Genomic DNA, 132,763 nt, shown 5'->3' with positions numbered 1-132,763 from the left:
TCTTATATAGGTTCCGCAATACATCTTGGATCATATGTGGGGCAAAGGTGAATCATGTAAGATCATATGCACTCAACCACGTCGGATATCAGCTATTTCAGGTATGTTTTACACACATTGTGACATTCAGAATTCTTTTGAGTTTGTATCTTCTGGTTGCTTGTAAGTTATCCTTTGTTCTGTTTGCTATCCAGTTGCTGAGCGAATATCTGCTGAAAGAGGAGAGGCTGTTGGTGATACAGTTGGATATAAGGTATTAACAAATTGTTATATTTTTCTATATGATGTATTTCTGGGTTTTCTGGTTAAGTCTATTTAGGTCCACTGTATGGTTGCTGTGAATGTCAAAAGAGTAAAGTGTTCCTCAAAGTGCTTCCAGGTTGCTGTGGAAACATAGGAAGTATAGCTTTTTTATGTGAAAGCTTTCTTGAATCTATGTTTCCTGTGACCATTCTGTGCACTATATGCCAAAATATTTTTCTTTGTCTTATTCTATTTTTTGGCTTTACTGTAGATACGTCTAGAGTCAAAAGGAGGGAAGAATTCATCAGTCATGTTCTGCACAAATGGCGTTCTTTTGAGAGTACTGATAGGAAGAGGAACTAACACCTCAAAAACACGAAATCCAAAGCAGTCACTGGATGATACAATTTTGGGAATATCACACATCATTGTGGTAATGCTTTATTATACTTAAATATAAGCATGAATATTTTGATTTCATAGAAATGGTAACAATATTGCTTTCAGACAATTATTGCTTACAATTTTTCACTAGCATATAATTCGAACTAATAATGGGTTGTGCATTATTATATGTAGTAAATGTTATGAACTAATAATCATTTTTTTACAATCTATAGGATGAAATCCACGAAAGGGATAGGTTTTCTGATTTCATGCTGACTATTCTAAGGTATCATGATAAAACTTTGTTTGTTCACTAGTTACTAATAGTGCACATGATAATATACTAATACCTTTCACAAAACAATTTGATGCAGAGATTTGTTGCCGATGTATCCTCATCTTCGTTTGGTGAGCAGAATCTTTCTTTGCAGTTCAGTTCTTGTTTTTCAGCCATAATACAAAAAACATAAAAGATGCTTCAAACTTGTTGTAAATGCAAGGGTTTGCTGGTTGCTTAAGGGTTTGTAGGCTGGAAGTTCCTGGTTTGGTACATTAATGTTACAACACCCTAATTCATCACATTGATACATTTTTACACTGGTTGGTCTTATGTACTATGATTCTATGATTATCCAAGTGGCTTGTTATAGTTGAACTCTCTCCCAGTTAATCGGATTACGTACCATGTTTAAATCTGACCATAATTCCAATACAAAAGCATTCACTAATGTATTTATAACAGGTGCTAATGAGTGCAACAATCGATGCTGTGAGGTTTTCACAATACTTCAACGGATGCTCAGTCATTCAAGTCCCTGGGTTTACCTATCCTGTTAGTAAACTCTCTCAGATTGAGTATCTTAAACTATCTGAAATCTTTGTTGGCAAGTTATAACTCCTTTTACCGCAGGTCAAAACTTACTATTTGGAGGATGTGCTTTCTATTCTGCAATCTGTGGGTGATAATCATCTTAGTACTACAACCAGTGATAAAAAACAGAGCAGCGTTTTAACTGAAGAGTTTAAAAGCTCAATGGATGATTCAATTAACCTAGCTTTGGTCAATGATGAATTTGTTCCTCTCCTTGAGCTAATTTCTGCAGAGCAGAACCCGGAAATCTACAACTATCAGCATTCAGAGACTGGTGTAACACCTTTAATGGTTTTTGCTGCAAAGGGTCAGCTAGGGGATGTCTGTATGCTTTTATCTTTTGGTGTTGATTGTTCAGCACAGGATCATGATGGAAAATCTGCATTAGATTGGGCACAACAAGAAAAACAACAAGAGGTTTATGATGTAATCATGAAACATATGGAGTGTAGTTCAGCAAAATCAACTGAAGATAATGAGCTGCTTAATAAGTACTTGGCAACTATTAACCCGGAGCACATTGATACTTTGCTAATAGAACGGTTGCTTGGAAAAATTTGTGTGGATTCCAATGAAGGAGCTATCTTGGTATTTCTTCCCGGGTGGGAAGATATCAATCAAACACGGGAAAAGTTACGTGCTTCGCCATTCTTTCGGGATTCATCAAGATTTCTTATATTGTCACTTCATTCAATGATTCCGTCTTTAGAGCAGAAAAAGGTTTTCAAACGTCCACCTGCAGGGGTTCGTAAAATTATTCTCTCAACCAATATTGCAGAGACTGCTGTGACAATTGATGATGTTGTTTTTGTCATAGATAGTGGGAGAATGAAAGAGAAAAGCTATGATCCATACAATAATGTGTCCACGCTTCATGCTTCCTGGGTTTCAAAAGCTAGTGCAAGACAACGTGAAGGGCGTGCTGGTCGTTGTCAGGCAGGAATTTGCTATCACCTTTACTCAAGGTTTAGAGCAGCATCATTGCCAGACTACCAAATTCCTGAAATAAAAAGAATGCCGATTGAAGAACTTTGTTTGCAGGTACAATGCCAGCTTGTATTTATTTTGTCCCTAATGATAACGGTAGCATGAAATATTTCACATATCTGCAACTAAAGTATTTATTAGTTACCGGTTGCTGTTCATTAATCAATCTCCATCATGCAGGTCAAACTGCTTGATTCAAACTGCCGAATAGCAGACTTTCTGAAGAAAACATTGGACCCTCCAATTACAGAAACTATAAGAAATGCCATTACTGTGCTTCAGGATCTTGGTGCTTTAACACAAGATGAACAACTAACAGAGTTAGGTGAAAAACTGGGTTCTCTTCCGGTCCATCCATGCACAACCAAGATGCTCCTGTTTGCTATATTAATGAACTGCCTGGATCCAGCATTGACATTGGCATGTGCAGCGGATTATAGAGATCCATTCCTCCTTCCAATGGCTCCAGATGAGAGGAAAAGCGCAACTGCTGGGAAAGTTGAGCTTGCTTCATTGTATGGTGGGTTCAGTGACCAGCTTGCTGTTGTGGCAGCATTCGACTGCTGGAGGCGTGCCAAAGATAGAGGCCAAGAGTCTCAATTTTGTACAAAGTACTTTATCTCTTCAAACATCATGCAGATGCTATCAAACATGAGGAAACAGCTTCAGAGTGAACTGTATCAAAGAGGGTTTGTTCCTGCAGATACATCTGCCTGCAGCTTAAACTCAAATGATCCAGGTACCAGTTAATGTGAAAATGGAAGTTCCGAAAAATTGTATATTCTTGGATTTCCTTGATATTTTTTCGGTTTGATATGTGAACTATGTACATGTTTTATGAAACGCTAAGTTTGAAGTGGTCCATTTTGCCAGATCTCTTGGTAATATAATAATGGCTAGTGATGAAGCTGAGGGGCTGGCAGGGGCCACCCCCCATCCCAAGAAAAAAGCTCAAACACTTGCACTACAGTACATAATTTGCATGATCTATCTTGCTTGCCCCCCCCCCCCCCCCCCCCCCCCCCCCGCTCTTATTGTTCTAATCTTGCCCTTGACAAATGACAAGGGTGCATTCTTACTAGGGAACTGCATGTGGGGTTTTGCATAGAGAATGAAGTAATATTATCTTTCTAGTGCCCACATGTGCGAGTATCCCTTGTATATTTGTAAGCAAATCAGGACTTTATAATTTACATGCTCATTGTGCCTAAAGTAAATAAAAGAACATCAGTTGTTGCAAAAGATACATACGGCAAGTTAGTAGGTTTAGATATAGCCTCGAGTTTTTGTTTCCTGTTCTTCAGAGCTGGGTATTTTAATTAACTGGGCTAGAAGTCATTGCATATGTTAATTAGATGTTTGGTGCATTATGGATTTTCCAGCTTTTATTTTTATTGTTTCTGTTACTTCTTTAATTTTGATTAAGAAGAATGCCTCTGAAGTTTTTTATGCCATCTTGTAACCGAAACCTTGTCAAACTTCCTTCACAAATTTTGCTTTGTACCTTAAAATTTTAGCTGTTCAACTGCACTGAACTTACTTGCAACTCTATTAGGTATCATGCGTGCTGTTCTTATGGCTGGAGCTTACCCAATGGTGGGGAGATTGCTACCTCCTCGCAAAAATGCTAGAAATACAGTTGTGGAAACAGCAAGTGGTGGCAAAGTTCGTCTTCATCCACATTCGTGCAATTTTAACCTATCACGTAGTAAATCTTCTGGGAACCCACTGCTGGTATACGATGAGGTCACTCGAGGTGATGGTGGAATGTACATAAAAAAATGCTCAGTTGTTGGGTCATGTCCATTGCTTCTGCTCGCTTCAGAAATGGTTGTTGCTCCACCTGATGATGACAGTGATGAAGAGGAAGATTCCAGCGAGGATGGAGCTGAGAAAAGCACTTTGATACAGCACAGAAAAGAGATTATGTCTTCTCCTGATAACACTGTTTCAGTTGTTGTTGATCGTTGGCTTCGATTTGATGCTTCGGCTCTGGATGTTGCTCAAATTTACTGCTTAAGAGAACGTCTAGCATCTTCTATTCTTTTCAAAGTAAGATAATTGTGCCTTGACTGATGCAATTTTTTGAATTTAATCATGTATATAGCTTTTCTGTTTTGCGTATATAGGTTTCTCAAGGATGCCATGATGACAGGCAGCCAGCAAATTGCCATACAATTTATTACGATTAATTCTGCATATGCAACTTCTTATAATTGGTGTATGCATGCTCTCCTGCATATTTGAAAAAAAATGGTGTATGCATGAGAAAAATAATACTGATGAATCTTTAGTATGCTAGTCTTCTTTCCACTGTTCATCCTAGTTGCATGGTCTCGTTTGGATAAAACATGTGGACTGCCTTCTCTATTAGCTTTTGTATATAGCTTGTTCTCTGTTTTGTACTCTGTTTTTTCTTGTATGTTTTTTAAACATGCCACACTGGCCTGTCAGGTACACCAGCAAATTGCCGTATAATTCATGCTACATATGCAATTTCTTATAATTGTTGTAGTGATGAATCTTCATTATGCTATTATTTTTCCACCAATGTTTATCCATGTGCACTATCGTTTGATTAAGGGTAAGCCTGTGTACAATCTCACACCATTGTTGATCCCTTCAAATTGCTGTGCCACGTATGCTTTTAGCCGGAATTCTATTAAAGATGGGAGCATACGGATTGATTCGGATCAATATGGAATTGTTACCTCATGCTCATTATCTACTAACTTTTATTACTTTTTTTAATCCTCCTTATAAAACGTGTTCTCACACTATTCTTGTTGTTACAGGTGAAACATCCTCAAGATGTTCTCCCGCCAGTCCTTGGAGCATCAATGTATGCCATTGCATGCATCCTCTCATATGATGGCTTGCCTGATATGTGTCCGTCCAATGATCTTTTACAGAATTCAGTGGAAGCTAGAAGATTCTCACTGGGGAAAAAAGGCTATATTCCACCTGGTGGTTACCTCAGGTCCTTCTTAGTTGATAGGGCACATCATGCACCTTATTCTCAAAACTCGTCTAATCATCCAGGAGGTGCTTCAGCGTATACTCAGCCATCCAGGGCTCCCGTTGGCAGGTTTGATCAATCCCAGCGTTCTTTCCGCAATTCTGGACCTGGGAGTTCGAAGCCACGGTCTTTCAAAAGGCAGCGCAATACAGCACTGTAACCAAGGCTTGAAGTTCGCCTTTTTGCGCCCTTCCGTTGTGCTGGGCATACTGTCCGATCAAGGAAAAAGGATGAGTATTAGGTAGGAACTCACAAGATTTTACCGTGTTCGTTGGTTGAAAGTGAAGGCTAAGAACTATATCACAGCCACGCATTCCTACCTTGATAACAAATCAGCGATTTTGGTGCAAACCCTTCGGTTCGGTTGTTACTGTTCAGCTGTGCCGAGCTCACCACTAGGCCTCAGAGTTCAGATGTTAAAAAGGAAATGACTTGTTACCTGCTCGAATGCTGGAGTCCAGAATCAGAATAGTTGGAGGCGGGGCAGCTTTGATCGTGGATAGGTTCTGTGCCTTGCATGTTACGTAAATGTGCCATGCATCTCACGTGTCTAATCCTGTGCATGTACGTGCATTCAGAATTCAGGTAGTATTAAACCAATTGGTATACCAACGTGTCTTGATGCCGTGATTGCCATACCAGACCTTGTTGAGGAGAGGAGGGGATTATTAACCGAAAAAGTTCCGAGGAAGAAATAAAACCGAGAGGGCGCTCCTGCCAAAATTGTGCGTTGTGCACGTGTCGGCGCGGAGCACGGTGGCGTCATCCGCCGGAGTTGTTGTGGTACTCCGGCGTGATCTGGCATGGCTATCCTGTTGCACGGCTGGCGGATGACGACCCAGCTTTAATGCTTGTCGCTGTTGCATTAAATTTTATCCATAGCCTGTCATTTCTGACCGTGGTGTCTTGCGTACGACGCAGGCGATGATATTTTTTGCGTTATCGAGTGTGGTACGTTGTCCACCCTCCGTCTATTTCTGATTCCTTCGTTTGAGCGCGTGCTAATCGTGATGTGATTATCTACCTAGGAAACTGGAGATGATAGAGTTCAGTGTTGGTATTTTTCGAGAGCTTTCAGAAATAATATTTTTAGATCGTAAAATCGTGTCTAATCGTAAAGGCACCAATAATATGATTAGTCGTCGATCAACCTAACTAGTTGAGCCTAGTCAATTCTAGTTATAGTCTAGTCGTGCTGTATATTCCAGGATCGATCTTCTAGTCGAGTATATTGTTTAAAGCAAAATTAAGATAATATTGATGGTCAGATGGTCATGAACTTAGTAACTTGTGAGTTTTGATCCGTGAAATAGACTAAAAGAGTACTAAACTAGAGCTAAAACAAAAGCAAGATAGAGTTGCTACACTGACTGTTTGGAAAAGTGGCTGCAGGACGGGCCGTTGGCGGTGCGGACGGGCGGATGTAGGGATGGGAGGGCGGCGGCGCGGACGGGCGGCCGACGGCTTGCAGTTACTGCTGGGAGCTGAGCACAGCACACACGACCACGAGATCTTATGTACCTAAAATGTAATGGGCAACCAAGTTACCATACCATCCCCACGCTGATCTGATGACGAATCACGCTTAGTCAACGATTAGTTTAGCGACCAAACTTCTAATCGAAGCAGTCACCTCGGTGGGCATTATTAGCGCCAGCGGACCAATAAGCACGATTAGTTATGACTAATCGTGATTAGTCAGATGACTTAAAGACATTGTTCAGAAATCTTAACTTCTGTAGGAAATGTTCTGATTATCTTGCCTGCTGATAGGAAACTTCCCCAATTATTTATCCATACTTTTAAAAATAAAAAACAAAAGCTATAAATTATTACAAATCAACGGTCTCGTTTCATACAGTTGTGCATCCATTCTTTGATGATGTACAGGAGAGAGGGAGATGAGACGAATGCGAAACAATAGTTTTATAATCTAAAATTAAGAACTATGAAATCACTCACTATTGTACGATTTGATATCATGCAACTCATAAATTTTTTTGGGTTTCATAAATTATGGGATATTGTATTATTACGAGGCAATAAGAAAACAAAATATATTGTAAAGCTTGTTTATTAAGTTACTCGGAATTGTATGTCAACATATGAGACTGCCTATTAAACGATATCAATGCACCTTAATCAAACTCTTGCCAAAATTTTAAAATTTGGGTGCTACCGTAGGAACTGGAATATGTTTGTTGTTTGTGCAGTCATCTTTCTGAAGCAACAGCGCAAGGTGATATACTATAGTTATGTACGCATTATTGCTCGACAACGATAAACTAAGGGTGTGTTCGTTTCCTGGGGCCTAAAGTTTAAAGGGGTCACATCAAAAAGAATCTTGTCATTTAGAAGTATTAAATAAAGTCTAATTACAAAACTAATTGCAGAACCCTAGTGCTAATTCACGAGGCGAATCTAATGAGGTATATTAGTCCATGATTAGCGGATGATTACTGTAGCATCACTGTGGCAAATTATGGATTAATTAGGCTCATTAAATTTGTCTCGCGAATTAGCACCCAGCTGTGCAAAAAATTTTATAAATAGATTTTATTTAATACTTCTAAATAGCAAGATTCTCTTTGATGTGATGGGCCTAAAGTTTAGAGGGTAGAAAACAGGGCCTAACTGAAGATCGGTGCATCCAGTCACCGCCATTAGTCCTAACGACTCCAGGGGTCCAAAAGTCTCGGTCAACTCTGAGGTGACCTCAATACGCCGCATATAGTACAGCAAAATTGCACTATGGACTCGCGAGCTGCGTAGCGACTGAAACTCCTAATATCATCGCCACCAGGTAAAAGACCGTGACAGCCCCGTGCATCCTAGGTCAGTTTTATACTTTTACGGCCCATGTTTCTCACCAAAAAAAAAAGAAAAGACAAGAAACTACGATTGGCAATTGCTGCTGATGCCTGTGCATCGGCACAGCGGCGGCACGGGTTCCTCCTGGCGCAGCGGATCCCGGACCGCCAGACGCGATCATGATTGATCGGACGGGTCGGAGGAGGACCGCATCAGCGCGTCCCACCGCAGGGCCCGTGACGCAGGCGCTGCCGTCAGGCCCGCGACTTCACGCGTCCCACCACCGGCGCCCTCCCTCCCGCACGGTGATGTCACCCGCTGGCGTGCCAGTATTTGGAGCTAGGAGATGGGACAGCCGCGTAATAATAAAGAAGCCAGCCGCGTCTACACTAGGAATTCGGGGGCTAACCGACGCCTGGATTAAGTCGGTGACGGCGACCTTGCTCCTGGAAGCAAGCGTGATGCAGCCTGCTTCATTTCCGATTCACACACGCCTTTCCGTTTCAGCTCCAGTACGGGAGAGCCAGCCATTTGAGGCGCTGCAAGTTTGGATCAGAGGTACACAGGGCCTGTTTAGTTCAAAAAAGGTGTAAACGCAAAATGGAGGTGTAAAAGTTTACAGATTTTTGCGTTTACGGCTCCCAGTAAACGTAAAAAAGCCGTAAACGCAAAATTTTCAAAGGAATCTTACCAATTTGAAGTACTAAATGAAGTCTATTTATAAAACTTTTTGCATGGATAGGCTGTAAATCGCGAGACGAATCTAATGAGCCTACTTAATCCATGTTTTGCAACAGTGATGCTACAGTAACCATCCGCTAATTATTGCTTAATCATGGATTAATTAGCATCATTAGATTCGTCTCGCGATTTACAGCCCATCTGTGCAAAAAGTTTTGTAAATAGATTTCATTTAGTACTTCTAATTGGCAAGATTCCGTCGCAAAAAAATTTTGCGTTTACAGAGCCCAAATGCCAAAAAAAAATGCGCCGGTCCGTTTAGATGCGTAAAAACAAAAACGCCGTTTTTGCAAAAAAAAATTTGCCTTTACGGCATGATCTAAACAGGCCCATAGTTTCATTGGATGGAGTGGGAGATGACCCCTCCGTGTCGCCGTACAAATAGCTGAGGATCCTGTCATTTAATTGGAATAGAATTAAAAGGTACAAATAATTAGAATGATGCAAGATGATTTTTAAATCATATAGTGACAGATTTTTCTGAATCCAGGGAGTGATTTTTTATTATTATTCAGTTTAGTGCAATTAGCACGTAGGTTTTTTCTGTTTGAATAATCACAATCACGTTTCGGTTTTCTTCCGTATCCTAGGTTTACAATAAAACACCTTTTACATCGGACAAAAGGGCACCTTTCCTAGAGGCAATAGCAATCTGCCTTTCCAGTGCTAGCCTTGAGAACATGGAAGCATGAATTTCTAACCGCACGGGTCACGTCAAGATAAACCACAGCTACACCCTACAGGGTTTCATCCACCAGCCTGCAGAAAGGAAAGGCATCACTCTGCATTTTGCAGTGAAATGAAAAGGGTAGTCTAGAGAGCGAGCGCTAGCTCGGTCGGTCGTGCCGCTGGAGTGCGAACGAAAAAGGTCGTCTAGAGAGCTAGCGCCAGCTCGATCAGTCGTGTCGCTGATGTGCGAGCGGCTAGGCGCGACGAGTTCGATCTGCTGGATTGCCCGTGCTTCCACGCCTCTCACGCGTGGTCCTACAAAAGGTGGAGTAAGTGAGGTGTGCGTGTGCAGGATAGATGTGCGTGTACGTATGAACAGATGCTTCAACTGTATCTAGATAAATTTTTTTAAAAAAATAGTATAGGATGATGCCATCTTGATTCTCCGCAAAACTGATGTCTCGATCGAAATATGAGCCGCGAAGAAAAGAGAAAATCAAACGAGTGGCATTTCTTTCTAGTAAAATTCCAAGAAGAAAAGGCTCAAGCACGCGTGAAAATTCGAGAAAACCAGCTTGGGAGCGAATCAGCAGAGACAGAAAAAGTAAATTCAGGCTAAGAACGGTTTTGCTAGGATGGTACTTGATAGGGATATTTGCACACAAGTTCCAAACACCTAATACAAAAATATTGGCAGATAAGGTTTAGGTTAGAGACTGGAGCAAGGACGCCAGGGCCATGCTCACGCACACGGCTCACCTTCGCCGTCGACGTCACCATAGTCAGGCGTCACCTGTCGACGTATACAGGGCCCGGGTTTTCCTGCAACTTGCGCCGAAACACCTCAGGTTTCTTTATAATTTACTTGAAAAGCTACAGCCTGGGAGTGAATGGGGACGCAGCAAATCCAGCAGTCCCATCCGGCGCCCCTCTTCTTCTTCGTCGTCGTCTTCCTCGATCCACTCCTTTTCCCTTCCCCCTCCCTGCTTTCCACGCAACTGCGTGCCCCCGGACTCTTCTTCCGCGATTCCATTTGACCCCTACAGCGCGCTCCTCAGCCAGTCCTCGGCCCTCGCCCCTACCAGGTCGTCCGTCGACGCCCCCCAACAATCTCTCACGTCCTTTTTCCCCTGCCGCTACCCTACTGCCCACTTGGATCGGTCCTTTACTTGTTTCAGATTTTAGCCGCGGCCCTGTGTGAAAAAAAAAATCCTTATTGTTCCTGGCCTGAGGCAGTGCCGGCGAGATCCGGTCCTGGAATCGGCAAGGCGCCAAGGCCGGGAAGAGTTGGAGTGAGATTTACGGCGACCTGTGAGCCGCGGTTACGGAGGGCCACGTCGGGGAGGTTCTTGCCGACGCGGATCTGCCTGAAGCCAGCCAAGGGGTTCGCCGAATTGGGGTGTTCGGCCTGCAAGGCCAAAAAGCTCCCGCCTTGGCTGCCCAAACCGCGTGACGCGACCGCCACCACATGGTCGCTGTGGTCCGGCACAAGTAGGGGGCTCTCGCGTCTCGTGCCTGGCCGTTGTGAGACTCGTGGGCAGCCATGGAGCCGTCGTCGTCCATCACGTTCGCGTCCTCGTCGTCGTACCTGTCCAACGGGTCCAGCCCGCCGCCGGGGCTGCCCCAGGCTCCCCCGTTGGCCGCCGGCGAGGGGTGGGGCGGTGGAGGCGCTGCGGTTGGGAGCGGCAGCAGCGTGGAGGCGGTCAGCCTGAACCGGCTCAGCAAAAACCTCGAGCAGCTGCTCCTCGACCGGGACCTCGACTGCAGCGATGCCGACGTCGAGGTGCCCGACGGTGGGCCGCCCATCGCCGTCCACCGCTGCATACTCGCCGCGCGCAGCGCCTTCTTCTACGACCTCTTCGCCGCGCGCGGCCGCGGAGGAGCAGCGCGCGGTGATGCAGCCGCCACCGCCGGAGGGGCGGGAGAGGGGGCTGGCAGTGGCAGGCCGCAGTACAAGATGGATGAGCTCGTGCCCGGCGGCCGCGTGGGGCGCGAGGCATTCCAGGCGTTCCTGGGCTATCTGTACACCGGCAAGCTCTGGGGAGCACCGTTCGATGTGGTATCTTGTGCTGACCCCGTGTGCCCTCACGACTCGTGCCCGCCGGCCATCAGGTTCGCCGTCGAGATCATGTACGCGGCGTGGACCTTCAAGATCCCCGAGCTCATTTCGGTCTTCCAGGTGAGATGCAATTTTTGCTTACTTTTCCCCTTGCTAGTAGGATCGATCTCCAGTTTGTGTAGGAAATGGTTCGCTCTACCATGGTATTGTAGTATGTGACTTTTTTAGACTAAAAGTATTGGATTCATGATTTTATTTATGTCTAATCCGTGTATAGTATGCACAATATTTTTGCAGTATTGCTAAAATTGTTGGCTCGCCCTTTTTAAGTGGACACAACCAAACCTGTCGGCTTGAAGTCTATATAGCTTATGGAATGCTAAATTACTGTGTAGATTGGACTGCTAAATTGGACTGGAGTTTGCTATACAGCTTATGTACATCAGATTCATTGCTGTTGCTCAGCTTTGCTACTTCGACTTATGGAATGCTAATGGTTAACTGTCTTCTGCAGCGGCGGCTTCTTAACTTTGTAGACAAGACTGTAGTGGAAGATGTCATTCCTATTCTGCAAGTTGCTTCCCACTCAGAACTGACTCAAGTGCTCGACAAATGTATTCAAAGGATTGCTAGATCAGATCTTGACGATATATCTTTGGATAAGGAGCTCCCTCCAGAAGTTGTCGAGGAGATCAAAAAGATTCGTAAAAATTCACAAACTGCTGATGATGACGCTTCCATTTTGGACCCTGTGCATGAGAAAAGAGTCAGAAGGATCCACAGAGCACTCGACTCTGATGATGTTGAGCTTGTGAAGTTGCTTCTTAATGAGTCTGAGATCACATTAGATGATGCCAATGCATTGCACTATGCAGCTTCTTACTGTGATTCTAAAGTTGTGTCGGAGTTGTTAGACTTGGGGCTGGCTAACTTGAATTTGAAGAATAGCCGTGGATACACAGCACTCCACTTGGCTGCTATGAGGAGAGAACCAGCTATCATTATGTGCCTCCTTAACAAAGGGGCAACTGTATCGCAGCTGACAGCTGATGGCCGGAGCGCAATTGGTATTTGTCGGAGGTTAACAAGAGCAAAAGACTACAATAAAAAGATGGAGCAGGGCCAAGAATCAAACAAAGATAGGATGTGCATAGATATTCTAGAGCGGGAGATGATGCGAAATCCTATGTCAGTGGAAGATGCTGTCACCTCGCCTTTGTTGGCCGATAATCTTCACATGAAGCTTCTCTACCTGGAAAACAGAGGTGAAGGCCACACCATACTTGATAAAATGGTTCTTATTGGTTTCCCCTTAAAAAATTGCTCAAAATTAGGAGGACCCCAGTGGGAACAGATTCAAGCTACTTTGTAGAGTAATGACATGTGCCCCTACTTTTCTTCTCAAAAAGAGAAGGCAAAAGAAAAACACACATATCCTTTTCTCCCTTTCTTCAATATAAGTTTTACATTTATTTTATAGGAATAGACAATTGTAGCCACTAAACTGCATAATCAAATTACAGATGAAAGACATGCAATACTTGTTGCCACTTACCAGTCAACTTTGCACACTCAGCCTAGTAGTGACCTTGTTCTAGATAACATAATGAGAAGGATTTCAAACCATTGGTAATCATCAAATAGCACCTTAGAACTTGGGGTGGGTGATATGGCATGGTCATTACCTTTGTTTTATTTTAAGCTTTAGAAGAAGATTATGCTTTATGACTAAACTGTATTCCCCTGGATCATAACATGCCATGTATCCTCCCTGCAGTTGCATTTGCTAGACTGTTCTTTCCCGCTGAAGCGAAGGTCGCCATGCAAATCGCACAAGCAGACACCACAGAAGAATTTGGCGGTATTACTGCACCAAGTACTTCTGGTAAACTGAGGGAAGTCGACCTGAACGAAACACCAGCCATACAAAACAAAAGACTCTGTTCAAGGGTGGATGCACTGATGAAAACAGGTGAAGTTTCAATCATCAATCTTTCCATTTTGATGAACTGCTCCTGCACCCACCACCTGAAAATTTAGTTCCAATGCAACCATATGTTCAGCAGACTCCAAATTCTGGTCGCCCTGTGTAAAAACAACATCCCACATGAGGTACACTTGGTTAAGAACAGGTGCTCACTCGTTCCATCTGGCTTCTTACAGTGGAGCTGGGCCGGCGGTACTTCCCGAACTGCTCGCAGGTGCTCGACAAGTTCCTGGAGGACGACATGCCAGACGGGGGGCTGGACAAGTTCTACCTCCAGAGGGGCACCCCCGACGAGCAGAAGGTGAAGAGAATGCGCTTCAGCGAGCTGAAGGAGGACGTGCGGAAGGCGTTCAGCAAGGACAAGGCCGACAACAGCATGATCTCCGGCCTGTCGTCGTCGTCGTCGTGCTCGCCGCCCCAGAAGGTCGCCAGGAAGTGACCAGTTTTTGCCGCTTTTATAGTCTTGTAATTCACGGTTTTGGACCGGGAACAGCGTATAGGGATGGATCGCTTAGACCTGTGAATGCATAGTGCTTACAATGGTGTAAGTAGAACCATATTATAAATGTGAAAAACATGCCGAGAACACCGTGCAAAAAGATGAACAGATGATCGTTAAGAGGTTCCAAACTTCCAATGAATGGCAGAAGTGCTCCACGCGAGTGTGCGTGCTTCGGATGGCCATCTGCTAAACAGCTACCGCTGACTCATTTTGCATTGAGGCAGTGTTTCGCAAGTAAGTTTCTGTCTGAGGCCGTGTTTCAATAGTAAGCTTTTGATTGGATCCATTAGTGCTAATAGTTACCCAACTAATAGTTCGCTAAATCGCTAATTGTTAGATAGCAATATATATATATATATGTGTATGTATATATATATGATGAGTTTTATCTACACTCGCTTGTAGTTACTCTCACTAGCTATAAGCGCATTTAGAATGGATTCCGCACACACACACACACACATATATATATATATATATATATATATGTATGTATGTATGTATGTACGTATGTAGCGATCTACGGCGGCTAGCCTGCTTCGCAGGTGTTAGTCCGGTGTAGATCAACTTCGTAAGGAGACGCAAGCGGATCCGATGGCACGATAGCTACACGGCTTGCAACAGATCACGGCGGCTAAGCGTGGAACATCGTTGTTAATGATGGCGCTGTCGGTGATGATGGTTTATTCTCTGAAGCCCTTGTGTCCAGGCGACGGTGCTGCTGATGGTACACGAGTAGCGGGATTGTGGAGTGCCCGATGGTGTCGCTACCCCAACCCGACTAACCTTAGTTATTTTTCTTTAATTTCTCTTCTTTGCATGGTTATGATCTTCCAGAATATAATCCCGTTCTTTTTCTACTATATCAATAAAAACCACACGTCGTGTGCCGTTCATTTAAAAAATATATGCTTGCGAAAATAACTAGTATTAGCATCTTTTAGCAGGCTCCATCTAGCTAATAGACTAGCAATTGTTAGCAGGTGGCCTGCTAATTAGCAATGATGGATCTAAACATGACTTAAGGAAACGTTTACAAGATTGTACATGTTTGCTTTCTGCCATCGTTCTTTGATCGGTGTCCATACATACCACTTAATATATTTGTCTGCTTGATCCATCTCTAACGTTTTGGTACAATCTTAATCTTAATTATGTTAATAATACTCTGTTCTATATCTATATGTATTGCAAAATCGATAAATTTTAAAACAACTAATAATTTAGAATGGACCAGTAGATTCGTCATAAAATATAATTTTTATAAAAAATGTAACCAGTTCTAAACACAGCGTGAATATCCTGCGATTGGAGGGAGCTGTAGGTACCCGCCACCGCACTCAATCCTGTGTGCTGCGGCGCTGGCCGGCGGTGCTCAAGTCAACCCACGGGCGGGCGCGCCGACCGCCGACCAGCTTCGAGTATGCCAAGCGGCGCCGAATCGCACATGCCTGCCGCCCACGCACGCCTAGTGTGCGTGCCTCGTACGCCGCGTGGCCGGTGCGGCGGCCCCCGTGCGTGCGCCTGCGTGGGAGCCGGCGGAACGGCCGTCAAGTCTACAGCCGACGTGCGTGGACCGCGGCCCGCGGCCAGCCCAGGGGGGGCGCGGCAACTAATCGAAAGCAGTCCATAGTTTGGCAGGCTGTGCGGCCTGTTCCTCTCCCAGCCCAGTGAATGGCCCATTAGTTCCCGTCCTGCTCTGTTTAACCTTCCGGGCTTGGGCCTGGCGCATTGATGGTTTGGTGCAGATCCGCCAAGCCGGAGGAGCACACGCACGAGCCTGTACAGTGCTGTACTGTGTTGCATCGAGTTGAAAGGTGTATCGGCGTGCACGCCGCACGCTGGCACCGCTGGTGCTGTGGCGCCCTGCACCGCCGTGGAGAGATTGCATCTTGGCCGAACGTTTATAACTTGCCACGAGGAAGAGGACATGCAATTATGTAGTCCTCTGTGTGTTTTAATACACATTTTGAAATATATTATGAATATACCCTTGCGTTGGTAGAGAAAGCCATATAATTATATTGATTAGCATATAAAAATATATATTATATACCATGTATTTTATAACAACATAATACGTGTCGATCGAGAGTTTCTATCTCTTTTTCTATTTTACTCGCCAAGCACTAATTTAAATGATTTCGGACTCTTAACTTAGCTCAACATACGATCATCCGGGTTCCTATTAAAATTCCGACTAACAGACTAAAGAATCATTATTTTTGACGAATTTAGACCTAGCGAAAAGGACTAATTAAAATATATATGTGAATATACGATGAATTGTGTACGTATGCATGGATGACTTTTCTGGACTATAGGGAAAAGAGTTATACGAAAAGGAAATCATAAGATGGACCGAATTTTGGTATACATTTCTTTGCCGAGCAATCATCTTTTAAGAGCACGGTCAATTTTTGGTGTCTAAAGTGAAAGAGAGACAAATAGCCTACGAGAGGCTAAAATTTGTCCACACGCAACAGAGACGTGAAACGTAGTCGCTCTTTTAACCCAAGTGCTCCAAGAAAAGTTGTTAGAATTGTTTTGCAATTGAACCGGCCATAATTTTTCCACTTTCCAATTCTCGACATTAGAATGAAATCCCTGCCTTCAAATTGAATGGGCTACAATTTTTCAACTTTCTAATTCTCACCACGGTTCCAATAAACTAACCTCCACGCAGAAAAGGTTTTATCCTGACATGTGGTTGCTGCGCTTAAGAAAAAGAGAAGAGCGCCCAAGATACGGGACGCACTCATTGGCATGGTGTTTTAATATCTAAGCATGATGATGTTGATGTACTAATAATGGGCAGTGAGCCGGTGACTCCCAATATTTATTCCCACAAATAGCGACACATTATTAATACCACCACATCAACATCTCGCATACGAATCGAGTTGATATGAATATATGATACTCATATATACACTGCTCCTCCATCCCTCTTTCTTTTTTTTTGCATGATTTTATTATCCGTTTGTATTATAGTATTTCTTTTCTTTCATGTCAAGACAAGGCCCTCTCGTAATTGGCCATTATTATTCCAGTAGTCCCCTCCTTCTCCCTTCCGCTCGTCCCCCTCCTCCCTTCCGTCTCGCACCAGGCGAGGCGAGAGAACTCGTCGTGGAAGCGAAATATAGCCGGCTCCGATCCCAACCCGACCCATCCCGCCCCCGTCCCGATTGCTTTGCACCAACGCAGGCGCCGCCCCCGCGCCCCCCTCCACCCGGCGTGCCGTGACAGCGCCGCGCAAGGTAACAAATGCCTTCTCCTCCCGCCCCCGGCCCCTGCTCTGTTGGCGCTTGTTGATTTCCGCGCTTGATCCTGCGCGCCCTAGGGATCGCGGAGTGGGCTCGCTGCGGCTTCGAGGTGGGTCGGGGTGGGGTTTGATCTCGGTCCTCGTTGCTTTGCGGTGGTGGCGCCTTCTCGAGGGCGGGGCGGGAGGGGGCGCAGCTGTGGCCGCCACCGCCATGTGGTTTTCTGTTTGTTTCCTGCGTTGCTTCGTTTGATGCTGATGGGTTCCGGCCATCGATCGCGGTCCAGTGCCGCACGCAATGCGGAGGGGGGGTTACGGTTATCCGTTTTTCTTCCTCCGCAGCGTCAGGATGTTGGTCGATGTGCGCGGTTACCCCGCGCGCGCGCGACGGGGTCCTGCGGCCGTTGTTTCCTTTTGATCTCTGTGACCCTTCTGGGAATCGATTCCATGCCCCGATTGGTCGCAATGTGCGGGAGGTTTTTCTCGTGCTGTTTTTCCTCGCTGGCCGGTTGGATTCTGCCGCGAAAAAGTTGCCCCCCCTTGCCCCCTTTTTACTTCCTCCGGTTATCTTTATTCGTCGTGTTCACGATTCCTCATGCGTGCTTGGGTACCCTTATGTGGTTAGGAGGCCAATAAGCTGCAGCATTTTGGTCCTCGGAGCTCATTTCTTGTGGGAGGGGATCAGGGGAACACTGCATATTCTTTGGTATCTTCGTGTAAATTTTCCATCATTTTTTGTCTGAATGGTTGTTGATCATGTTACTTGAAGCGATTGTTTGTCAGGTAACACATGCCATGTGTTTGCTGATGTTCTTACTAGTTTTCAAATGGCTACAAATAGTTGTATTTGATGGACTTTCCGTTAGAATTCATGTTTCTTGGACTGTTATGTTTGTAGGGATGGTAGTCGATCGTATGAGTAGTTCCATAGCTGCAACCATCTATGCATTGGTGTTCGGATTCACACCTGGGCACTTGGTTCATGTTGAAGACCATCTTTGTTTTATCTCTTGAACTGTGGCACTACCAATTTTTAAATCGATGAATCGTTTCCCTTGGTAGTATCTTGTTGCTTTATTTGCACTTAACTAGTTAGTCTGGTTTTAGTATTTGAGGCATGGTCATACTTGCTATTTCCGCTAGAAACATGAAAGGAATTGAGTATATGTGGCTTCATTATCAGATTTAAAACATTTATATACTTGTTTACTGACCTGTCAAGTTAGGTTGCCAGATCCTTATGGTTTCCCATTACACGTTTAATTGTGGGATCTGTATGGTTACCAATTACGCATTTAATCTTCCAATCCCTGTTTCATTGATGATTATCTGATTGTTCTGTATCAATGGCTCATATCTTAGGGCATCTTCTGCATTCATGTGGGCTATTCGATGACTCGAATTAATTGTTAATATGCAGTGGTGGTCATTTATTATGTTTATGCACTATGGCTGGAAGTGTGCCTCATTATTTGACTCGTCTCTTTCGTTAGGTTGTTGAGTGAGGATGGACCTGTCCACGACTTCAGTGCTGGCAGCCAAGGCCTACAAGTACAAAGCAGAATCACTTGTTAAGGAGTACCTTCTTGCAGATTCGTATGTTTCATACACTGCTGTACTAGGTGGGATCCTGATGTGCAAGATGGTATGAATTTCTCCCTCTTATCTGTTGACACGACATTCATGATTAGCCTACCTTTGAATTAATATGCTCACATGGTTCTTGTTTTTAAATTTAAATGGTATCAGAAGATTATTCGTTTAGTGGATCCTTGTTTGAAAAAAAAAAATCTTTACAGTTAAACTGAGGACTGTGGAGGAGCTTAGAGAAAACAAAATTATAGATGGAAGTAAATTAAACTTTTGGTGTATCTGAGATTGGTTGAAAGTTGAAACTATTTGTAATTTTTAACTACATATGTATATGCCACTTGTGGTAAGTTCCCAAATTACGGCAACAGTTTGCTTGGATTTAACATTCAGTCTTATTATGAGTTGTTTAGATTCAGAGAAATTCATGTGAACTTAATCTCCATAAATGCAATTGAAGGCAAGTACACTTTGTGCCAACATAAATCAACATGAATGATTAATTGCCCTACTTTTTCGCAGAATCAGAACTAGAACTTGCATTACGAGCTATTTTGTGACTCATATGTTTAATCTCTGTTGTTCTATGTTTACTGAAGTTTACTGTATTAGGCCAAATGTAGCTTTAGGCCTTTTGTTCTCTGTTTACTGAATCTGATTATATCAGGCCAAATGTCAGAATCCTTTTTGTTTGAATAATTTAGTTACTTCAGGATGCCCGAGAAAATTAGCATGGGTTGAATCACTAAAGGTTTCTGGAGAAGTGCTTGAAGTATTGATAACATTCGCACTGTGTCAGTTCTGCCTAGCCAATATTCAGTGTGGTGATCGATAGCAAACTAGCAAGTGCAATATGAGTAGATACAAGGGCTATGGTTACATGCTGACAATAATTATAGTTTGTGTTACTTCCAACCTTAAACTCTTGCATGGAACTTCTTGTGATTAATCTCTGTGTGTCAGAACTCTAGTCTCTAGTTAACTTTTTTTGAAATAAGTTCTGCCCATATATTGACTAAATTTTACGTTTCTTTCCCCTCAGGCCTATGACATCACAAGTTTGATCAGCTCATTGTACTACAAGGGCTATGGTTCACTTACAAAAATCCAAAAGCTTGAGTGGAACAACAGGTGAAACTATTATGTGCAAAAGTTATTTCCAATTTCATCGTATTACTGTGAGCGCTTATATTCAACATTCAATTTCTACTTGTTTAGGGGCATGTCCACTGTCCACGCGGTTTTCATCACAGTCACGTCAGTGTACCTGGTATTCTTCTCCAACCTATTCTCTGATCAGCTGGATGGACCAGTAACTTTTCGGAGTTCAAATCTATCCAATTTTACTCTGGGGGTAAAAGATGTTAATATTTCGTTCCCATTCAAGAATAGTCTATGTAAGTACAGTTTCTCTTTTTTCCTCATATTGACTGAATTTTAAATTGTCCAGGTTTCTGTAGGGTACTTCATCACTGACCTTGCTATGATACTCTGGGCGTATCCTTCTCTTGGTGGAATGGAGTATGTAAGTGGATATATCTGATTGCTGACATCTTTTTCTCTAGTATCTCCTTGCTTTATTTCTACTCCATGTGTATATAAATTCATGCTGTTTTAACATGGTATTGTCTACTAAAGGCATCTTTGACTACTAACTTCTGCCACAATATGTTGGCAAGAACTATGAAAATATGGAAATGAAAGCATTTGTCATGGTAAACTTGTTAGTTTCACTTGCTTAAGCTAGAGTATAAATGCTTGTCTAGCAATATTAGTAGTCAAAGTTATATTGATTGCACCTTGTCCAAACGACATACATTTGTACAAATGGAATTTCAATATTCACTGATTCCATTGTTGTCTGTTGCTACTGGTTGACCATTGTCAGGTTCTTCATCATATGCTGTCGCTTATTTCTATAGTATATGCTATGTATTCTGGGGAAGGACAGTTGTACACATACATGGTTCTCATCTCTGAAACAACCACACCCGGAATCAACCTACGATGGTATCTGTTGAAATGCATGCACAATGTTTTCTTTTATATTACTTGAATGTATCTGACCTGTGACTGTTCTATCGTCAAGGTTTCTTGATACTGCTGGGTTGAAAAAATCCAAGGCCTATCTTGTCAATGGTGTTGCAATGTTTGTTGCTTGGCTGGTATGTTACTACAGTGTAATTGGATGTTACAAGTTACAAATAATGCATTACTTGCTGATCATACAGTTCTTTACTATGTTTTAATCTAATCCTATGAATGCATGAATGAGCTCGAGAATTGTATAGTACAGTTTATTATTTTGTTAGGTATAATTCTCTGTAAGCTTTATATTGTAAGGGATAGAAGGTTCCTTTTTCAAAGTGCAGCCATCCTGGAATATCTTATGCCTCAATAGTTATTTCCCAGCTCTCTTGGTCTACTGTAGGAGGGAGGGAAGGGAGATCACTAGACACCTAGACATTTCCCATTTCTTTGTGCTATAGGAGAGTTATAATTTTTCAAGTGGAAATATGAATGCTAGAAATCAGTAGTTGTGTTTTATCCATATTTCCCCCCTCTAATCAATTAGACAGTCGTCCTTGTACTGGTTAGGAGCTTCCTATAATTTTCTTTAACTGTGGAGAAACAATTGCTTCATGCAGGTGGCACGAATAATTCTATTCGTCTACTTGTTTTACCACATCTACTTCCACTATGATCAGGTACTTTTCTCTTGTACATTAACTACAAGGATATACATCAGTATCTCACTGATGATTTTGAAGCTATGCTTGGTTGATGACAATTAACTTGTATATTGACAGGTCAAGCAGATGCACACCTTTAGCTGCATTCTGATATTTGCTGTGCCCACAATACTGCTTGTCATGAACACAATGTGGTTTGCCAAGATCTTGAGAGGCCTTAAAAAGACGCTAGCCAAGAGGCAGTGAAGAGAAAAATGGCAACACAAGCTCACGACATCGACAGTCATCCCTTCGTACAGCCACTTTACAGCTACATGCTCTTCCCAAGTAAAGCCGCCAGTGCAGCTCGTAGCACATGCCATTGTACATGATTCAGAAATAGGCTCAACACAGCCTGAAATTTTCCCTGGATGCTCTGCCTTGTACATATGCATGTCTGGTTATGGCCGAGGATGGTTTTTCTGTGGATCAGATGCTTCTACGTCTTTAACAATTAACAACTTAGGTAGTAGTCTTCATATAGACCTAGGAAGGTTGAACTTCCGCGCTTCTGCTTACAGGTTTAATATGCAGTTCTTATCATTCTGACTTGAGAATTGTAGCCGGTGCATTCTCAACCAGTACAAGTAAAGTTTGCTGGCAGTACTTCATATTCAGCAGTTCAGTTGTTCATGTGCTGTTTCGGTTATTGATTGTCAAGTCTGGTAATTTTCAATGTGCAGATGATTTAAGCAGTCACGAGGATGTAACTGAAAAGCATGAATGGTGGTCTGAATTTAGATTTGTTCGGTCTGCTTATGCAGTGTAGGTTGAGTTGAACATCTTCTGATTTGATTAGTCCAGCTTGTATTCATTTGGTGGTGTGCAGTGCTTGTACCTGGAAATGTTCGTGATGCGGGGTTCTTGCAGGCGCTGGTTAAGGCAAGGGGAAACGTAATACTCTTTCCAGGGAAAGATCTGGACAGAAAGAAGCTTTACTACATGGCTCTGATCAGCACTTCTTAGTATGGTCCACATTGTTTTATTCTATGCAACGTGTAAGATATACCCTACCGTATGCTCGACGCCCTGTTCATGAATCATGAGCAACCGTAACAACTGAACTGAGTAGAAATAGAGAGGATTGCGAGGCTTTTGCTACTACAAGCTGCGGCTAAGCAGCCCTTGGAATGACATGAAGAGGTCCTTGTTTTCTGCACCGAAGATCTCATCCGCCTTTCTCAGGGTTTCCTGTGGCGCAGCAGTATTCGTGAACATAAGCAGCAATTCAGTATCTTAAGTTCTGAGCAAATGATTTGGAAAACTGGAACTTGTTCCAACCTCTCGAGATTGCCTTTGGGCATTGAGCTCCTTGATATTGGCAAGAAAAGCCGCAAATTGTTCGTAGGAGAGGCGATTCCTGCTACGGGAAACCAAGTTACACGATCTTCTGTGAAGAACTGGATTAGTTAAGTATAACAGGGCAAGCATGGGGGCATACCTTGCCTGACGAAAGAACTGTTTGCCATCTACTCTAGTAGTGCGTCCTGGAGCGGATTGTTTGGAGAGAGAAAAAAATGTCAGAGAAAGAGTTGCTGCTGGGCATCAAGCCAGGACTATTGGGAACCTGGAAGAAACAAAGGGATCTGAATGCTGAATGCTTACGTGACTGCCTGATCAGCACTACCTGAGATAGAATGTCCACGAGGGGGCGAGTTCGCCGCAGAGGACATCTTGCTGGAGGCCAGCCATGGCGACATCGCCATGTGGCCTCCCAATCGCGGCGAGGTGGCGCCGGACGTCAGTTTAGGCGACACCGCCGTGGAGTACCTTCTCGGTGAAGTGGCAGCGGTCCTCAGCTTCGGCGCAGAATCAGACGTGAGGCGTGGGGTGATGTGCGTGATGGTCAGCTTCTGCTCAAACGGCCTCGTCGCTGTTGAGGGCAGGAGACAGACAGACCGAGCAGGGAACACGAGCATCAGAAGCTACTGAAAGTTGTGGTCACTTTGATACTACTTGCAAAATTATGAAGCTGTGTCACTGACACTGATCGTACCTTCCTGATTTACGCTCTCTGCTTCAGTGGATCCGTCCGATCGAGAGGATACAGGATGGCTATTCGCTGGTCCATCTTCAGACACGGATATGGAACCATTTCCCATGAACAGTGTACCAGACAGAAGGCAAGAGACATCGTGCAAGCGGAAAAAAAAATATACCTTTCCAAGAATTCGCTTTCGCCACAGATTGCTCGCAGGTTCTTATGTCTACAGTTTCCTGAATCTGTTTAGGGGACACGAAGCATGAGTACTTTCTAGTTTCTACTTTGAGGACATCAGCAGTGATCTTGATTTGCCTTGCTGCTTAGCACAGACCAATGGCAGGAATGCAGAGAGGATGATGAACTCACTGGTGAATGGTCGTCGCCCAGCGATTGCATCAGACGTCTCTTGAAGGTTTCCAGCTGCAAGTTCAGTTAAAATTTAAAAAAAAGACTGAGATCTGACGTTACAGGTGAGATTACTTGTGGCAGAGAGCGCGTTTTCATAGCGGTAAGCTCAAGTGAGGGGTGTGCCGTTCGCGTGCAAGTGCTGTGATCTTGATCAGGTCGCAAACAAAACGCAGTCACCTTGGCGAGGTCCCTGGACAGCTGCTTGGACGTCTGCGCGAGCGAGTCCCGCTCCTTGGCCAGCTTGGCCTTCGCGGACGAAATCAACCGGCTCAGTAAGACAGGAAACCGCACCAGAGGAAAGGAAAAAAAAAATTCAAAGCAGCAAGCAAGCAAGCAGTGAGGTGATCTGGTCTCACGTTGTCGTCGAGTGCGGCGCGGAGGCGCGCTTCGGCGTCCCGGAGCGCCAGCTCGAGCCTTGCGACCCTGTCGGCGAGCTCGGCGGCGACGCGGTCCCTGTCGGCCAGCCTCTGGCGGAGGCGCGCGGCCTCGAGCTCGAGGCGCGAGGCCCGGGCCGCCACGGCCACGGCCGTGATCTTGCGCGCCACCTCCAGCTGCTCGTACGGGTCCAGCGGCAGCACCGCGGCGATGGCGTCCGGCAGCCCCGCAGCGGGCGCGGGCTCGGGCTCGGGCCCCGGCGCCTCCGCGGCGGTGGCGGTGGCCGCGGGCGTGGGGGTCTGCGTCATCGGAGGCGGAGGGCGTGGGAGTGGCGGTCGTGGTGCGAGTGGCGAGATCCGAAGCGGGGCGCCGCGGTTTATCATCCGGGAGAGGGAGCTCGGGCCGCGCACGGTGGCGCGAGGTGGGGACTGCGGTGCGGGGGCGCGACGAGTGGCGGGGTTGCTTTGCGTGCGTTTGAATACGCGCCCCCGCACGTACAGGAGAGTTTGGGCTCGCTTTTTCTTCCCTCTCTTCGGCTTCGGGACGACGAGGCGATTGCTGGCCAGGGGGCTCCCATTAACAAATCCAAGTGCTGGTGGAATGGTGTGCAGGTGCCTCCGGGCAAGCGCTTCGGACAAGGCGCCGCACGTGTTTGTTCATCGCTGACCCCTTGGCGCGCCATCAGTTCTGGCTCGTGGTCGCCGGTGGCTTGGCGGCGGCAGATGGTGAAAGATTGAGAAGGCCACCGACCCACCGTATTCGCTGGACGCTTGGGTCAAACAAAAAAGGACGATGGATATCCTAGCGAGAAAGTTGTTTCATAGGTTCCGTGTAACAACTTTGTCGTTGTAGTATAGTGGTGAGTATTCCCGCCTGTCACGCGGGCGACCCGGGTTCGATCCCCGGCAACGGCGTCGTTTTGTTGTTGTTTACTTTCATTTTTTCCCCTACTTTTTGTTTCCTTTCTCGGCCTTGTTTGGGCGCATGCGCAACCCAACAGGTTTCGGCCTCGTCAGCCTGGTTTGACGTGGGCTCGAAGTCGGCCCAGCATGAGGTCGGTCCAACGGCTAGTCTACCTTCGGGCTCCACCGCCTCTGGCCCTCTGCGCTCCCGCACCGCCCCGCTCCGCTCTAACCCTAAACCCCTCCCCCCCCCCCCCATCGGAATCTCGCCGCGGCACCATGGCGGCGGAACCGCCGGAGCCGGCCTCCTCGCGGAATGCCCCGCCCGCGGCCTCGTCTTCATTCACCGCCGCCGTCGCCGGCGTAGGCGGCCCCAATCCGTGCTGCGCAAAGGTAATCGGCCCTCTTCCCACCCTAACCCTCATGCCGCATCCTGTTTCGTTCTCGCGTCCCTTCGTTTCGGCTCTTGATGTGTTTTGTTTTTTCTTGTGGTGTTTCTTTTTTGGGGTCGGGTACGGCAGCTGTGGAAGAAGTACCAGAAGCTGGAGACGAGCCGAACGGCGCTGCGGGAGGCGGTGAAGCTCCTGCAGGCCGAGAACGAGAAGATGCAGAAGGAGAACTCGGAGCTCAGCAAAGGTACCTATTTGGCTACCCCACGTCCTACAGCTTCCTGATTTCTCTTCCCAGTGTGTGCTTTCTTTGATTTCTTTTTCTGCATTACGATCCTGGTACAAATAGAAAGAAAGGATCACCTGAAGTATGCAGAGGTAATCCACATGTTCGGACTGTAGGCTTTATATTCCAGCAGTTCTGAACCAGCATTTTGTGTGCTGAAAGGCAAGTAGTTTTCTTTTTCATTCCTAGGCTTCCAAACAAAGTAAACTTTTTTCTTATAAAAAAACTACTGCTTTCAAGTATCTAATGCTCTAAATTCTAATTTGATAGCATGTTAGTAGCATGCTAGCAGGAATTTTAACAGAAGGTGCCCAGAGAAGATGAATCTTTCAAAGTATGTCTGATTTCTCTTTAATGCTTCTAATATTTATTAACATCATGCTTGGTTTCTCTTCAATGCATCTGTTAGTCATTAGCATCAATCAGCCCCAGCTTCTTCCTTACCATAGTGCACTTTAAAACACTTGATTACTTGAATTGATGTCACCCACCAAAGCATATGTAGTTCTTGATGAACGGTTATGTGTAGCATGCACACATCTTGAAACCATTTCTTATGTGTTTTATGCTTTAATGCTTATTATATCTGTTTTTCTTTTGTGATGAACAGTTTGCAAGGAGGAGCGCCTACGAGGTGATTCAGCTGAAGCAGCTAGGGCAACCGAGTCTGATGCCAGAGATATACTAGAAAAGGAGATAATTGAATTAAAGACGCAGAACTCAAGTCTCCAGCAAACACAAAATATCTGCAAACATGATAATGAACTTTCACGCATCTCTGAACTGGAGGAAGAAAATAGAAAGCTCAAACAGATTTTAGGAGAAGAAAGGAAGAAGATTGCTTCTGAAAAGAAAAAAGCCGAAGAAGAAAAGAGCAAGGCTCTGGAAATGCAAAAGATATTGAAGTCAGAAACACAGAAGTCTGAAGAGTATAGAAGAGTTGCTGATATGGAAAGGAAAGTTGCCAATGATTGGAGAGCATCATGTGAAAGGTTGAGGAGTGAAGCAAATGAAGTCAGAGCCCAATTGGCTGCTCAGATTCAGAGAACAGAGGAGGCGCATAAAAGGGCTGAAACGGAGAAGCAGAAGGTAACCAGAGAAAAGAAACGTGCTGATGCAGAGAAATCATTAGCTGAGAAGAACAAAGCACTAATTGAAGTTGAGAGGAAGAAAGTATCAGAAGAGAAGTTCCGTGCTGACAATTTGTTTGCAAAGTTAGAGGAGCAGAAGAAACTCAATGAACATTTGCGAACTAGCATTCAAGTTGAAACCAGGAATGCAATAGAAGAGAAAAGGCAAGCAGACCATCTGTTTCAGAAATTGGAAGAGGGGAGGAAACAGAGTGAATATTTACAAAGAAAGACAAATGAACTTTGTGCTGTTAGAGATGCAGTTCCTTCTGGCAAGTATGGGCGGAAACATGTTGATAGAGCTTCTGAGAGTGCAAATGTAAAGTTTCTCAAAAAGAAGCTTAAGCTGAAGAAAGAGCAACTAAAGCACGTGAAGAATGTGTCAAAGCTAGATAAAGCAAAAAATGCTTTGATAAGAAGAGAGCTTCAGCGTTTAAAACAAGACTGGATGCAACTACTGGGCCGATTTAACGTTCTCGATGACCACCTTGCTGGTGGTGTTGAAGGTATTCATGTCTTAACAGAGGTCTGTATCCTGTATCCTGCATGCTACTTATTACTATCTTCATCCATGTTTGCTAAGGTAATTTTGGTAAAGTTTGAACATGCTTAATATTTTTTGGCAGTAGACAATGATAGTTCTGACATATAAACAATGAATATTTCTTCATCCTAAGGTAATTTGTTATTTTCTTCATGTTCTCTCTTCCGTTTAATTCTAATTAAAAAAATACTTGATATACTAATGAAATTATAGGGGCAGTCATTTCTTTTTCTGAAATAACACATTTTCTCAGTCTTCTTTATTCCCCAAAAAAATCTTCTTAATTTTTTGAAGTAAAGAATTGTGGAAGAAAATATTCATAAGAAGGGCACTTGCAAGTTCGGTCAATTAAATCAACTCTCATATGAGCTCCCGGTAGTTACCTTGAGTACATGTTATGCTTGGGGTGGTCTACAATAATAAAAAAATCATTTAATTCCAGAAAGCTTGTTAGAGAGAAACTGTGAAAATCTGATTGCGTGAAACTATTTTTGATTGCAACCTATTTGGCATCACTTTGTTCAGAAATTTTGTATATTAATGCTCAACTCTAAAAATGTTCTAGATAGGTATTTGTAGAAATTTTGCATACTAATACTCAACAGTAAACATATATTAATGCTCAACTCCAAAATGTTAGCCGTGTAGATGCATGTATTTGTAGACATGGTGGCATCACCATGTCTTGGAGATTTTTTTTTCTGATTACTACATGTGATAAAAAATAAAGCTAGAAAAATAGGGAATCAAGAGAACGGTCTCATTTTGTGAAACAGTGGGGATTATTCAATGTTGTGGCTGATTTATCAGGTGAATCATTCTTAATTAGAGCCTTAGGTCATGGGTGACTTCACATGCCAAATTTGTTCTTTCTTTGCCTTTATGTTATCTACGAATGTAATGCCTTGTGCTCAAACTTATCACTCATCTAATGTTGATGTTTAATTATATGGAACCAATTGAAATGCTATAACGTGATTTTCCCTGTAGATCATCATAGAGTGGTTTTGAATGAACAGTTATAATGCACAAATTATGTGGTGTAATACATATGACCTGTACATTCTTTAATCTGGCTGCTGATATGTTGCATATGCTTTTTTAAAGTTCATTTATACTGTTTTTTTCTCTCTAATCTATATAAGCTGATGCGATTTCCGGCATTGTTTCATACTTGCAGTTGAAGCAGCATCCGGAGATACATGGCCTTGAACAAAAATTGCTTCTAAATGATTCAGTTCCTGCCCCATATTTTGGGTTGCAGGCTGGGATGGTTCCATTCGGCTCTTCTATCCCAAGGGAATACACTTTGTATCAGTTACCCAGAGAAAGCTGCACACGACCAATCTCAGGTACTAGTTCTGAATTAGGGCCTCCTCTTGGTAGCTCTCACAGAACAAAGTCAAAAAGTCACCACAGATCTTCACGTCCCACATCCATATCTGATGAAAAGTTAATGGGCTCACAGGTTAAGGATAGCCTATTTGTGTCCTCGTCAACAGATATCAGAAAAAACCAGAATTCTGCTGTTCCCGAGCGGCGTCCTAAAGATAGTAATGATAGAGCATTGCCTCTAGAAACATTGAAGTTGCCCTTGTCTGGTTGTACAGAAGTTACAGATAAAACACTTGGTGGTGATAGGAAGAGAAAAAGGACCAAAAAGTCTCTAGAACCCGCTGCTTGTCTCCCCTCTAAACATGATTTGCTGCATCTGAAATCGAGGGCCCATGCTGCCACTTCAAATGACGTTTTAGCATTTGAGGATGATCCTTCAGGTCTGCAGCAAGGAAATAACAACGTGCTGTGTGTGACTGAAGGTGACATGGAAAATCATAGGAGAAAATATCTTGCTGTCTCCGATAAAGATCCTCCCTTCAGTTTCCCTTCTAAAGTGCCTTCTCCTGGTGGAGGAAATGGCTGTGCTGGTAGCAAGTTTGCGTCGTTGCTCTCCTTTGAGGAAATGATCAGGGAAAACTGCTTGAAGTTACTCAATTTTGATGATGATGCAGATGAGGAAAAATACAGAAAGGCAAAGGAGAGACCTCTTTCACCAAGCCTGCCCATTATTCGACCCCGCAGAACTAAAGTGCCTACATGTGCACAACCTGGTAGTTTGGGTGATAGAACTCCCAGTAATTGTCCTGCCTCTGGATCTGATTCCATGAGGTCCAAAGTATTGGAAGTTAAAGAGCCTGGGATTCAGAAATTGGCTCAGAATTGTATCCAGCTCGGTCCATCGTCAAATAGAATTGAATGTAGTGACTTTGTTGAACAGCTTTGTGCAAATGATAAATCCAACGCAGCTGCCAATGTTTCTTGTAGTGCTGGTTTGGATGGTGTGCCAACAAACACTTCTTTCGGCAGCCTTTTGCATGAGGATGTGGCTGGAAATTCTGTAGCATCATCTGCTAAGATATTAGACAATACAAGCAGACTAGTGTTATCAGGAAGTAGCTGCAGTGGTCATTCAAATTCCATTTTGCAAGTGCAGCATTTGTCCAAGGAAGTGCCTAGCAAAAAGGGCTCACATCAGATTGGTGACAGATCATTGGGTCCTGGACTGCAAGCCAATGTTGGGGCAAGTGAGACTACAGTGACCAAGCAAAGCCATTTGGACTCAAATAGTATGCTTGGGCATTATTGTGGATCCGAAAAAACTCAAATGCACGTAGTTGGATTTACAAGAACGAAAAGAAGCACCATGGTCAACATATTTAGATATTGGGAGATGCTGGGTTCTCAACCTCGAGAGCATTCTAAGGAATCTTTTATTGATGGTCCATTGCTTGAAAAAGTGTCAGCTGACCCATTGCTGTCTACAGAGTAAGTTTGTTTGCATGGTTTAGCTCATCTTTTATAGGCACTGTTGCAGGCACAAGCAAACATTGGTGCTATCATTTGCAATCTATTATTAGAACTAAATTCTCTGCTTTGTTTTGCAGCGAGAAGGTTTCCCTCATATTTTCCCTTCTGTTGTGGGATATTAGATTCACAGAAGAGACTTTTGCGGATGGAAATTTTGCCTCATCAGCTTTTTCCTTAAGTGGTATATCATCTGAAACTCTTTTGCATGTCGATTGCTTGTTTTGGCTCTTTTAGCTCAGATTCTCCATTATTTACTTGCTAAATTGTTAATTTCTTCATTTTTCTGTTTCGACTTACATTATTCTTCTCTTGTTATTTTGCTAAATTGTTTGACTATTGCTTGTCATATAGTTGTAGCATTCTATCAGTGGCCTGTTATCACGTAGATGTCATCAAGTTCAGATTTGCTTCATCGCACACACTGGAATGTGACTTTGTTTTTGGTTGCCTTTTACACAACAACCCAATGTGCTTTTGTGTACATCAATCATATTACTATTAACTCGTCCTATGCTTTGACCAAGCTATATTGAGAATATGCACCGCACAGTTATTATAATGATTGGTTGAGTCGTATTTTATTGGTATCATATGCTAACAACGAGTTTATAATTTTCTATACATTTTCTTCCTTACAGTGAAGTCTCATTTGGAAACAAGGTGGACCATTCTGAGAGGGGATCAACTGGATGTTCTTATCTCCTTAATTGAAGATTTTCTCCTGAACAAAGAAGTTATAGTATGTGAAAAAATGGGACAGAAAGTTTTTGGCACAAGCAAGGATCACAAATTAGATGATGAAGCTGGTATACAGCTTTCAGTTAAACCTGCAAAAGTAGATCAATTTATCGCCGCTTGCATTCTGTTAGCTTCAATATGTGTGGAAGTGGAGAGAGTGGATGTTGTTTTAGAAGTTTCATACAAAGTTCTTCAGATGGGTAAAACTAATCTTTTGTGGACTCTGTTGGCTCTCCACGTCTTTGGTTCCATATGTGGTGATAAGTTTCTTTTTCCAAAGAGTTGCAACTTTCTCGCAACAGCTATACGGTTGGTTGTCCTGCTTCTTGAGAGCAAAGACACTTCTCTGTGCCTTGTGTCATCGTATATCCGATCAAATAAGCCAACAACATTACCGTCCTGTGCCCATTGCCTGTTTGATGTGGATACGGTTTCCATAGATGGTTTTATCTCTTCTCTATTGGATGAGCTGGATTTATGTTCGCTGCTGTGGAATAACCATGCCTACTCAAATGAAACTACAAGGCGCAGTTCTCATTCGGGGTCAAATGAACTTGAGATCAACTGCGGTGAACTTTGCAGTATATTCAAGCAAGGAAAACTAGCTGAGGATAGTGATAATGGTCCTGCAGGGATCAACTTATGCTACCTCACTGAGCTAATTTCTTTGCTCGAGCTCTTTGGGATTTATATGGTATGTGCATCTTTGTGACCTTTACTAAATTTTTGTTCTCAATAGTTTTTCTGTCCCCATGTACCGAAACACACACACAATTTCGGCCCACAGGCAGCCAACTTTGATGTCCTAGATTACTTTTTCAGGCTGCTAGGTTATTGTTTTGTATTTTAACCAATTTGGAATTTGCATGTTGAACATTACAATCATCCATGCCTAGCCTTCAATTTGTTCTGAATTTTATGGTTCAATTTCATATTATCTGTTCTGGTATTGACTGATTATTTTCTCCACATTTTTAGAGCTGCGAGTGGATATACAACAATGTCGTTGTCCGTCTTCTGGAGATTCTGGAATTGTGCATGTGCGATGAGTATTCAGCTGCTCTGTTGGTACTTGTCAGCCAACTCGGAAGGTTTGCCCTGTTGCCCATAATACTTCTTGTATTGAATTGTTCCATGCTTTTCTTTTTGTTATGTGTGAATGGATAGTCATAGAATTCTTAATGTGCATGTGCTTTATGTGGCACGCCCTTATAGGGGATGGCGTTTAGGGTGAATATGCCACTAAATTGCTAGACTGGTGGGCTTTTATAAGAAATTGTATAGGATAAATCACTGACCAAATATTGTAATGCAAAATCCTAAGTCCTAACACCTATTCAATCATGATCTTATACCGCACATGACTTTACATGATAGCTAGGTTTGATAACTGTACCAGTCATTCCACTGTACAGGCTCATGACTGTACAGTGTAGACGTGTAGTATAGCTGTTTGAGAACTTCCCTCCCCAGTAGGGCAAGACAATATTCCAGATATGTCCAATTACAGGATTTTGGCACATCCTTTGATCTACATTTTCTCCCATGCCTCAAAATTTGGTTTATTAAATTTCCAGTATTCCATTATCCAAGCTAAAACCAATAATCTGTAAAATGAATAGGTCTGTCATAACTGTAGATTTTTGTCTTTTGGGGCCTTGGAGGTGGTGATCGATCAAGCACACATACATACATGCGCACACAGTTCTGATTTCAGGCTATACTTTTTTATGTATTTTCATGCAAGTTCCAAGTATATCTTTTGTTCTGACTTGTATTTCTTTGTTCCTAATATGTACGATCTACTTGATTCACGCTTTTAACATTTTGATAATATTGTATTTCCCAATTTGCAGGTCCTTTATTGATGATGCTGGTTATGAGCATAGAAGAGTTAGTGAGCTAAGGGACAAGTTATCATCATTTTTAGCAGGGACAAGTTTTACAAAAACAAGCAGTTTAAGTGTTCAGTTTTCTGCCATTGGTGCATTGCTCAGCGTCCTTCCACTGTCATTTGACAAAATTGTTGCCACGCAAAGTAGACAATTATCAGGTCCCTTTGTTGTGCAAGCGAGACAGATTTCTGAATGGTTTGTTCGGTTAAGCAACGAGCATCAATCTTTAGCTCGTTCCTTTTTTAGCTGAAAGTTTTTATATTGCTGCAGCATGGCTGGGCGTTTCATGGACCAGTGAAGAATGCCTTGTGCAATTTTGATATGATCCGCACAGGTGTATTCGTGGTCCCATAACATCATTTTGGATTACTCCGTTGCTTTGACAGTGCATAGAGGATGATGTTTGTGTCAACTTCGAAGATGCCGAAGTATTTTGCAGATCATGTTTCTTTCAACATCATGTTAATGTATCTGCAAGAGCTGCTAAGAAACCCAACAGCGAAAGCATTCAGAGAAAGGACATGCAAATGCTGGGTTGGACCGAGAAATGTGTTTTCAACAGAAGTCGAGACAGGATTGCTGATTTTTTGCACTGTTGGATGTCAAATATGATGAGTACATTAGAGATTATTGAATCAAGGATTTCTGATTTGAAGAGATGGTCCAATGAATGCATATGGTCTCTTTAAGATCGCCAGATGGCAATGATCCGTGTGATGTTTGGATCTGTAGGATCTGATGGATCCAAAGAGGCTGCGAGTCATGATCGGCAGATGGATGAGATTGGGGGGTATGTTTAGCTGAGATCTCTTTCAGGAAGTAAATTTTGATTCTGATAGCTTGGCCCCACCAGAATCAATTTTGATGAATTAATAGTTGTATTCTGCTTTTTAGATAGCAGAGAGGGTAGGCAAGGTTTCCGTGTCGATGTTTGAAGGAGGTGATACGAATTTTTATGATCCCACCTTGTCCTGCACGCCCGTTTTTTCCTCCCCTGTTAGAGAATGGATATAGACTGTCCAAGAGGTGTTTGCCTATGTACTAGGCCCTGTACGCACTAATCTATGAATGCAGCAGATTTCTATGGCTTTGCAATGGCAGAGCTGAAGTTCCAATTTTAGCCTCTCGCACTTCTGTTTAAATAGTTCCACAATTTATTTTCTTAAGTATGCCTAATTGTCCCTCAAAAAAAAAGTATGCCTAGTTGGGTACTAATTTTTGGCAGGCTTTTTGCCATGTCGCTCTTCTGCCCTTGATTATCTAAAGTTCTAGTTTTAATATAAGATGTTGAAAGTCTCGCAGAAATGAAGTTGTATGATCTAATGTAGTTTCAAAGTTGCTACTGGAATGGACCGGTACCGATGAATCATCTTCAGTTGGATGCAAAAAGAGCGAGGGGTGCTAATTTCAACAGGCCACCACAGACAAGGAGGATTGCAGTCATGTCTGCTGCAGTTCAGCTTCTTCTAGTGGCTCAACTGGCAAGTCCATCCTGCCGACATTACATTTACCTGGGTCGCCTTGAATTGGCACAGAGAAAATCGGCAATTCGCAGTCGGGAAGTACTCCCAGCGGGGAAAGGGGGGGAAAGGGATGCTTGGTGGTCCACGCTGGCCCAACCCGAGCAATGCAGGCCAGCTTCAGTTGGCGTCATTCCATCGTGCCTGTCCCACACCACACACGCCACTGAGCCTAGCCAGCTAAAAGCCACAAACGTGGCGGAACCGTGGAAGCAACCGGCCGCCCAAGCACCACGCGGTGGGCACCGGTGAAATCCCAGCGCCCGGCCCACGGGCACGGCGACTCGGCCGACCGCCCCGACTGGTGCGCCGTGGCGGGCGCTGGTGGGTGCGCTCGGTGTACCGGTCGGTGGGGGCAGCGTGCACGGCCCGGCGGGCGGCGCACGCACGCGGGGCCCGGCCCGGGCCACGCGGCGTCCGCACCCCGCGCGCCGCCTCGCTTTCCTTCCGCCTGCCCTGCCACCCCACCCCTCCTCCGCCCCCGGCGCCTGAGGTCGACCTCCCCACGTGCGTCGGCGTCGAGGCCCGCCCGCGCGGACGCGTGCCACTCCCGACGCGGGGGATCAGCGCAGCGCGCGCGCGGAGACCGGGCGGGGCAGTCCGTTGACGCGGCCGGTCCTGGTCCGGGCAAGGGCGCAGAGGCAGGCGCAGGCGGCACGCGCGGCCCGTCCCTCTCCGGCCATCGCTGTCCGGCTCCGGCGACGAGTGCCGGATCAGGCTAGGCAGGGCTCGGGGCCGGATCGTCCTCGGCTTCACTCGGTCGCGAAAGGGGTTTGCACAGCTAAAGCCGGTGGCCGCCGGGCTCGGAGCGCGACAGCGCACGCCACGCCACGGCTCGCGTGACGCGACGCGACCCCCTTTCTTCGCGCCGCGCTTGCTTACGTGTCAAGCGACGAGCCCGGGCCGGTGGGACGGCGGATTAGTATAAGCGTTAAGCAAGAGGCCCCGGAAGCTGCCGTGCACGCGGGAGATCCAGCTAATTCTGGATGGCACGCTGATGAGCGTTTAACAGGCTACAAAAGGACGCGGGACGACTACCGGCCGCCCTAATAGCCTCTCGATCGGGTGCTGTCTCCACTCGATCCCCACCGTACACTCTTAACAATAATAACCTAATAAGCCGACGAGGACAGCGACGCGTGGGTGTCGGGCTCTGCCTCGCCTTGCACCGTGGTCTCTGGTAAGATAAGCGTTGCGAGAGAGAGGAGTGTTGTCCTGACGATGCCATCAACCAGTGCAGGGCATCGGCTCCCCAGCCACTCCGTCTGGTCATTTCCACTCACCGACGCCGCTGAACTGCCACCGGAAACCGAACGCCACCCAACTCGGCGTATTCATGTCGACCAAAACCTGACACGGAAAATGACACGCCCGGCGGACGGTAGCTGACTAGCTGAGCTCCAGCTCGGGACAAAAGGGAGACGGGAGCAGGCTCGCGTCCAAAACGAGGAGGAGACGCCACGCGAACGCAACCCACCCGCGCGGGCGCGGCGCTTTCGGGCCCTTTCCCCGGCCGGCTGCCGTCAGGGTCGGACGGGACGCTCGGTGCCGTGCGGATAAGCACGCGGGGAGATCAGCACGGGCGCGCATGGCGCAGCGTCTGGAAAGATAGATCATGGATGGATGGATGCCGCCGGCCACCCAACTGACTTGCCGCGTACGTGGCGCGCGCCTTTCTGACTGTGCATGGCGTCGCGTTTGGTGGCCAGGTCTATCTATGATGGTCTATCTGCAGGGGGGAAGGGCCAGGAAAATCAGGGCCATGCAAATGTTGTCTGGCCTACCTGGATGCTTCTATGTTGACACAATCAGTTTTAAAAATATCCTGGGCCCGTAGGTCCACTTCGTACCTGCACAGTGTACCAAAACTGTTGTGGATATTCAGCAGCTGGGATGGAGCAGGATAACAGAATATGAAATGGATCTTTCACGCAAACAAACCCTGAAATTAATTCTAAGATTTTGCAGGAAACGATGTTCTTTTGAAAATGCAACTTTTTTTGCAGAAGACATGTTATAATTTCTGTAACAATACAAATGCAAAATTAGTTCATGTAGTAACTTGAAGAACTACAAAACAGACTCATCTTAGAAAAAAAAATATTAGACCCTTCAGTTCATACTTTTCATATTAATTCCACTGATTCCTGGCCAACCCGATTTTTTTCTTCTTTTTTGATAAGAAACCTGAGGGTTGTGTGTAGCTGTGCAGTGCAGGTAGCTTTTGGCGATTAAATCAGGCTCCTCGGAACATATCCCTCCCAACCATCTCCGTGACAAGGAATATTCCACTTATCAATAATTCTCATCCCAAAGAAAAAAAATAAGAAAAAGGAGGGAAAAGGACCCCCCTGATGGCTGCTGCACCATCCAAAAGGGAGCATCCCGCAGCCCTGCCGTCCACATATCTCAGCTTTCGCCCCCCTAAAAAAAAGGCGCGTGCTGCCTTTGGAGAATCATGTTTGGTACCAGCGCTTTACTTGACAACTTCCTTCTAGATGCTGTTCCAGCTTCGGCACGGAAAGCTCCTCTTCCGTGAAAAAGGCTCGACAGTTGGAGGCCAACAGAGGGCTCATGACATGTCTCAAGGGACACTGAAAAAAATTGGAAATATAAAACGAAAAGGCCACTGTGCTCAGTGCTGGACTGGAAGCTGGAGGCTTGAGCTGATGGGGTTGCTGAAATAGTTACAGGAGCAGCGTCAACCTCACACGACAATCCAGTGGCCGAATTTGATTGCGATTGCAACTTGCAGCTGCTCAGATGAGACAGTAAACAAGCCACCACTTGCACAATGCTTGTCCCATGGTGTTCCGTTTGGTTGAAGCTTTATTCTGAAATTTTCGGAGGAAAGCATGCTTGAAACCGAAGTGGCTAAGGTAATTGCCTGATTTCATAGAGATGTTAGTTTGAAATTCTGCGACGAAAATATAAGTTCTTTAACGTAAGGGTTCAGGAGTTGGCTGAGCTCACTGCTTCTGGATTGGGTTAGGGCTAGGTGACTAGGTCTAACTACCTTGAAGTTCTCTTGTAATTTTCTCCTTGGACGATTGCTACCACGATATTACGCGAAAAGGTATTTTTTAACTGAAAAGTGTCATTCGACTTGAGGTTGAAAAGTGGGGTCCAGGACCACATGATTGTCTTTTTAGTATTGTGGCACGACGATCATGCATGAAGGAAAATTAAGGACAAGTTACTTTCACTATCAAAATTATATATTCCTAATAGATCAGTCAGAGGCCAAATATCTGTACTGTGAAAAGACGCAAGAAACAGAATTCTACTCGTTCAGACTGTGACAAAAAGTTTTAAATAGAGCTGACAAATAGATTGCATATGATATTTCGAGCTGAAAACTATGACAATAGTTTAAGAGCACGCAATGGTGTCTTTTCGGAGAAAAAGATTTTGAGGAAAAAAGAAGATCTTAGTGGCCAACGCTTACAATGGGGTGTACACATGACTCACACACTGTCAGCTTAATCCATGATCGCAATTTAAGCAACTCTATACGGCTTTATGCATGAGAACATCCCAATGCACCAAACAAATTTTTTTCTTCGACACTTTGCAATAGATGTAGTCGAACCATTTTGTATTGCGACTGTATCGTTTCTGTGCTCATGTTTTTCTTCTCTCTCAAAGTTATCCAGTATTAAACAAATGGCAAGATCACCAAAGAGAATCGAATCCGAGGAGGAAGCGCTCATCAAGAGGCCGCTAGTACAGAGAATCAGGACCTCTCTTTCACAGCCCATTAACAATGGCTCCTCCTACCTTTCACCACTAACCAATCGCTAACCCAATTGCAAATCCACACCCAATACCACCGTTAGTGAGACAAACAATCATAGAGGAGAGAGAAAGCATGGCACTGGAGCAGCAGAGCTAGATCAGCAACCACACCAAAACAAAATAGATTAAGCTATCTCGTGAAATAAAAACCACCATAAAGAAAAAAGAGAAAGAGAAAAAAAGCACCATTCACACACACAAATAAAAAAAGAGAGACAAATATGTGAGAATGCGATAGAGTGACATACAAGCCAAAGCCAAAGTCCTCTTCCTCCCTTTTATCCCTACTTCTTTAGCATCTCATCTACCATTGCCTCTCTCTCTCTCTCTCTCTCTCTCTCTCTCTCTCTCTCGATGCGTCTTTGGAATTTGAGACCCGATTTTGTTAAGCCCTGCTAGTACTACTACCTCAAAGGGGGAAATAGGTTTCCATCCTAATAGTTTTCTTCGGGAGTCATAAATTCACCTGCCGCGTCTAGTATTTCGGAAATATTTTTATTTAAGGCAGGAGAGAGAGAAGGAGGGAGGGAGGGGAGAAGTAAGCAGCAGCCGAAGCCGAGCTATCTCTCTCTTTCCCTCACCCAGCTCTCAGATCCAAAGCCGGAAGGAAATCACGCCAACAAGCCTTAGCCCTAGATGCGCGCCACGGCCTGCTGCCGGCGCTGCTGCTGCTGCTGCTACTGCTACTGCTTCTAGGATTATTCCTGCGGAGATGCTGGGCGTCGAGCCCGACGGCGGCGGCGCGTCCTCCTCCGCTGCAGGTGAGGCTTCTCGCCGCGTTTGATCTGTTCGCCGGTTTGTTCGGTTGTTGTTGTTGGTTGGCTGGTTGTTGGTGCTGTTCGCCTGTTCGGGTCGATTTGGTGGGTGCTCTGGTCGGCGCCTCTGTTGCTGCGTTTCTGGTGCGAATCTTCGGGCTCTGATGGAGAATTATTCCCGTGAGGCCTCTGGGTTCAGGAAGCTTGAGAAAAAATCGATTTGTTTCCTGGGATTGTTTCCTGTGCTGTTGCTGCGTTTAGTTCGTGTTTATCGCTCGTAATCTGGGTTGAAAAAGTTGTCCCTTTCCCATTCTGAGATGATCTGACGTGCCTTGCTGCAGAGAATTTTGACGCCGGGCAGTACGCCTTCTTCGGGAAGGAGCCACTGGAAGGGTTCGAGCTCGGCGGTTTGGAGGACGCCGGCGGCGATGGCAATGGCGGTGGATTCGGTGGGCCAGAAGAGGGTCTGTATCGTCTCTCCTCTGTTGGAGAAGAGGTGCGAATTCGGGAGCCATCATGTCCACGTAGCGTCCATATTTTGTTATAAATTATCTGTCTCCCGTTCCTGGTTCCTGCGTTTGGTTCCCATGTATGCTTTATCTCTTTCTGGGTAGCACGTCAATTTTGCATGGCCCCGGCAGATAGTGGAGGATTAGTGCGGGGAGCAATCCGGAATATATTCCTGTGGGCCGCAAGGGCAAAATATAGTGGAATTTAGGCTCTCATCAGTAGTGCTGTCGAAATTGGGCACTTGAATGATTGTAGTGGAAAATTGCGTACTTGATTGTAGCCACCCTTGATGTGTGGAAAGAATCATTTGGAGTTTGCTTGGTAGCACAAGAGCTTTATTGTTAGGATGGAGCAGAGATGGAAGAAGAGTATTCTTGCACACATCCTTTTGTTAAATTGTTAAGACACTGCCTAGTGTCATAAATGTAGGATAAAAAAATATTGTAAAGTTCTTTTTTTTCAGGAGAAAGGGTAGCGATACTGATTATCTATTCGGATAAAGTGCCAATAATGAAATAAATAGTGTTCACAGTGACCTTTCTATCACAAGCCTATTTCCAGCACCTTTGTGACTTTTAATTCAATTGCTGCCTATGGGTCACACAAGTGTTGGAGATTTCAGTGTGGTTGAGCTTCTGGAATACTTTTCATTGTGTTGCTCGACCCCTAGATACTTTTTTAAGGGATAAACTGACTTATTTCGGCATTTTGGGATCCATAGTGGATTGCAAGGATAACCATAATGACTCGTTACACAATCAGTTCGGTGATAATGTTGCTGTTGAACAATCTAGATGATATGTTGGTAGCTAATGACAGTTAACATAACTTACTGTTGGTAGGAGTTATTTACTTTGAGTTAACGAGCACATCTAAGACTGTTACTTCAAGTCATATGATGAGCTTCTCGGTGGGGCACATGCATGTGTAACTATACACATCTTCTAGTGCTTTTATTTCTTCTTCTCATTCTGAACTCTGAAGCTCAATATTCATACTCTTGCGAAGTGTTTTATTTTCAACTATTGTACTATGCAGATGGACGATCTGAGTAACTTGTCTGACATTGATGATCTTGCAAGCACCTTTGCTAAGGTATGTTACTTGTTGCTTCAGTGTTTTATTTTGAGATTCCTGCTTTGAAACTTAAACTGTATCTGGCTTTGATGTACTTGCTGCCTTTCCTCTGGAATGGAGGTTTCTGCATGTTTGCTTTGACGTGCTGCAGCTGTTGCTCCTTTTTAAGTAGCAGATTTTTCTGGGCCATTATGCTTTATCATACTTACACGAGTAGATAGTCCTCATTCTTTCACGATTCAAAATGTCATCTAGGTTATTGAAATGATGTTAGGATAACAGATGTAAATATTTTATTAATGGAATCGACTTAGAGTTCTCAATGTAACTTGAAAGCACAATTCAAAAGCAACCTTTATGCTTAATGGTACCCATTGAAGTTTTCGCTATCACCATAGCAGACAGATGTTTATTAGGCAGCGTACCAGTGAGGCAGTGCCCCCAGCTAGGCTAGATAATGAGCCAGCTTAAACACAGATATGTAGTTCTTTTGGTATGACAATGACACGAAGCTTAGGTCCTACTTAAGGTCTTTTTGCCCCTAAATTCCTAGGCTGTGGCGATGGAACATGTTTCGGGAGGCTGTTATTGTTTTCTAAGGATAATCTTGTATAAGGATGGCTTTGTCTTAGCCTTTACTTTTGTGCTTTCTTACTGTTATGCTTTGTTTCTGTTACTTGACACACACTGAGAATTCACATGTTTCACTGGCAGTTGAACCGAACCATTAGTGGAACCCGGAATCCTGGTGTCATCGGGGACAGGCGATCCATTTCAAGAGGAAGTGAGTGATATTTCTTCCCTTATAGCATGCTGGTCTGAAGTTTAGTACTGTGGGCCTCTGGGGTTTATTTGTGGTATGATCTGGTATGAAGTCTGGTGCTCAAACTTTAGTGGTTTCAGAATCATGAGTTCATGGTTGACGTATATAGCGTCATCACCAGAATCATCAGTAATTTGACTGCTGGGTGTAGAATATCGTGGCTGTATATATATACCTAATATTTTCTCGGTGTATTTGTCCTAACATGGGTATTTGTGAATTTGAGAATATATCATGTCAAGAGTCTGATATAATCATAGCCTTCAGAAGTTTTTTGCAGAATTATCTGTCAGTTTGCTGTGTTAAATTTTGTTTAAGATTTCATGTATCCTCAAAGTTCAATGTATGCCTAAGTTTCAATTTTTCACTGAACCATGCAATAACTTTTTCAGGTTCTTTAACTGTTGATTGGGCTGAGGATGTAGAGTATTCAAACTGGGTAGATCAGGATGCATTTGAAAATGAGGAATTCCAGGAAAGTAAAAGATGGTGGTCATCGAATTGTTCAGTTCAGCAAGGGGACTCCAACTCCAGGCCACTAAGTCGAACATCTTCTTACCCTCAGCAGCCACTGCAGCACCGGTCAAGTGAACCTATCGTTCTACCGAAAACCACTTCATTTACCTCCTTTCCACCACCAGCTGCTGGTGGTAGTAGATCACCTTACCCTGCTCAAGGCCTTACACGTCATGGGAGTATTCCATCAATTGGTGCTGGGCTCCAAATGGGTTCGCCGAGCATGTCACTTTCTGCTTCTCCATATCATATGGTTGGACCATCTCATGGGCTACCATACACAGGAGGCATGCCGTATGGAGCTCTTAACCTGCCTGTAAACAATGATTGGTCAAACCAAGCTAACCCTTTCACTGGGGAACATATTAATCTACTGCCCAACTTATTACATAAACAATTATCGCTTCCTAATAGCCCAATGTCGTCACTCCTATTTTCTCAGCATCAGCAGAGATTGGCACAGGTCCAATCATCCCATCAGAATTACCTCAATACACCACCACACATGTTATACCCCCACCACTCTGCAGAGATAACAGGCAGGTTTGATTCTGTTGGCAGTTCTCATTCATCAAGAGACAGGAGATCAAGGTCTGGAAGGGGAAAACATAATATTCGCTTCTCTCAACCACCATCTGATACTGGTAGCCAGAATGGTGATAGTGGAGGTATAAAGTTTAGATCCAAGTACATGTCATCTGAAGAGATCGAATCGATTCTGAGAATGCAGCATTCTGCAAGCCACAGCAGTGATCCTTATGTTGTTGATTACTACCATCAAGCTTGTATGGCTAAAAGGGGTGCCACTTCTAAGCAAAAAAATAACTTCTCCCCAGCATCAATGAAAGACTTACCATCCAAGTCTCGATCCAGCAGTGATCAGCACACATATCTTCAGGTTGATGTTTTTGGAAGAGTGTCTTTTTCTTCCATACGTAGGCCTCGGTCTCTTCTTGAAGTTGACCACCCTTCATCCGGTGATGGCTCTCATGATCAGAAGTCCACTATGAGGCCCCTGGAGAAAGAACCAATGCTGGCAGCAAGAGTGACTGTGGAAGATGCCCTTTGCCTTCTTCTTGAGGTGGATGACATTGACCGGCTGTTGCAGTCTAGCCAGTCACAGGACAACAGTTTCCAACTGAAGCGAAGACGGCAAGTCCTCCTTGAAGGTCTAGCTGCATCACTTCAGCTTGTTGACCCTCTCGGACCCAGTAAATCTAGTCATTCATCTGGGTTAGCCCTGAAGGATGATGTTGTTTTTCTTCGTATTGTTTCTCTGCCCAAAGGACGTAAGTTTTTAGCACGGTACCTTCGGCTTCTTGTCCCTGGCAGCGAGCTGAGCCGGATAGTATGCATGGCTATTTTTCGCCATCTGAGGTTCCTGTTTGGGGGTTTGCCATCAGACTCTAGTGCAGCAGAAACTACAATTGCTCTTGCAAAGACTGTTTCGTCTTGTGTGCATCACATGGAACTTGGTGCTCTTAGTGCCTGCCTTGCTGCTGTTGTCTGCTCATCAGAACAGCCACCTCTCCGCCCTCTTGGTAGCTCTGCTGGTGATGGGGCTTCTCTAATTATTAAATCAGTTCTGGATCGAGCAACTGAGTTGCTGACTGATCATCATGTCGCAGCCAGCTACACTGTGCCAAACCGGACTCTCTGGCAGGCATCATTTGATGCTTTCTTTGGGCTTCTAACAAAATACTGTGTCAGTAAGTTCGAAAGTATTCAGCAGATGCTTGTCATGCAGGCACCAAGCCCAGTAATTGGACCTGAGGCTTCCAAAGCTACTAGTAAGGAGATGCCTGTTGAGCTACTTCGTGCAAGCCTTCCTCATACAAATGAGCAGCAACGCCAGAGACTTCTTGATTTTGCTCAAAGATCCATGCCGGTAACGGGTTTCAATCCCCCGGGTACTAGAGGTGGACACATCAGTTCAGAATCCGTTCCTGGTTGATGTAACTGAAAGAGAGACCGCAAGGCCAAAGAGTCAATGCTGTAAAACATTGATGCAATGCTCTTCAGATGGTAATTCTTGTATCTGAAGACATGGATGCCCCATCATAAGTTGTGAGCAAGCTTGAAGAAGTTTCATTGGCTCAGGAAATTAGCCTTCACTTCAGGTTGTGACGTAAATTTAGGTTTCAGAGTAATCCAATAGACCGATAATCTCCCTTCTGTGGGTCATCTAATATAGCACCCACCTGATGGTTATAACTATGCATGTACGTACCTATACTGTTGTAACTCTGTGCAGTGTTGAAACTGGTGGTCATATGGGGCAATTTAGTTTTTAACATTTATCTGCTCCAGCGAAGAAGACCAGTAGTGGGCGTAGTTTTTAGCCTGCGAAGAAGACATCCGGCTGGCAGGCGCATTTGCATCCTTCTGTCTAGCAGTGGTTGTACAGGTTGGGTTGTCAGGGGCTTTCTGCCTGTTCTTTTTTACGAGTGGAAGGTGCCCAGTATCAGGTGTCATTGTGGTCTGGTGTCTTATTTACTTCAGTTAGGGCAAAATGTGTTCGAATAATGGAGTACTCTTGTTAGGCTTCTGAAAATTTACTCTCTTCTAGCTGCCCTTCATCCTTACTTCTAAGGTTTCAGGATAGTGTATGATCCAGATACCCACTGATATTGTTGTAGTGGAACTCTGGAACCAAGTGTACCCTTACAACATTTCTACAGTTGATGTTCTTCATAGGTCATTGAACTCGTTTGCTCATTTGCTTTGTATTGATTCTACTATTAAGCTACCCCAGTTTTTCTTCTGACGTAAGGGAGTCGGCAAGGGAGTATTTTGCCGCTAGTCTGGATGCAAATGCATAGTTTTGGGTTTTCTTTGTTGATTATGCTTTCATTGTGTCCCGCTATCTTCCTAGTGGAATCTGGAGCTGTCTGCCTTGTGTAAGTTGTGTGGTTTTCAGAAGGTTATTTGTTAGCTCCATGTAACAGCGTGATGTGAAAAATGTTGATGTCTCATTGACTTCTTTGTTGGAATGAGCCAGTGAGTTACAGTTGCTCTCGTGCTATTGTTCGAACTATTATTGTGGGATTCTGCATAGCTATCTGACTCTCGTCTCCTGGCGTATAGCATAATGTTGTTGCGTTTAGATATTTTTCTGAAGAGGACAAGGGAATTGCCTCCTGCAGAAGATCGATAGTATGCTCATGCCGAAAGTGATCTTAGGCTCTTGCTTGAGCTTGTTTCACATGTGATCAGCCATCTGACCATCCGTCGTGAAGCTGTCTGGAATTCCAGAAGAAGCGTATGATCCCTTCAGAAATCAGTGATTCAGTGGTCAACTCCTGCATCTCTGACAAAGTCGGGGCGAAACCTTGCGTTCCAGACGGCGCCAAAGCTCGATCAGATGGAAATTCAGCCAAGAACGATGCATTTCGACTAACTTTGTTCAACAACCACAACCCGTTTCTTCCAGTTTCTGACCAAGGCAATGTAGATTTTTGGTCGAATTCCTTGTATATCTAAGGGAGGCTCGGAACGAGCAGCTGGCAGGCTGGCGAGCTGAGAAAACCGACCAAAACCATCCTTGGTATCATCGCCTCCCCAATATTTGGTTCCCATTTTACCCCTGCCTTCCGAAACCATCCAGTTGGTTCGCCCCCGAACCAGGGGTAAAACGGCGACACTAAAACCTCTCGCATCGCTCGCTTCGAACCCATCGCCACCGCGGCCGCTACGCCCCACACCACCACGAGGCCGCGAAATCCGGCGCCCCCGATTCCGCCGGCCGCGATGCAGAGCTCGCTCGCGCGGCCGCTGCGTCCCCCGGTATGGGCTGGTCGCGGTGGGAGCGGCGACCCGCGCGTCTCGGCCTCCGTGGTGCGGTGCCGCGCCGAGGCGGCGCCGCCGGTGGGCACGGCGGCTAGGGCGCCGGTGGGGCCGTACACCGGGAGGGACCCCGAGGTGAAGAAGCCCGCGTGGCTGCGGCAGCGGGCCGCGCAGGGGGAGAAGTACGCGCGCCTGCGGGAGTCCATCGGCGAGCTCAAGCTCAACACCGTCTGTGTCGAGGCGCAGTGCCCCAACATCGGCGAGGTACGAACGCGCACCGATGCTTCCCTTTTGCGTCATGCGGTCGTATTAGCGAGCCTAGTTTCAGCTGATCCGCGCCGGCAATTTCTGCGAGAGGAGTGCTTTGGTTTTGGTGTTGGGCTTGACGGAACCGGTTTGCGTTTGGGGCGCAGTGTTGGAACGGAGGCGGAGGAGCCGGCGGGGAAGGGGACGGCATTGCGACGGCTACGATCATGGTGCTCGGCGACACTTGCACGCGCGGCTGCCGGTTCTGTGCTGTGAAGACCAGCAACAAGCCGCCGCCCCCTGATCCCCTGGAGCCTCTGAACACGGCTTTGGCTGTTGCAAGCTGGGGGTATGATCTCTAGTAACCCTGTCTGGTTGATTATCAGTAGACTAGAACCGTTGGCTTCTCATGATTTTGAGCTGCTGATTGATGCAATTGTAACTGGTAGCGTCAAAGGAGAATTAACAGTGCATTTTTATTACAGTTAGATATTAAACACGGTTCATATGCTGCTTATGTGCTGTGATTACATGATTGATCTGAGGAATGCTGTTCTTTCCAGAGTAGATTATGTTGTGCTGACCAGTGTTGATAGAGATGACTTGCCTGATGGTGGAAGTAGCCATTTTGCTCAGACAGTGAAAGCTTTAAAGGTTTGCCTTATCCCATATATTTTGGTGCAAATTAATCTGTTAGATGATGAACTTGGATAAAAGTAATGTGCTGATGTTTTCTGAATCTTCGCTTCAGGAGCTCAAACCTGGGATACTGGTGGAGTGCTTAACCTCAGACTTCCGAGGTGACCTGGAGGCTGTCTCATCTTTAGCAAACTCCGGTCTAGATGTCTATGCGCACAACATTGAAACAGTGCGGAGTCTACAGCGAATTGTGAGGGATCCTCGAGCAGGGTAATGTACTTAGACTGACTTTAGTGGCATAATGCATACTAGTTAGAATGCCGTTTCATAGAAACTTGAAGCACCAGTGACTCATCAATTTCCACATATCACTTTTAAGATTATCAGATTACTCTCCATTGAATATTCTGAAACATCTAAAGTTCAAACAGTCACTAGTTCTAGACCTCTAGGCGTTAACCATTAAGGTTGTGCTATTCTTGACTAGAAGGCACATCTATATTTCAAACTAGTTCCATACTCTTGGTAATTTTGTACATATATGTGCTCGGTTGAGTATTCCATCCCAAAAAAAAGCAACTCAATATGTTTTTTTTTTCTACTTGTACATATGGGTGCATGTACTATGACCACCATCAATGTGCCTTGAGTGATGCAAACTTTGAGAACTCAATGACCAACCAATCTTCTAATCATTGCAATTTCTATTCACGAACCTTGAGGTTCTCTGAATACCTGTGGACCTACATGTACAAGTGATCTTGTGATAAATTGTTTTACTTAATTCAGCGGAATGGCATAGTAATTTCAACATCTGATGTTTCTTACGAGAATAGTCTGTGGAGTCCTGGCTGAAACTGGCCTAACAAAGACAAACTGGCGTTTGCCTTTTTGTTGCAGGATTCTAGCACTTCCATCAATTGATAACATGACTGTACATTTGCAATGTGACCAGGTTGAAAATTGTTAAAATTGTTCTCTGAGCAACCATGGATCTAACTCTTCCCAGCTCTACCAACCTTAGTAATTCTGGAATTATTAGGTCGCAACTGCTGCTATTAAAGCCATAAATGTGGTGTTGTGTGAAGGTGGTGTGTTGCACAATATACAAAAAGAAATATGTAGATATATTTTTCTCTAAAATCTCCTTGCAAGCTTAAATTAGGAGCAGAGTTTTAAATGACTATTTTGGTGAGTTTTCAAGTTGTTAGTTTCTAATCTTGGTCAGGTTTTTATCTTTGAACTTAATTTCCTTTATTTAACTGCAATGCTCTAAGGGCCTGATTATCATTGTGTTTTTCTTACCTGATGTGTCTCATTTGAGTCATAGAATCTATTGAAGATCTCAACGATAATGTTGATGGCATTATTCACAGAAGTAGTGGAAATTAGTATCTTCTGCCTGTGCTATATGATGTACCATGCTCTCTAAGATTGTTAGCATTTCTTTTGCTGTCTCATTTTTGCAGATATGAACAGAGCATGGCAGTTCTCAAGCATGCAAAAAGTTGCAGGGAGGGCATGATTACAAAGTCTTCAATCATGCTTGGTCTTGGAGAGACTGATGAGGAGGTTAGACAAACCATGATGGACTTACGGGCCATTGGTGTTGATATTCTTACTTTGGGCCAGTATTTACAGGTTAGCCCAATTCCCACAGCACATTCCCATCGAGTCCAGTTATCCCTTCTTCCTGTGATTAATGCTGACAAGACTTGATGTCACAGCCAACAGAAAGGCATTTAACAGTAAGAGAGTATGTGACTCCTGAGAAGTTCCAGTTTTGGAAGGAGTATGGAGAATCGGTGGGTTTCCGTTATGTTGCCAGCGGACCCTTGGTAAGTGATGCATATGTTCTGGTTACTCTCTTCAGTTGTTCCCTGCGTATTGCAAATAAATAGCTACAAATAAGAGACTGTATATGCCACTACTCTGAACCAAATGGTACTACAATGCATATCTGAAGTTCTGCAGAACAATATATGTTTGATTTCCCAATCATAAAAATCAATCAAGAATATAGTTTGCGGCTAAGTTTTCAGATTATTAATTTGTGTGGAACATTTGCCACGCTGTTGTTTGTTACTGCTAATACCAGCAACTTGCAATAACTCACTATATGTCGTGTGACATTTATCAGGTTCGGTCTTCATACCGTGCAGGAGAGCTCTTTGTCCAAAATTTGGTCAGAAATAGCAAAACTGTGTCTTCCTCATCTTAGCCAAATATCTTCTGCAGAAGCAATCCATGGGATCCTTACATACTGGATGTTAAGAGCGGCAAAACAAAAGTAGGATGGCAAAATCATTCGATTCTTCTGAAAGCTGAGCCTGGCTTTTGTTTTCTTTTCTTTCCGGATGTTGCATACACACTTTTGCTCTCTGCTGTATGTAGTTGCCCCTGGATAGAGAAAAACGAGGATACCAAATCTTTTCTGTATCATTTACTTTGACACCATATATGAAAAGCTGTTCGAAAATGGTCCAGATGAGACTGTCTCCTTGTTGTGGATGACACAATGCTTTGTTCATCATTTGCTTAAAAAAGAAAAGAAGGAAAAGCTGAAGAAAAAGAGGGGTATCGCTTTATTCTCGTGTCCACGGCTTCCCTAGTGTACCCGAATCATGACAAGCAGATGAGCTGCGTCTCATCATAAACTTGCCGAGCTGCCGGAACTCATGAGATGCTCTACATCTCCTTACGCACTCGGTGCTGCGCATCATGCGCTCCAGTGCGATGAAAGCCGCACGGTTTCTAAGCTTAAAACAAGATGAGAAACGCCGACAGCCAGCAGCATTACAGGAGTTGGATTCAGTTGCAAAGGAAGAAATGACATACTCCGGGTGCAATTCTAGTTTTTTTAAGCAAATTAGTGGTTTCGCGAAAAGATTCTCGTACCCTTATTTGTTGACTATATGCAGTTAGTTTTGATATGCAAATTAAATTTAACTACTTAGTTAGGGAGGTAGTTGAGATTCAATTTCTATAATTGTATTTTTATAGAATTTCTTTCGAATGCAGGAGCAAACTTCAGATCCAGGAGCAAAAGAAGCAAACAGACGTAACAGTCACTCCTCGCCCCGCCACGCGCGACAGGCGTGCGAATAACCGGGAAAGTGGCGCGGCGTCGCTGCACATGTAGCGCCATTGGTTGGCCCCGGTGCGCTCCAGATCTGTGTCAGTAAGACACCTGCTCCAGATCTCGTGGTTATTTTCCCTTTATGGCAATAAGAGTTGATTATCTCTCTGATAGCTGTTTGACCGGACAACAATAACTACTTTTGTTGGTGGACTCCCTGTCCTTGCTAAGTTCTTTTCTCAAAGGCTAATATTTATATTAAAAAAAACTTTGGCTTTGAGACATGTGCTCAATTTCAAAATAGGATATTATTTGTACGGCTCTACCACATACAAAAACTTACACAAGTTCATACAAAACGTTCAAATGGACCCAAAAAAAATACAAAAAGAAACTTGACATGAGTTTGCGGAGGTGATGAAGCAGCATGTAAAATTTCTAACTTCAAACGCAATATCACCAGGAGAAAAAACACAAACACACAAATTTCAGTGAATTTGTCTATTAATAAGCCCACAAGCCACAGCAAGTGGAGAAGATTTATTTTTTCACAAGACCCTACTGGAAACATCTTCAACTATGCCCTACAGAAATTTTATAATGAATATACAGTTTAGAAAAAGAAAAGGTGACCCTACAAGCACATATCCTATATCCACCCCATGGCCAAGAAATTGCATGGGTAAGGTACCACCTGGAATTTAAATTTGAACTAAACATGGACTAACATGTATCCCAAGTCCCAACTCTTCCTCAATGTCAATGATGTAGACATAGGGTGCATGTACCAACATCAGAATCTGAGTAATTTTCAGAAGAGCGACTTCCTGGTAGTCAGGCAATATAATGTTAAGGAGGTCCGAATGAGATCTTAAGTTCTTCACAAAACAGGGTATTTACAATACAATCAAGCAGCACTTGACACGTGCCAGACAGTGAAAAAGACAGATCCTACAAACTTTTATGTTCCCAAGAAATAGTTCTCCAATTTCAACAGCATGGTTTTAACTTTAAAGTTATCGGTGATGACCATACTGCAGATCTAAAATTCATTCGATATCAAATCCCTTCTCTTGGAGCTCCTGTATAACCTCATTCCTCATACGAAGCCATAGCTTCTGCGCTTCCTGCTCAAATTTTTTAGACTGCAACTGCTTCTGCATGTTTTCAGAATCCATATTGGCATCAGCAAAACCCTTGGGTCCAATTGTGGTTCCAAGAGCACCTCCGCTTTTTATAAACTCCTCAACTGCCTCTTCATCACCAGGGTACGGGAACTTCCTGCGCTCATAAAGGTGTGCCATTTCTTTTTCTTCCTGAAAAGGACAATCATTCACACTTTATGGCCAACAAGATGATGTAATGCAGCAAAGGCGAGATTTATCCTATACTTTATATGTGTTTCCTGAAAACCAAAAAACTTATCAGCAAAGTCATCGTTGGCGCTGTATAATTACAACAGCTTTTCAAGCATAATGTATATCCAAAATTTATTCTTGTTCATGGTCGAGATGTATCTTTGTCAGCATAATGGGAAGTAGTTATCAACAAATAAGAGCAAAATTATACGTTTCATACTTCAGAAAAAGATAACTGTCTTGGGGGCATATCCAATATAGAATCTATATCAACTGCGCAAGAACCAAATCTGGCTTAAATTGTATATGTGCAGGCTTCACATGAATAACTTTGCCAAAATCAGTACTGTTGCTTCAAAGCTCCTTAGGTTCATTTGAGTGCGGCTCCCCATTTGAGGTGGCACAGGAATCCAAGGAAAACCTAAAGTCAAAGTAATATGAAAAGGCTGGAAGTGTTCCAATTATTCCGACACAATTAACTGATCCAGCATATAGCCATTTTATATCATAACGCAGGTTTATCTTTTTAGAATTGTTCATATATATGTCATGTCCAATGCTTTGAGATAACACAGCCTGATCTTGCTGCACAAAATTTCACATTTTATGGTGTAATAAGAATCTGTCACAACTGATTTCACCATAAAAGTGTTACAATTAGGTGCCAATAAGTTCTCTAAATCTCAGTAAACAATTTGGCACGTGCATTAGGGAAGAGAGCATAGTTGCACACTGCAGAACAACTGATGGGCCATAAGACAACGAAGTTTCATGACACAAACAATGAAACAACTACACAAAAAATAAAAAAAAAACCTATCAGGATCAATATGCAAGGCAATGAGTTCTGATTTCTAACAATGTCATTACTTCTTCTTAAGCATCTTTATGATTATTGTCCTATCTTTTAAAATTCAGGGTATAAGCTAATGTCGGGATAAATTTTCAAACACAGCCTAGCCCTGAAGTATTACAATTTCAGGGTGAGGAGATTAACTTAAACCAACAAAGATTATTGCAATGATGCAGGACATAACTGCACTAATACCTGGTCCACTTCTAGCCAGTGATGGAGCCTGCTGGGGGCTAGGCATCAGTGTTATATTCTTTTTCTCATGTGAGTAGATATGTGAAACCCCAATTCTAAGTCTCTAATTTCAACAGGATAGACAGGATATATGGATTTGTGCATACATATGTACTCCGTATATTCCCAACTCCCTAGTAGATCACGTTTTGATTTCACTCATCTCTGTCTGCATTAAGGAGACAACTATAGACTTAAAAAAAAAACTCAGTCTGCGAGGGGCAAGCCGCCCCCTGAGCGTTAGAATAAGAAGGTCTTCTCACGTAGACCGAGAAAATCCCCGACCCCCTGCCCCACCCTTACACAGGGGTACCATTGCCCGTACCATTTCCCCATGTGAGAGCGGGTCGAGAGCGGGCTGAACCTTCCATGTGCTTTGGCGTGGAGGCAGGTGAGGGGATTTTTTTAACCCCAGCCTGAAATTCGCTCCCACGGGGAGTCGAACCCAGGACCTGGGGAGGTGCTACTTGAGCCCATCTAACCAAGTCAGCTAGAGGGTCGTTCGCAGACAACTATAGACTTTACAATTGATGCAATCAAAGATGATTTCAGTCTCTACTAAAAAAAAAGATGATTTCAGTCTACTAAAAAAATGATGATTTCAGTCTGGAGAAACATCATCTAGTATGTCTTAAGTAAACACCAAACATAGCAGTAATTTTTCAATTTTATTTTGTATGATTTCAGTCTATAAAAATAAAAAAGATGATTTCAGTCTGGAGAAACACCGTCTCGTCTAGTACACCTTAGACACCAAATATAGCGGTCATGTTTCAACTTATTTTGGATTCTGTGCAACAGGGGCGGGGCGGGCCTAGGGGGAATTCAAGGGTATTCCTTGAATACCATATTTTTACTAATCAATGGTATTAAAAAATATACATGATAAAAAATAGGGTTGAAACAGTTAATTGTTCCTGTAGCTTTTGAATAACCACTCTTCCAATCCTGGGCGCGCCTCTGCCATGCAACAAAATGACCTTGACCTTACAATAACAAGATGAACGATGGTTTGGGGCTACTTACAACACAATGTGAACGATGATTTATTTGGTCCCATTGGCCCCAATTATGTTAAGTTTCTGGCTCCGTCCCTGCTTCCAGCCAAATAGGGCATTCTGCGTTCTTGCAATACATACCAATGAACAAGAACACGTCAGGGGCAGTGAAGCAGCTGTACCTTGGGGCGTGGCTTGAGCGTCCACCAGCCGAGCGGCGACGTCTCGTTCCAGAGCCAGGCGACGCCAAAGAGAGTGTAAGTGCAGAGCATGGCCTTGCCCATCTGCTTCCAGAAGTAGGCAGGGGAGGACCCAGCATAGGACATGGGTCTACACATGTACACCCGATAATTCTTGCAAACGAAATCGAAGTTAGTAGATAATATATTATAACTGGATTCAGATCCGAATACAAATAGTTTTGTTAGGGTTTGGGGTGTTCCGTCTCGCACAGCAGAAGGAAAGAGATGGGGCGGGCATACCTGCAGGATGCGCTCGTCGCCGGCAAAGGGCTGGGCGAAGACAGGACAAATGGCGCCGCCGCTCGCCCAGTCGTCGCCGCCAGGGAAGGAAGAGCAAGGGAGGAGAGAGCCCGAGAGAAGGGAAAGGTTTAAGAAAGAGGGAGGAGATGAACCTGTGGCCCTGAGCGGGAGGGCTGTCAATGAGCCGAGCTCGAGCGAGCCACGTAAGGGTAGTGTTTGGATACCCGGTTAGTGTCCGTCGTATGAGATATTTAACAATAATTATTAAATATTAGATTAACTATAAAATTAATTATATAAATGAAGATTAATTCGTGAGACAAATTTATTATGCCTAATTAGTTCATAATTTGATAATATTATGCTATAGAAAATATATGTTAATGATGGATTAATTAGGCTTAATAGATTCATCTAGTGAATTAGTCTTCGTTTATGCAATTAGTTTTATAATTAGTTTATATTTAAAATTTTCTCATTGGTATCTAAACATCCGATATAACAGGACTAAAGTTTAGTCACCGAATCCAAACAGCCTGTAAAGCTGGAGGATCTGAAACCGAGGTCGATCTTAGCCCGAGATGTTCTTAATTTTTATTATTGGAGACCATGATGTAGCGATTTCACGGCAATAGTATTGATAATGGATAAGAAGATGCACATATAAGACTAGTCTCAACAGAAATTTTATTGCATTAAATATTATACTACATGAGCAAATTTGTTGATATGGTAGGGTCATTACAAGGAGAGAGAAATGAAAGTTTCATGGGATGCGAGAGGAGTTTCATCCCTATAATATTCATCCGGTTTGTTTACCAAATTCACAGTCTTCGTAATAGTGCAATAAACTATACATTAAGATTGGCCTAAAAGATGCATTTAATTAAATAAATAAATAGAAAGAGAAGCATATCAGTACATTTAGCTTTATTCCCTCTAATAGTTTAATTTCCAAAATTGAATTATTCTCTTTTGATATTCTCATTGAGTTGACATCTTAGAAATAATATGGATGAGTGTTCGATTTCCGTGCAGAGTAATTTTTTTTAAAAAAGATTAGTGTACTTATACGATAACATCGAAAATGAGGAGCTGTGGTTAATGAGATGATATGTAAAGTTCTTCTGCTTGATTATCGTACCAAGATAAAATAGAGTAAGGTTCTTCTTGTACCAGATAAAATAGACCTACCGAAAGAGAATAGAGAGAGTATTATTTTGTACCTGTTTTAGCTTGTGTCGTATAGTAGCTCGCTAGCTAATGCAAGGCTCTGACCTCCAGTTATATTATTTTAACTTTCAATGGTTGGAAAATTTAATTAATAGAGGTAGCAGGGTGCGTGCACATGCCACGCAAACTGAAATACTCGAGCTTCATCAAATACCTCAATCTCGGATCATTAGAGCTCGCGAGCTCCAAATTAGATCCAAGCTTAGCTTGATTCCAAATATAGCTTAGCTTGAATTGAGTTTCCAGCGAGTCAAATATAAATAGTTCACGAGCCTTGAACTTTTCTGGTAACCCTACTTAGGGATAGGGTTGAACCGTGAATGCTCAGCAGATCAGCAGGTCATCAGACCATAGTATCGGGACGAGCACGCATGCTAATATGGTGGGTACCCTCGTTGTTGCTAAAGTCAATCTCACGATAGCCAGCATCGTGAAGGATGGTAGGAGATTTTTTTGAGAAAGGGAGATGGGTGGCATGTATGAAAGTGTTAAGAAGTACTTAAGATCAAAACTTTATTTGAAAGGATTTTAAGCGAGATGTTGTTATGTAAATTTAATTATATTGTGATGATATTTAAACCAATAAGATTAATAAATACTTCACAGTATCATCCGTAGCAGCATACGGGCATATTTGCTAGTGTTATAACAAATTGTTCCAGCTAAGAAAAATCTTATTCCACCTAAATGTTAGAAAGCATACCCTGCAACACTTCAAATCATATAGTGGACCAAAGTATCACATTGATAAATATTTTATGTGCGAGCTATGTAACAACTAACATAAGTTATAAATAAATTATAAATAAAGTACCAGACAACCATACACAAGAAGATATGCGAAATCTTTATTATTTAATCTTGAGAAGATATTACCTAAAAAGGATGGAATGTATGTTTAAGTAATGATTTTTATCTTGTAAAATAATATATGTTTCAAACTAGGCATAATGATTTTTATTTAAAATATGGTTAAGTATAAATAATACTTTTAGAGATCATGTACATTTTATTTTTAAAGTCTAGGTCCGCCAGTGAAAGTAGGCATCCTCCTTCTCGAAGCTCATCTGCCTACGCCTCCACCCACATGCAAATAAATACAGCGTAGAATGAAAGAATCATAAACCGCGAGCAAGGCAAGGCAGATAGGCAAACCAAGGAACCAGCGACGGGGATGGAGGGCGCGCACCTGAGGAGCCTCCGCGCCTGCGGAAAGTTGCGCAGCACCATGCCGACCTGCGTACCGGAGAAAGATGGATGAGGATGACCCTATGCGGCATTTCTTCAAACAAGGTGCGGGCAGAGTAGGAGAGGCCGAGAAGCGGTCAATGTTGTAGGATTCTTAATGTTGAGGGTGGGTGGCCCGGTAGGAGAGGTTCAAGGGTGCGGCCACCATGTGGAACGCCACCCAAAGTAAAGATGGCAACAGATACAAATTATCCCGCGTACCCGTGGATAACAAACCGGGCGCGAGCACGGGTTTAAATATGTGCCCGCAGGTACGGACGCGGATACGACTTTAAACCCGACGGGTAGGGCATGAAAAAATGTTATCCGCACCCATAAACCCACCAACCCCGCTTTAGAAGCTGACATGTGGGTCCAAAATACCCGAATATATAAACTTGAGTTAGGGTTTCACCCCTCGCACTCACCCCTCCTCTTAGATCTCCACTCCTGGGTCCTGGCCGCCACCCGAGTACCGACTGCCCCTAGCCCTAGCCCCCCTCCCAGGCGCTCATCCGGCGCCTCCTCCTCCTCACGTGAGCGGCGCGCCACCCCCTTGGCTCCTCCTCTACAGGCACTGCCGCCCCCTCCTCCTCCCTATCGGCGTTGCAGCACCTTCCTCCCAGCGCATGCGCACTGCCGTCCCCTCCTCCTCACGCGGGTGATGCCGCCACGCCCTCCTCCCAGCGCGCGCGCCGCCGTCCCCTCCTCCTGCATGTGCGCCATCCCCTCCCAGCGCGCGCGCCGCCACCCCCTCCTCCTGCGCGTGCGCCGTCCCCTCCTCCCAGCACGCGCACCGCCGTCCCCTCCTCCTGCGCGTGCGCCGCCGTCCCTCCTCCTTGCACGTGCGACGCCGCCGCCCCCTTCCTCCTCCTAGGCGTCGTGCTCACGCCGCGTGCCCCCGGCGCCCATTTGCGGGTACACAGGCGTGCCCGCGGGCACGGGATACCTACGGATAGCGGGCACGAGCATGATTTTCTACACGTTGCGGGTGGCGGGCGCGAATGCAGGCATGGATTTTGGCTCGCTGATACAGGTACATAAAGCAAGTATCCGCACAGATTTTACCCGTTGCCATCTCTAACCCAAGGTCTTCATGGATGTAGTAGCCTAGAAGGGCGGAGGGAAGAGGCGGCGCCGGCCAGTGGGCAGTGGCGGAGCCGTGGAGACCACAAAGACTTGAGCCAAGGCCAACACCGAATGCCACACTGCCACGCTAGTTCGCATAATAATAGTACACAACATAAAAAAGTGAAGTATGAAATCTTTTATAAAAAAGTAAAAAGTAAAGTACCAATTTATAATTTTGATGATATTTTGATTCAACAGGTGACTAGGAAAAAAGAATTAGACTCTCCTTTTAGCCTCATTTTGAAAATTGAGATTACGCTCAGAGATGATTTGATGCTAAAAAGAGAAAGGGTGAAGAAGGAAGTAACAAAGGAAATGAAAAAGAATGATAACCATACCAGCTCTCATATGTCCTAAAGAGTTTAGAAACTTTAGAATTGGAGCGAGGAATTTGGAATTTTTAAATTACTTGTGTTGTTGGGATTAGTGGAAGGTCATGAAATATTGCTGATTGATGGTGAAGGCTGGTGGCGGGAGGAACGGCGAGATGGTGAGAACCCCGTGTGGCGTGGTGGTGGAAGATAATTAGTGCTGGTAAAAGCATTAGGGTACTATAAATAATAGTTAACATATATATAATTTTTTAGTCATTAGAAACAGAATAAATAATGCCAACACTTGGTACGTGAGAGAGGATTATTTTACTCGACATTAATATTATTATTATGTAACGATATTAAGATTATTACCTCTGTTGTGTACGATAAGATCTCAATATCGTTGGTCTATGCTGTACCGCCTGCAACTAGTCACTTCTTGCTCTCTGAACCTAATTGCATTTGTTTTTAGACGTCCAGAGTCCCAACCCCATTTACCTAAAGTTTTCACACCCATTATGATTCTTTTATGAAGATTATTTCATTTCACTAGGATAAGCCTATGAAAATATTCTATTAGTACAATTTTATGATGCAAACTTTCTGCTATTAAATTCGAACTGAAAATACTTGCTCATGAGTTCAGACTTCAGAGAGGAGTACCCTGTCAGGTGGAGCCTTGGATTTTAGGGTTTCGGTTCTGCGCTTTGGATCCATGAAACTTTTGGCGCTCCCCAATGATCACTGGATGCGCCACCTTTGGAACGGAGGATCCATGTGAGTGAAAGCGAGAGCATGCACTGCCGGCGATTGCTGAAGCACACCGAGATTTTTATAGGAGGTGGAGCAGGAGCAGTTTTGTTTCCCGAGAAAGTGCAGTCAAAGTGGCATTATCAAATGGACACGCTTGGTCGGTCTTGTGCTCCAAAGCTCAAAGCGCCCGGGGAAAGATGAAAAACTGAGACCGATGTCCCAAGCGCCCGAGATCCAATGTGGTTGCAGTTTCTAGTGGTGTTCCTGCAGCTATACTGTCTGTGCCATCTGCATATAATTGTACCATCTGCTTAAAAGAATCAATGCTACACTTAAAATCTTCTAAAGAAAGGAGGTGACTTAATGCTCGTCATGTTCCAAAGGGGGAGAAAAAGGAGGCAATGGAACCATCATCGACCTGCCTTTTTGCTGGTGCTTTGTTTTCAACCAGATTTTTAGTAGTGGTTTGTTTTGTGCCTGATGCTATATAGCTCAAATCAAGATAGTAGTTATAGAAAAAAAAAGATATTAGCTTCTATATAGAGAAAGACTGCAAGAGGTGATGCTCATCGTTCACCGGTTGCATCGTGGTGCTAGTGGCGGTACTCCGTAGCGACCAAGACAAAACCGTATGATTCTACATCCAGAAAAACCCGTATTCACCGTACGGGAATCGACCGTTCGGTATGCATTCATTCCATGCTGATTAGCCATGCATGGGCCAACTCATTTTTCCAAGTCACGGAGTATATCGCAGTAGCAGTAGTACTTGGATGTCTCTGCATGAATACAGGTGTGCAGGAAGTCGCAGCAGGACAAGCTTTAAAATACTGTATCGCTTGATCCGGGCCAATCCCATCATGCAAGGCGTGTGCTGTGCCTGTGCGTACGCTTCCATGGCGGCTCGGTTAGTTTTGGTTCGCTAGAATTGCTGTTCTATGGAACCAAACATAAGAAAAACTTACGTTAAATCTAATTTCTAACAGTATCTTTTACATATGCCAGATACCAGTAGGATAACTCTCTCTTTTTCCTGAGAGCAAGCAGTCGAACAGTGAAGCGGGGGACAGTGATGGGGCTCAGTTTTGTGTACACACCACACACTACCGGAGCAAAATTGGCTTGGGAGCGAAGGCTGGAATCAATGCACGATTACCGGGGCTGTAGAAAGCCGAGGTCTCCCCTGTCCTGTCCCTGACCCTGGCCTCTTCCTCCTCCCCAGTGTGCACAGCCAGTTTACTTTTCTCTTTAGCGCTGAGCAGTTGTGAATCCTTCTCCGCCAACACACAAAAGGGAGCTGCAGAAGCAGCCACCCAAACAATGGCCGCAATTAAATACTGGTACTCCACAACACAACAGTGGCCGGCTGGCCGCACTGAGAGCAAGCACCAGCACAGCACAGCACACAGGAAACTGTAGCGCGAGCAGCCGAGCTGAGCTGAGATCGTACACACACACTGCTGGCACTGCCCGGCCCCTACACCTTGATGAATACAGAAGAGAGGTTTGGCCGTTTTGACATGAGAAGAGGGTTTTAATGGGGAGCATTTCTATTTCTTCCCCGTCTTGATGCACCCCTTTCTTCTTCTCTAGCCTCGCAAAGTCGCAGTCTTTATTGGGCGCTCTCCCCTCCTCCTCCTTGGGCGGCGCAGGCGCAGCCGCAGCCGCTGGCGTACAGCGCACCTCCCTCTCCCTCTTTTCCTCGCCATTAATGTGCTGCCTGCAATCCCGGTACCGGTAGCTCCCCGCTCCGCCTCAAGGTTCGGTCTTTCGCTCCCGTGGGCGGTGGTGCGCGCAACTAGCCTTTCTTTATTGGCGCTTCTTGGGGCCTTTGTGGGGTGAGCGCCGAGGAGGTTTGCAGGGAATGGGGGTGGCGCGGAGGAAGGAGCACCGGGCGGCTGCCGCCGCATGCCTGTTCGCGGTGGTGGTTCTCGGGGTGTTGGCGGGCGGCGCCGGCGTCGGCGCTTTCGAGGATGGCACGGCGGTGTACATTATCACCATGAAGCAGGCGCCGGTGTTCCACAGGCGCCTTAACTTGGAGAAGTTCGGGAGCAGCAGAGTTGCCAATGCCGGAGGAGGACGAGGAGCCGCCAGCGGCGGCGGAGGCGGAGGGGGAGCTGGGGACACCCCGAGCACCAGCGTGCTCAGGAAGCCGAGGTGGGCAACATATTTAATCGAACTTTACTGATTTTATCGCTGTTTATTCTACAGTATAAGTACTATTGTTTGCAATTTCTGCCAGTTTACGCCTCTTTTTTAGGCTGATTAAGTTTTGCCCTTATGCAATTGTGGTTTAGTATGAAAAATCCCTCTGTTTCTTTTCGGGGTTTGGGCTGTCTTGATTGTGCTGCTCCATCGTTCATAGGCTTAATCTGCCGACAGTTCTTGTTACTGTTTTAAAATTCCTGGTTATATTGGGGGTGGTGTTACGTTAGTCCATTTTCCCTCGTCGAAGGTACGGACATGGAATTTGATGCGGCCATATGAATTACCTCGGCTGCGGTTGATACTGAACCCGTGCTTGTCATGATATCACCTCATGCCAATATGCAGTCAACAATGAAAGGTTCATGTATGCAATATAGTTCATTCTGATGACTGTGGACCTTGGCACAAGTTGGAACTTTTGCCATTCAGATGATTTTTGGCCACTACTTCCTTTTTTTTTTCTTGATGCAATAAATTGCATTGATGTAGATACTCCAGTGTTATAGGGGAAATTTTCATCAGTAAACTTTTGAGACATAATGAGCATGTGCAATGCGGTTATTTAGTTTAAATTACAAAAAATCCAGTAATTTTACTGTATGACTGATTATTTAGGCATTAATTATGTTTTTTTTGTCTAGCATCAGCAGGCAAAATTCTCATACTTATAGAAAAAGAAAGTTGTCTCCTGTTTGTCCCTTTCTTTTGCTTGGCATATACTAAACTGGAAGTATCTCCATCAATGGGTTGCATTTTCCCAAAGAAGATTGCGGCATGTTGTGAATTTGTTTTACTCTCACTAATGTTATTTGTGGTCATGTAGGCACGGTTCGCCCAAGCCTATGAATTATGTCTCATACCTCATTCGCCTTCAAAATTTACTATTGAAGAAGACGCTAAGAGGAGAACACTACATAAAGCTGTACAGCTACCGCTACTTGGTTAATGGTTTTGCTGTTGTCATCACTCCTCAGCAGGTACCCTATTTCTTGTCTTTTGTTCCTTGTGCTACTTTTTAACTTGTACCCTCATTATTTCTTGTCTATTTGAAGAAAGTACCGAAACTGAAGTATCAAGGGGATCACAGCTTTTGGATAGGATTTTGCATCCAGATGATAAAAATAGGGCAACTCATGGCAATCTAGATAGTATTTATATTTGCCATGCTATCCTGATTGATGTCATTTCAATGCTTCAAAAACATTTTTACTTACGGCTACCGACAAACTGTGTTTGCTCCTTACACATCTCTTTTTTGTCCATTTCGTAATTCTTATTTTAGGGAATTGCCAGTTCATTAGAAGATTGCTTAGATTTATCCGCTTCTTATGTGTGTTTAACTGGTTTTCTGCTTGTACCCGAAGGCAGACAAGCTATCGAGGAGAAATGAAGTAGCAAATGTGATGTTGGACTACTCAGTTAGGACAGCAACAACTCACACCCCTGAATTTCTTGGACTGCCGCAAGGAGCCTGGGTTCAAGAAGGTGGTCCGCAATTCGCTGGCCAGGGTGTTGTTGTTGGCCTCATTGACACAGGAATAGATCCAACCCACCCTAGCTTCGCAGATGATCTCTCAACTGATAGTTATCCAGTCCCTGCTCACTACTCAGGAATTTGTGAGGTTACAAATGATTTTCCATCTGGATCCTGCAACAGAAAGCTAGTAGGTGCTCGGCATTTTGCAGCATCTGCAATAACTAGAGGAGTCTTCAATGCTTCTCAAGATCTTGCTTCACCATCTGATAGTGATGGCCATGGGACGTGAGTAATGCCATCTTATTTACCGATTTGATTGTTTGGTTGTCACTTATCAGACTGCATGTCTAATTTATGATGATAGATCTAAATACTAGACTACGCATGCCATTGTTAACTCTTCATAATCATATGTAATTATGTACATATTGAACAGGAACTCTTGTTAGCGATTGATTAGATCATGTTGTAAGAGATGAATATGGAATAAGATGAAGAAATTCTTCTAGAGATGGTTATGTACTGTCATTGCATTTTTGTTATGTTTTTTCTATTCTTGCTGCATATGGGAGCAGTTCCTTGGTTGGTTGTATTTTTACTTTCCTAGATATTTTTTCTTCTAATTTTACGATTTGTACCTACAGGCATACAGCATCCATTGCTGCTGGTAATCATGGAATTCCTGTTGTTGTGGCTGGACATCAATTTGGAAATGCAAGTGGCATGGCTCCTCGTGCACAGTAAGCTTATTGTCCTCTGCTTTATGATGGTAGATATGATTAATTTCCCCAAACTAATATAATAAATTGTTTCATCAGCATTGCTGTCTATAAAGCTCTTTACAAAAGCTTTGGAGGTTTTGCTGCTGATGTAGTGGCTGCAATAGATCAGGTATGTTCTGCCATTGAGCTTCTTATAATCTGTTGATTCAAGCAAAAAACACTGTTCCATCTCACAATATATAACCTTTCGGTGAAGATATGAAATAGCAATAATCATCTTACGAACTTATGCTAGTTAGGCATGAGACAACACTACCGTGAAAAAGGACAAATCTATCTATAGGGTTCAAGCAATGTGGCTGACCAAGTTAACATGTCCAACTAAAATATCTTACAGGTTTTAGGTAACTATTTATGTTGAATTTTCCACTGTATCTTGAAAAGTTTTCATTGCTGCATTATTGTAAAAGACCTACCATCCCACTTGAAGCGTTGCAAAATGCTGAAGTAAAGAAAACCGCATGTTTACTTGATTGACAAACATCTCTCTACGTTGTGTTTGCAGGCAGCTGAAGATAATGTTGACATCATCAGTTTATCCATTACTCCTAATCGGAGACCTCCCGGACTGGCTACATTCTTCAACCCAATAGATATGGCACTTCTATCAGCTGTAAAGGCTGGCATATTTGTGGTGCAGGCTGCAGGAAATACTGGCCCTTCCCCTAAGAGCATGTCTTCCTACAGTCCTTGGATATTTACTGTAGGAGCTTCTGCCCATGACAGGGTATATAACAACTATGTTGTACTTGGCAACAATTTAACCATTCAAGGAGTCGGACTTGCTCGTAAGTTCCTCTGAAGTCGTTTTCTGTGTGCACATAATAATTACATTTATATAATTGTAACCTGTGCTAATTAATTGTACATACAGCTGGAACGGATGGTGATAGCATGTACACTCTAATTACTGCACCTCATGCACTGAAAAACAATACAGTCAGTCCTACTGAGATGTCCCTCGGGGAGTGCCAAGATTCAAGTCGCCTAGATGCTGATTTGATAAAAGGAAAGATACTAGTGTGCAGCTATTCTATAAGATTTGTACTTGGTCTTTCTTCAGTGAAACAAGCTTTAGATACAGCCAACAATGTCAGTGCTGCAGGAGTTATATTCTATTTGGACCCATTTGTTCTTGGGTTCCAGTTGAACCCAACGCCAATGCGCATGCCTGGACTTATAATACCATCGTCTGATGACTCTAAGGTAGGGCAGCCCTAAAGCTTATGCTGCAGCCCAATTATTCTTATTTTATCTTTCTTCCTTTTATGTAATTTTGTGGTTTACTGAAGATTGGCTAAACCTGGTCATCCATCTTATCCAGTTTCTTGAAATTTGTTCACTTTTATTCAAACCTCTTTCGGCAATGGTGTGGTGAAGCTTAATTAGCTCGTTGCTTTTTATTGCACCTATTTTGGGCTTCATATTGACTGTCATAAGTCAATACAAACAAAAGCTGCTAGTTGATACAGAATCATTATGTTCTCAATTTGTAGTTACTCCTTCTCAGCAAAAAACTTGTAAGTACAATGCTTTCCCTGTGCTGACTAATTATAACACAATATTGCAGGTATTTCTCACTTACTACAATGATTCCCTAGTGAGAGATGAGACATCAGGCCAAATTGTCAGCTTTGGCGGAGTTGCAAAAATATTAGGGGGCCTAAATCCGAATTATGGAAATTCTGCACCAAAAGTAATGTTCTATTCTGCTAGGGGTCCTGACCCTGAGGACAACTCACTGTCAAATGCTGATATCTTGAAACCAAATCTGATAGCACCTGGAAGTTCCATTTGGGGTGCTTGGAGTTCCCTTGGATTGGATTCTGCTGAATTTGCTGGTAATTGGACAAATTATCTTCTTTACAGCATTTTCTTCTGTTTTCCGAAATGTTTAATGAAATGGCAAAATTTGATTGGTTTATGGTTTATGCACTTAACCTTGTTGAAATGGCACATTTTGTTCAAGACGAAGAAGGATACAAAGTAATGTTGAAAGAAAGGGTTAAATATTGACTAATTATTTTTGCAAAAATAAAAAAGGATGATAGGAGGTTTAGATGATTATATGAGCATTGCGCAAGTTCCGTTCAGTTTTTTCATGAAAGCCTTTTAAAGAAAGTTGCCTGCTTTTGCATTAGAGTCCAACATTAATGCCTTTTCTTTCAGTTATAAATCTTGTCAAAATTTTCGCAAAAAAAACTTGTCATAATCTTGATTGTTTTCTGATTTACTCCTTTAGGTGAAAGTTTTGCAATGCTCTCGGGTACAAGTATGGCTGCACCCCATGTTGCCGGCCTTGCTGCTCTAATCAAGCAGAAGTTTCGTTCTTTTAGCCCAGCAGCTATAGCTTCTGCATTGTCTACGACTACGACTCTTAGTGACAGGCAAGGGAAACCAATCATGGCACAGCGAACTTACAGCAACCCAGACTCAACTCAATCTCCTGCTACAGCTTTTGATATGGGGAATGGCTTTGTCAATGCTACTGCTGCTTTAGACCCGGGGATAATATTTGATTGCGGTAAGTTCTACACTTGTCTCCATTCTGGTTATGATACCACACTATCTTCACTTGAGCCTAGCTGGGGCAAAATTAGCACCGCTTTCCTCCTTCAGAATGGTTCATTTTCCATTAATATATCAAAGTTTTTTTGGTCTTCTTGCCCCTGCTTTGAAGTGTAATTGTGGTTTTACCCTTATTTTTTGAACTGTGTGATTTTGCCCTTTATTTTTCACAAGTCATTGTATTTTTGCCCTTGCTCTTTGCGTATTTGCCCCTGTTTTGACCGTTGACTAGGGGTAAAATTACATTGATTTGTGAATAGTAAAGGGCAAAATCATACGGTTCAAAAAATGAGGGCAAAATTACAATTACACTTCAAAGTAGGGGTAAGAACACAAATGCCCTAAATCAAAAGTATTTTTGTTTCTGAGAACAATCTATATGGCTAATTTCTAAACTATTCCTTCTGAAAAATTACAGGTTACAACGATTTCTTCTCCTTTCTCTGTGGCATAAACGGGTCCAACCCAGTAGTGACAAACTACACAGGTAACAGCTGCGCGGCTTCCACCATGACAGGAGCAGATCTAAACCTTCCCTCAATCACCATAGCCGTGCTCAACCAGACAAGAACCATAACTAGAACGGTGACAAATGTAGCGGCTGACGAGAGCTACACGGTCAGCTACAGTGCTCCCTATGGAACCGTGGTCTCTGTGGCACCGGCGCAGTTTGTCATTCCGAGCGGGCAGAAGCAGCTCGTGACCTTCGTTGTAAACGCCACAATGAACAGCTCCACCGCAAGCTTCGGGAGCATCGGGTTCTACGGTGACAAAGGCCACAGGGCGATTATCCCGTTCTCAGTGATCTCCACGGTTGTATACAGTTCCTGATGACTGACGAGCTGAGCTGATCCTGTAGATGCAAAGCAAACCAGGCCTGACTGATCCAACATATGCCGTGAAGACTTGACTGCTGGGGGTGGCTGGAGCTTACCTTGACTATGAATTCTTTCTTGGTTGTGGTGTGTACATTCTGAAGCATGTTTGATGTAAGTAGCTGAGTGATTAACCAGTAACTGTAAAGAGAATGTACCAGAGCAACCTATTGGCATGAATGTGGAAATCCTTTTGCAACAGAATGATAAATACTTGCAGCATTCTGCTGGCGTTTGATTCATTGAACGGTGTTCGTGATATACATTCCTGTATATGATCCGTCAAACCCTCATGGTTCATTTCTTGTAGAATGGATAACACATCCTTAGACATCTCAACATGGCGCCCCAATTTTGCAACGCGTGCGTGCGTGCCTGCCTGGCACATTCATCACCTACCGTGTCACCGAGTTGTAGGCTGGCGGAAACCCAACTAGTATATTATATTTCCCTAGCTGACACCAACGGGGTGGTGGCGCAGTTGGCTAGCGCGTAGGTCTCATAGCTTGTTTGAGTTATCCTGAGGTCGAGAGTTCGAGCCTCTCTCACCCCAAATATTGCCAGGTGATGATGAAATGCTTGAGTGACATCATGGGTCGTCACAGTCATCTGATCACCAGATGAAGAGAGCTTAACTGAGCTTGGCCATTTTTTGTTTTTTGAAGTTTTCAAAAATAATTTTCGCTCATTTTACTCTTTTTAAAACCGAATCGGTCCCAGTCTCGGGCTCTCGGTCCTGCTTCGTTATCCTGAACCCCCTCGACCTCCAAAGCCCCAACCAAAAACCTCGGCGCCGGGCTCCTACCGCACCCTCGCCCTTGCAGCTCCGGCGGACGCCTACCGCCTTACGCGGCATTGGAAGGTTGCCGACCATGGCGTCCTGCTCCCATCCATGGCGGCTCTTCCCAGGTAGCCTCTCTTCCCCCGTTTCAGTTTCGCGCGTACAGCTTTCCTCGAAGCAAATCATCTCACCGCAACCGCTCTGGCATGGAACCACAAAGGCATGTCGCCGCCGCCGGCGGCCGGCCCCATCTCCGCGCCGGCCCCTCTTCGCGCCCAAAAGTACTCGGTAACTCCTTGAACGCCTCATTGAGTTCAATTTTGTCGCATAATTTTGCTCTACGCGCCTGAGTCATGCCCATTCGGTGCGTGCGCAGAAGATGTTTGCCCGTTTGCCACACCGGAGGAGGCCGCTCTTCCTTGGGACGCGACGGGCCAGGATCAGGTGCGTCAAGGACGATTCGCTCCATTTCGACCCGTCGAAGATCGAGCCACCGCCGTACTCCAGCTACTTGGATTCCACGTCCGGCCAGCTCGAGCCGGCGTCCGGCGCCCGCGCGAGCATACCCGGGAAGGAGTACTGGCCGGAGGGCACCGCGGCCCGCGTGCGGGCCGCGCGTGCGCCTGCCCCGGTCGGGGAGTCGGCTGGGGCGCCTTCGTTTGGCACGAAACCCGGGAGCAGGAGGAGAGGGTACAAGGAGCAGGTGACGTCAGCATCAGGAACGGAGGGTGCGCAGACCGACGACGGCAAGGATGATGGTGAACCTGTCGTGGCCATTGTAGACCCTGGGGATGATGCGTCAGAAGAGCCAAAGGATTCGGCGGATGAATATGTCATTTATGAGACACCGGAGGAAGAGGAGTTGAGTGAGTATGACATGGACAAGATGATGGGGCGGCCGCATCCATTCATTGACCCAGCAAAGGCAATGTCGCTAGGGGAGCCCAAAACTAGTGAAGAGCTGTGGTGGAACTGGAGGAGGAAGTCTCAGAAGGAGGAAATGTGGTCAAGATGGCAGAGGAGGCGTCCAGATGTTGACACGGTTAGTTCCTCACTTGATCGAAATTGGTAAATAGCAGGTAGTGATGTTTTGTTTTATTGAGACCGTCCACCAATGCCCAACATGGTTAGGTACACAGTTACTGCAAATTCTCCTGCTGCCGTACAATTTTGAGCTTTTGCAATGTTGCTCTCTAGTAATTCTATGCCTCATTCAGAGTTCAGATAGCACAGATGCAGGGCAGCAGAACCTCTCCATGATCTTTCAGTGTCATTTTATTTGTTCTATCCATTGTGCTAATTACTGTCAAGTGTAAGTGGCCATGTTGGCAATTCTCCTATGGGTCTTCAGTTCTTCCAGTTTTTACTGTGAACACGAGAAGAGTGTCATAGATGTATGGATGAGGCTTGTGCTTATGGCATTGGCATCCATGTTTGTATATCTATGTGCAGGGTTGGGTTGTCCTCTTGCGCGACACGTTGTGGCTTTACACTTTTCTCTGAGATTGGTGTTTCAACCAACTTATGTTTCCATGACAGATGTGAGCTTTGACCCACATTGTAAGTTGTAATATATGCTCTGTCATTTTAGGTTTTTGCAAAGGCAATGGCGGAGACTGGGCAAATTAAAATTTTTGGGGATCATCCTTCCCGGACAGAAGCTGCTCTTGCAAAGACGAGAAGACATTTGTACAAAGAGGAAAGGTTGACTTACAACCATATGATACTGGAACTATTTTGATTATAAAATCATGTAGTACATCTTTGTCAGATGATTTTAGAATACGTACATGCACCTTGTTTCTAGTTCTAATTTCCTTCACAGCATTCGAGTTGGCAGTACCACTATACTTGTGCATGGTCTCATCATATAAGCTTTCCAAAACATATTTAATTCCTATTGAATTTTCACCTTCTTTGAGTTATATGGCATATTACAAAGATGTGGAAACTGACTTAGATATGCATAATTTCCTACTACCCACTGGTTGTGCATTACATTCTTAAAGATGCTGAGGAGCAAATTTCTGTGATTCAACATGGCTACCATGACTGTTAATATCTTTTACATTCTGCTGCCATAAAAACAGGTTAGAAGCAGAGCAAAGGAGACTAGAAGAGATAGGGCCGATAGCGTACTATTCAGAATGGGTTGAAGCTTATAAAAACAAGGATACATCACGCGAAGCCATACAGAAGCACTTTGAGGAAACTGGTGAAGATGAGAATGCTCAACTTATAAAAATGTTCCAACACCAGACTGCTGGGGAATATCGTATCATGATGGGCACCGATGTGCGTATTCAGCGAGACCCTTTGGCCATGAGGATGCGGGAAGACCAGATCAAACAGAGTATTTCTTTGCTAAAATCCTCCTCCTTTTTGTGTCTTGTGGACATCTTTAAAGTCTTTTTTGGTTGTTGCTGGATAATTATGTGTGCTTCGTCTTACATTAGCTTCTTTGTTTTATCCCTCCAAAGAGATGTTCTATTCTAGTACAGTACTATGTGGACTGCAAATTACTAGGAATAATTACATAATATTATTAGAAGCAAGTATCAGTAACTGTTACATACACCTCAGAGGTATGTCTGTATTGCAGAACCTTCTGAGTGATTTGTATAATCCCATCCACTGATTTGAGAGTGCATTCCTTCAACTACTGTGCTCCTGTTTCTTAAATATAACAGCAGATCATTGGGTGGCCATCTTAAAGTTACTCTTCTCTGACAAATTGATAGAACAGATAGTTTGAATGGGAAGATTTAATTGATACACTGTATTGGGGCATATATTTACCAGGACTTAGTTTCCATATTTTTATGTGCAGTTTGGGGCGGTGATCCTGTCTATCCAACAATTAATTATGTTCAGGATCCTGAAGAAGTGATTGATTACAGAGGTCCAGAATTTCATGAGCCTACCCCTGAAGTTGTACCTTACCTGATGGAGGTATCAGATAGCACTTCTACTAAAATCGTATTATTTGCATTGTGCTGGCTAGGATCTACCAGATCCATATTCGTAGTGTTATCATTTAACAAAGCCATAACAGAATTATGGCCTTTGCTTTTAAGTGCATTTAGTATTATGACTAGGAAGAAAAATGTCGATCATGTGTTGCTAACAGGAGTCGAATTCTTATTTGATATCTTTCTCTCCCCTGCTCAGCATGGGATAATGATCACAAAGGAAGAGCTGTATGCACGTCTGAATGAAGAGAGAGATGACATCAATCAAGATATAACGGTATCTTCCATAAACTATCATTTAATTTCAACTGATAGAGTGTGCAAGTAGGGCTAATGCTGCTTTACATATCTATTTTATGATGGCAGTATATTCCTGAAGTCAAAGATCCAATGGCTACTGCTGTTGATATAGGAGAGCATTCTGTAAGTACCCACTCTGAACATCTCAACTTTGCCAGATCTTCTCATGCCATTTATATCAGAAAAAGGCAAATGGATTATGAATTCTGTAAGGTGTAATAATAGCTTATGAATTTAAAATACTGCTTGTTTGACTGTGTTTTCTACTTTTGAACAGTTTAATGAAGACAGTGATGATGAGGACGAGGATGTTGACAAAGCTGCTGCACAGCCTGAATCAGTAGAGGTACCTTACCAGTTACCACCATACACATACCTTTACATTCTTCCTTTTGGCACGGGCAAAATACAGGAATCTCAATTCTTAAATTTTCTTATGGGAGGTTAAATGTGGCCTTATTATACTGTAGCACCAAAATATTGGGTGATCGCCAAAAGAAGAATTCAGGTTATTGATGATATACTTATCATAACTAATCCTATTTAAACCTTTTTCTCTACAAATAGGACGGGGAAGATGATGCTGAGGAAGGAGAAGACAAAGTGCGCCAGAATTGGAGTGTTCTAAAGTCTACTGGACAGGCTGAAAAGCCAAAGGTACATATTATATATTCTGTTTTCTGGTCAGAAGAAATAATGCAGGAATCTTTTAGCATTCATGAATACGATAACCAGTTACTTAGTTGTTGGTCTATACTGTGTCAATCCATGAAAGGTTTGTGATGGTGATTGATTATATGGTTAGACACGTACGTGGAGATTATATAACACGTATACATGTTCTATCCATATATGAACCTGCATCTTTTGTGCTGTCTTTCCTGATGGATATGTAGTACACAAAAATTATGCCTGCTCCTTGCTGCCTTGCAGGAAAAATCAAAGAAAGGTGAAATGTCACTAAAAGAAGCCATTGATGATTCCGAGAACCTAACTGACTTTCTTATGGACTTTGAGGAAGACGAGTAACACACTGGGCATTTTGCCATTCTGTGCATCACAGGTGAGTAAAAAGTGAAGCATACTAAAGTACCATTCACTATTACAATTTTATAACTTTTTGTTCTAAAACATATGATGCTATTTTTCTCCAGAAAACCGTTATCTCAACCCATGTCATGTACTTCATCAATTTGGTTGAGTTTAAGTTCTACAGGATAACACAAAACTACAAATAGTTCAGCAGTAATACTAAAATTATTATTGGGACTGGAGGAATGAAAGAAGCATTGGTCGAATAGTCCCTTAATCATTCTTGTGATTCTTCCCTAGGCTTGAAGCTGCACCTCTAATTAGCCTGAGGGATTCGACAAAGTCATCCAGCAGCTCATGACAATCTGGAAATTGTGCCTCATCCACTGCTAGATTTACCATCATAGTGTTAACATAACTTTGAAAATTCACTGTTAGGGCCTGCACATACAAAGACAAACAAAAATAAAAATTTAGCTTTAACTTGTCTTAGACATCTCTTACCCAGACTCAGTTGACCATAAAGTGGATGGGGTTTTAAAGACACTTGTTTCTTCTAAATGATCATTTTCTACTCCTCTAGGTGATCATTTGTTACTCCCCTTCTAGGTGATCATTTGTTACTTCACAATGTATATATCTGTGCATATCAATTATCAAGAGTTAAAATTTGTACAATTAGATTGCCCACGAATATATGTTATATTTGCCTATGAACATGCCCTTGAACTACTAATGATCTTACTAACCAATGTTCCTTTGAAATTTGTGGATGTGGCAAGTTCATGCATTTAATAAATGCCTATTGCATAATTAGATTCTCGATTACTTACTTCCGGGGGCCCATATCCACTAGGGGCGATGAAGACAACCGGATGGCCACAAAACTCTACCTGCTCAACTGGGCCAATCATGTTGGAGAACGATATGGTTGTATGGGAGATCATACGATGGAAGATAGCTCCAGCTGCCTGTTTTGATTCGCAGTGTTGCAATCTATCAGAAACAAGAAGTGCAAATCCAACGTTCTGGCATATCGCTCGGAACTCGACAACCATTTGCATGCTCATAAAACTAAAAGAAACTAGAGATGACAGTGACACCTAACTGTACCGTGCTAACTCTCTCCAGATAACGAGTAACAGAATTAATCATTTATTCATCGATATGAGCTTGGCCATTTGGATGTTGGATCTATGTTAGCCTGGTTACACCGTAAATAAGATGTTTCAACCAGGCTTCAGTTACCTTGTATTTTTTTACTGCGATAAATTTATCAGTTAGTAACCAGTGTTTTGTCTGTATGAGATGGCCTGATCACACGAGTTGACAATGTTCTGGCGGTACGAAAGTAAGTAGCAGGATGGCATGTGTACCTTGAGTCCAAAGATTTTGAGGATAACTTCTGCTGCCAGATGCGTGAACACCACTTCCAACGAGCTCTTTTTCCTATCCACAATCTTCTTCGCCTTGCGCACGTACTGTAACGGATCGTCGTGCAAGCCAATGTGAAATGGAAGGATGATGAAGCCAAGCTCGTTCCCCCATTTCACGTCGCTTTCCTTGCCGGACTCTATCATGTTAAGACATGCCTGCTCGTAGTTAAAAAAAAAAAAGAAGACCAGAATTATCACCACTTTTTTTCACTCAGCAAAGTCACGATACATAATTGAAAAATTGTTTGATCATGCGTCCGGTCAGCTTCTTACTTGCAGGCTGGTCGTTGGCCTTAAATTGACAAGTAGAATTGATCGCACGCGGATCTCCTGGCTGGTGTCAGCGTCACCTGAAGAACAGGATGAGCAATGCGACAGTTAGAGCAGCAATCTGGTCGGAACAGAGCGTCCTCGTACGGTTGCCAATCGTCACCTGTCTTCCGGAAGTAGTATCGCGACAGGGCTGCGTAGGTCACCCCAACCAACACATCGTTCACTGTCTGTGCAGCCACACACATCATCTCAGTCACACTGTGTCTCTCAGATCAATCAGCCCAAGAAATTAAGGAAAAAAGAGCTCCTACGCAGTTCATGGCGTTCTTGACGAACTTGACGTCGTCGAGGCTGAGGCCGCGGTGCACGAGGCGCTTGCGCTGGCGCGACGCGTGGTTGGCGCGCTTGAACAGCGTGTGCGGGTCCCTGAGGAAGAGGATGGTGGCGAGGAAGCTCGCGACGTCGACGGCGGTGTGCCAGGCGAGCGCGACGAAGGACCAGGCCCAGGCCGCGAGCGCCAGGGCGCCCGCGGACGCCGGGGGGCGCGGCCGCTCCCAGATGGCGCCCGTGCGCGCCGGCGCCGGCGGCATGGCCGGCAGCCTCGCGGGGTCGGCGGCGCTCCGGGTGCAGGCCATGAGGAGCGTGAGCAGCGACATGCCGTCGCCGAGCGAGTGGTGCACGCGGATCGCCGTGGTGGCGGCGGCCTCGGAGGTTGGGAAGTCGAGGACGTGGAACTCCCAGAGCGGGCGGGACTCGTCCATGGGCAGCGTCGACAGCGTCGCCACGTAGTCCTCCACGGCCCTGTCCGGGTCGCGCGCCACCACCGCGGCGTCCAGCCTCGGGTAGATGATGTGGTCGTCCAGGTTCACCGTCGTCGGCACCCATCGCGGACGACCGGACCCGTCCTTCACCTAGCGACGACACAGTCACACAGCACGTACGTTAAGAACCTGAACCTGGCCGCGGCTTTCGAGCAGACGTGGCGGTGCGCATGCGCGTACTTGGATGCTGCGGAAGCGCGGGTAGCGCGCGAGCTGGGCCTCGATGCCGGCGCGGGCGGCGGGGAGGTCCACGGGCGTGGCGACCCCGATCACGACGACGATGTAGAAGTCCTCCACCAGCCTCGCGGAGGGGCTCACGAGCTCCCCGTGCTCCCGAGCCCCGGTGGCGGCGAACGTGCCGTCGCTCCCGGCCGTGTGCACCGAGAGCGGCCGCTTCCGCAGGGTGGCCGCCGCCGCCGCCGCCGCGTCCATCGATCCGGTCGCCGCCGCCGAAGTCTGATCCCCCGGCCTGGTGCGCGCTGCCGCCGCACTGGTGCTTCTGTTTTGCATGGGTTTCCCTTTCCCACACAAGATGATCAGTGGTGTGGTGGATATATACTTATATAGGATATTGATACGATCCGTAGAAGACGACGAGCAGGGGTGGTAAAAGTTCTAAACTTTACTCTAGATGATCTAAGAACCGGAAGATTGGACTCTAATCTTATTCAATTTTAAACTAAATATATATAAAGACAGAGCTAAATTGAATTATGAAAAGAGTATTAAGATTATGATCCGCTACCACTCCTACCAACGAATCAACGTGCTCGCTGACCTGGCTGCCCTGGCTGTTAGCTGCCTCCACGCTTCAACAGTGGCCTACCTCGGCATCCAACTGCCAACGGAACTGGCAGTAAATGTGTTTGACAAAGTCGGCAAAGTGTTAATGTGATGGACCCTGCCATCTTTTGAGCGGTCTGGTCAAAACATACACAAGGCAACGGCGCAGTGAAGCGACACGCCGCCCGGTAGCTGGTCAATGATAGGTATTCACCCGTGTCAACAGGCACGATTGTTTTCAGTTCCACGTGTATGGCGATCAGAACTTCGTGTGCAATGCTGTAGCTAGTGTCGGCGCGCACCAGAATCCTGCACTTCTTGCTGATTACAGTTTCACTCGAATCAAAAAAGAAGAAAAATCCAACGACGTCTATTCGAGCACGTGACCGAACAAGGCTGCTCGATGCTCAACCATTTATTGAAGATAGGAACGACACGAAGGAGGGTTAGGGTATTTTTGGTGAACTGCACAGTTGTCACCGGTAGCTCGCGCGTATCGATCTCCCATTCACTCGGGGGCTGGGTAATCAATCGATCAACGGCGGCAGCCGAGAGGGCTCGGCCGAGCCGTCTCGCCATTAATTGGGCAAGCAAGCAAGCAGCAAGCAGCCACCAGCGCTTTTATGGTTAGTCTAATCCATTGCGGTGGTGACAGCAGGCAGGCGTTTCTTCCCGATGCCATGCCAGCAGGCACACCCCTCTTCGATCTCCGGTAGATGGTGCTCTGTCCCAACTGCTCGATCGTGATGGTGGCGGCTGGTTGGCCGGAGCACCAGGCACAGGCAGGGACCTCACGCGAGGAAGCTTGGCCTCTCTTCGCCAGCTAGCTGCTGCTTCCTCAAACCAAACAGCAGGCGGTTGCGCACGAACATCCTGATCTCCCTGCGGCCTGGGCGGGCCTGCGGTACAGTACAGACCGCCGGCAGCCGACACCACCACACCACCAGGGAATCATGGGTTGGTGGATACGGGGTTGATGGAGCTGCGCACTGTGGACAGACGACGGATCCCCATTTGCATGCATGCCAGGCGAAACGACTAGTGGCATCCTAAACTGCAGCGGGCCCGCATTGTAATGTAAACAATTAGTTCAATTCTTCTTAATACAAAGATACTAATAAGGAAAGCTTGGATATAGCATCCTCATATTTGGGGTGTTGGCTGGCTTGGCCTCGATATGGAAACATTCCAGTTATTACGATATTGCTAAAAAAATAAGTGTTATCCCTCCGTGATATTTGTGTCAATTGTAGCTCATATATGGTTTTGAATAGTATTGTGTTGTTAGTACGTTGTTTTTGTACATGGGATTCTAGGGATGGAGTCAAACGATGATGGGAGTCACGATGCAGTAACAAATGGATTATGAGGGGTTACTTTTAAAATTTTAGAGTTCACAACCATGGGAGAAGGGGAGGGGGGCATAGGCCCCAGTGTCTATGGAAAATTAGGTACGAATACAAATATGAAATGCACCAAAAGATGCATTTGTCCAACATACCACTGTTCACTTTTGAAGTATATATCACAAACTTATCCTACTTCCACTACCAGATTTGCACTTATAGTCGAGAGTTTCTACCGATGGCCGACTGTGCCAGAGTATTTTATTCCTCTAGTGTTGCTTTTGTTTTGCAACCGTGCCTGAGCATGCTTATAATTAAGAGAATAGTTCCTCTAGTGTTGCTGATTGTTTGTCGGTAAAAACTGTTGGAATATTTGGACCCTAAACGTCTACCATGTAAATTCAAATAATTCCAATAAAATCTCAAAGGCCCATTAGCGTAAAGGTGCATGGCAACAAATTAGTCCCACCTTGCTAGTGGAGGTGGAGGAAATCCAACTTAAATAGTTGGATGCTCTCCATGCTCTTACAAGTATGGGTGAGAGGAAGAAGGAAAAATACACGCGCGAGCTCGCTCGCCTCGCCTCGCTGGGCTCAGGCACGGGTTTCGGGCGAAGGGCGCGCGCACGCAACGTGCGCGTAAATGGTCCGCTAAAATCCGGTCCAATCCTTGCGGGAAGGTGGTTTCCTTTTGCAGATTTGTTTTGCCACTTTGAATCTGTTACGGATTTCACGCGCGGAATTTTTGGGACTCGTAACCGATTTGGTTTTTGGGACGCTAAAAACCCTAGCGGTTCCCTCGTCTTCCTCCTCGTCAGTGGGGCGCGACTCGGTGTCGTTAAGCGTGCGGAGGTGCTGATCATCGCCGTCGTCTTCTTTACCCGGTTATTCCGTTCAGCCCAGAGACGTACGGTTTTCTCTCCCTAACTATATTTTTCATACCTAGTATGATCTGGTTAGGCTTGATCTTGCTGCTGCAATATTTTATCTTAAATCACTTGATCAACATATTTACATATGTTCATTTTCTGTACGCAATTTTCGTCATGATCATAATTTATCTTCAAATTAATTTAAAACTGAAACTTTTATTTATTCCATCAACTCGGTCGCAGATTTACTTCTAGGCCCCGTTTAGATCGCTTCCAAATTCCAAATTTTTACACTGTCTCTCCATCACATCAATTTTGGGACACATGCATGGAGCAGTAAATGTATGTAAAAAAATAACTAACTGCACAGTTTAATTGTACATCACGAGACGAATCTTTTAAGCCTAGTTAGTCCATAATTAGATAAAATTTGTCAAATACAAACGAAAGTGCTACAGTAGCAAAAAGTTCCAACTGTTATACAAACTTGCAATCTAAACAAGACTCTACTCTCGGCAAAGAGCTGCATCATACTCTTAACACCGTCAGCCATTAGACAATGAAAACAATAAACAAACTAATCCCTGTCGCCCACCTGAATGGAGCGGTCAGCAAAACGTGTGAATCCAGTAGTGCTCGTGATGTATCATGTCGGTGGCGGAGGTACGTAGCTAGTAGTCAATATATATACTCATACTCTTATGTTCCCCAAAAATGTATTTCGGAATTTTTCTTCTCTCTTCTTAGGTTTTCTCAATAATATCGATCAAAGATTCCAATCGATTTTGGATTAAAATCCCATGTTTCACATCAAGATCACCTTTGCTCATACTAATAATTTTGGCACAATGCGTTGTACTTCTGAATCATCATATCTTAGCTAGTCAATTTTGCTCAAATACAAAAAATTCATTTATTCTTTTGAGTTATCATCAACTGCGTAGAATTTGGTACGTAATTAGAATACTTTAATTACTGTAACAATAACATTTTATGCTTGAACGAATGACATAGAAACCATTAGGTTTCTATCATCTGCATGGGGAATTAGGTGTTTTTCGCTGCATGGGTAGAGTATAGCTGACCATGGCGCCGACCCAATCTAACATGGATTATACTTACAGCGATCCAAGTAGATTAGACCGGGACCTAACTCACTTAACTGTGAGCTCAGATGAGGCCAGCTTAAGCGAGCACACTGTAAATAATCTCCATTTTACGGAGCTGTGAGGCAGCTCGATCCTGCACGACCTTCCACGCGTCGCTGACGTGGCGTTCCTCCGTGAGCGTGCTCCCGATGGCGCACCTCAGCATGTAGACGCCGCCCACCTTGGCGGAGCTCATGTACGGTCCCGAGCTCGTCCCGTTGACCTCCTCGAGGAGCCTCCTGTTGAGCTCGTTGGCCGTCTTCTCGCCGCCGAACTTCTCCGGCGACCGGAGCCGGAAGCACACCAGCGCGAACTGCCTCGGCGCCACCACCTCGAACCGGGCGTCGGCCCTCACCATGCCCTCGAACGACGCCGCCATGCGGACGTGGGCGCGGACGTGGGCGCGCAGGCCCTCCACGCCGTAGCAGCGGAGCACGAGCCACAGCTTGAGCGCGCGGAACCGCCGCGTCAGCGTCATGGACCAGTCCTTGTAGTCCACGACGTCGTGCCCCTCCGCGGCGGCGTCCTTGAGGATGTACTCCTGCTCGGTGCCCAGCGCCGCCGTCAGCAGCGACGGCGCCCGCGCCCACAGCGCGCAGCAGTCGTTGTTGGCCAGGAGCCACTTGTGAGCGTTCATGCTGAACGAGTCCACGGCCTCGGCGCCGCCCGTCACGTGCCGAAACTCCGGGCAGACGAGCGCCGAGCCCGCGTACGCCGCGTCCACGTGGACCCACACGCCGTGCGGCGCCGCGACGGCGCACAGCTCACGGACGGGGTCCACGGCGGTCGTCTGCGTGGTCCCGATCGTGACGCACAGGAAGAGCGGGACCAGCCCGGCGTCCACGTCGGCCTGCATGGCGGCACGCAGCTCGGTCGGCGAGAGCGCGAACATGTCCTCGCGGTGCGTCGCGACCTCGCGGAAGTTGTCGCGGTGGATGCCGGCGATGCGCGCAGCCTTGCGGACGGCGAAGTGGGTCTGGTCGGAGCAGTAGACGACGAGGTCCCCGATCCTCCTGCTGCCGGTCTCCGCGAGCTTCTGCTCCCTCGCCGCGACGAGGGCGCAGAGGATGGCCTCGCACGAGGTGCCCAGGAGCGTGCCCCCGCCGCCGCCGCGGAAGAGCAGGCCCTCGGGCAGGTGCAGCGCCTTGCCGAGCCAGTCCACGACCACCATCTCGAGCTCAGTGGCGGCCGGCGAGGCGGCCCACGTGAAGGGCACGGCGTTGATGCCCGCGGTGAGGGCCTCCCCGAGCGCGCCCACGGTGCTGCTCGACGCCGGGAAGTGCGCGAAGTGGCGCGGGCTCTGCCAGTGCGTCATGCCGGGCAGGACGAGGTCGCGGACGTCCCGCAGCGCCGCGGCGAACGCGCCGGGCTCCGGGCGCGCCGGCGCTTCCGCGGGGAGCTGCCGCCGCAGGAAGCCCGGCGTGACGCTGGGGTGCACGGGGTAGTAGTCGCCCATGCGGGCGTAGTAGTCCGCGATGAAGTCCACGACCTGGTGTCCCTGCCGCCTGAACTCTTCGGCGTCGAGCTGCCGGGAGCCCTGCAGCGGCGGAGGCACCGTCGTCTCCGTTTCCACCGGAACGGCGTCTCCGCCGTTGTGGTGGACGCCATTGCTGGTGTCGACGTGGCAGTGCGAGGGCGGCGCCATGTGCGCGGAGACAGGAGAATGTACGACCTGTAGGACCGGAGCGGGCGAAACGATGCTTCAATCAGCTGAAATTTATCAAGCTCCGATCCGGCAACAGGAAGTGACATGGAGACACGTACGAACTGCCCTGACGGCTACTGCATTTACGCCGTGGAAGGCTCAGGACCATGCACGCGCCAAGTCGCCAACCTCCCGCTCCCGGCAGCGGAATGGTGGTTTGCTGGTGGCGTGGCTAGCTAGTGCTGTAGGAGTGTAGGGATTGAGTCCAACACGGGAGTAATTGAATTGGTTGTCCTGGAAGGCTAGAATTAGTGCTGTTCCCAGGTGGACGCAGGAAAAAGGTGCAAGGAGGAATGCGGCCGAGGCAGCACCACCCAGCCGCTGGTGTCCAAAGACTGATCATCGTGAGCTCATCATCACCAGCCGCGTCCCGCCCGCTGCTCTGTGCCCATGGCGGAAGCTGCCCGGTCGAACGGGGAGGCCGCCGTGTCACCCTTGCCGCCGGCAACAACGTGGCGGGGACCGAGAGTCTCCCGGATCACACGCGCCGCATGCCATGGGAACAGCGCGCCCCGAGCGCTGTCTTGCTATTGCCTGGTGGTTCCTGCGATCGGGTGCGCGCGCCCTGAGGGCATCCGAGCTTTGGAGCTCATCATCCGTTCTCTGCATCCGACCCCGACCCGATGGCCGATCCCCGATGGGAACGGGATATGCCTGCACGTTTGACTCGCATTCAGGATGCGTCGGTGTCAGGATCCCATCATACATTTACGAAGTTCTTTGTCAGAGGAGGCCGCACCGATCGACTCGCACCAAGCCTTACCCACGCGTCGCGGTAGGAACGTTCGGTTGCGCTGTCATGTCGCGAACTTCACTACTACTAGCTAGAACGGTTGATTCGGATCCTGGTCAGAGGAAGCAGAAAGGATGTGTCGAGCGACAGGCGCCAGTGACGGCCGTTTCAGAAGATTTTTGCCCATTTGAAAAGCCGAAACGGAAGGGATTCTGATGCCTAAGTCGCAACTAAATCATGGGCGTGGAGCGTTAGAAGTCAACCGGGGAGCAATGGCGAACACTACAGCAACGGATTTGCTTGCAGGCAGAGCAGCGTTATCACGGTATAAATTCAGCCATCTTTCGATCCGTATGCAGATGACTGAACCGAGCGAGCTCCAGCAGGGCGCATTTGACCAGCGAGCAGTGTTTATCTAAACCCTAAATGGTAAGTCGTTCGGTCAGCCCTCGAGCAGCGAGTACGCCGTGTTCACGTTGTGTAAACGGTGTGTACACAAGCTAGACGGTTTGTACGGTAGAAATAAAATTCATACTTTATGCAGTGAAATTCGAAAAATTAATATTTTATCAACTAAATATTATAGATTATTAAACTTAACTGTTAAATAGACCAAACATGTAATCATATGCTCCTTATCAATTGATTATTCTTATATTACGTGACAAATTATAATTTATATCATACCGTTTAAATAACAAACTTCTCTGTAGTCTAAACGTTGTTTTAAACGGTCTACTCGTCTTGTAAAATTGTGTAGTTGCTGTTTTTAAATACCTTATAGGCCGTGTAGCCATATTTTTTTTTTATCATGGGACCGTGTAATTACTGTTTAGACCCTAAATTACACGGGTAGCTTGTCGAGTAGCGTGTACACGGCCTACACGGCCGTTTACGGCAACATTGAGCCACAAATCCGGGCGCGCCGCGCGGCGGGCCTGCCGTGCTCGATCGACCCGCGATCGGAGCAGCTAGTAGATCCGTACGAGGATGGTAAGGCTGTGGCCTTGTGGGTAGCTGCTGTGCAGGTACGAGGTATTCTGCCAGGATTTATCAGCCAGTTCCACTCGCGCTGCTGCAGGACTAGCGGAAGTAGCGAGGCCGTGGCCCGTGATTAGTTTTTTCGCTAACGCTAGAATTAGGACGTCCGATGTATAGAAAATCGGACGCTCCAACTTACGTTGCAAATGATGTAAGAGATAATTATTGAAGTTGTAATTATTATTTCTTTATGTTGCGTAATGGATGTTGCACGAACATGGTGTTAATATTACGGTGGGAGTTTTCCATTCTCGAATCGGATATTAGAGTCATTTATATATTGATGTTATAAATGTTAATTTCTAATATTGTAACTATTATTTATTAATATTGCGATGGACCATCTGATGAAAAAGTTACGATCGGACGTCCGGATCCTGGCAGTGCGGTAGTTTTTTTAGAGAGAGAATGGCCCGTGATTAAGTTAGGCAGGCTGTGTTTACCGGGGTGGATGTCGTTGCCAAAAATACGGGCGGCGGACGGGCCACGGGATGGCCCGTGGGTCACAGCCCACCCCACCCGCCGCTTGGTCTCTTTCTCTTAATCCAAGTGTTCTGTGCATATTTCGGTGAGATAGCTATAGCATAGGGAGGCCGAAAGACAGTCGAGGAAACAACGAAACATGAAACAAGTAGTGCTAAGCTCAACAAAGGAATACATTTCTTTTGTATTTTCTGCCGAATTTTCTTGTTCCTGAGGTAACGTGGATGAGATTTATCACAGTTAGTTTTGTGTCTGAGATAGCGAACACTCGTTATGTATGTTCAAAGTTTGACAGCCTAAAATGTGGCAAATTGTGACAGAAAAGACAATGGGTGTATCATTTTACGAGACAAGATGCTAATACAGTTATACTGCAAAAACTGATCCCGTCTCTGATCCCTCTGGTCTGATTACATTTGCGTTTATACTACGATTGCATCAACCAAACAACACCTCAGCATGTCTGACCGTTATTTATCCAATAGGAGTATATTGTTATTGAACATCTTGTCAACTTTTTGGCACCACATAGCTATTTTGGCAGGAGATGTCATTCATTTGGCAAGATCCAAAAGAAAGAAAAAAAAACTCGAACCCCAGCATAGCAACACCTGATTAGACAATCAAGATTGCAAAAATGTCATTCTAGTGGCATTATTGTTTTTTTTTGAAATAAACAGTGGCAAGTTTGCAAATACTCCTATATCGAAAATCAGACAGAATGAAAGGTAGTCGCGCACACAAAACGCTTAGAAACGGACAGCAGGGCTAACTTTTCTGAAAACTGAAAAGGATGGTATGTTCCAGTCTATAATAATACAATGCCAGAAGCATGACCCCACAAGATTTAAGCCAGAAAAAAGGTGCTGCTATTAACGAAATCTTTGGGGGCTTCCTTGAGGGAAGCGTAATGTCAGCTTGGCCTAGGAGCACCAAGCTCAAGTGAGGAACATTCCATGGCTTCTCTTCTTAGTACATTGCTGTAGATTCGACTCGAATGGCATTCCATTCTGCCTGTAGTAACCCGACACAGACATGTATATATACTTACAGGTAAGCAAAGTTACCACTACACTGGAATCAGAATCAACAGATGGGGAGTGACTTTGTCCAGTTCCTGCACTGAATTATAAATACTCCTATATTCATCCGAAAAGCATCCCACCATTCTGAAAACGAAGATAAAAGAGAGTTCAGTGCAACACTCAGCAACCTTAATACCAAAAGTTAATAATAGAGTTTCAGTCTAACATGTAAAAGGAAATGTTGTGTTCTTTTTTAACAAGAATTGCCTGTGCTTTTGATGGATGAAAAACATGCTGCACACCAAATGCAGTGAGGAAACAATGTTATCAATAGTAAACATGCCCTGGTGGTAACTAGGAACATTAGTAACAAACATGATTATGGTAAGGGTTGTTTAATCTCTTCCAAAAGATGACTAGTAACTTTAAACTCAAGTACCCACAAAAAAAAACTTTAAACTCAATCCAGTCATGATGGATGGGTTTTTATACATGGAAATGAAGCTACTACAGTATAGCTTATAAGCACATGTAACAGCTTTTCACATATCCAAGCCAATGACATCTCCGTCCCATAAAATATGAATACATGCACACAAAAAAAATCATCTTCAGTGCCAGCAACGACATGACTAATCATTCAGGAACCACAGCATAACCAACCTAACCCCTTGCTGAGAAGGTTTCCCATGCTAGTATGAAAAAGAAGGGAACTAAAATAGACATGTCAGAATAGGAGGCCAATTAATCTGACATATGACTCTCCAATACAAAGGAAGCCCCATACTTTCTGAGTTAATCATGCCAATAAATTGTTAGTAGCAGTTCAACACATAATCCAACAAGCACACAAACTGAAAATTTCTGAATTCGCATCTGTCACTTCTCTAGCCTGAATATTTAAGATACTTGTCCCACACATCAGCTATTCAACTAGAATTTTGATCAGCAGAATCCATGATTAATGCTAATTGTATCACATAACAGGTTTCCTCATAATACTATTACAAATGACTGACCAATCAAGCAGGCCAAGGAAATAGGGTAACCTCAGTTTCAGGCCAAGAATTAAATAGGGTCTACAGAGTTAACATAATACAGGAAAACTGATCATCAATCATAATTGGTTGATGTTAGGTTTAACACCACACATAGAAATGCAAATTGGTTTGACAAGAGAGAGCCACAAAAGCGAGAGATTCAACAATGTGCTCACAATTTTGTTTGGTTCATGAAAGATGGGAACAAAAACCCAATTGTGCTGTTTACGTCATCAAAGAATGCAATGGAAACCAGCACAATGATTAAAATGAGAAACCAATACTTTATAGCTAAGAGCATCTCCAATAGGAGTCCTAAATTGGGTCCTATCTTGAAATATAGGGCTTAAGAGAAAAAAATAGCCTCCAACAAGAGTCCTATTTTACAAAAAACTGGCAAATCAATTTAGGACTCAGTCTCCCGGGTCCTAGATATAGGACTCAATTGGTTGGGTCCTATCTCTCTTTTGCCACGAAATCTAACTGACAGAGACTTCTTTCCCCAATGCCTCCGCTCCAATCTTTCCCAATTAGTTGTAAATGACATGATTTGAGACCCCGCTGTTGGAGTATAAGCTTTTTTTTTGGCCCTAAACACATCAAATATGTCCCTAATACAAATTATAGGACCCAAATATAGGACTCATGGTTGGAGATGCTCTAACAAATCCAGAACTGCAGCATTTCAGGAATGTATGCTATAACCTCCAATCTAATTACTAACCAACTCAACTTGTAGTTTATCACTTCCATTTTTGGTAATCATTATCCTTTTATGTTTCCACATTAGAAAAACAGCATTTGTACCTTACCAGTTCTATTTTTGGCAACAATTATCCTCATGTGTTACCACTTAACAAAAACAACATTTGTTTTAGATAATATAATACTGCACATCAGCAATCTTTCAGTATCTTGGCAGAAGTTCAACCCATTAATCATATTTAGAACTTCAAAGTGGCATTTTACCTGCTATAAGGGTATAACTCTCTTGAACTGAATCCCTGGTGGTCAGAACGAGTTCATTTCAAGGCAATATGGGCTTCTCTTGAGAAGCACCTTTGCGGCAGTCCGATATGGCTCCTCAAAGGCCTCTGAAATCCAACATGTACCAACAGAACCAGCAGCCCCAACCCCTTGACCCTCTCTCAGGGCATCTTCGCTTGGTCTGATCGCCACCAGCGTGGCACCCTTCAGCTGCGTTCCACCAGGCAACTCAATGAGCGGCGCGTAGTGCAGTCGCATGCTGAGTGCCGGCATGAGTGTGCGATGCGAGCTAGCTGACGCCGAGACTGGCCGCACCCGCAGCTCCTGAAGCTGCCTCTTGTCCATGGTGAGCACCCCCTGTCCATCAGCGTCAGTGAGGTTCAAGCTCTCCAGAGTTGCGTGATTAGAAATTATCGGCTGCAGCAAGTAATGCCTCGCCGACGCAGCAATCAGCGAGCTGATGGTCCAGACAACGCGAAGCTTGAGGCCTCCATTGGTATAGAGCGACTCAGGTAAGCTCCCCAGGTCTTCAGTCTCCCTGTTGGAATCGGGAGAGGCGGCCGTGCTGTCGTCGGCAGCGGGTTCAGGCTGCGCGGACGGCGACGTCGTCTTGGACGAGACCGACGAGGCGCCGAGGATGACGCAGCTGCCGAGGGTGGACCCGAAATCGGCCTTCCACTTGAGGAGCACGCCGTCGTCGATGCCAAGCTCGCCCGTGGGCAGCTCGATGTGGAGGCGGCGCAGCTCCTTGAAGGAGCGGAGCACCTCGGAGGGCGAGTGGTGGGAGACGTCCGCGGCGGGCGCGGGAGGCGAGGCGGGCTGCGGCTCGGCGCGCCTGGAGACGGCGGCCGCGGCGGGGGAGAGGATCTGGCCGAGCGCGTGGATGGGCCTGGCGATGCCGCCGAGCAGGACGCGCGCGAAGTGCGCGAGCGCGCCGCGCCCGCGCGCGACCGGGGCGGCCGCCGGCGCCTGGTGGTGGTGCTGCTGCGGGGAGCCGGGGCCCGCGGACGCGGAGGGCGGCGGGTCGTCGGGGATGACGCAGTCGACGCGGACGAAGACGGAGTCGACGAGCGGGACCAGCGCGTGGAAGCGGCGCGAGACGAGGGCGCAGCGGCCCAGCGCCTTGACGTCGCCGATGCGGTTGAGGACGTCGAGCAGCACCGCGTCGTGGAGCCGGTCGAAGTGGTCCCCGCCCTCGCCGCACGGGCGCCCCTCCACCTCCTCCGCCTCCTCCTGCTCCTGCCGCCCCTCCTCCATCCCCTCACCCACGCGGCCACAACGCAGATCGGGATCCGAAGAGGAGGCGTCGGCGCGTCGCCGGGCGGACGAGAGCCGGTCGGCCGCGGGGCCGCCTGGGGGGACTCGATTGGGTTCCCCCGCGGCGGATTGCTCGCTGGTAGTCGGCACGCACGGCACGGCTCAGCTCACGGCTGGACTCTGCTGCTGCGAGTGTGAGGAGAGAGGGGGAGGGGGGTCACGGGGATCGGGGATCGGGCGATCGGCTCGTGTGGGGTGTGCGTGTGCGCGGGCGGGGACGGTGAGGTGTCAGCCGCGGACTGGGGAGTTAAGCTGGTGCCGTGGTGGTGCGGGTAGGAGGGGAGCGTAGATCAGGGCCACGCACGGCGGTGTCAGCGCGGTGGTGGGTTCCCTCTTTCTGGCCCGGGGCGCGCTGGTGCGAGCGACCGCCACGGGCGGGGGGCGCGCCCAGGCAATGGGGGGGACGTGACGTCTCAGCCAGCGCGCTTCGGATTCCGCTCGAAAGATCTGCCGCCGGCAAGTGGCTGGAAACCTGGAGGAGGCCGTCGCTCTCCGGGCGAAATTCCGACGGCAACGGCCGCGAACCACCACCGCCACCAATGGGGATAGGATCCGCCGCTGCCAGTCCGTTGGCTGGCGGTGGCAGTGGAAGCCTACCTGGGCAGGACAATGGGTGGCGTGGAAGCGAGGGAAACCCGATAAAGATCGGTGGTCGGTCATTCAGGCAGGCCGCGGTGCCACTGCGCCAGTGCGCGCGCCCGCGCCTGGCGCTGTGCGGGGCCTGTGCCTGTCCCCCTTCGCCGGAGCCGTCCGATGCTCGGCGCCGACGGCTGCGTGTACGGCTGGCGCGTCTCGTCCCGTTCCCAGGTGCCCTGCTTTGACTTTGCACGTGTGCGGGAGGTGGGGCGGAGGGATCTTCGGATTATGAGGGGGCGATTAAACAAACCCGGGTGCTGTCAGAGCAGCAACCAGTTGGGGATTGGGATGACGAGATGAGAGGCGAGCAGAGCGGAGCGGAGCGGAGGAGATCGCAGATGCGATGCAGACGAGTAGTGCTCAGATTCAACGCCTGCGTGCGAAGTGTCAGCACCGGGCACAAGGAATCTGGCGCGGGTTAAACTAGCTCGCCGACTGCAGAACCGACGCCGCAGTCCGCGCGGCCCGGAACGAAAGCACCTGGAAGGCTGGAAGCCCTGCGCATCGCTACGAGGACCTGCCCTGACTGTTGGGTAGGGTAGGGAACTCACTCCGCAGTCAGCACCCTCAGCTTGCTCAACAGTGCAAGAGATGTGAGATGTGAGGCGAGGACGAGCAGGGATGGATGATTGGGTTGGTTTGGGCTTTCCGCGGAGTGTCATCGACGCAAGCTTCGGTCTCAGGCGACCGCAAAAGGGTAAAGCCGCCTCGTTTTGCACAGGTAATCCAGAGCGCCGGCATGATCGTGTCTCTCTCGAATGGTTCCAATGAGTAGGTTGATTGCTTGCTTGGTGTGTCATTGTGTGTGCCTGATGTCTGATGCAATCATCGGCAACGTACACGACGAGACGGCAAGAGGATCTCCACGGTTGTCGTCTTTTTGCTTGCAGCTCATGTAGGCAACCCGCATGCACGGCCGCGCCTACTGGACCTTGCTCACTGCTGTTGGGCCTTCCCTTCTGTCAGACTGACTGACGACGAGTGACGAGTTCGATGAGCCAACATGAACAAATTAACTTTTTTTTACGAGAGAACAAAACTAGCAAATCAACCTCTATGCGGCCCATAAACAGCCCGATTCCACCTTTTAAAACAATCTCGCCCGACCGTTGTCACCCTTTTGGAAGCATTTTGCAAGCCCGTAAATATGTTCGGTCATAGCATTTTGGGAGCATGGTCACTCTGGAAAGCATTCAGCGACCTCCTTTCAAATCGTGCTGGAAACATTCAGTGACATTTCAAATTGACAACATTCAGTATTCTGAATTCACAAAACTGCATCAATTTACAGTTCCTACTGTTGTTAGCATAGTATAGGAACAGGAAGCGCCTCCTACCTCAAGCTTGAAGAGACCGATCTGCAGCGTGGCGTTGATCCGCGAGAGGATCTCGTAGCGCCCGACGCGGCATGCTGATGTTGGTCGCCGCGATCACCGTTCCGGCCGAGGGAAGTAGGAGAGGTCGTATCCGAATCCGACATGAGTGACGAGTCCGACTTCGTTCACCTCGGGAGGCGAGCGCCGGACGGGCGAGGGAAACAGGAGAGAACTATCCGTCAATCCGACTCCGACTCCTGTTCGCCCTCATGCCCTACGTATATAATCACCCGATCCCTCCTGCCCTCTAGCTTCTCACAATTCCCGGCTGCGAACGCGCAATGGAGGCATCAGCGTCGTCCATGGCCTCCCAGCTGGGTCTTCCGCCAGGCTTCCGCTTCGTGCCCACGGACCAGGAGGTCATCGCCTACTACCTCCTCCGTCGCATCCGGGGCCAGCCGCTCCCCGTCGGCGACATCCTCGAGGACGACCCGCTGAGCGCGCCGCCGTGGCTCCTCCTCGGGAAGCACGGACGGAGGCGGGACGCCTTCTTCTTCGCGGCGGGGCGGGCCATGAACGGCAGGGGCAGCCGCCAGAAGCGGAGCTGCGCGGGCGGCGGGACTTGGGAGGGCCAGGGCAGGCGGAAGGGCGCCAAGGGCCGCGACGGCGAGAGGCAGCGCGTGCGCGTGGGCGGCGAGGAGATCGAGTGGCGGAAGTACGCGCTCAACTTCCACGAGGAAGGCGTCAAGGGCAGCACGGGCTGGGTCATGCACGAGTACTCCATCACCGCGCCGCCCAGCCTCGCCGCGTCGCCGCAGAGGGTGTACCGCATCCGCTTGAGCGGCCACGGCAGGAACGCCCAGAAGCGCAAGAGGAGTGAGCTCGATTGCGGCAGCGACGACGACGAGGAGGAGGAGTACCACTACCACGGCGCGCCACGCGCCGCCACCCTTCCCGCGGTGGCAGAGGCCGGTTATGCTCCGTTCGCCGGCGAGTGCCCGCCGGCGCCGGCGCAGCCCGAGCCCGTCGGTTCTCTTCCCGTGGCGGCGGCGGTGGATGCTGGCGATGGGGATCCTGCTGGATGGACGGAGGAAGCCGGAGCGCCGGCGGACGGCGCATCGTCGGCGGCAACGACGACGTCGTCGGATCAGGACCTGCCAGCGCTGGTGGACGGCGGCGATGACTGGAACTTCATGTGCTCTCTCAGTGATTTCCTGCCCGATTTCGACTTCTTCCCAGGAGCGGCTGATGCTGGAGAGATCCCATCTCCGACTCCGATGGTGCCAGCCGCATGATCGAACACGTAGATCGTCTAACCGCCTGATTTGTAGGTGTAGCTTGAGATAGCGAACTGCTCTGACTGCCTGTATGTGCTGGTTTTGTGCGTGGAGAGCGTAAGCTTCTGCAATCCCTATGTGCTTCCTCTGGGTTTGTACCTTGGTTAAATTTAACATTCCTGACTTGTTCAAAGAACAAATGTAGCTGGTGATTTCCTACTTTGTGTTGGAATATTGGATTATTTGTGGGGGTGTTGACGAATTTTTATCTGATGTGCTCATGCCCCTGTTTTCCACTCGTTTCATTCTGCCTAACAGAATGTAATGTATGATACTGAGAGAACCCCATGAAAGATGATGCAGAAAGTGAGAATTGTGACTTTTTTAAGTTGCATCAACTTGTGTCATGTCATGAGTTTATCACATGGCAGTATGGCACAGTTGATCTTGGTCTTGGAGCTCTGTTTTTTCCTCTCCGCGTGTGCTTCCAAAACAAACTGTTGCAAGATTTAAACGATGAGGCACACTCTTGAGTTCCACCGGCCGAATTATCCACCGTCCAAAAACGAGAAGTGCTTCTGTTCTCACGTTTGGGTATGATCTTCTTGATCTTGGGGCTCTATTTTTCTATCTGTACAATCACGATAAACAGCGTAGCTGAAATAGAAATACGCTCTCAAATTCCACACTTGCTTAAGGCACGGCCTTGTAGCAGGGTCCGGGTAGATTGTAGCGGTGCAAGCATGTTTCGGCGGCAGCTGGAAGGCTCGGATCATGCTTACTTCCCAGCGGTTCACCTAGGCAGGCATGATTTCAGAGTTCTTCAGACCTTGCCATGTTTCAGTTCTTCAGGCATTGTTTTTGGCTTTATTTTTATATTTGCCTTGTTTCTACATTGTAACAGAATAGAATTTATGATGCTGAGAACCATGAAATGCGAATTGTGGATTTGCACGGTGCAACGAGCCCAGCTGAGCCTGATCCTTTTTTCAGGCTGTACTGCCTTACTGCTTGGGCAGCGATTCCTGGCCCAAAAGGGGACCAGGCTTTTGCTTTTCCCAGGCCAGGCCTTACTAAAGACACGCGCCTGCAAAGTGGACCAAACCACAGTTCAACATTCCAACTTTCTAAGCAGTGAAACTCGTGCAGATGCCTAAAACCAATGTTCCAGGCATACAGCAATACTACATTTGATAACAAAAACATAAGTTCCTTTGCAATTAGTCGATTCATACAAGGAGGAACTTCCTCTACAGCTTTGGGGATTAGAGCTCAAAATGGCCAAAGTAGCGTGCCTGTTTTCTCTTTATAAATCTCGATATGGTTGAGACGTCACCTTGAATGATTATCTGGCCATCTTCCATATAAATAGCACCATCGGCGTATTTCAATTCTTCCAGCCGATGAGTCACCCATAGTGCAGCGACCTCCCCATCAGCAGCTACAGAGTTCCTTACCGCCTTTATCACACCCATCTGCAATTGCAGGAAACGGAGAATAGATCACTCATTGTAAATTGTAAATAGTAGAACTGTCACTAACTGCATATCATAAACAGAAAAAATGATTTACAAACGCAAAATTTTTCATCAGAGGGTTTGGCATAAAAAGTTAACAGTGCAAGACATGATGATAAACACCAAAGTACCGGAAGAAGATGAAGGAGATAGCAATGTAGCATTCACTAAATCATAAAACCCAGAAAATGAAGGTTGGTACCTGGTCATGTTCATCTAAGAATGTAGTCAGTTCGTCCAGCAGTAATACTTTGGATGCTTCAGCTAAAGCACCAGCAATTGCAACTCTCTGTTTCTGCCCACCACTCAGGGTTTGGATTGGCCTCTGTTTTGGATGAAGGATGTTTATGAACCTTGTGAAGACATTAGATTATAATCCAAAAGGTGGATTTCAGCTGCCTACTTGAGAGTAGCTCAACATCCCGACGGCATCCAAAGATTTTGATACCCTTGACCTGACCTCATCTAATGGAAGGTTGAGCTTACCAAGACCAAATGAGACATCAGATTCCACTGTAGGCATCACAACCTGCATCCAAAGGATAGAACTCAACAAGCAGCAAATACTGAGCAAGTCACTGTTCTTGATATAGAGACATGACATGACACATGCACAATCTAGAAATGTCTTCCGTGTAACCTAGAACTCATTTGATTCTTGTGCATGCATTGAGTGATCAACAATAAATGAATGGTTGCTAACGGACTTGAAAAATCACAAAGTTTTATGTTCAGTAGCCAGTAGGCGAGATTTGGTTCAAAATTGACCCTTATACATGTAATGTTCCAATTCCAAATAAAAAAAAAGAACACAGAACTAGATTCACAGTGATGGCACCTATTTTTCTGCATGGCTAAAGAAAGTGTCTATCATGAAGACTTCTTACCAGTGAACTTGTCGTGTTATCATCAGTTTGCATTATTCATAAATGCTAGAAATGAAATCTCTGAGTAAGCATCTTATTGCATACAAGTGGGCATTGTGTGAATTTTGGTGCTCCAGCATGATATGCAAGCAAAAGTTTTTTATTTGACAAGTTATCCATGTATATGACATAGTTCTCAGCCACATAATTACATGTATAACTACAAACATCAGACATTATTTACTCATCGAATATAAAATATAATAGCCAAGAGCTTCTCAGAGTTTAACACATAGGCTGATTACTGGCTGCACTGAAATCAAAATCAATTGATGTTATGTGAGTAATTGTGTTGACACTACTTCAGATTCCTTTAAATGTAGTGTGACAAAATTTGGTAGAAAACGACTAGCAGAATAAAAGTTACCACCTGGTGATCCGGATTTTGGAAGACATAGCTACATGGCCTATTTATATACACTGTACCAGCCGACGGATTTAGAAAACCTGCTAAAACCTGGAAAAACATGTTGTCAGCATTTAGTTCCAGTGATACTAATAGGAAATTAATGAACCAACTCTCAAAGTTTTGTTACCTATTACTACCTTTGTTCATTTTAGTAGGCATATTAAGTCTTTAGAGGTATAATTTGATCACCAGTTTCTCTTACAATATATCATTGACTGTTACAAACCAATGCCACATTGAAAGACATTTGAAATATGAATATATTCATATAGCTTTATACACTAAGCATGCGTATGATTTGACTAATTGTTGGTCAGAATTTGGGAAGTTTGACATTATAAAATCCTAATATGCCTACTAAAAACGAACAGAGGAAGTAATTAGGAATGAGCACAATGCAAGTAGCTAACAACTTCACAAGGACAAGAAATGCAAGTAGCTAACAACTTCACAAGGACAAGAAAATAAGGGTATCTTGTAAAACCAACTCCTGTAATAGCTCCTTTTTCTTAATTTAGAATGAAGTCAAGGAAGCTATATTCTGGCCAAAAAGAAGGGGTACAAATTAACTCTCCCTGACTGCCATTCTTTGCTCCAGTATTCAATGCCCTTTTCTGGCCTTGTGCCGAAGCATGACACTTCAAAAGTGATGTTCAATTGTCAGCGTAAAGATAAAACTCCTGACATTCGTGACCAGGGATTTATTAAACTTTATCATTGCCTTTAAAATGGATTTTCTATTGATCCCTGATGGAACTAAAAAATATATCGATAAATAGCATATTCGTATCTGCCAAGTAAATTGGGCACTGCACACAAATTTATTCGTTTCAATTTAAAGACAACTAAGCCATTCCACGTTTTGTTGTCCAACGCAGATATGCAATCCGGGTATCCAACACTCATCTAGTATTATTAGATATTGACTGCTAAACCTATCGCTTAATGCAACTCGGAGAGACTCAGTTCTGAGCCCAATTCACAGTCCTCTATGAACAAAATGGATGCAAAAAACAAGAGATGCTGTCCGCTGTCTCCTGGTTCAGAGGAAAAACCTTGAGCAGTGTGGACTTGCCACAACCGTTGGGGCCGAGGAGCATCCATAGCTGTCCGGGAGGTACGTGGAGGGAGCAGGCCTTGAGCACCGGAAGCACCCGCCCCCGCCGCGTCGTCACCGAGAGCCCGACGTCGCGGCCCTCGATGGCCGGCGTGGCCGGTGGAGGGGAGGCAGAGGCGCGAACCCGTAGGCTTCGACGAGGAGCGTCCAGGGCGGGTCGAACGGTGGTGGGGGAGGAAAACACGGAGGGGCAGCAGCGGAGGGGTCCGAGTCCGACGCCGCCGGCGAGGCCGTGCGCCATTCTCGGCGAGAGGCGAACAGAGAGGGAGGAGTGCCTGGGCCGTTGCTCTGGCAGGCATCGGCCATGCTGAAAACGAAAGGGCCGTATCTGTTGTTTGGGCTTTACTTGTCAGATGGGCCGGACCTGACGGGGCCGAGCTACCAACGTTCCAGTTCCTTCGAAAAAAGTACTAATAATGTGTGCTGTGACTTGTGTGTACTTGGCCATATGTACTTCCTTACTTGTACTACTTTATTTACATCAATGTGTCATAATATAATGATAGATTGCTTAGTGCAGCTGTCTAACATTATGTTCAAATTGCCTGACTGTTGATTTATAAACCTATTTATTTCTCCATAAATTGTGGGATAATACATAGACGGAAAATATCCTATAATCCTTCCGTTTAAAATTATAAGTTATTTTGATTTTTTAAATACATAGATCTTACTATGCATGTATATATGTCTACATACATAATAAAATTTATGTGTATAGAGAAAAGTCAAAATGATATATGATTTGAAATGGACGGAGCACTATTTAAGTATATGTATAGAAAGCAATAGCAAAGCCATTGTAGTAATTTGCACTAGCTCACCAGTACTCTAAGATTCCTTCAAAGAAAAAAATCGTTGCTCTAAGCATTTCTTGGTGAAACGCCATTGCGGGTAAGAGGTTTGGTTTTTATTTTGATTTATGTTTTTCTAGGGAAAAATTTGATTACGTATGTTCCCTGTTTATCTAGATATAACTTGACGAAGAAAACATTTGCATCATTTGTAATGGAATAGTAATATGCAAATCCTCGAACATTACATTTTTCAAAAGTTTAGTGATACCCTCCCCGCAACCTCATGCTCTTCGAAAATACCACCCCAATCATTTTTTTTAGCAAGATACCAGCCAATATTTACTCCCATTAAATTAGGAAACCTTCTTTCACCTGGAACCTACTCACCGCTAGCTGGTTTCCTGTCTCCAGCTCGACTCTTCATTCTCCACGGCTAGGGCGAACGGTGTGCACTAAATACATGCAAAGGAAGCGATTAAGGGATTAATTGAACGCCCTCTTCATTTCCTGCCATTCTTATTTCACCGCGCGTGATGATCGATCTAACAAACAATGGGTTTTTCCTATCTTAAGGTAAGAGCACATTATGTGACGGCCTGATGCTACATAAAGATCGATGCTACGTGCCAAGGAGGCTGATAAGCCCTTGCGATCCCTTCGCTTTGATATTTTTGTGCATTTGATCACCGGCAGAGAGCACAGATCTGCTTCGGGGGGGAAAAACAGTACGATTGGGTTAGCTTGGAAGAAACAAGAAAGCCCGTCTTTTTCCTCGCAAAAAAAGAAATCGATCTGCAGTTCGCATCCACATATCCCCATCCTCTGAGCATCCGTGGACACGATCAGATATTTGGTTCCCGGCCCGCGGCTCAATGCACTCGGTCCACGGCTAGCCGCCTAGCGCTGCCGAGCCCGCGCGGCGCGGCGGGCGTGCGTACACGAACCGCCCGCGCCGAGCCGTGCCAGCTCCGCACGCGGCCGCCGCTTCGCCGTGCAGCGCCCGGCCCGGGGTCGCCGCGCAGTACACGTCTGCCCGCCGTGTACGCACGAGCGGGTGTACTACCACATCCCCTCCCCCGTGTCTCGCCCTCTTCGCGTCGTACTGCACGCCGCCGCGCCGCCTATATAGGCAGCCGCGGCGGCACACTCCGACGAACGCACAGCGCAGCAACCCCACGCTCTCACGCGGCGACAGAGCAGCACGACGCGCGAGGCCGCCATGGACATGGGCGGAGGGCACGACATGGGAGGCATGATGGCCCCGCCGCCGTCCCCGCCCGGCGGCGGCGGCGGCGGCATGGGGATGCGGATGCGGTACACCCACATGACCTTCTTCTGGGGCAAGAACTCAGAGATCCTCTTCACGGGGTGGCCCGGCGCCGACGGCGGCATGTACGCGCTGGCGCTCGTGGCCGTCCTCGCGCTCGCGTTCGTCCTCGAGTTCCTGGGCTCCCGCAGGCTGGACGCGCTCCTCCCCCGTGCTGCCGCCGGGGGCAGGCGGCGCGCGGCGGCGGCAGGGGCGGCGCGCGCGGCGGTGCACGCGCTGCGCGTCGGCGGGGCGTACCTGCTCATGCTCTCGCTCATGTCGTTCAACGGCGGCGTGCTCCTCGTCGCCGTCGCGGGGCACGCGGCGGGGTTCCTGGCGTTCAAGGCCGGCCTGTTCGGCGACGGGCGGGCGCAGGTGGAGGACGGGTGCAGCAAGGAGGAGCTCGAGACGGCGGCGTGCTGATGATAGGCTTGCTGCGACGACGGCGCCGGCGCCGGTGATGGTCGATGGGTTTGTGTGTCTGTCGTTGTTGTGCCGCGTGCGATCTAGTGAATCCATGTTGCCGTTTTGGCCGAATCGTGATGGTGGTTGGGATGCAGCCCCTGAATCTGGGAGGTTAAAATTCCTGTGATGAGCTAGCTGTGAAAATCTTGGCTGTACTATCTTCTTGAATTATGGTGTGGCAGTTGGTTGTGTTGTACTTCTATCTTCTATTCTTCTTGAATCCCTACCATACACGGCTTGTCTCCAGCTGCATGGGCGTCTGCATGCAGTGCAGGCAGTGTCCTCCTGCTTCTGCTTGAGCTTGCCTGCATGTAAAACAGCTCAAATCAAAATGGCTTGCAATTGTGCATCAGCATCAGCAACCGTTTGGTTGAAGGCTTGCAGCTGCAGGACACCATCTTTCAAATTCTTCTGTGGTTTTGTATTTGCCGTGCCATTTTCTTTCTTTCTTTTTTTAGATTAAGGAAAAACCCGGCCTCGATCATTCCCAACTGAATGTCTATAGCCATTTTTTTTTCTTTCTGAACGACGCAGGGAAAAATAATCATGCCGCACTGAAATCATCTGTCCCGTGAAACAAGATGGCAGGCTTAACGCCGATGTCTGCGGGGTGCGCGCTCAATCGCTTTTCAGGGAGAATTTACATGCGGCGAAGTTTTCAAAAGTTAGGGGTGGACAAATCGGCCGCAACTTACAGTAGTGGCAATTTTATTCTGCAGCTGGCGCGCTGCCGTACTGCACTGCACTCCCTTTTGCAAGCTGCAGTTGATCAGTTGAGCTTCTAAAATTAGGTCGTCAATTTTGACGACGGAAGCATCCAAATGAATCCTTTTTAAATTTCCTTCTTTCTTTCCACGCCCTTTTACTTTTTTTTTAAGCCACGTTCCCTTCACCGTTGACATTCTGTAACTCCGGCGTGCAGCATGGCTCATACTATAGTCACCGCTGTCGTACATGGCGTGTGCGGTTGACTGAATTTCTGTTGCTGTCTTCCTTATTCGTGATGGTAAATCTTGGGTCATTTGTAATTCCCGATTTAAAAAATAAATCTGTGGTCTTAATACTTCCGTTGGATCTAAAGAAAAATAGGCAAAATAACCGTCTTGGTCCTTGGTGGAGGCTAACAAGTGACAATCTTCTGCTAGCCACCTGAGCACGTGCTAAAGAAAATAAGAAATGGTCCTCGTCATGTACTTTTGAGATAAAAGCACTTTGCCTTTTTCAACGTTGAAAGAATCTGCTATCTTTTTTGGGAGGGAAAGAATCTGCTATCGCTAACATCAACCATGGCAACTGGTATTAGAGTGTTAATATTCTGTGACGACACGTTCATCCTCTCGCTTGGGTATACCCCTACTAACAATTTTAGTCTGCTTCGGTGCTTATGGTCTTTTCCGCATCTCTTGTACAATTTTCTGTGTACCTTCTTTTTTTACCGATAACTAAGAAAAGTGAAAAATTGTTCGACTTGCAACTGAAAGTGCAACACGGAGACATGAAAAAGAAATTGTCCTAGCTTCGCAGTAACATGTAGGGTCCAGCTCAATTTTTTTTAAAAAAAATGCTTTTAGCTTGACCAGAAAAAATTTCCAGTTTGTTTCAGGAAGCTACCAGTCAGCCTTAATGCCTTAACTGCTAGTCTGGCCTGTTCATGCGGACGACTTGGTTGAGCTGCAGGTTCGATCAGTTCGTTGGGCCGTTATGCACGCCGTGCCAATACACATGCATCCCTGCCCGCCGTACGTGTACGCACACGGCGGTCGTACTACCACACTCCGTCCCTCGATTCCCCGTCGCGACGTGCCGCCCGCGCCGATCGGCGCACAGCACATCACCCTCTACACTCTCACGCGACGACGACAGAGAGAGGGCACAGCACGCTCGAGGCCGCCGCGCCATGGACATGGGAGGAGGGCACCGCATGGGCGCCATGGCGGCCCCGGCGCCGTCCCCGCCGGGATGCCCGGGATGCGGAGGAAGCGGTACGTCCACATGACCTTCTTCTGGGGGAAGAAGTCGGAGATCCTCTTCACGGGGTGGCCCGGCGCGGACGGCGGCATGTACGCGCTGGCCCTCGTGGCCGTCTTCGCGCTCGCGCTCCTCCTCGAGTTCCTCGGCAGCCGCAGGCTGGACGCGCTCCTCCCCGCCGCGTCGGCGGCGGGGACGGGCAGGCGGCGCACGCGGCGGTGCACGAGCTGCGGACGGGCGGGGCGTACCTGCTCATGCTCGCGCTCATGTCGTTCCACGGCGGCGTGCTCCTCGCCGCCGTGGCGGGCCACGCGGCGGGGTTCCTGGCGTTCAAGGCCGGCCTGTTCGGCGACGGGCGGGCGCGGGTGGAGGACGGGTGCGGCAAGGAGGAGCTCGCGCCGGCGGCGTGCTGATAGGTTTCTCTGCGACGACGACGGTGATCGACGGGGGTTTGTCTGTCTAGCGTTTTGGGCGCCGCGTGCGAGTGCGATCGAGTGAATCCAGTATCCATGATGCTGTTTGGCTGAATCAAGTTGGTAGTTGAAGACCTCAAAAAGAAAAAAAATACTAGTTGGGAGCCGTAGGTTGTAGCACCTGAATCTATAGGAGGTTAAAATTCCTCTTGGCTGTACTGGCTGTATCTTCATGAATCCAAACCATGTCCGGTTTGTTTGCAGCTGCATGTGCGTGTGCATGCAGGCTGTGTCCTGCTTGAGGTTGCCTGCATGTAACAGCTCAAACCAACCCAAATGGCCTGTCTGCGTGTGCACGAGTGCATCCCTGCTTGCGTGTTCAAAGTGCGATTTCTGCTAGGATCTGCATGAGCCAAAGTTTTCAAAAGGACGGGTACGTGGACCAAAACTTTTACCTTTGATCTGCTTTCCTCGCCACTTTGAACAAGACCAAACTGGAATCAGACGATCTTCCCGTTCCACTTCCATCTGCGATTCTGCACTCTCCTTGCCCCGTTCTGGATCGGAGTAAAGAGTTAAGGGTTTCATATTGGCATGCCATGGAACCACATCCACGGATGCAGTTGCAGACAGTGTGTTTGAATTTTTTTCCCCCAACCCGGGTGAACCCGAAATTTTATTACTCAGGAGCAACGGAATTACTGCAAGAGCGTTCAGTTCAGACGGGGGCGCCCCCCACCACATGTGTCCTCGTGCTTGGTAAGAGCACGAAAAAGGGTTGTATCGTTAGCTACAGACGACTAACAGCACACAGGCTGCTGCAAAAGAACAGTACATGCCAAAACAGAACAGAAAACTAGCGAACTACTTGTTACGTCTTCAAGAGTAGAAGTTGAGACACCATCGGTTCTTCCTTTGCCATCGCTTCTTTTCTAGTACTGGATCAGGTTGGTCGAAGATAAGCTTATATATATATACTTTGAAAAGTAATGGAATGCTATATTCCAAGACAAATAGCATACCCTATTAAGTAGATTCCAAATCCTCAAAATGAAAGTATCTAAACGGCGCCTTAGGAAAATTTGAGGGCATATTAGGATTTAAAAGTCTGACAAACAATTACTGAACTGTGTATATAGGTTTAGTGTCCAAAAGTGCATCTGCATTTGTGTTCCAAATATATATCCTCACCAGATCGTTTCATTCCATTGTGGCCCAACCGGGACTGGATTGAATCGGCGCAAGCAGTTCTTCACGAGTGGGTTCGATGTGGTTAACATTCTCAAAAGAGAAAGAAGAGCAAGAGGCATCAGTGTGTGAGATGATCAAAGGCGCAAAGCTCCGCTGTTCCGTGTGGGAGTAGCTGTGCGTAGATCACAGGACACAAGCGAGCAGCACCAGGCAGGCAGCGCACGTTCACGAGCAGGTGCGCCTGCGCGAACGGCGCCGCGGATGGATCAGCTTCCGATGCAAAAAGACACATTGCTCTTTGTGCCATCAACGAGTGGATAAACGGCCAGCCATGCTACATTTGCCAGAACATTATTAAGGCTGTGAGCAACGCTAGTGGAAACAAAATACAACGAATGGATAAATGGAAGGCCAACGGTGCAACGCAAGGCCGAGCTGGACGGAACAAAATTAAGCTCACGCCCCGTTTCCAAAAAAAGGGAGAGACAAAAAACAGTGGGCGTGGCATCCTCTCAGCAGACGATCCTGTAAAGATGGGGAACGGCGTCTCGAGCAGCGATCTTCTATGCGACCCCGAAGTTGGCCTTCTCGTGCTGCATCGCCTCCGCGATCTTGGACCACTTGGTGCGGACGGTGATCACCAGCAGCGAGCAGGCCTGGCACAACAGCCCGCAGCTCAGACCAGCCCACAGACCCTGCAATAAAGTTGATTTCAATCAGGGATCGAAGCGATTCGATTTAACAGCTGAAATCTTCTTCGTTCGAACAAGTATCAGAGTTGTAGGCTCTCGGAACTGATACCGGTGGACTGGCTGTTTACCTTGGTGTAGAACTTGAGCTTGAATGCGAGGAAGATCGCCAGGGGCATGCCGACGAAGTAGAAAGCCACCAGGTTGGTGAGCGCCGCGAGATGCTGCCACCCGCAGCCCCTCGACACGCCTGCGTGGGTGCGTGCGGGTTGGTCATTTCCAAGTTCATGCATGCTTCTGGTCAGGATTCAAGAGGCATATATCGATAGATCCTAGCTAGTTCATCCGTCGATGCCGGGGGCTCGATCGATCTCACCTGACAGGACGCCCTGCGCCGAGTCCAGCACGATGGATACTGTCAGGAGCGGCGCGATGGCGGCGAACTCCGACACGATCACCGCGCTCCCGCTGTAGAGGCTCGCCCACAGGTCGTGGCCGAACGCCAGGAACAGGACGAAGGAGATGGCGAGGAGCACCGACAGCTTCATCGTCACCGACACCGCGTTCTTGGCCTTGTCCACGTTCCCGGCGCCGATTTCGTTCGACACCCGGGTGCTGCATCGATAACTGAATGAAGCTGACAGTAAAAGAACAGGTATACGACCCCAGAGGCAGCAAGTACATAACAACGTACCTGACAGCAGCACTGAACCCGTACGTGATCATGTAGGCGATGGCCTGCGTGCTAGTGCTGCAGACATTTGGTTGATGATCAGATCGCTTCAAGGCGAGTCATGACGTGCATTAGGAAGTTTGACGGAACAGCAATTCTAGGTAGTGATGCAGCTTCGTCAATCTCGAGATTGCAGACGACATACCAGATGGCGATCAGCGATGTGCTCACTGTAGAATTGGGGAGCAATCCGGCGACCAGGACCAGTAGCTCAAACGCCCAGTACTCAAAGCTGCAATGAGGATTACATATAGTTTCTCACATTATACGCTGCATGTCAGCAGTAACTAACACTGACCGCATCAGGAAATTCACGAAGCGATCGTGCCCGTTTAATTTACCAGACCATGACGGCTGACGGCGCGGCGAGCTTCACGGTGGGCAGCACGTATCGGAACGCCTCGGCGGAGAAGCCCTTCCACGTCTCGCTGACGGCCTCGGACCGCAGCACGTAGGCAAGCAGCATGATGCAGGCGGCCCAGAAGGTGACGGAGACGGCGGCGGACGCGCCGGCGATGCCGAGGCCGAGCACGCCCACGAGCAGGTACGCCAGCGCGACGTGGAGCGCGAACGAGGCGGCGGAGAAGGCGACGAGCGGCAGGACGACGGACTGCATCTGCAGGTACCGGAGCAAGCACTGCAGGAAGGCGTAGGCGAAGAGCCCGGGGATCTGGGCGCGGACGAACCCGGCCGCAGCGCGGGACACCCGGGGCTCCTGCCGCAGGAGCAGCAGCACCGGCTCCGTGAACACCCACAGCACGGAGACGAGCGCCGCCGCCGCCGCCGCCATGATGAGCGACGACTGCAGGTACAGGCCCAGCCGGCGGTACAGCCCGGCGCCGTAGGCCTGCCCGCACAGCGTCTCCAGGCCGCCGCTCAGGCCGATCTGGAACGCACATTGCCGATTGGGGGGAAAAGCATGATGCAGAAGGGAGAAGATGGTGAATGCTAGTAGATGCTAATTTAGGGTGAATGCACTGGGTGTGAGGACTCACGACGAAGGCGTAGCCGGTGACGGTGACCCAGGAGTTGCCGAGCGTGGCGCCGGCGAGCTGGACGTCGCCGAGGTGGCCGGAGAACATCACGGACACCAGCGGGATGCCGTAGTAGAAAATGTTCATGAGGATCATCGGACCCGAGAAGCGCAGCTGCGCCCACGCCTCCTCCGTGTCCACCACGCGGCCGAGCCACGACGAGCACCGCCGCCGCTCCTGGTGGCCGTCGTCGGCTGCGCGGGAGCCGAGTAGCGGAGCCGCCGAAGACATGGCGCCGGCGGACAAGGGGATGGATCAAGCTGCGCGGGGGTAGCTAGCTGCGGTGGTGCGCGGGGTGGTGGGCTCTGGTGGCGCCCGCTCGCGGCCGTCGGGCTCGCGTCCTCGATAGCCTATTATTTGGTTTGGCGTCGAGCAAGAAACTAAGGCAGCTAGTGTCTCGCGCGCGCGAGCTAGCGGTTTCTAGTCACCGCGCTCCGAGGACGAGGACGGGGTAGGGCTGCCATGCCATCGTGCCATCGTGGCCTAATGACCTTCTAGAAGATTACTCCGCGGAAAACACGTGACAACAAGCGAGGGGCATGTCACATGTCATATTCTCTGCTCCCTCCTGGCCCGTACTACGGCCCTGCAGAGTTTTGGTCGCCACCCCTTCTCATCTGTGGGGTTAAGAGAACACGTCCTCTGTCCTCTGTTACCCGCGCTAAGATGGTACTGTATAACCAAATATGATTGTGTACAAACCGCTACATAAAAAATCATACAAAAACGTAATTTGATATAGCATTTAAGTATATATGATCTTACAAAGTTTAAGATTGAACGAAAACTTGTATAAAAAATTTAAAAAAAGAAATCAAGTTTAAATAGTTTCAGATTGCGAAATCAGTCATGTACAGTTGCACCCACAACTATCCAAGTGTTTAGTTATGTTCTTTTGTTTTTCCTTGCAGAACTTTTTGTTCAACCTTGAATTTTGCAAGATTATAGATACTTGCATGCTCTATCAATCCATATCTTTAGATAAAATTTTTATAGGTAGCACGGTACTAAAACAATAAAGGCTTGTAACACATGATATATTCTCATGGCTCAACATACCCCTTTGGAACAAGAAAAAAATATAGGAACTTTAAAAGATCACAACCTTATAAGAAAAATTCCTATATAATCGTTAGAACAAAAGATTACACCGTACAAAATTCCTTAGGACTTAATTGGGACGTCTGGGTCTACAAAAATTTTAGAGGAAAACTAACATGAGGTCGTACATCTTTGAAACTTTTTCTTGTGTTTGTCTCTCCATTTGAATTTCTATGTTTTCATAGTTTCAATTTTTTCTGCATTTTTACATAATGTTCATTGCAAGTTTCGAGCAACTTCAATTCTATATTCTGAGAGGCAGTACTCTAAAGACCCCTATATTTCAAAGGGGCTACACCTACACTAATGGTGATGAGGCGTATAGAGTACATGACACTGTACGTACTTCCTCCATCCTGAAACGTAAGTCATTTTATCTGGTTCTAAGTTAAAGCAGTCTAAGTTTGATCAAATTTATAGAGAAGATATATTTCATAATGGGTCTAATTATTCTTATTTAATAAAAATATTATTATTCTTTTTTATAAATTTGGTCAAACTTAGAACAATTTAACTTAGGACAAATCAAAATGCCTTACTCCCTCTGTCCTAAAAAGATTGCAACTCTCGCTTCTCTAGGAGTCGAACAATTTTAAGCTTGACCAGATTTATTAAAAAATTACTAACATTTGTGCCTTCAAATAGATTTAATATGAAAATATATTACACAATTAATCTAATAATACTTATTTCGTAACATAAATATTAGTACTATTTTGTATATACTTGATCAAATTTAAAATTGTTTGACTTCTAAAAAGCGAGAGTTGCAATTTTTTAGAATGAAAGTAGTATATATGGAGTAGCATAACGGGCAAATACCGAGGACCATGTCACCGTGGCTGTCCGCCTCTCCGGCCCAAGTCCATCAGCTGGCACACCGGACCCTGACACGCTTCACGTGCGTGCACCCGCCAGCTTTAAGGCCGCGGCAAGCTCCTCGACACTGGACACTGGTCCTGGCAAACGTAGGCTGGCCAATTAATCTAGGCCGGTCGGGACCGGCCACAGCCACACCCACGACCCACGTGTTGCACGCGGGCCGGCTGAGATGGGTATCCCCTCGTGCTACACGGCCGGCCTGGCCTGTCTTCGTGTCCGACGACTCAGGCATCGGGCTGAGGTATTCTGGTGGAGGATGCTTCGCTAGTCGTTTCTGACGACTAGGAAGAGGCGGAGGCGGCCTGGAGTTTGCTGGGCCGGACGTCGGGTCGGGTGGCGCACGACGACCGCTGCCTCGAGGACGCCGGCAGTCTCGCCGCCGCTTCCCTCAGGAGCTGATCGCTCTGGCATGTGCATCCATGGCCAGGCCGGGCAGCGAGTTAACGCCTGGGTGCTGCCGTGTCGCCACCGCCATGAGCCGAGCCTTGCCAACGAACGCTTGGCAGGCCAGCCCGCGGCGGCGGGGACGAGCAAGCAGCGCGCGGCGGTGCACGCTCTGCGGACGGGCGGGGCGTACCTGCTCATGCTCGCTCTCATGTCGTTCAACGGCGGCTTGCTCCTCGCCGCCGTGGCGGGCCACGCGGCGGGGTTCCTGGCGTTCAAGGCCGGCCTGTTCGGCGACGGGCGGGCGCTGGTGGAGGACGGGTGCGGCAAGGAGGAGCTCGCGCCGGCGGCGTGCTGATAGGTTTCTCTGCGCGCGACGATGACGGTGATCGACGGGGGTTTGTCTGTCTAGCGTTTTGGCCGCCGCGTGCGAGTGCGATCGAGTGAATCCAGTATCCATGATGCTGTTTTGCTGAATCAAGTTTGTATAGTTGAAGTCCTAAAAAAAAAGTTGGTGGTTGGGAGCTGTAGCACCTGAATCTGTAGCTCTACAGGAGGTTAACATTCATGTGATAAGATTCGAATCTCCTAGGCGTGTTTGGTTCGGAGTGATTTATTATAAACTCCATCGATAAACTCTTAATAAGTTTTTTTATCCAAACGTAAAGGTTTATAGGTGAGGTTTATTTTCTGTGAACCCCACCAAAATATTCCATTTTTCCTCCAACTACCCTCATCTACCTCACTTACAGAGGCATTAATGAGAGCTAGAAAGTTTGTTACTAACTATGGGTGCTTTTTATAAGTCATAACAATCAAATACCACTTTGAGCTTATAATGACTCCTCCATGTGAAGAGGGCTTATGGGCTTATATAACCTTCTCCAAATCAAACACCTCTTAAGTTTCCTATACATGTGGTTTTATATTTGCTCTTTAAACTACTTCTTTTCTGTTTTTTTTCCGCGGAACTAAAGTACTTCTTTTCTGAACAGCGCGAATAATAGAATTATGCTGCAAATGAAATTATTTTGTTCTTGTTAAACAAAAATGGTCAGGCTTAACGACGATGTTTGCGTGTTCAATCGATTTTACTGCCGTTCTCCTCGGGAAGTCTTTCATATCATAGCATAATTCTAATTCGCATCAAAATTTCTCCACGTCGCGCGTCACAATTTTAATCTGCTACTGCTACTGGCGTACAGCAGAGCAGATGGATACCTTTGCAAATTGCGCAGCCGATGATGTGTTGGGATTCAGAGCCAAAATCCGAGCGCTGGCTGCCACTTGGGCTTCTCAGGTTTGGTCTTTCAGATCTGACGACGGAAGCATCCGAATGAACCCTTTTTCTTCCTTTCCATTCCGTTCACCGTCGACATTCTGTGGACTGTGGCGGACGTGCAGCATGGCAGCCCGCAACGCATCCACGCCGCTTCCCTTATCCTATCGCGCACTGCTGTCGTACATGCCGTGTGCGATTGGCTGGTGGAGTCACTATTTGATTCCCCAAGGAGTCGATCAAAATCCCAGCTTCTGTCGGATGTTTATTAGTGCTGCGTTTTGTTGAATTTTCTCCATTGTTTAGTGTTGGACTGAATGCCTGTCGTTGCATAGGCATGTGTTGTTATGATTGGTGTTGTAATGTTTCCATCACCTTTAATATAATAACGCTAGTTCTCCTACGTTGCTGGGGAAAAAATAATATCGCCAAAAAAAAAGTGTAGGTGCACGATTTGATCTTCTTGGGCTCTTGGCTGTGCCTTATTATTCAGCACTCGATGTTCTTGGCACTCCATACCATACTGGTTCCATCCTGCATGTTCATCAGCCTGCAGACAGACTGCAGTAAACTGTAAAATGGTGAGCGCACGCAGAAAAGAAATCCACATTGGTAAGTCACCTACCGGGATAATGTCCACGGAACTGCTGCCCTGATTTCACTCAAAGAGCAGTACACAATCCAAGTACAAAATTTTCAGTTACAGTGAGGTGTGAGCTACTGAGCTAGCCATGATCACGGATGGTTTGTCTCCTGGTGGTATGTTTCCTTTTCAGCGCTTAGAAATTCTGGCGGCTTATAACAGATCTTTTCAGATGAAACAAACTAAATGACGATGACTGATATAAAAAAAACTAAATGACGATGACGATTTTGCGGTTGTGCAGACGCCTACCGGACTGGCAGAGATGGCAAGGAGCTAGCGGCCACGGTCCTGAAATCTTCAGACAGGGTGGTAAAAGATTTCATCTCTGCCTGAAATCTCCGACGACGACCATGAGACGGTGAAATTTTCAGGCAAGATTTCAGCACATTAACCCGAGCCTTTTCTTTAGACAAATTGAAATCTTCAAACGAGGCAAAAGCCAAGGACAGCAAAACCGTAAGTTTACAGTACCAGGATGGGATTACATGCAACAGTCACTCCCAAAACTCTTAGCTCACTACAGATCGAACCTAAAATCGTGCAGAAGCAAAACAAATTTTTAACAATGTCAAAAGACTGCTGTACAACAAAAAGGTCCCAGCTAACTACACTTAATCAGGAACTAAAGCCAGCTTAACTCACAATTCTATTGTAAGAGCACCTCTGGAAATCACTCAGGGATCCACACCTGCAGACTGCAGAGGGTATAGCAGAGCAGAGTAATTATGGGATCACCAAGATGGACATGGAAGCTTAGCACAAAATAAAGGCAATCACATGCACATCACAAAACCGACTTTTTAACTATACTGTCTAGTGAGTTGAACTGATAAGTCAGTTCATAAAACAAGGACAGTGAGCACAATGATTCTGATTTGCTATTGAACACTGCGCCATTGGACTAAACCTAGTTGTCAAAGAGACATCACCGCATTTCAGGTATGGATTGCCGGACCGTAATCCAGCAGTAATCTTGTTTTTTTCATATCGTGCAGTAGCTGAAGTCATAGCATCTTGGTGAAGCTTGTTCAAAATGTCAGCAACGTTTCGGCCATCATAGGGGACCAGTTCTGCATCACCATACATTATGACAGCAACGTTCTTCTCATTTTCAATGAGGTCTGCACAGAAATCGGAACAACACATTAGAACAGCTACTGACTAGCACATTATGACATTAAAACAGCTACTGACTAGCATTGACCAATGAGCTTTCAAAATATTACCATCAATATCCTACAAATTCCTGTCATTGTATATTGCCTGCCTGACCGACTCGATTCTGAGAACCAAATCTTTTATTTGAACAGCTTCCGATTTTACTTCTTTTATGATGCGCTTCAGCTCTCTCTTCTCAGACTTGTAATCATCTGCGTTTACTAGAGAGAAAGAAATGTCTGTTTAATATTATCTAAGTGGAATATATTCTAATTCAGCAATGATTCACTATACAGAATGTAAATCAGCACAAAGAGAAAAAAAATAAAGGTCCAGAAGCCATGGAACAAAAGAATTTTAGAACCAAGTGCCCATGAATCAATAAAACTATATCAGCGTGCAAAATTTCACCAGAACAGCCACCATCATGCACAAAGCACAGTTATTGACAATGGAGAAGAGAGCAGCGACAGAGTGAGAGAGTTAACGTAAATTCCAATATCAAGTGCAGAAGCTAGGCTACAAATCTACGACCATGAGCACTCATGACAACAGGTGCAAGTGACAGGCTTATCTGGAGTATCGGACTGCTGGTAGAAAATGTAAAATTTGCCAGTCAGTATAGTTTACAAGCTATAGAATCCAAGTCACATTCATCAGTACCTTGCTTTCGTTCATCAAATTCAACATCACTGATAGTCAGATGGGTCTCCTTGAGTAGCTGAATTAGTTTCTCCTTCTTAGCAAGATACTGCTTCTTTTGACTTGTTAGACCTCTCCTTTTGCAGGGTACATGTGGATCCGCAGGACTAAGTTTAGACCCATCATGTTTAAACACCAATTAGAAATATTAAATAAAGACTAATTATAAAACTAATCGTATAAATTGAGGCTAATTCACAAGACGAATCTATTAAGCCTAATTAATCCATCATTAGCAAATGTTTACTATAGCACAACTTGGTCAATCATGGAGTATTAGGCTTAATGGATTCGTCTCATGAATTAGTCTCCATTTATACAATTGGTTTTGTAATTAGTCTATATTTAATACTTTAAATTGGTATCCAAACATTCGATGTGACAGGCGCTACCCCTCATCCAAACATACCCTAACAATGTTATACAAGTACGAAAAAGAGTTGGAGTACTGGGGAGTGGGGACTGGACAATTCGGACATCAGTAGTTCAGTACTTGGGACATGGACAGAACCTTGAAATCTTGCCCACCGCCACTAATTGCATTGCCTGCCACTATATATACGAGGATCAAACCCACTAATTGACATCAGTGACATAGTGGATGCGTATCCACAAATGATGCTTGTCTGGACTTTGAAGACTGTCTGCCTATGCAATTTGGCCAGTTCATCTTCAGTTCAGTATGTCTATGCAATCTGACCGGTTCATCTTCAGTTCAGTATTCTCTTCGCTGCACAGTAACGCCTGACCGAATTTGTCCTGACAATTTCAAGTGACAGTATGAATCACCTGTAGGCAGCGCGAAGCTCACCACCGTGCGGCGTTGCTTTGACCACATGCCATGCCACCCTGCAGAAATGAACACCATGTCACCATGTCACGTTGTAACTGTAACAAACAGTTCAAGTACTCGCTATCACCTTGCTAGGCTGCACATGAGGGAGTCCCTAAATCGTACTCCCTCCTTTGTTTTTCGGGGGGCATATCTTCTTTTTTGGAAAACTTACAGATGGCATATTAGGATTTGAAAGTCTGACAAACAATCGCTGAACCGTGCACATGTTTAGTGTCCAAAAGTGCATATTAGGATGAGAAGTCAGCGCATTGATGCCCGCATGGGTGTTCATTCCGTGCTGATGTTGCGCAGCGCATGCCGCGTCGTCCGAGGGCCACCATGTCGTGCGACCTTGCCTGGTTTTTCCGACAAGACACTCGAGCCTAAAATCCATTCCTAATAATATGATTTTAGACGTAATCAAGTAAATCAGACTCCAACAGTACCCAAAACAAACTCCCAATTTATACGCTCGCCCAAAACGCACGGCATCGGGGGCCATCTTTCCGCCGGGGTGCTGCACTCCCAATCGCCGGGTTCGCGCCAGTCCGGCTCCAAATTCGAGCGCGAGCCCATCTCTGGTCATCCTTGCGCGCCATTTGGCTTGCGCGCGTGCTTGCAGCGGTGTCACCTCCCGCCGCCGGAAACGCGCTGGTCAGCTGCAGTCACAACGTCCGCAATCTCATCGCCACCCCGTTCTGCGCTCCAATTGCCATCCTCGTTTTCGGTCCCTTCGCGGGGGTTCCAGTAGTCAAATGTGGGTTCGGTTCAAGGCGAGGAGGCCCATTGTTGGAGGGAAGGGTGCTTGTCCTGTGCCCAAATTTTTTTGGAAGCGTCCAATTCTAGATTATTGGGAGTAAATATATTGGATACTCTTGGAGATGCTCTAAGATCATTAGTCTTACTTGGCTACACATCGATCGAACATGTACAATGATTTTTGAACTTAGAGCATGTACAATGATAAGTTCAGTAAAATAGATCAGCTTCCGATGCAAAAAGACACTGCACATTACTCTCTGTGCCATCAACGAATGGATAACCAACCAGCCATGCTACTCCTTCCGCAAATTGGCCGGGTGTGCATCACATTGGTGAGGTCCAATAGGATACATTTGCCCCAACATTATGAGTGCTGTTAGCAACGCTAGTGGAAACAAAATGGACGGCCAACGGCGCAACACAAGGCCGAGCTGGACCGAGCAAAATTAAGCTCGCGCGCCGTTTACCGTCTACACTGGCCATGCCGGTTCCAAAAAGGGAAAAAAAGACACGGGGCATGCCCATTCTCTCCGCAGATGATCCTCTAAAATGGCAGTGGCGCTAGTCTCTCGTGTCCAGCAGCAACTTTCTATGCGAGCCCGCCGTAGTTGGCCTTCTCCTGCTGCATCGCCTCCGCGATCTTGGACCACTTGGTGCGGACGGTGATCACCAGCAGGGAGCAGGCTTGGCACACCAGCCCGCAGATCAGGCCAGCCCACAGACCCTGCAACAAAGTTGATTTCGATCAGGGACCGAAGCGATTCGATTTAACAGCTGAAATCTTCTTCCTTCGTTCGAGCGAGAATCAGAGTTGCAGGCTCGCGGAACTGATCACTGATGGACCGACCGTTTACCTTGGTGTAGAGCTTGAGCTTAAAAGCGAAGAAGATCGCCAGCGGCATGCCGATCAAGTAGAAAGCCACCAGGTTGGTGAGCGCCGCGAGATGCTGCCACCCGCAGCCCCTCGACACTCCTGCGCGCGCGCACTTGGCGATTAGTCATTGCCATCTGATCCTAGGCTCCTAGCTACTTCATTCAGCCGTCGATGCCCGGGGGCTCGATCGATCTCACCTGACAGGACGCCCTGCGCCGAGTCGAGCACGATGGATACTATCAGGAGCGGCGCGATGGCGGCGAACTCCGACATGATCACCGCGCTCCCGCTGTAGAGGCTCGCCCACAGGTTGTGGCAGAACGCCAGGAACAGGACGAAGGAGATGGCGAGGAGCACCGACAGCTTCATCGTCACCGACACCGCGTTCTTGGCCTTGTCCACGTTCCCCGCCCCTATCTCGTTCGACACCCGGGTGCTGCGACGTGGAAGCAAACACCGCCGCCGCCGTAAGCACAAGGCAACGCTAACTGAATGAAGATGACAGTAAAAGAACAGTGCGTACCTGACAGCGGCACTGAACCCGTACGTGATCATGTAGGCGATGGTCTCCGTGCTAGTGCTGCACACATTTGGTTGATGATCAGAATGCTTCAAGGAGAGTCATGGCGTGCATTAGCTAGTTTGACGGAACAGCAATTCTAGCTAGTGATGCAGCTTCGTCAGTCTCCAGATTGCAGGCGACATACCAGATGGCGATCAGCGATGTGCTGACTGTGGAATTGGGGAGCAATCCGGCGACCAGGACCAGGAGCTCAAACGCCCAGTACTCAAAGCTGCAATGCCAATTATTGTTGCAGCAGGTCAGCGCTGTGACACCGACGACTGCATCAAGAAATTCACGAAGCGACCGTGACCGTTTACCAGACCATGACGGCTGACGGCGCGGCGAGCTTCACGGTGGGCAGCACGTATCGGAACGCCTCGACGGAGAACCCCTTCCACGTCTCGTTGAAGACCTCCGACCGCAGCACGTAGGCGAGCAGCATGAGGCAGGCGGCCCAGAAGGTGACGGAGACGGCGGCGGACGCGCCGGCGATGCCGAGGCCGAGCACGCCCACGAGCAGGTACGCCAAGGCGACGTGGAGCGCGAACGAGGCGGCGGAGAAGGCGACGAGCGGCAGGACGACGGACTGCATCTGCAGGTACCGGAGCAGGCACTGCAGGGAGGCGAACGCAAAGAGGCCCGGGATCTGGGCGCGGACGAACCCCGCCGCGGCGCGGGACACCCGGGGCTCCTGCCGCAGGAGCAGCAGCACCGGCTCCGTGAACACCCACAGCACGGAGACGAGCGCGGACGCCGCCGCCGACATGATGAGCGACGACTGCAGGTACAGGCCCAGCCGGCGGTACAGCCTCGCGCCATAGGCCTGCCCGCACAGCGTCTCCAGGCCGCCGCTCAGGCCGATCTGGAGCATCCATCCGCACGCATCACATTACTTCTGGAGTCTGCGTGCTATCGATCTGCCTAGACTATTGTACTACCATCCAATAATGATGCAATTGCATGAGCAATTCCAGGTAGAAATTAGAATTTTGCTCCGGTACACATGACTGTAGTAGTGTCGCGTGCACGGGCTGTCGCGCGGTGTCAGTCCAGGCGGCGGAACCCCGTGCAGATAGGCCCGCGACTCGCCCATCTCGTGGCGAGCTCCAACCGGTACCACGCGGCGCCTTCCCAGCCACGAATCCTCTACCTAGCCACCATTTTTTACTCTTGGGGTTGGGATGTTTCTAGGTGGAGGAAACATGAGTCCATGACATCACAGCGCTATTCTTAGTGTGCAGCGTACACGGCATCCTACGACCTAGTAGATACGACGGCACCTTCACCAGTTCACCCAGAGCACGTTAGTAGACTACCGGATCCTGTGCAGAGGCACTAGTTATTCCGGACTACGCTTAGGCGGCTAAAGCCATGTGCCTGTGTGAACTTTGTCCTTTCCGTGCCCTTTTCGATGCATCCTACTGCCGTGAAAGATTCTGTAAAAAGTTTGACCGCTAGTCCTCATGTCATTGAGTGCCATGGTTGCCTCGGTGAAAAAACAGCTGGATTTGTCCCTCGAGGCACCAAAACGCAAAAACGCAAAATGCAAACTTTTACCGTAGCAAAGAAATCTTGCTAATTTAAAGTACTAAATGAAGTCTACTTGCAAAACTTTTTGCATGGATGGGTTGTAAATCACGAGACGAATCTAATGATGCTAATTAATCCATAATTAAGCAATAATTAGCGGATGGTTACTGTAGCATCACTGTTGCAAAACATGGATTAAGTAGGCTCATTAGATTCGTCTCGCGATTTACAACCCATCCATGCAAAAAATTTTGCAAATAGACTTCATTTAGTACTTCAAATTAGCAAGATTCCTTTGCTACAGTAAAAGTTTGCATTTTGCGTTTTTGCGTTTTGGTGGAACTAAACAGGCCCTCTAACAAAGTTATGTGTGACGTCTCGAGCCATGACATGACAAATCAACTGATAGAAAAGGACTAACAAAAAGTCCAGTGACAATGCGCTCAGCTTTTTTTTGAAAACATGCACTCAAAAATGGATACGCCATTCATCTAGCACGAGCGTTGAATATACGCAGCCGATCGTTTACCCGTTCCAGGACCGACAAAACATCAACATTCGTGCTTTAATGCTAGAACGGACCAGTCGGGCAGTCGATTTCTTGGGTCCATTATTGACCTGGAAGTTATCCATTTCCAATAGTCTCCGGGGAGAAAAAATCATGACGCGGAAGGGGGGATGCTGGTGAATGCTACTAGATCTCATGCTAATTTAGGAGGAATGCACTGGGTGTGAGGACTCACGACGAAGGCGTAGCCGGTGACGGTGACCCAGGAGTTGCCGAGCGTGGCGCCGGCGAGCTCGACATCGCCGAGGTGGCCGGAGAACATCACGGACACCAGCGGGATGCCGTAGTAGAACATGTTCATGAGGATCATCGGCCCCGAGAACCGCAGCTGGGCGCACGCCTCCTCCGTGTCCACCACGCGGCCGAGCCACGACGGGCACCGCCGCCGCCGCTCCTGCTGGTGGCCGTCGTCGGCCGGGCGGGAGTCGAGCAGCGGAGCCGCCGAAGACATGGCGCCGGCGGACGAGGGGGATGGATCGAGCTGTGTGGGTGTGGGGGGGCAGCTAGCTTGCGGTGCGCGGGGTGGTTGGGCTCTGATGGCGCCCGCTCGCGGCCGACGGGCTCTCGTCCTCGGCAGGCTAGTATGATTGGTTTGGTGTCGAGCACGAAGCTAAAAGGCAGCTAGTAGTGTCTCGCGTCGCGCGAGCTACCGCTTTCTAGTCACCGCGTTCCAAGGCGTAATGGTATCTCCAGGGACGAGGACGGAGCAGGGCTGTGATCATGGCCAAATTAATGACCTTCCAGAAAACACGTGACAACGAACGAGGGGGCATGTTCTGGGCTCCCTCGTGGCCCGTACTACGGGGCCTGCGGAGTTTTGGTCGCTTCTCGTTCGTGGAACACGTCCTAGCCGCGATGCTACAGTACAACCATACATGGTTGCGTGTAACGGTGTAAGCCGTGTACGAAAATTTTATTTGAGAGGGGGTTCTAGCATTACTTCCTCTATTTCAAATTATAGATTATTTTAGCAATTTTAGATATATAATATTTACTATATATCTAGATATAATATTTATCTCTATATTTACTAAAATAATCTATAATTTGGAACCAACAGAGTACGGTCTTTCTTAGTTTGAGGTTGAAAAGAACGTGTGCAAGAAAAATAAAAAACAAATTAATACTTCCGTGCAACTTCAATTAATTCTGTATTTTGAGAGGGATGTGCTCCACAGGATCCTATAATTCCAAAAGGGCTGCACAGATGGCGACGCTGATGGAACGTACGGAGTAGAGGACAGCAGCAAGCAGTCAGACACAGAGGACCGGTGTCCTGTGGGGTGTGGGCTGTGGCTCCCCCACTTTAGGCCCAGGTTCATCAGCTGTCGCACCGGGGCCCTGGCGTACTTCACGTGGACGCACCAGCTGTGGTCGCGGCGAGCTCGACACCGGCCCTGGCAAACGTGCTACGCCCGTCAATTAACTCTGGACCGGTCGGGGCCGCCACACCCCACGTGCTGCACGCGAGCCCGCTGAGACGAGCATCCTCTCGTGTTACACGCACTGGCGTATCTAGAGTCTGGACAGAGGGAGCGCAGAGAGCTACGCCGGCCGGCCTGGCTTCGTAATCGTATACCCGGCCAGCTAGCCATCGTCACCCTGCAACACGAGATCCATGCGTGCGCCGCGCCTCGCTCCCGGGCGGCAGGGCCGGGTCCCGTCCCCGGTGCCGGCCCTCCCGCCGCGTCGGAGCCTCGCGGAGATCTGCCGGTCGATGGGTCGCCGCCTACTCGCGTTCCTCTCCGTGGCCGCCCGGGCCCCGCCGGTTCAGAGTCAGACAAGGCGATGCGCGACGAGCCGACGACGCAGAGAGGCTCCCACCACTCGAAAAGGTTTTCAAAAGACGTGCAAAGCTGTGCGGGCGCCCTGTTGGTCCACGTGTGCCGCGTCGTTTTGCGCACGCACCTGTTCGAGTATGCATGGTACAGATTCCATACGCGCTGTTCCATCGTCAGCTCAACACACCCCGTCCGAAGCATACGGATGGGGGACTCGACCTCGCATATAGCACACGCATGCACGCTGAACCCACCCCATCCACGTGTGTACGTGTTAATTACTTGCTGTGTGCCCGGGACGATCTCAGGAAAAAGGTCGACTCATGTGAAGGCCGGTGAAAAGTTCGGGATCCAAACCCGCCTGGCGAGCCGTGCATCGTTACTGGTTGAGCTGCGTGCTGCGCCCGTGTCAGTTCATCAGGACAGTACAAATGCACGAGGCAGCGAATGGCTCTGAAACAAAAATCAGAAATCCATAATCAGGATGGTTACGTGGCACGACCTCACTCTTCCTCTCTGCTCAAACCCCATGATTTTTCCTTTTTTGAGACCACAGGAAGTTTTGCTCTCCACTGTCAAGTTGCACCATCTCACAAACACACTGTACTGGGTTTCGTAAAAAGAAATTTGCACGAACTCAGGTTAAAATGGACATCGATCGTGACAGCTTCGCTCCGTCATCGTCCTATTAATTTCTCCACGTCGCCATCTTGTGTTCATATTCCATTCTTCCTATGTTGTCGAGGACTCGAGGGATCCACAGCTCATGTGTTGCACTCTTCTCCTTCCTATTTTCTCTCAATCATTTGGGGGTCGCTATAATAGCAGATCCACTGTTGATTTCTGACTTCCAATGACTGTCAGTGTGCAATGCGTGCAGGTGCAGGTGCAGCGCGCCAGCGCAGTGTGGGCTTTGGGGGTTCAATGCTCGGCGTCTCTGGACCTTGGGCCCACTGCTCGGCATCAAATGAAGGACCGAACACAGGCAGGTTGCTTCGCGCTGCCTCGTTGATCATGAGGTTGAATGAATAATGGAGGACGCTGTATGAACCTAACAGTATCGTTAATGCCAGTTACCCCTCAAATTTTCAAACTCTAGGGCGTGGTGTATTCTCGTAACCGTTCTAGAGCTAGAGGTCGTGGTGTACTCCTTGCTCTCAAATTATTAGTCGTTTTGAGTTTTTTTATACATAGTCTGTGTTATGCATCTATATAATAAAATCTATAAATTTAGAAAAATTAAAATGACTAGAGTACTAAATTAAAATAAAATACTTTGTGTGATAAGGTCAATGGCATTTGTAACACATATCCGATAGATCGTGGATGATCTTGAGCAGCACGACACGAGATGTCCACTCCCATGTCATTACGTGTTTTTTATATTACACTCTTATTATCTGCCTAAATAAATACATTTATATTATATAGCATTTTCATTATCCGTCACGACTCAATGATTATTGGTATATTAACGTCTATAAACTCTAAACTAGCCATGCAAAAATGCGCAGGCCAGCCAGCTTCTTCCTCAAAAATCCGGCAGCTTATTGGTATCATGCACCGTGCCTGCTGACTCAGTGCTCCCGCTACCCGTAGGAGTCTAATCACTCCGCCATGTACACGATCTTCAGGCCTCCGATCCTGACCTTTCCTCTCACCGGCACCAGCGTCACCGTCACACTGTCGTCCCCTTCGGCTCCGAGGTCTTCCAGCAGCTCGCCCAGCGCCACCGTCATGCTGGTCCGCACCACAGTTCCCTCCTTGCCGGGGTGCTTCAGGGTCGCGAAGGTGCCGGCCATCTCCCTCCCTCCCGGCGGGACCTTGCGGTACTCCCTCGCGTTCACGTACACGTCGAACCTGACGAAGTCCGCGGCGTCCGCCTCGATGCCCTCGACCATCAGCACCTCCTCCTCCCGAGCCTGCTCCTCCTGCAGGCTCCGGCGCCGCCGCGCGCCCGGCGGCGGCCGCCTCACCTCCGCGGTCACCGCCGCGTCGAGGGACACCGGGAAGCTGACGGACGCTAGCCGGCCGCCCCTGGGGTTCACGCCGGGGGTGACGGGCGGCCGCGCGTTGAGCCACGGGAGGCCGGCGCCGGCGTACGCGTAGCGGAGCTTGCCGATGTCGAGCACGTCGCGGACGGTGATGCGCACGAGGCGGGCCTCCTCGTCGTAGAGGAGGAAGGACGAGTCGAGCCAGTCCGGGTCGGCAAAGTCCGCGCGGCGCCGGCCGCCGACGATGCCGCGCCAGGACTCCCAGAGGCGGTCGATGTTGGCGTGGTGCGGGTAGAAGATGGGGTCGCGGCCGGCGGAGTAGTAGACGCCCATGTTCTCGGCGTTGGGGCGCGAGTTGTCGCCGGTCCAGAGGTGCATCGTGTTGTGCGGGATCCACTCCACCGTGCCCGCACCTGGCATCTCCGGGTCGCCGGCGCGGTAGGGCTGCCCGAGGAAGAGGGAGGGCAACGTCGCGCCGCTGATCATCTGGTAGTTTCAATAAAAAAGGACTTGATCACTTGGCTTGCATTTGTATTGTCACTTTGTCAGGCGACCAACTTCACCGAAACTGAAAGCAGACAACTTTTTTTTTGAAAGAAAAATAAACAAAAAAGTAGAGGACAGAGGACTGCACCTGTTTATACATGACCCGGAAGTTGTGCAGGATCTGCTGCTCGTCGGTCAAGTTCTTCTCCCCTCCCCCTCCAAGGATGTAGTCGAGGTCCGCGACCTTGGGCGGCGCGTGGCTGGGCTCCCGTATCGGGTCGTACAGCGGCGACGCCTCGTCGGCGAACACCTCGGGGATCCCCATCCCCTCGGGGACGTCCCATGTCCAGACGGGCAGCGCGAAGCCGGGCTCCCCCAGCAGCTTGGCCGCGATGCGCTCGAAGAAGTAGAGGTAGGCGCGGTGGAAGGGGAAGAAGAGCCACGAGAAGTGGATCTGCACGCCCAGGTCTGGGCGCCCCGCCTGCCGGTGCGAGCCGGTGCAGTAGGCGCAGTGGACGTTGGCCTGCTGGTAGAAGCTGCGCGGGTCCGACCGGGGCAGCGCCTTCATCAGCGCCACCGCGCGCGCGTACTTGGCCATGTACTCCGCGCCGACGGCGTGCACCGGCCGCCGCGTCCGGAGCGGCTCCGCGGGGTCCGGGAGCGTGAAGTTGACGGGCTCCGACGCGGACGCCGGCGGGCAGCACTGCAGGGGCGGGAGCGCGTCCGGCGGAAATTTGCCCCTGACGCACCGCTGGTCGGTCACGACGGCTCGCGCGGCGCCCCTGCCGGTCCCGTTGGCGCCGCCGCCCTGGGACAGCAATGGAGCCCCACCGGAGGCGTCGCCGCCGGCGCAGAAGAGGAGGTACGGGTCTAGGCCCGTGGCCGCGAGGATGCTCCTCGACAGCGAGCGTGCGCACGGGCTCGTGGCGAGAGGGACCAGAATGGTAGCCGCGGCGGCGGCGAGGGCGCAGAGGAGGAGGACGCGGAGCGCGAGCAGGGCACGGCTACTGCCACCACCGGCCGCCATGGCGTCTCCGCTCTAGCTCAAGCTCGTTGCGCTTGTAGCAATGGTCGTGTGGGCAGGGAGAGACGCTGCTTAAGCCCAGGGATTTATCACACCGTGTACTCACTCCATGCGTATGGGGAGGCTAGCTACCACAAGCTCGATCGTCCGTCCTGACATGGCACATGAATCTGTGGCTGCGAACAACATTTCTCGATCGACGGCCAATCCCGATCGACATTTGGCTGCTCCTATCTACGTGCCACGTGGTTTTGGTGCTGCAACTGCAGAATACGTTTGTACATGGTGGCCAGTGTGGCCTGTTCGGTTGCCAACGCTTTTCACGAAACCAAAAAGGACATCTTGTCAGCGTGCTGCGTCGGCCTGGGGCCCTGCTGCACTGCACCTGCATCACTGCATGCATGCCCCCAACCTCTCTCGGTGGGAACATGCAGGGCGTGCTCCGGGCAACCCCAGCTATTATTAGCATGGGTAAAATAGATATTTTGACTCCTCATTATTATTTAAAAGATCAAATTCGTCCCTTAATTTTTAAATTGACTCTCAACTTTTATTTTATTTTGTCAAACTTGTCCTTATACTGATATTACACTCTATAATAACATATGATAAATAAAAAAAAAATTTACCCCTAGTTTTTCCCTCTCCTCAACTTCCATTGTTTTGTGTCACTATTTTGCTCAACTTTCCGCAACATTTTATATGGTGGTACGTAGTTATGCAATGAGTAGTAATTTTACTTTACATGCGTCCGCAATATAATACGATGCATGGGTAAATAAAATTCCATGTTCTAAATTAAACACTTGTAATGTTCAGCTCTTAAATGAATTTAGAAGGGAATGGGCTAAGAGTAAAGAAATTTTTTTGCATAAATCTTATATTATTATGGTGTATAATATCAGCATAAGAATGAGTTTGATAAAAATAAAATTTGAGAGACTATATATATTGATCAATCTGAAAATTGAAAATGAACCTGAACCGTGTCATCACGCGCGCTCCCACTCGATGAAGCGATGAAGGGAACATAAACCGAAGGAAGACTAGAGGACGGGAGATCATGGGAGCACCATTTTTTTTCCTTTCTTTTTGAGAACAGGGAACTTTTCGTGACGCCTGGTCGCCATTGCATGGCTGCGGCTACCCCTGGGTTTGATCAAGATGGAGCGCGACGGGCGACGAGATAGATAGATCCATCTGAAAATTGAGCAGAGCAATGTGCGCGCTTATTTGGGAAGTGGGGCCCTCGTGTTGGAAACTGTAGAGAGATTAAGCATGCATGCATGACGCAATGACTTGACACACCATCCGTGACACACGACACTCGTAACGCCATTATCAATGACGATCCATTAAAAGTAAGCATGCTACTATTAGACCGTTTGACAAATTTCGAGCTACTATACACTATACAGCAAGGGAAATGTATCTTTTTACATATATTTGAAAACAATAACAGGAAAATAAAGCCTCATATTGGAAAGTAGTGTAGAGAGGTACGGAGGCATGTATGAGCTCCCCATGGCACAATGACTGGTTATTCCATTGTAGTCAGGGTGGAGCCAGAATGACCATGCAGCTCCGACTAAAATAAAAGGGCAAATGTTAGGTCGATAAAAATGGGTCGGATTATTTTTGATCTAAATACTATATGATGTAAAGGAAGTACCTGGGCTGAGCCCGTGCTGCAGCACGCCCAGCACAGGTACTAGCTTCGCTCTTAATTGTAGTTACATGTAAGACATTAGACTTGTAAAGCCTTTATCAATGACGTACGATACATCAAAAGTAAGCATGCTATTGTTAGACCATTTGACTAAATTTCGAGTAAGTATACAAGAAAGGAAATGCCGGCAAGACATGCACGCCTCGCTTTAATCACGGCATATTGTTTTATATATATATATATTGCCTCCGTTCTAAAATATAGCAATTTTTTAGACTTGGTCAAAATTAAACATTCTCATCTTTAACCAATAATATTCTAAAAGAATAATTTTAAATAGAAAAGAGGTTACATGCTATCTTATGATAGTTGGTTTTATTTTAAATCAATTAATATTATTTTTATATTGTCAACCTTACAACTCTTGTACTATCTATAGTTAAAGTTCAAAAGGTTTGATTTAAAAAACTAAAAATAGCTAAAATAGAGGAAGTATTCGAAATCAATAACAAGAAAATAAAGGCTCGTTTTGGAAAGCGTAGAGAGGTAGGGACTCGGATTCTCGGAAGCATGCGTGAGCCTTGACACACCAACTTTTCATTCACTGTACGGTTGAATCTATCTGTCTATGACACACGGAACTTGTGAGACGATAGATCAAAAGTAAACATACATGCTACTGTTAGGGCATCCGCAATGGGGTAAAAAAGCATGCAATAGGTAATAAATGCAGCTCTATGATCAGATAGTAAGCATTGTGAAAGCAGATAGCAACAACTACCGGATCGTAAGCTTGTGGTCTGGTAGTAAGAATAGAAAATGATTAATCTTTTCCACTCCTGCATTTTTCTGTCTCCAACACAAGACCAATTGTTGCTGGCGCGTTCAAACATTTTTCTATTCATCATGTGTCCAGCCTCACAAATATCTACTGTCTAGGCCTGTTCCTTCCTTGTTACCTAATACACTACGTTTGCCCTTAGACCATTTGACAAAAGCACAATATCTATACAGTAAAAGACGCATGTTGCATAGAGACGTAAGTATGTCTGATCATGTCTAACTTAAATCACGGCATACCATGTTTTTTTACATTTTTTTGGATAACTCCGCCGCCGAACACTCCGTTAACTGGACTTTTAAGGTCTACACTTCTTGGGCCCAAACTGGGCTTACTTTTCTCATCCGCAAGGTGGGCCTTCTATTTTACTTTTCTCATCGGCAAAAAGGTGAAAGCTTGAAAAAGGAGCCAAGGCCACACGGCCCATCGAGTTAGTAACTTTTGCCTAAGCATAAGATCCAGGGAGAAGAGAACCAAAAGTCCAAAAGCAGCATCATTTGTAATTTGTAAAACACCCAGCCGAGATCATACTTAGACAAGTGAAGCTGTACACACTACATACACACTTAGCCGCCGAGGCGCTCAAACACTGCACTAGTTTCCTAGCGTTGAGATGGAATCCATTTTCCTATTCATGTGGAAGGTACTGTAGTTCCTTTCTCCTTTGAGTGAGCCTCCCGTGCATGAGAACATATCCAATGCTACCACGGCTCATGGTTATGGTGCTACCATACTGCCAAACATGGTAGCACCAAAATCAATTTATGTAAAAATATGCATGTGTAGTGCAACTGTGTTGATTTCTCCTTTTGATTCTTCTTGCACAAGTGTTTGTTCAACCATGATGATGGATGTTTGCACGCGCTACCTATTCATATTTTTTAGATGAATATTTCATGCATTAATTGGGTACCATGCTACCGTGTTTAATAGCACGGTAACACGGACATGTTCTCCCCAAAGTGTGTCCACCAATGCAAGCGGCAAGCAGAACGTGAGGTAGGTACACACGGTGCACCAACAACTGCTACAACCGATGGGACAACCAAGACCAGCATAGCATCTGCCCAGCTCCCTAGCTTTCCAGTGCTTCTTGTAGTATTTCTTTTCTTTCTCTCCTTCTTTCGTTCAGCAAAAGATGAAAAGCTTTAAAAGGAGCCGAGACCAAGGAGAGGCCCGCGCGGAGAAGAATTCCCAGCCCCTTTTTCGGTGGACTACAGCACTACTGGCCGGGCACTCTACACAGACAGTACTATATATATTTGTTTCAGGCATATGTTCTGCATGCGCATGTTGCAAAGCGTTTATTACTACTTTCAGGCATATCACAACTCTCTCTCTAGCTCTCTCTCTCTCTAGATCTCTCTCTCTCTCTCTCTCACACACACAACTAGCCATCCATCATATCACGGCTACAAGAACACGTTCACTGTTCACAGGATGGGCATTGGGCACCAACTAACAACTTCCTTTAATTGCAGCCGTTGGATGGTCGTGGGAAGAAATTGTCACCGGCGAACCGCGTCTCTCATGTACGGGAGTTCGTGGCATCATTTTCTGTCGCTGTTTCATTGGGCGGCACACACACCGTTTCCGATCGAATCCGACCGTGTAGCAGCATTAGGTGCGCGCGTGCCCCGTCTCGACGCCGCCTTAGGCGTCGTTCGGTTTTGTCAGAACGGGCCGTTTTCGGAGGCCGTTCCGGGTGGAACCGAGCAGCCTGTATTGAAAACCGGAGTGTTCTGGCCAGGATCGAAATCTGATCTGGCCGCTGCCGAACGAAGCCTTAGTGCGGGGGGCCGCGCCGTTCGGTGCCAGCCAACCCCCCGCCCTGCACGTCACGTCGGCTTCGGACGACGCCGAGCGAACGAACGGCCGCCCCGCGCGGTCCCTTTTGCTGGAGAGACCACGAGCGCGATGGATAGGGCTGGGGGCGGCTGGGTGGTGGGCAAGGCCGGCAGCAGGCTCACCGATCGCCCGTCTCCCTTCCTGCGCGCCGGCCGGCGACCGGTCAAGCTGGAAAGCAACGGCACACGCTGCGTGCCGTCCCAATAATTGTGCAGCTGCAGCTGGTGGAATTGGTAGGTCCGCCCGCAGCGTGCTTGTGGCATTAGCTTGTGGGGTCTTTATGCTGATTAGCCCCTCGAAAAGTTGTGGGAGAGCTAGGCGCAGCGCGTATATAATATCGCATTAATTTCGTGCGCTGGTTCAGCAAAGGAGATCGCCGTATCTCCCTGCTTGGGAGCATTATATATTACGTATGATATGTTCAGATAGCTTAGCTGTATTAAATTCGCAAAGCGCACGTGCAATTTGTGGACGGCTCTGATGGCGTGTTCTTTTAATAAGAAAGTAAACTAGCGATCAGGATCTGCAGAGAATAGTAGCATGCATGCAAGTGGTGCTGCGAGCCCGGGCGTCTGACGTGAGAGCTGCAGCGGGAGCGCATGTGTTCGTAGTAGGATACCAGCACTCGTAACTGGCAGCCCGCAGCGCAGATATCCCTGCCGGCGGCATCGCAATCTGATCCGCCCTCGCCAGTTTTTCAATTCTCACGCCAAGATTCCTTTGTTCCTCCAGCTGGCCAGGCCCGGCCCGGCCCGGCCCGGCCCGGTCTAGTCAGCACCGCACAGTCTGCCACGCTCGCTGTCTCTGATGTTTGTTCGTATCAACCAGCGGTCCAACGCCTACTTCAGTACTTCGTCAACGCATTGGTAGTACGTACGCATCTCTACATCCCAACAATGCATGCAACGTGTTCCACGGAAACGAAGGAGACGTCGCGTCTGCAGCAAACAATCAGCATCGTCGCGCTGTTCTGTGGAGGCGGGGTAGGAGAGTAGACCAGTGGACCTGCCAAGCGAGCGAGCCCTGCCACAGAGAACGCGTCCTCCGCTTGCAACTTGCGCTGAGGAGGGCCCTGCTGGCTCCTGAGGCTGATCGACGGCTTCACTTCACTCCCGCGCGGCACGACGCCTCCGCCCCGCCCTGCTTGATGACTAGCTCCAGGATTCTTGTGTTTTGAACAGATCGGCAGTTGAGGTGGATCACCAAAGCCAGTGGCGCAGAAGAGGAATGCCCAATTATTGGATTAATGGGCGCACGGGGAGAAACGTCGAACACCAGCAGGAGAACTGATCGATCACAAACAAGATCGAAACATCGCTGCATGATTTTATCTAACAGTGATGGTAATTTACCGCAGCTAATTGGAGAAGAAATCATCCAAAAGTTGAAATCGAGCACGTACTCTGCTCTGCCATTTCTCCGGAGCCAAGCGCACACACGAGCACGCGCGCAGGAAAAAGGAGAAGAAAACAAGATCGACCGCGAGGTCGTCTATACACAGCTAAACCAGGACGCGGCCTAAAAAACCGGTCACCAGATCTTGGCGTCCAGGGCGTCCGCTCCGGCGTCGTCGGCCCCGGGATCCTCGCCGGCGATCTGGTCGAGCACGAGCACGATCCCCATGGCGAACGCGGCGTCGAAGCCGGGGCTCACCTTGAGCACGAACACGTCCCGGCCCATGACGACGCGCGTCCCCTCGTCCACCTTCCTCCTGATCTCCGCCACCAGCTTCGCCTTCTCCCCCACGGCCCTCGGCGCCGCCACCACGCGGCAGCACCGCCGCGCGAAGGACCCGTCGACACGGAGCAGCTCGGGGGCGGCGCCCGGCGGCGGCGAGGAGGAGGGCGGCGGGAGGAGCTCGACGACGGCGCCGGCCGCGGCGCCGCCGAGGATGGAGGACCGGCGGGCCGAGAAGAGCGGCTTCTGGCCGCCGGCGCGGGCGCCCAGGAAGCCCTCCCAGCGCTGGTGCAGGGACGGGCGTCGGCGGCGCACGGTGAGGAGCGGCTCCCCGGCCGGGCCCAGCAGCGCGAGCTCTCCCGCCGACGCCGCGCCCCCGCCGTGGCCCCGGCCGTAGGTGTCGGCGCGGAAGGCCAGCCGGCCCGTGCGGTGGTCGTAGGCCGCGAAACCGTCGCCGGGGGAGAAGTGCGAGGTCTTGCGCACCGTCAGGACGCGCTCCTCCGGGTCGCAGTACTCAGCGCCCACGATCGCCATCGCCGCTGCCGCCTGCCTCCCTGCGCGCGCGCCTGATCGAGCTCAAACTAGACTAAAGCCGCGCGCGCGTGCGTGTTTGCTTGCTTGCTCCGGCGGCTCGAGTCGAGTATGCTGCCGCTGCCGCTCTCGGGTCTCTGCGTGCCGAAGCGGAGCCTGCTCGGAGATTTTAAGTAGGGGTGAAGCGAGGGATGACGGGCGCGGTCGGTGGAGATTTCAAAGCCAGCCAGCCAGCGAGAGAAGCACACCGAGATCAGCGTGTTGATGTCGCAACGCCATGCCCTTTTAGAGACGCCTGGACTCGGTCTACAGGCGAAGGTGAACTGTTGTTCGGAAAAAAGAGAGGCGAAGGTGAACTAACAACGGGCAGTGTTTAGTCCAGCAGATCGTGTCATCAGCAGATTGACTGTACGTATCAAAGAATTGATTCCGATTAATAGTGGATTGTTAAGAAGTCTCTGAAAAAGCCTGGTGGGTTAAGAATCGGGAATCATCATCATTTCTTACAGCTACTAGAGCGTATCGATCGCATAAACCTAGCGTTGTTGACCCGGATTTACAGAAGAAAATTACTAAGATTACGAATTGAATGCTGGTAGCTGCTAAGCAACCAGCCTGGTGCTGGTCCATGCGCGCGGCACGCGCGCAAACATGGCGAGCGAGGCAGCGAGCTCACTGGCAACGTGATGCGAGCATCGCACATGGACGAGCGCGAGACGTTCGAGGTGGGAGTGGGAGGCGCGGCGCGGCGCGGCGCGGAGCGGAGGCCACACCCGACGGCGTGGCGTGTCGCGCGTGGCGTGCGCCGAGGCCCGCCGCCGCGGCGCAGCGTCGAGCTAGCTAGCCGGAAGCTATTCCCCAGGGAGGCAAGCGCGCCCGGTGCCACGCTTTGTCTTCCAACAGCTAGCTGGCTAGCCCAGCCGCGCGCGCTCTGGCTCGCTGTCTGTCCGCGGTCCGCGGATGGCGCCGCCGGTGCGCGTGCGGCGTGCCGCGCTTCGTCGTCGTCAGGACAGGACAGAAGCATCGTCGCCTCGTCGGTCGATCGGGGCCCCGACTGATTCGTTCCTGTCGGGTCGCAGCGAGTCGCCCGGCGATGCGAACGTGTGACGCTGGGCGGATTTGGGCGGGCGATCAGGCCAGGCCGCGTCGTGGGAACGAGTGGATCGGAGCCAGCGCCGCGTGGTCACGTTTCGGACTTTCGGCTTCGCTGCAGTGCGGTACTGCACTGGCACCTAACGATCGATCTGACATCTGAGTGACAGGGTCCTCACGTGGAAAATTCAATTGGTATTCAACTATTCATTCCTTTGTTTGCCATCAAAACAATAATTGATCTTGCACGGCAAAGACGGTGCTCTGAGTGCTTCTCTTTTTCCATCTTGTGAACGCAGTGTCCGGCGAGCCACTGTCAGGCTGCATTGCAAATATCGACGACAGAGCTCTGCTTGGTGCAGCCAGTGCTAACATCATCACAGTTTCCACTGGATTTGAGGTTTATGAGCACATAGCAATCCCAATTATTGGTTATAACAGGTGTTTTTTCCCTTTAAAAATTGCTAATGGCGCATCGATACAGTTGATCAGAAAGCTGTTTGGAGATGCCAATCGGATTGCGTTTCTTCTACACTCACAAAAGGAATAGTAGGAAGGAGGTCAGTATTCTGGAAGTTCGACAGTAACTCCAGGAGAGTGGGGAGCTAATTGCCGTTGCATTCGTTCCTGAATCAAATTTCCAAGCTCGCATGGTGACGCTGAAACTACTGGCAATGGCAGTGGCAACGGTAGCTCGATCCCCGCGCACGAATAGTGAAGCCGAGTTGAGGAAGTCGTTTCCGTGCGCATCTTGCCCAGTCACCAACCTCTCCGTCCGCTGTGCGGCCTGTGCCGGTGACGTGTTACCCCCTTTTCGCCGCCGCTGACTCAGCAGCCGGCGCCGGTCAACCACGTCGGCGTCAGCGGAGGAGAGAAGCTTCCAAGCGCCGAGGACCCCAGCATGGAGCTCCGGAAATATCCCGCGGCACGCATGGCCAAGATCCGGCGAGGCGCGGTGGCATGGACGCTTGCCGCCCTGGACACGGGCGCCACGTCCTCCGTACGAGGCGGGGTGGGGGTGCGGCCGTGCGGGAGCCGGGAGGCGCCCATGCGGAGCGGAGTCCACGCAGGACCCTTCCCTGACGGGCCGTGCCATCCCGCCGCGGCGTGTGCGGAGGCCGCCCGCCTCCGAGCGCCGGCAGCTTACGTCAGGGCGGCTGGGCCGACGACGGCAGCCGATTCACCACGACGAAGAAGCGTCGCCGGCCGGCCACCGGCGGAATTGTTTCCTCCGCGATTGCGTGCATGTTTCCTCGACAGCAGCAGGTCGGCACTCACTACCGGTGGCATGGAGAAGCGTGTGGGTGGACGGGTGGGTGGCTCGAGGTCGCCGGCCTCCGCCTCGTAGACGTAAAACAAGCACGGGGGAGTTGACGTCTCGGTTCACTGTACCGTGGCGCTGGCACCGACCCAGGCGAGACGTCGTTGTGGGTGGAAGGAAAGCTGTTGATCACTTGATCTCACACGCCTAAGACTCGTCGCTGTGAGTTTGCTCCTGCCGTGGTGTCGCGCTCATCGCCTTGAGGTAAAAATACAATCCAAAAGAATTACAGCATGGGTCCAGAAAAAAAACAACGATCAATCAGAGGTCGGTGCACCAAACCTCTGCTCCCCGTTCCGGCGACACCAGCGTCACGCGAGGACCCCCCCCAAATCCCATCCGATTCCGCACGGCTGAATCAGCAGCCGGTTCACGTACGCCAGTCAACCACCACACGCCCGCGTCAGCTGCGGACTCGGGGGGCCGGCCCCTGCGTGCGGTTTTGGAAATATCCCGAGCGCGGGGCTCCGCCACTCCACGGAGTTTATCTCTTTCGGGCAGGTTAGGTTGGATTCGGGGTGACGCGATCGAGCTTCCCCGCTCGGCCGCGCGCCACGTCGCTGCCGTGACGCGCCGCCGGAGCGAGGACACGAAGGCAGGTGCGGGATCCTTGGGGCCCCCGCCCCGCCGCCGGCCACCGTGCTCCGGAATCCACCCTCGTGACTCGTGACCCCGCCGTCGCCGTAGGAGCGTCGGGGCTACGATACGGCGGCGAGAAAAGAAAGTAGGGGGCGTGGGGCTACAGGACCTGCGCCGCGAACGCTCTGGCGGACTGGCGTTCTTGGCTGCAGCAAGCAGCTTCCAGAACGTCCGATTCGAGCTCTCCCGGATGCCGAGCACCCTAGTGCAAAGCGCAGAAGGTCAAAAGAGAAGATTAGGACAGATCATCGACTACTGCTGCTAGATGATTCTGCGCAAGTGGTGCTATTATTGAGGTCGAGCGCAGTTACTGTATAAAGCGTGCTGTAGCTGGGGTGCAAACTGCTTCACTGCTTCAGCTGACCGACACCCTCTCGTCAGCTGTTGCCCGTGGAGTGGAGAGAACAAAGATACAGATGGAGATTACACTACAACAATAAAGAATAGAATCATGTGCCAATGACGAATCGGTCCTTTCATTTATTTTCTTTCTTCATTTCAACCCTCATGCTACTACTAGTTCTTTCCTGCTAGTGCCGGCCTGTTGCCTGTTGGGGCGCCATGTCAGAAGAATGCCAATTTCTCGTTCGCATTTCTGATGAGAAGCCACGTTCAAAATTTCTGATGAAAGCACAAATTCATGAACATTTCTAGCATAAAGCAGTTTACATTTGCTTTTGTTATAATGGTAAAGAATGGGACAGCAGCATATTTTGGTATGTCGCAATCGACAAGCTCAAATGAAGTCATCCAACATTTTTAGTGGCTGCATAAACGAGTCAATCCTTCAAGCAACAAAACAAACTCGTTGCATACGAATACGACTCCCTGTCACAGTAAAGCTACAACCGCGATACTCGCCCAAAAAAATGGATATCTCATTGCACACGTGCGCCTTAGCAGGGCGATATGTTCCAGTGGTCCAAGTGTGGAGTTTGAATGATTGAGAATCCGACAACCACCTCAGCAAGATTGGGCAGCAAAGCGAAGGAATAATGACAACTCATGCAACCACACCACCCCAACACGTTAAGCATGCTAGTGGCATCATCATCCTCTAATCCCCATAGGGAACAAAAACTAAAGAGAAGCAAAAACTCCTCGTTGGCACTACTATTATGCATTTGGTTCACTTTATCCTAGCACTATTCTCCATCCTGGCAAAAACCTTTTTGCAGCCGCATTTCAGATGATCTTCAACATGGAGTGCTTGGCATCTGAGAAGAAAAAGGCAGCAGTCAGACATCCACAGTTGTATCTGGTGCCGATGATAAGTACAGTTCTGTGAAAATACCACCATAGCAGATTGACTGCAAAACATTGTTATTTGTTTTGCTTTGGGAACCTGCAAACATACTCGAATAACTTTATGCTAAGCAACATACGCATTTGTTGTACTTCTAAAGCGGGCACAGTTTATTCATGGCACCGAATAACAGATAAACAGAGATGTTCCACATGGAAAGGACAAATTAATCAGCACAGATAAATATAAGATGGCAATGTACCTTACTATAATACTATGGCTTTGGCTCACTGATGAATGTGCCCACACTTTTGAACCAGCGTATGAGGTTGCGGTGGTCCTTTACATAAAGCCAAGCTTGTAGAAAAGGGAAGAGCTTCTCATTTATCCCACGGGCTTCGATGTAATGATGAAGTGCATCACGAACTTTCTCATCCAACTCTCTGTTCATTAAAAAAGAAGAGTACAAAACAGTATGTTAACACTCATGCAGTTAGTTCCTTAATCCTTCGTTGACAGACATGTATTTGTATTGTATCGACCAAACTTAGCACCAACACAAGAGCCAGATTTAGTCAATCAAAAGTTAGATGGACAGGGTAAAGAAGAATCACACACTGGATCATCAATATTACTTGTGATGCTTTTTAATGCATTGCACATTGCATAGAAGGTTCTAAGGAGGCACATTTATATGCCCCAAATCCTTATAGCATCAGTAACTTCACCAATTGGCCCATCAACTAACATTTCAGTCAACTAACCAGAGCAATCACAATTCACAACCACAAGGCTCTCGTTTGTGGCAACTAAATATGCATAGCATAAGTTGCTATTTGAGGCAAGACTGCAAAAGGATTCATTTTTGTTTAAATATCCCAGAAATGCTGGAGTGCCTTGCTGCATGATGTGAGTAGTGATTGAAAAAAGGAATTGGTGACGAAGGAAACATCAGATCCAGGGCATGCTAGTACACCTTAAATTCTTCTATATTCAAAAGGGCCAAAATGAATTTACTTAGGGCAGAACCTGTAGGTAATGCAACCCAAATATCTCTTTTTACCACCTTTAGGATACAAGTTATTCTTAGAGGTTAGATTAGTATCCTTCCATAAGTTTCAAATATTCTATCTGAATTGTCAACTACTACCGGTTACAAAGGGGGAATTCAGGATATGGCACTCAAATCCAATTGCAATTCAGAATTTGTGTTTTAATGTCTCACATTCACATGCAGCCCCTGAACCTCACATGTCACTGAGCCATAAAGTCAAAAAAATAAATTGAGTTGACAGTGAAGAGTGCCATATTCTAAATCTTTCTCATAATCCACTGCTTTAGAATTAATAATCAATCAATGCAAACTGCAAAGTCAATATGCTTTTCACAACATTTTGCACATTGCATAAAGACACTGCACGTGCACTTAAAAACATTACCATTTCCCTTAAGACATCAATAACTTCACCAAGTGCCTCACCAATCACATAACATTTAGAGCAATAGTGGAAGCAGTCAAACAGCCATTATTACATAAACACAATGTTCTTAGTTATTATATCTAAAATATCTGTAGAGTTGCAACTTGCTGCAGGTACTTCGTTTAGCATAAGGATTTATTTTCTTTAGTTTCACCCGACAAGTAAAGTTGACTAGAAACATTTGCGATTGGGAGTTGTCTCAATTCATGGCCTAGCAAGTAGTCACTGAAAAGTGGAATTGACAAGAAGCAGAATGAACATACCCATGCTGAACTTAAATTCTTTCACACTTAGTGAGAAACAATACTAGAATTAACAACTCATATCATATTTTTCAAGTACTGACAAGTTTTACTTGACCACATTTGGACAGGGGATAGTTCTTTCCTATCAATTTCAAACTTCCAAAAAAAATCAGACTAAGCCACTGGCTAGTGGCTACCTGAATTGTCCACTGGAGTATTGATGATGGTCCATCTTAAGATTAAAACTATCATCTTCGAGCTGAAGCCTTCAAAGACAAACTGATAGCTTATAGCTAGATATCGCAGAAATTACTCTTAACTCAATTCTGATTGCCACAAACAACCTGTTCTGCCGTCTAAATTTTCACCACCTGTATTGCAACTCCTAATTAATCCTACTCGAGCAGTAAATCAAATTCCTCAAAAACTAATGGCCAGACATCGTACACAAACTAGCGTAAGAATTAACGAAATATCTGAATTTCTCATGCGTTAGGGAGAACAACTCACTGGAAGATGCGCCCCTTGTACTCTCCACCACCCATCGAAGCCATGTTTCCCTCCCCCGACTCGGCGTCCTTCGACCTGAGACAGACTGAATGGATCCCAACGGCGTCCGGGTACAGCCCGCAAAGGAACTGCAGCGACTTGCCTGCCCCGGGCTTGGAGATGTCGACGTGGAGTAAGAGCTGGCTTATGGACGCGCTCATACCGCCGTCCCCGCCGGCGGCGTCGGGGTCGGAGTCGGAGTCGGCGTCGGCGTCGGGGGGCAGGATGTTGGCGAGCCTCGCGACGGAGATGGAGATCTCCTCCCCCGCGTCGCCGTACTCGCGGCGCAGCACGGGGCCCGATGCCTGGTCCAGGGAGCCCTTGACGATGGTGAAGGGCTTGGGCGGGCTTGTCTTGGGCGGCGGCGCCATCTTGGAGACCTCGAGGTAGTGCTCCTTTAGCGAGCGGAGGAGGATGGAGTTCACGGCGGAGGAGGAGGCCGCCGCCGTGGCCGCCGCGGTTGAGGAGGGGGAGGCCGAGGTGGAGGCCGCCCGGCGGCAGAGGGCGGCCGCGGTGGGGCCGGCGCGGCGGAGCATCTTGGTGA

The 132,763-nt window shown here is 47.3% G+C and overlaps 23 protein-coding genes and 2 non-coding genes across 30 annotated transcripts in view; 14 read left to right on the top strand and 11 right to left on the bottom strand.

Moving 5' to 3' along the window:
- The window catches only part of LOC112893122 (DExH-box ATP-dependent RNA helicase DExH6), a 9,328-nt gene extending 3,098 nt beyond the window's left edge, over positions 1-6,230 (top strand). Inside the window, exons 6-15 of one of the 2 annotated variants that reach the window (XM_025960290.1) lie at positions 11-101; positions 195-253; positions 515-676; positions 864-916; positions 1,005-1,038; positions 1,373-1,462; positions 1,541-2,542; positions 2,669-3,227; positions 4,044-4,540; positions 5,284-6,230. In XM_025960290.1, the coding sequence (XP_025816075.1) occupies positions 11-101; positions 195-253; positions 515-676; positions 864-916; positions 1,005-1,038; positions 1,373-1,462; positions 1,541-2,542; positions 2,669-3,227; positions 4,044-4,540; positions 5,284-5,667 (2,931 nt within the window). In that variant the 3' untranslated portion in view covers positions 5,668-6,230. The remainder of the gene's footprint in view (positions 1-10; positions 102-194; positions 254-514; positions 677-863; positions 917-1,004; positions 1,039-1,372; positions 1,463-1,540; positions 2,543-2,668; positions 3,228-4,043; positions 4,541-5,283) is intronic. The other variant, XM_025960291.1, reaches the window with a different exon arrangement.
- A 4,382-nt stretch (positions 6,231-10,612) lies between these two features.
- LOC112893308 (BTB/POZ domain and ankyrin repeat-containing protein NPR2-like) lies at positions 10,613-14,411 on the top strand. The gene is made up of 4 exons (XM_025960559.1): positions 10,613-11,907; positions 12,302-13,052; positions 13,565-13,759; positions 13,951-14,411. Exons 1-4 carry the CDS (start codon positions 11,272-11,274, stop codon positions 14,211-14,213), a joined length of 1,845 nt encoding a protein of 614 aa, XP_025816344.1. The 5' UTR covers positions 10,613-11,271; the 3' UTR covers positions 14,214-14,411.
- A 2,910-nt stretch (positions 14,412-17,321) lies between these two features.
- On the top strand, positions 17,322-22,471 carry LOC112893975 (transmembrane protein 56-like). Its single transcript, XM_025961522.1, has 9 exons — positions 17,322-17,536; positions 19,032-19,183; positions 20,171-20,259; positions 20,347-20,482; positions 20,579-20,653; positions 21,017-21,138; positions 21,218-21,293; positions 21,777-21,836; positions 21,939-22,471. The coding sequence occupies exons 2-9, from the start codon at positions 19,046-19,048 to the stop codon at positions 22,065-22,067; spliced, it is 825 nt and encodes a 274-aa protein (XP_025817307.1). The 5' UTR covers positions 17,322-17,536; positions 19,032-19,045; the 3' UTR covers positions 22,068-22,471.
- A 308-nt stretch (positions 22,472-22,779) lies between these two features.
- LOC112893974 (uncharacterized protein At4g15545-like) lies at positions 22,780-25,191 on the bottom strand. The gene is made up of 9 exons (XM_025961521.1): positions 24,609-25,191; positions 24,430-24,498; positions 24,211-24,264; positions 24,020-24,083; positions 23,857-23,931; positions 23,488-23,733; positions 23,302-23,347; positions 23,142-23,220; positions 22,780-23,051 (listed from the first exon to the last, which is right to left on the bottom strand). The coding sequence occupies exons 1-9, from the start codon at positions 25,008-25,010 to the stop codon at positions 22,962-22,964; spliced, it is 1,125 nt and encodes a 374-aa protein (XP_025817306.1). The 5' UTR covers positions 25,011-25,191; the 3' UTR covers positions 22,780-22,961.
- Positions 25,192-25,469: 278 nt separating this feature from the next.
- TRNAD-GUC lies at positions 25,470-25,541 on the top strand. Its single transcript has one exon. It is a non-coding gene; the product is annotated as a tRNA-Asp (tRNA).
- Positions 25,542-25,783: 242 nt separating this feature from the next.
- LOC112893397 lies at positions 25,784-34,496 on the top strand. The gene is made up of 8 exons (XM_025960702.1): positions 25,784-25,922; positions 26,051-26,165; positions 26,815-27,860; positions 29,059-30,701; positions 30,821-30,924; positions 31,382-32,175; positions 32,460-32,572; positions 33,338-34,496. Exons 1-8 carry the CDS (start codon positions 25,809-25,811, stop codon positions 33,624-33,626), a joined length of 4,218 nt encoding a protein of 1,405 aa, XP_025816487.1. The 5' UTR covers positions 25,784-25,808; the 3' UTR covers positions 33,627-34,496.
- A 4,502-nt stretch (positions 34,497-38,998) lies between these two features.
- LOC112895320 (protein PAT1 homolog 1-like) lies at positions 38,999-45,142 on the top strand. The gene is made up of 5 exons (XM_025963267.1): positions 38,999-39,455; positions 39,791-39,945; positions 40,998-41,054; positions 41,751-41,820; positions 42,252-45,142. Exons 1-5 carry the CDS (start codon positions 39,407-39,409, stop codon positions 44,327-44,329), a joined length of 2,409 nt encoding a protein of 802 aa, XP_025819052.1. The 5' UTR covers positions 38,999-39,406; the 3' UTR covers positions 44,330-45,142.
- Positions 45,143-45,936: 794 nt separating this feature from the next.
- LOC112895321 (lipoyl synthase 1, chloroplastic) lies at positions 45,937-49,534 on the top strand. Its single transcript, XM_025963268.1, has 7 exons — positions 45,937-46,425; positions 46,575-46,756; positions 46,971-47,061; positions 47,159-47,316; positions 48,516-48,687; positions 48,774-48,884; positions 49,187-49,534. Exons 1-7 carry the CDS (start codon positions 46,126-46,128, stop codon positions 49,265-49,267), a joined length of 1,095 nt encoding a protein of 364 aa, XP_025819053.1. The 5' UTR covers positions 45,937-46,125; the 3' UTR covers positions 49,268-49,534.
- A 1,392-nt stretch (positions 49,535-50,926) lies between these two features.
- LOC112894453 lies at positions 50,927-54,253 on the bottom strand. Its single transcript, XM_025962176.1, has 3 exons — positions 54,051-54,253; positions 53,751-53,921; positions 50,927-51,441 (listed from the first exon to the last, which is right to left on the bottom strand). The coding sequence occupies exons 2-3, from the start codon at positions 53,904-53,906 to the stop codon at positions 51,175-51,177; spliced, it is 423 nt and encodes a 140-aa protein (XP_025817961.1). The 5' UTR covers positions 53,907-53,921; positions 54,051-54,253; the 3' UTR covers positions 50,927-51,174.
- Positions 54,254-59,853: 5,600 nt separating this feature from the next.
- LOC112891686 (subtilisin-like protease SBT2.3) lies at positions 59,854-66,868 on the top strand. Of its 2 annotated transcripts, XM_025958612.1 has the most exons (11): positions 59,854-60,215; positions 60,305-60,868; positions 61,743-61,896; positions 62,284-62,681; positions 63,041-63,136; positions 63,215-63,287; positions 63,684-63,966; positions 64,053-64,384; positions 64,749-65,019; positions 65,421-65,702; positions 66,165-66,868. In XM_025958612.1, the coding sequence occupies exons 2-11, from the start codon at positions 60,576-60,578 to the stop codon at positions 66,575-66,577; spliced, it is 2,595 nt and encodes an 864-aa protein (XP_025814397.1). In that variant the 5' UTR covers positions 59,854-60,215; positions 60,305-60,575; the 3' UTR covers positions 66,578-66,868. The 2 variants fall into 2 exon arrangements, with proteins under 2 accessions (XP_025814397.1, XP_025814396.1); XM_025958611.1 differs by having other exon boundaries at positions 59,854-60,868.
- Positions 66,869-67,087: 219 nt separating this feature from the next.
- Positions 67,088-67,174, top strand: TRNAM-CAU. The gene is given in 2 exon segments: positions 67,088-67,125; positions 67,139-67,174. It is a non-coding gene; the product is annotated as a tRNA-Met (tRNA).
- Positions 67,175-67,359: 185 nt separating this feature from the next.
- Positions 67,360-72,953, top strand: LOC112893771 (protein PLASTID TRANSCRIPTIONALLY ACTIVE 12, chloroplastic). 3 transcript variants are annotated; one of them, XM_025961250.1, is made up of 12 exons: positions 67,360-67,530; positions 67,623-67,690; positions 67,782-68,444; positions 68,994-69,106; positions 69,493-69,755; positions 70,233-70,354; positions 70,574-70,651; positions 70,741-70,797; positions 70,952-71,020; positions 71,242-71,331; positions 71,608-71,737; positions 72,524-72,953. In XM_025961250.1, the coding sequence occupies exons 1-11, from the start codon at positions 67,494-67,496 to the stop codon at positions 71,701-71,703; spliced, it is 1,656 nt and encodes a 551-aa protein (XP_025817035.1). In that variant the 5' UTR covers positions 67,360-67,493; the 3' UTR covers positions 71,704-71,737; positions 72,524-72,953. The 3 variants fall into 3 exon arrangements, with proteins under 3 accessions (XP_025817035.1, XP_025817034.1, XP_025817033.1); XM_025961249.1 differs by having other exon boundaries at positions 67,779-68,444; positions 72,563-72,953; XM_025961248.1 differs by having other exon boundaries at positions 67,779-68,444.
- Positions 71,739-75,038, bottom strand: LOC112893772 (O-acyltransferase WSD1-like). The gene is made up of 7 exons (XM_025961251.1): positions 74,417-75,038; positions 73,727-74,326; positions 73,576-73,642; positions 73,416-73,492; positions 73,083-73,298; positions 72,540-72,677; positions 71,739-72,147 (listed from the first exon to the last, which is right to left on the bottom strand). Exons 1-7 carry the CDS (start codon positions 74,744-74,746, stop codon positions 71,980-71,982), a joined length of 1,596 nt encoding a protein of 531 aa, XP_025817036.1. The 5' UTR covers positions 74,747-75,038; the 3' UTR covers positions 71,739-71,979.
- A 3,144-nt stretch (positions 75,039-78,182) lies between these two features.
- LOC112894213 (tyrosine decarboxylase-like) lies at positions 78,183-80,231 on the bottom strand. Its single transcript, XM_025961847.1, has one exon. It carries the CDS (start codon positions 80,027-80,029, stop codon positions 78,422-78,424), a length of 1,608 nt encoding a protein of 535 aa, XP_025817632.1. The 5' UTR covers positions 80,030-80,231; the 3' UTR covers positions 78,183-78,421.
- A 2,864-nt stretch (positions 80,232-83,095) lies between these two features.
- LOC112893609 (F-box protein At4g18380-like) lies at positions 83,096-86,957 on the bottom strand. The gene is made up of 2 exons (XM_025961032.1): positions 85,381-86,957; positions 83,096-83,515 (listed from the first exon to the last, which is right to left on the bottom strand). Exon 1 carries the CDS (start codon positions 86,653-86,655, stop codon positions 85,423-85,425), a length of 1,233 nt encoding a protein of 410 aa, XP_025816817.1. The 5' UTR covers positions 86,656-86,957; the 3' UTR covers positions 83,096-83,515; positions 85,381-85,422.
- A 2,051-nt stretch (positions 86,958-89,008) lies between these two features.
- Positions 89,009-89,962, top strand: LOC112892367 (NAC domain-containing protein 41-like). Its single transcript, XM_025959548.1, has one exon. The coding sequence runs from the start codon at positions 89,009-89,011 to the stop codon at positions 89,960-89,962; it is 954 nt and encodes a 317-aa protein (XP_025815333.1).
- Positions 89,963-91,068: 1,106 nt separating this feature from the next.
- Positions 91,069-94,208, bottom strand: LOC112895848 (ABC transporter I family member 10). The gene is made up of 5 exons (XM_025963846.1): positions 93,852-94,208; positions 92,758-92,844; positions 91,865-91,990; positions 91,664-91,786; positions 91,069-91,419 (listed from the first exon to the last, which is right to left on the bottom strand). The coding sequence occupies exons 1-5, from the start codon at positions 94,152-94,154 to the stop codon at positions 91,210-91,212; spliced, it is 849 nt and encodes a 282-aa protein (XP_025819631.1). The 5' UTR covers positions 94,155-94,208; the 3' UTR covers positions 91,069-91,209.
- A 1,391-nt stretch (positions 94,209-95,599) lies between these two features.
- Positions 95,600-96,833, top strand: LOC112893915 (copper transporter 1-like). The gene has a single exon (XM_025961443.1). It carries the CDS (start codon positions 95,930-95,932, stop codon positions 96,437-96,439), a length of 510 nt encoding a protein of 169 aa, XP_025817228.1. The 5' UTR covers positions 95,600-95,929; the 3' UTR covers positions 96,440-96,833.
- A 1,607-nt stretch (positions 96,834-98,440) lies between these two features.
- LOC112892366 (copper transporter 3-like) lies at positions 98,441-98,862 on the top strand. The gene is made up of 2 exons (XM_025959547.1): positions 98,441-98,563; positions 98,608-98,862. Exons 1-2 carry the CDS (start codon positions 98,441-98,443, stop codon positions 98,860-98,862), a joined length of 378 nt encoding a protein of 125 aa, XP_025815332.1.
- Positions 98,863-100,421: 1,559 nt separating this feature from the next.
- Positions 100,422-102,740, bottom strand: LOC112892364 (protein DETOXIFICATION 19-like). The gene is made up of 7 exons (XM_025959546.1): positions 102,471-102,740; positions 101,817-102,361; positions 101,621-101,707; positions 101,437-101,493; positions 101,119-101,357; positions 100,874-100,992; positions 100,422-100,748 (listed from the first exon to the last, which is right to left on the bottom strand). Exons 1-7 carry the CDS (start codon positions 102,738-102,740, stop codon positions 100,617-100,619), a joined length of 1,449 nt encoding a protein of 482 aa, XP_025815331.1. The 3' UTR covers positions 100,422-100,616.
- Positions 102,741-104,475: 1,735 nt separating this feature from the next.
- Positions 104,476-105,479, top strand: LOC112894434 (copper transporter 3-like). The gene has a single exon (XM_025962149.1). It carries the CDS (start codon positions 104,902-104,904, stop codon positions 105,232-105,234), a length of 333 nt encoding a protein of 110 aa, XP_025817934.1. The 5' UTR covers positions 104,476-104,901; the 3' UTR covers positions 105,235-105,479.
- A 5,007-nt stretch (positions 105,480-110,486) lies between these two features.
- Positions 110,487-114,497, bottom strand: LOC112895027 (protein DETOXIFICATION 19-like). Its single transcript, XM_025962890.1, has 7 exons — positions 113,971-114,497; positions 112,015-112,559; positions 111,840-111,926; positions 111,656-111,712; positions 111,330-111,568; positions 111,113-111,231; positions 110,487-110,982 (listed from the first exon to the last, which is right to left on the bottom strand). Exons 1-7 carry the CDS (start codon positions 114,244-114,246, stop codon positions 110,848-110,850), a joined length of 1,458 nt encoding a protein of 485 aa, XP_025818675.1. The 5' UTR covers positions 114,247-114,497; the 3' UTR covers positions 110,487-110,847.
- A 2,484-nt stretch (positions 114,498-116,981) lies between these two features.
- LOC112894306 (polyphenol oxidase I, chloroplastic-like) lies at positions 116,982-119,147 on the bottom strand. Its single transcript, XM_025961968.1, has 2 exons — positions 118,205-119,147; positions 116,982-118,056 (listed from the first exon to the last, which is right to left on the bottom strand). The coding sequence occupies exons 1-2, from the start codon at positions 119,081-119,083 to the stop codon at positions 117,184-117,186; spliced, it is 1,752 nt and encodes a 583-aa protein (XP_025817753.1). The 5' UTR covers positions 119,084-119,147; the 3' UTR covers positions 116,982-117,183.
- Positions 119,148-124,814: 5,667 nt separating this feature from the next.
- LOC112894364 (protein LURP-one-related 5-like) lies at positions 124,815-125,825 on the bottom strand. Its single transcript, XM_025962047.1, has one exon. It carries the CDS (start codon positions 125,647-125,649, stop codon positions 124,969-124,971), a length of 681 nt encoding a protein of 226 aa, XP_025817832.1. The 5' UTR covers positions 125,650-125,825; the 3' UTR covers positions 124,815-124,968.
- Positions 125,826-129,484: 3,659 nt separating this feature from the next.
- Positions 129,485-132,763, bottom strand: part of LOC112894479 (uncharacterized protein At2g39795, mitochondrial) — a 3,383-nt gene continuing 104 nt past the window's right edge. The window contains exons 1-3 of one of the 2 annotated variants that reach the window (XM_025962206.1): positions 132,181-132,763; positions 130,212-130,387; positions 129,485-129,915 (exon numbers count right to left, since the gene is read on the bottom strand). The exon at positions 132,181-132,763 is cut by the window's right edge and continues 104 nt beyond it. In XM_025962206.1, coding sequence (XP_025817991.1) covers positions 130,219-130,387; positions 132,181-132,755 — 744 coding nt within the window. In that variant the 5' untranslated portion in view covers positions 132,756-132,763 and the 3' untranslated portion in view covers positions 129,485-129,915; positions 130,212-130,218. Of the gene's footprint in view, positions 129,916-130,206; positions 130,388-132,180 lie in introns of both variants that reach the window. The other variant, XM_025962205.1, reaches the window with a different exon arrangement.

The sequence above is a fragment of the Panicum hallii genome, chromosome 5 (assembly GCF_002211085.1).
Source record: "Panicum hallii strain FIL2 chromosome 5, PHallii_v3.1, whole genome shotgun sequence".
NCBI classification, from domain to species: domain Eukaryota; kingdom Viridiplantae; phylum Streptophyta; class Magnoliopsida; order Poales; family Poaceae; genus Panicum; species Panicum hallii.
This window is presented reverse-complemented; position numbering and strand designations above follow the sequence as displayed.

What these genes read in the sequence shown, in the direction of transcription:
- LOC112894364 (XM_025962047.1), bottom strand. Translation starts at nt 125,649, where the DNA reads ATGGCGATCGTGGGCGCTGAGTACTGCGACCCGGAGGAGCGCGTCCTG.
- LOC112893915 (XM_025961443.1), top strand. Translation starts at nt 95,930, where the DNA reads ATGGACATGGGCGGAGGGCACGACATGGGAGGCATGATGGCCCCGCCG.
- LOC112893975 (XM_025961522.1), top strand. Translation starts at nt 19,046, where the DNA reads ATGGACCTGTCCACGACTTCAGTGCTGGCAGCCAAGGCCTACAAGTAC. An exon ending in AAGCTTGAGTGGAACAACAG is followed by an intron (nt 20,260 to 20,346) that starts GTGAAACTATTA and finishes CTACTTGTTTAG; the next exon opens with GGGCATGTCCACTGTCCACG. An exon ending in CAATGTTTGTTGCTTGGCTG is followed by an intron (nt 21,294 to 21,776) that starts GTATGTTACTAC and finishes TGCTTCATGCAG; the next exon opens with GTGGCACGAATAATTCTATT.
- LOC112895027 (XM_025962890.1), bottom strand. Translation starts at nt 114,246, where the DNA reads ATGTCTTCGGCGGCTCCGCTGCTCGACTCCCGCCCGGCCGACGACGGC. An exon ending in TCACCGGCTACGCCTTCGTC is followed by an intron (nt 112,560 to 113,970) that starts GTGAGTCCTCAC and finishes TGGATGCTCCAG; the next exon opens with ATCGGCCTGAGCGGCGGCCT. An exon ending in AGCTCAAGCTCTACACCAAG is followed by an intron (nt 110,983 to 111,112) that starts GTAAACGGTCGG and finishes ACTTTGTTGCAG; the next exon opens with GGTCTGTGGGCTGGCCTGAT.
- LOC112893308 (XM_025960559.1), top strand. Translation starts at nt 11,272, where the DNA reads ATGGAGCCGTCGTCGTCCATCACGTTCGCGTCCTCGTCGTCGTACCTG. An exon ending in AGCTCATTTCGGTCTTCCAG is followed by an intron (nt 11,908 to 12,301) that starts GTGAGATGCAAT and finishes TGTCTTCTGCAG; the next exon opens with CGGCGGCTTCTTAACTTTGT. An exon ending in GGATGCACTGATGAAAACAG is followed by an intron (nt 13,760 to 13,950) that starts GTGAAGTTTCAA and finishes GGCTTCTTACAG; the next exon opens with TGGAGCTGGGCCGGCGGTAC.
- LOC112895320 (XM_025963267.1), top strand. Translation starts at nt 39,407, where the DNA reads ATGCTGGGCGTCGAGCCCGACGGCGGCGGCGCGTCCTCCTCCGCTGCA. An exon ending in CGCGTCCTCCTCCGCTGCAG is followed by an intron (nt 39,456 to 39,790) that starts GTGAGGCTTCTC and finishes GCCTTGCTGCAG; the next exon opens with AGAATTTTGACGCCGGGCAG. An exon ending in GCGATCCATTTCAAGAGGAA is followed by an intron (nt 41,821 to 42,251) that starts GTGAGTGATATT and finishes TAACTTTTTCAG; the next exon opens with GTTCTTTAACTGTTGATTGG.
- LOC112891686 (XM_025958612.1), top strand. Translation starts at nt 60,576, where the DNA reads ATGGGGGTGGCGCGGAGGAAGGAGCACCGGGCGGCTGCCGCCGCATGC. An exon ending in TTGTCATCACTCCTCAGCAG is followed by an intron (nt 61,897 to 62,283) that starts GTACCCTATTTC and finishes TTGTACCCGAAG; the next exon opens with GCAGACAAGCTATCGAGGAG. An exon ending in GATAGTGATGGCCATGGGAC is followed by an intron (nt 62,682 to 63,040) that starts GTGAGTAATGCC and finishes TTGTACCTACAG; the next exon opens with GCATACAGCATCCATTGCTG.
- LOC112893771 (XM_025961249.1), top strand. Translation starts at nt 67,494, where the DNA reads ATGGCGTCCTGCTCCCATCCATGGCGGCTCTTCCCAG. An exon ending in GGCGTCCAGATGTTGACACG is followed by an intron (nt 68,445 to 68,993) that starts GTTAGTTCCTCA and finishes CTGTCATTTTAG; the next exon opens with GTTTTTGCAAAGGCAATGGC. An exon ending in GGAAGACCAGATCAAACAGA is followed by an intron (nt 69,756 to 70,232) that starts GTATTTCTTTGC and finishes TTTTATGTGCAG; the next exon opens with TTTGGGGCGGTGATCCTGTC.
- LOC112894434 (XM_025962149.1), top strand. Translation starts at nt 104,902, where the DNA reads ATGTGCATCCATGGCCAGGCCGGGCAGCGAGTTAACGCCTGGGTGCTG.
- LOC112894453 (XM_025962176.1), bottom strand. Translation starts at nt 53,906, where the DNA reads ATGTGTAGACCCATGTCCTATGCTGGGTCCTCCCCTGCCTACTTCTGG. An exon ending in CGCTCAAGCCACGCCCCAAG is followed by an intron (nt 51,442 to 53,750) that starts GTACAGCTGCTT and finishes TGTCCTTTTCAG; the next exon opens with GAAGAAAAAGAAATGGCACA.
- LOC112895848 (XM_025963846.1), bottom strand. Translation starts at nt 94,154, where the DNA reads ATGGCGCACGGCCTCGCCGGCGGCGTCGGACTCGGACCCCTCCGCTGC. An exon ending in TCCAAAATCCGGATCACCAG is followed by an intron (nt 91,991 to 92,757) that starts GTGGTAACTTTT and finishes CTTTGGATGCAG; the next exon opens with GTTGTGATGCCTACAGTGGA. An exon ending in GGATGTTGAGCTACTCTCAA is followed by an intron (nt 91,787 to 91,864) that starts GTAGGCAGCTGA and finishes CATCCAAAACAG; the next exon opens with AGGCCAATCCAAACCCTGAG.
- LOC112893974 (XM_025961521.1), bottom strand. Translation starts at nt 25,010, where the DNA reads ATGATAAACCGCGGCGCCCCGCTTCGGATCTCGCCACTCGCACCACGA. An exon ending in TGTCCAGGGACCTCGCCAAG is followed by an intron (nt 24,265 to 24,429) that starts GTGACTGCGTTT and finishes CTGAACTTGCAG; the next exon opens with CTGGAAACCTTCAAGAGACG. An exon ending in CCCAAAGGCAATCTCGAGAG is followed by an intron (nt 23,052 to 23,141) that starts GTTGGAACAAGT and finishes GCTGCGCCACAG; the next exon opens with GAAACCCTGAGAAAGGCGGA.
- LOC112894306 (XM_025961968.1), bottom strand. Translation starts at nt 119,083, where the DNA reads ATGGCGGCCGGTGGTGGCAGTAGCCGTGCCCTGCTCGCGCTCCGCGTC. An exon ending in TCCGGGTCATGTATAAACAG is followed by an intron (nt 118,057 to 118,204) that starts GTGCAGTCCTCT and finishes TGAAACTACCAG; the next exon opens with ATGATCAGCGGCGCGACGTT.
- LOC112895321 (XM_025963268.1), top strand. Translation starts at nt 46,126, where the DNA reads ATGCAGAGCTCGCTCGCGCGGCCGCTGCGTCCCCCGGTATGGGCTGGT. An exon ending in AGTGCCCCAACATCGGCGAG is followed by an intron (nt 46,426 to 46,574) that starts GTACGAACGCGC and finishes TTTGGGGCGCAG; the next exon opens with TGTTGGAACGGAGGCGGAGG. An exon ending in GTGAGGGATCCTCGAGCAGG is followed by an intron (nt 47,317 to 48,515) that starts GTAATGTACTTA and finishes TCATTTTTGCAG; the next exon opens with ATATGAACAGAGCATGGCAG.
- LOC112892366 (XM_025959547.1), top strand. Translation starts at nt 98,441, where the DNA reads ATGCCCGGGATGCGGAGGAAGCGGTACGTCCACATGACCTTCTTCTGG. An exon ending in ACGCGCTGGCCCTCGTGGCC is followed by an intron (nt 98,564 to 98,607) that starts GTCTTCGCGCTC and finishes CGGCAGCCGCAG; the next exon opens with GCTGGACGCGCTCCTCCCCG.
- LOC112892364 (XM_025959546.1), bottom strand. Translation starts at nt 102,740, where the DNA reads ATGTCTTCGGCGGCTCCGCTACTCGGCTCCCGCGCAGCCGACGACGGC. An exon ending in CCGTCAGCCGTCATGGTCTG is followed by an intron (nt 101,708 to 101,816) that starts GTAAATTAAACG and finishes TCCTCATTGCAG; the next exon opens with CTTTGAGTACTGGGCGTTTG. An exon ending in AGCTCAAGTTCTACACCAAG is followed by an intron (nt 100,749 to 100,873) that starts GTAAACAGCCAG and finishes ACTTTATTGCAG; the next exon opens with GGTCTGTGGGCTGGTCTGAG.
- LOC112893397 (XM_025960702.1), top strand. Translation starts at nt 25,809, where the DNA reads ATGGCGGCGGAACCGCCGGAGCCGGCCTCCTCGCGGAATGCCCCGCCC. An exon ending in ATCAGCTTTTTCCTTAAGTG is followed by an intron (nt 30,925 to 31,381) that starts GTATATCATCTG and finishes TCTTCCTTACAG; the next exon opens with TGAAGTCTCATTTGGAAACA. An exon ending in CTTGTCAGCCAACTCGGAAG is followed by an intron (nt 32,573 to 33,337) that starts GTTTGCCCTGTT and finishes CCCAATTTGCAG; the next exon opens with GTCCTTTATTGATGATGCTG.
- LOC112893772 (XM_025961251.1), bottom strand. Translation starts at nt 74,746, where the DNA reads ATGCAAAACAGAAGCACCAGTGCGGCGGCAGCGCGCACCAGGCCGGGG. An exon ending in CGCGCTTCCGCAGCATCCAA is followed by an intron (nt 74,327 to 74,416) that starts GTACGCGCATGC and finishes TGTCGTCGCTAG; the next exon opens with GTGAAGGACGGGTCCGGTCG. An exon ending in TCAAGAACGCCATGAACTGC is followed by an intron (nt 73,643 to 73,726) that starts GTAGGAGCTCTT and finishes GTGGCTGCACAG; the next exon opens with ACAGTGAACGATGTGTTGGT.
- LOC112893609 (XM_025961032.1), bottom strand. Translation starts at nt 86,655, where the DNA reads ATGGAGGAGGGGCGGCAGGAGCAGGAGGAGGCGGAGGAGGTGGAGGGG.
- LOC112894213 (XM_025961847.1), bottom strand. Translation starts at nt 80,029, where the DNA reads ATGGCGCCGCCCTCGCACTGCCACGTCGACACCAGCAATGGCGTCCAC.
- LOC112892367 (XM_025959548.1), top strand. Translation starts at nt 89,009, where the DNA reads ATGGAGGCATCAGCGTCGTCCATGGCCTCCCAGCTGGGTCTTCCGCCA.